Source organism: Phoenix dactylifera, chromosome 3 (genome assembly GCF_051530095.1).
Source record: "Phoenix dactylifera cultivar Ajwa chromosome 3, Ajwa_hap1_PhDact_Kaust_v1.1, whole genome shotgun sequence".
Taxonomy (NCBI): domain Eukaryota; kingdom Viridiplantae; phylum Streptophyta; class Magnoliopsida; order Arecales; family Arecaceae; genus Phoenix; species Phoenix dactylifera.
The window spans coordinates 51,696,286-51,836,126 of record NC_143192.1 but is presented as its reverse complement, the minus strand read 5'-3'; the positions used below and the strand labels follow the sequence as shown (position 1 = coordinate 51,836,126).

The window sequence follows — 139,841 nt, the reverse complement described above, 5'->3', positions numbered from 1 at the left end:
GTCTGGTACCATGAGTTGGCAGGTCATACCATACCTGAGCTGAACCATTGACAGATCAAGGAAGTATGACCCATGCTCAACATGTGAACCCAGTAGGTTGGGTTTGGTGGGTAGGGTCCAGGAGGGGTCAGCTCAGAACTAGATTAGGGTCAAGACTCCACCTTCATATAACAAATGGTATATGGGGAACTTAAGCTTATTTTTATTACCATTTGCATTAAAAGAGCTTTGAGCTATCAAGAAAGATGCATTTGAGGACCTTCTGAATTTCAAAGAATAAATTCTGTACTAGAAAATATTATGGATTTTTTTTTAATGTATTCACTACATGACCAATTCCAGAAGTCTAATGGAAGCTCGTAAGTTCTCTAACTTACAAGTTGCAGTTGCTTATACAGATCCAACATGATGTGTTGTTATGATGCAGCAGACCTAGGTTTGGTCCCACCCATACTCTCATATTCTGCTGGGCTTCCCCCAAGCCTAGTTATCAAAAAAGTAAAACTTTCTTGTCTGCTCATCCTTTGAAAAATGATGATCCTTTTTTCCATTTAGTTCAAATTTACCATTAGAAACACCTCAGATTTCTTGGTAATTAATGGTCCGATCTATTTCCATTATGATTATTTCCTATTTTTCTGTATAAGACTCCAAGCCCATGCCTTTCTCTTTACCTTGGAAAATTGTTTCCCTTCTGATAGACAGATAGAAATAATAACTTTACACTTGTTTCAATGTCAAAACAAACGTCTCTTGACAATCAGCTCCTTCCATTGTTCTCAGTTTAATTCAAGAGCCGTTTACCCCTCCATGAAGAGACCCATGTACGGTACAAGTTTCTTATCTGTTCTTATCACTTACTATCCTTGCTTTTGCCTTGAGATGCACTACTGGAAAGCAAAAAGAGGAGAGTATAAAATTAGGTTTTTTTTTTGGTAAAAACGGCTACTCATATCATATAATACGAACGTGAGTACAGTCCTCCAAATCACGGGAGAGTAAAAAGTACAACTGTGAAGGGACGTCTACATCAGACGTCCACAAAAAATCACCTGAGTGCCGAGCGACAAAGGAGGCGACCCAATCTGCTGCCCGGTTCGCCTCCCTAAACACGTGTGCTGCCTGAAAGTCAGCCATCATCTGAGCCATCCTACGGGACTCTCGGATGAGGGGATGGCCATCCCCAAACCGATCCACACCCCGAATCAAATCAATCACCACCGATGAATCACCCTCGAGGTACACCCGCTCGGCCCCGGCTATCTGCCTCGCATAGGATATACCCTCCCAGGTTGCCTGTAGCTCTGCACCAACCACTGTAAATCCAGGCGTACGCCGTCCTCCTGCTGCTATCATCCTGCCACGATGGTCCCTGATCACGAATCCGACCCCTCCACACAAACCATCTACCGACCTACTACCATCAAAGTTCACCTTGAGATAGCCAGGGGTGGGGGTGCCCAAGAAACAATGGCAAACCGTGGCGCTGAAGCAGCGTGATGAGCACCCCAGATGTCCCTGACCAGCCCAGAAGTGACTACCGAAGTCGCCCCGATAACCTCCCTCGCAAGCAACATCGCCCGGTCTACCACCATCCTTGGAGGCGCCCTCCTCCCCTCAAATATACCAGTATTCCTGTCCAACCATATATGGTAGGACAGGTACGCTACAAAAATCCCTGCCTCAAGAGATCTGGGATGCCGCATGGAATCTCTCAGCAGATGGATCAGATCCTGCACCAACACCACCGAGGCCGGTAGCAGTATCGGTGAACTCCTCCATATGTCTCGGGCCCTAGGGCACTGCAACAAAACATGCTCCATAGTCTCCTCGATATCTGCACAATCCTCACAAAACTGAGGGATCCTCATACCACGCCGCGCTAACACACTCCTAGTCGGAAGGCAGCCCCGCGCCACCTTCCATATGAAGAGTGCCACACGCGGGTGAACCCGCATCCTTCATATCCACCGCCCCTCAAACTGTCGGGCTGGCTCCCTCCTGAACACTGCATGAAGATCCCTAGCTCGCACCCGTGATCGTCCCGTCGGTATCCATACCAACCTATCCGCCTCCACCCCTAGGGGTCGCTCGGGCTAGAACCAACTCTGCCAACTGCTCTCCAAAAACCTCCCGAACCAACTCCTCTCTCCATCGCCCTCCCTCAGCATCCAGTAAGTCACTGACTCTCCACCCTGCTAATCTCGCCGAGTCCACCATGGTCGGCATACTGCAAAGCGGTACCTCAGTCACCCACCTGTCCTCCATCACATCGATAGACTGACCGTCGCCAATAGCCCATCCGATCTCCGGAAGCACCACCGTAGCTCTGGCACACATCTCCCTCCACACCGGGGAATGACGGCGACCCACACGCACGCCCGGTACCAAGGCGCCATACTTAGCCCTCAACAGCGAGGACCATAGACACTCGGGCTCAAGCACAAATCTAGCCGCATGTCTGGCTAGTAGAACCTCACGCCTCACTGCCAAGGCTTGAACCCCCAAACCACCACAACTAGTAGGCTGGCACACCACCTCCCATGCCATCAAGTGAACACCACCTCGACCATTGCTCCTCCCCCATATGAAGTCCCTGAACAACCGCTCCAGGGATCGCAGGAATCTCACCGGAACAATGGCATTGGTAAGCAGATAGATAGGGACTGATGAAAGAACCGAACGCACCACGGTGATCCTCCCTACCATAGACAGAGTATGCATCCGCCACCCCTCTAATCTGCGTCTGATACCAAGCTCACAAGGCAGACAATCCCCGCTCCGCAGCCGCCGGTCGGACAATGGGATACCCAAATACGTCATCGTGCCTACCTGCTCACCGACCCCCAAAATCTCCACTACCAAATGCTTCATAGCCAGTCTAGTCTTTGGGCTGAAGATGATGGCTGACTTGGTCAAATTGACCCTCTGACCTGATGCTGCACAGTAGGCCTGAAGAATCTGACCTATAACCCGGGCTGTCTGACGCGTCGACCTGGCAAGAAGCAAACAATCATCGGCGAAGAGTAAGTGAGATATCGCAGGGGCCCCAATCGCCGGTCTATAAGCCTCCAGCTCCTGAGTGTCCACAGCCTGGCGTAGGGATCTAGACAGGGCATCTGCACAAATAATAAACAATAGCGGGGATAGGGGGCATCCCTGGCGCAACCCTCCAGATGACACAAAGAACCGGGACGGCGTGCCATTCACCAGAATGGCAAAGGAAGGGGTCCGAATGCAGCCCATAACCCATCTAATCCACCTCTCATGAAAACCAAACCCCTGCAAGGACTGCTGCAGGAAATCCCATCTCATCCTGTCATATGCCCGCTCCATATCAAGCTTAATCCCCATCAAACTTCCCCTCATCGGGGCCCTACCGAGATCAAACATAAACTCCTGGGCAATAAGCACATTATCAGATATGTTCCGCCCCTCCAGGAAAGCCCCCTGCTCTGGAAGAGCAGAAAGCAGAAAGAAGAGAGTATGAAATTCTGTTTCTGTTCTGCTGCCTCTACAATTTGATGAAATCACAAAGCTTAGACTGCTGGAGTTGGTGTGAATTCGGAGTGCCGGACTTCCTGTAGGATTTCGTTCTTTCCTAGCCTTCATCATTATATATTCTATCACTAATTTTAAATCTTTGTTTCTCCACTAAATCTGATAGTGTGAAGTCATTATCTTCTTTAGTAGTTGGATTGAACTAGTTATATCATTAGGTGCATCTTTGAAAAAAAAATAAGTTTTAGTATAATTACCGAATCGCTGAAATAATAAGATTAGTATACCCACAAAACCAGTAAATCACATTTTCCACCTCAGTTATAAATGTTATTCTCTTTTACCCTGGATAATGTTCACCCAAAAATCTGAGATCAAGCAGCCACTTGATTTTATGTTTTTTGAGGCTAATTCATTTTCTTTTTTCTCCTCAAAATGCTCATGCGAACCTTCATATACAAGGCATTCTAGATGTGCCTGCAAGCTTTAGAGAATTTTTATGATATACACGATATGCATGTTTATATGTCGTCGTATGTAAGTATGATACCCTTACCTATACTCAGTTGCATGAATATAAACTGATGATGCTAGCATCTAGTGCTTTATGCACTGGTTACATTTTAAAAACAAGATGATTTGGATCAACATAGATAAATAATCTGATGACAGAACTCATATTATTATTAAGAACGAGCGAAGAATGAGTAGGACACAGCAAATATTGGTGCTTTAATTTGCTCTTCTAGTTTAGCAATGAGCCATAAATGTTGCATAATTTGTCTCATCAAAATGTTATAAGCCCTCTCTGTGGGATGATATGGGTCCTGAAATAAATGCTTCGAAACATCTTCGCATGGGGGAGAAGTATGGCTATTGCAAGCTATTGTAACCTCGAAGATTCCTGTGCCACAGCACCCCCCTTCTTGACCTACTCAAATCCTATCAAGGGAACATATCAAGGTCAGAAATGGAAAGGGAACATGTACATTCGCATCAAAGATGATTTTGATAAGTTCTATGTCGCAGCTCCGATGATGCTTAAAGTTCTATTTAGCATATTACCATAAGCAAAAGGGTGCAAAATCATATCAAGCAGAGGCGTATACATATCGATGCAGACTATCCTTGATCCTGGTAGTGTAGGATTTAGCTTTTGTATCTCCATTTGTAGCTCACAGTAGAGTGTCCTTGCAGCTTGGTTGTATGGGGCCATGCATTCTCTTTCGATCCCTCCTGCTCCCAGCACTAGAATAGCTTGTTTGGCTTATCAATTGTAATGCTTTTATGTCATTTCCTTGGAGAATGACAAAAAGGCATGAGATTTTTAGGTTTTTTTTTTTTTGGTATTACTTTTCTTAAAAGATACAGTTGATGAAACTTGTTTAGCCTTCGTGGACACTAGGAAGTAACAGCTGTTTCATCTCGGATGAGCACTCTAAAGACCAGTCTTGTGTATCTTGTGCATGTTTTTTCTCCTTGCCCACGCACCCCGCTCTTCTTTCTCTTGGAGGGAATGTACCTTGTCCATGTTGCAAAGGTACAAGACGAGCTAGTAACATTAGCTGAGGTTTGAGTTATTCATGTAACTGTTAGGCTTCTTAGGCCTTCCTGAGTTGACGACCCAAGTCTTATTAAGGGTGACAATCGGGTTGGGTTGGGTCGGGTCGGACAAGATATGGATCGGATCTGATAAATCAATAATATATCAACCAAACTCGATATTTTTATTAAGCAGGTCAAAAATTCAAATTTGAACTCGATCATGATATTAAATACATGATATTAAATAGATAATTTGATCTGATCTACAATGGGTTGAATAGGTCAAGCGTTGCCACCCCGACGGCCTTACTAGCTCTATTATGTGATCGGCTCACCATATCGTGCTTTTGTTGGGTACTAGATATATTTACTACCTTCAGTGCAATTTATCTGGGCACATCCTTTTCATGAATCCCACTTTTTTTCTTTTCCTCTTTTTTCAAACTAGTTGCTGTGTTAGATCCAAATCTAGCACAATATAAAGCATAAACTTGTTAGCAAAGCCCTATTATAGCCTTACTAGTGCTAACTAGAGCACTACACGCATCTTATATTCACTCTAATCAAGGCATCGGGTGTGCTGCTAACCCTAAGCCGAGCAGTTCATGAACAGCTTGCAGGTTGCAGCCCCAAGCAGAATTCTTCAGTTGGGCAAATTCCTCTCTTTAGTTCGCGTCAAAAGATACAGGTTCAGTCATACCAAGCTTGGCCTCTATACCAAGGAAGGTAAGCTGCTACTTCTCGATGAGGAAGAAGCCATCCCTATTCCCCAGTCATTTGTCGCTTGGATGAATGGGTTGCCCAGCAATATAAAGATGATCCTTGGTACAAATGTGGCTTTATCATGAAGAAATTATATCTTACACCATGCGTATTGTGCCAATCACTTTGTCTTGTTCTTGTGGGTTATAAGATGTTACGATACATGATGGATGGATGAGGTCTATAGGAAAATGAGATGAGGTGATTGGCATGGTGTAGAGTATAATTTTTCAAATTGGTGCCACCGGTTTTGCTATAATTGTGTCCCTCAAGGCAACAGTTTAGAAGGTCCTCCTCTTCGAAGTAGTCTTGGATTTAATTGGTACCAAGGGGCTCATGTATGCAGGAAAATTATATGTCTACAATAAATAATTAACTTCTACACTTAATTGAATGCCATTGCAACCCTCTTTTGTTGACAAATCATACCAAACTGATACTTGAGCCCACTTTTGGACTACATGTTAAGGCTGATGAGGCCTAGGTCCAAACTTGGTGGTTGCACATTTCTAGTCCAGGGCAGGAATGGTCCAGCTTGGTAAACCCAAGGAGCTTAGGTTTTCTGGACTCAGATGACTATATTTCCTGCCTACTGGAAACAATCAGGCAATTCACAAATATATGACCTACGATCCTTGAGATGTCACAAAGAATCCCAACACTAAAAAAGAGATTTGTTGATGTACTAGAAGACTGATGGTAACTTCCAAGAAAATGGGGTTTATAATTAGGGGAGTAGCACTAAATCAAATAGAGTTTTACATAACTAAGATTGCTTGAACACTCTGCCACGCAACATCGAAATAAATTACTCGAAGAATACACTCTAGGTACTTAATAAAGCTTGTAGATAAAGTGAATAACATTGGCGAGACCCTGAAGACAAGAAAATTATATCCTCACATCAGGAGTTGTATGTTGTCTTTGAAAATTTTGTCAATCATGATCTTGTAGGCTCTCTCAGTTGGGTGGTAACTGTCCCAGAAAACGTACGCCGTAACATTTGGACAGACGGAAGCCGTCACCCTATTACACAGGACTGTAACCTCTATTTCTCCGGTACCGCAACATCCCCTATCTGATATCTCAAATCCTGCAATTAGATGAGTACATAATAAGTACATAAAATCTCGGTCGGATTGAAGACTGATGATGATGATGATGATGATGTTAACGATTATAATGCTAGAGCTAATGATACTTTTGTTTTTGCAACTAATGCAAGCTGATTATAATGTCAGTGCTTAGCCTAATGATGGTGATGATATTGGTTATATTGCTAATGGTGGAACATATTTTAGGTGCTTAAATGCCGATATTATTTGATCTTTCCCCTTAGAGAAGTTGCACTCTTTAATTATCATATACATGTCATTGTTTTCAAATTAACTTGAGAAGAAGGTAAAAAAAAAATGCGAGGGACATGGGGTGTCAACAGGTTGGGCTAGCCCTATCTTTCTACGGATTAGGCCTCGGCTCGGGGCAAGAACACGCGGTTTTAGGTTTTGCCTATCTTATGTTTCCATTATCTGTTGCTTTGTTTTGTTTTGCATAATATTGTATCATTATCTTTATTTACAGTCAAAATTAGCTTGCCTTTTTTTTGTTTTACTAAAGCAAATAGTTGTATTTATGCTTTATTGCAAGCAAAACCGTAGGAAAAGATGAAACTTTTCGATAGAAATTTTCAAATTTGTGAATTTATAATCAAATAAGCAAACAGAAAATTAAGGTTTTTTTTAAAAAAAGGCTGGCTAGATGTGGCCAAGTGCGGCCTAGGCCTATGTTTCGATGCCTGTTTTTTGTCATTGATTTTGTTTGGGATTGAGTTTAAGATACATGAACTGTAGTAAAGATTGAATTACCGAATTTTGAGGGATGGAAAATAAGATCGATTAACATGGAGTAGATGTCGATGTAGACAATCTGTACGCCCTTATGTTCTTTACTAAGTCTGTCGGCCTCCTTCTGTATCTTAGAATTGAACAACTGTGCTGCTTGGTTACGCATTGGTTCACAATTTCTCTCGATTCCTCCTCCAAGAGTTCTTTGTGATGGTACGCATCCTATAGGGGGAAGACCCACAAATGCAATCTTTCGGGCTCCCATTTGGAGTAATTCCTGAAAAGGTGAGAAAACTTTAAGCATATTTTCTATTCAATGATTCACAAAATTGATTGATATTATAGCAGACAATACCATGTCTCATGCTTTTGTGTAATTAACAAAGATTGGTAGGAAGAAAATATTTTGTGCTTTAAAAGAAGCTAAAATATACCCTTTCGTGTAGAGAGCAAATTATAAGTTGAAATCAATCTAGAGCTCTGCCATCTTGTAAGACTCTAATCTTATAAGACAAGCGAAGCCCAATTTTTCATGATAGTTGGCTGCCAAAAATATAGCACGTAAAAATATCGACAAATAAGAATGCACAAAGTTGATCTCAGATGATTTAGAAAATGGTCATAATTATGATTGGCTGCCAAAATCTATCACAATATTGCCATTTCCTACCATCAATATGAAATAAGATCTTAAGGTCTAAAAGTAGCTGGAGAGTACCTATTATTGAGCCAGTTTTATGGTTTTGTCTCCTGCGGCCTCGAATTTATTTACCTCCTTTTAATAAACGTTTCAAGTCGATTAAAGTGGCTACGTACGACTGCATTAATATCCTATGTCACCTATGGACACGACCCATTCTCAATGCCCGTAACAGACTTTGTTGGGTTTCGATTAGGTTATCGGTGGCTGAGATTTCTGATTATTTTCAATCTTTTAAAAATTTCTTTCGACTTGGTTCAGCTCGGATAAGCCATATCCTCACGTTGACTTAGAATTAAACATACATCTGCATGGATCCTCATATATTTTCTTTATTTAAGTCTTGATATTATTATCAGGCTAAAAATTAAAATCTAATTAAATCCAATTACAGATACTACGATAAATCTATGATCGGTCTGATTGGGTTTGTGCTGCAATATTTCTTAGTTCATATGAGCTATAGATCTGATCTGCTCCGATAACAATTGTCATAGTCCAAAATCTCATTAAAAAAAGTTAGTCAGATTTTATTGTTAAAGTTTTTTTGGTCCTATATATGACCCAAGATCCATCCATTGTGTAGTTAATGTAGAACTAAACATGCACCCGTATGGATCCTTCATAAGTATTTTTTATTATTATTAAATAAATATAGTTCGCTAATGTGTTAATACTAACAAGGATATTCTTGGCTCCCATACATCTATCCCAAATGCATAAAATAATTTACGTGTCTTCTTTCACCTCAACAAGTAAACCGATAAATGTCAATTGTAAACATAAAATGGGTCAATATGAAATAGCAAGAAAGTAATGCTCCACGTAAAGAGCTAAATAGCCACCCATGCCTCTCCGTTTCCATAATTTTGATGAAAATGGAGGCTAAGAAGGCAGAGCCTCCATTAGTCATCAGATTTTATTAACAAAAGAATTAATTATTAAATAGGGAGTTCAAAATGAGGTGAAAGAGTGTACTACATAGAGGAAAAAATAAGAAAATTTTTCATAACTAAATTATAAATAGCAGAATCACAAAGTTGTAAAAAAAAAGGGAGAGAAGAACATTCTAAATATTTTCCAAAAAAGACAAGGCTCAATTTAAAAGCAAGTCTTTGAATTGAATTCACCTCGAGGAAACTAGAAGCCCCACGTATCATCAAGTTCACATAGGAAGGAATGTCGTATTGTAGCCTCCTAAATGGAGTTGTGAAGTAAGTATTGGCAATATCATCGGTTCCACTGCACACAACATATAGACTCTTGGCGACAATGCTTGTGGCTCTTTCTTCCCCGGCTATGGCCTTTAGCCTCTCTTTATACTTCTTAAATAGCTTGAGCTCCTCCGTCATTGATAGAACGTTCTGAAACAGCAAGCAGCAGGGCGTGCCTTACTCTCCATTTCAGACGCATGAGAAAAAAGAAGAAGAGGAGAAATAGATGTTTGGTGCAGCAAATACCAAAAGGGTTGGGGTGAGAGGGTCGTATCCAGTTGCGCCAGAAGCAAAGCTCACCCCAGTTAGGATGTCTTCGGGTTTAAGGTCATAGCCAAAATATGGGGGCACCAATTCCTTCACACCCAACTTGGAGGCTAGAAACCCAGATGGTGGTTAATTAGATGATAAGTGAAATGCTCAGCATGAATCAATCAATAAAATGCTATGACAATGCACAAAAAGTTGAAGGAGCCTTGTGATTCATCAATCTCCATCTCCTTTGGAAATTTTATCCCTAAGGTAGTGAGGCTATTACTAGGAGTATGGTTTTTTAATAAGATTTTTTATTCGTGCATCAGATCATAGTTCAAATGATGGAACTTTGTAGCATTACAAAATGAAAGTAATACTCGATTGGGTAAGTTTGCATAGAATGTGGAAGGGAACCCTACCTTTGTCTTAAACTAAAATTTTCTATGGCTTAATGTAACATATATAATTTTGTTTTAGATGAAATAATATAAATTTTTGATATTACATATGTAATTAAATTTGTTTCAAAATATACGGTGCTTGTTAGGAAAAAGATAAAAGGTTATAACTATAAAATAGAAGGAATTGTAGTTACGACCTTTCATATATGAACTGGAGCCTATCTTAATAGTCACACCTCTCTACTTAATGGCAGCAGAGCCATGGATGGTGCATTCTCTGATAATTGATCTTGGACGTAATAAGGGTGGGTCCTTCGTGAGCGAAGGCTTAAGGGCTTTCGCACTTTTTTAATGTCATCTTTATATAGGAAAAAGCTACATATAGATCACCTTCCAAGGGGATCACTGCTCAGTTTAGTAGTAGATCTGGAAGTTGGTGATTGGTAGCAGTACTTTTTCATACATGTTACTACAAAGCAATCCACATTATCATCTTCAGATGAATATAGTTTCGCTGCTGTTGCTTTCACTACAAATGAACCATGCCCCACTGGTGATTTAACCTTCCACATATTGCTGTCAGGATATCTCTATGTAATTTTTTAAATCCTCCTTATATTGCCATCAATATCTCAACTATGTCCTCAATGCGTGAGAGTGAGCGAGAGCGACAGGACTTATTCTTCTTAAGATTTTGTGCTTTTTGAGCTAGAGGAATGTACTGAAGTACACATTCCAGTAAACCTTGAATCCGTTTATTTAATCAAGTTCTACGAAGACTCTGTTCAGGATTAAGAAAAAGAAAAAGATAATGAGAACTAGGGAAGCTAAGTAGAAGCTGAAAGTGGGTTTACGGCATATGCTCTCTTTATACATACCTATCAAGTCCGAAGGGATTCTTCCATTGGAGAACCTTCCGGTGGGCTGGTGACGGACGAAATCCTGTCCGTAGGGAGGGAAGTTGCACCTGACGAGGGTTGGCAGAACGTTGTTATTGCCCGGATCCACGATCGAGTCTCCGAACACGATGACTGCCGGAACCCTCGGAGCCGTCTTGTTCTGGGTATCTCCTAATGCTTGGGCAACCAAGAGACACAATGCCATGAAACGAGCCCCTAACACAAGGCTTCTTCTCTCCATTCTTTCTCCTCTCCTCTCTTATCTGCACTCCTCCCAGTTTTAAGTCGCTCAAGATATGTGACGACATGCACACTGCCTCCTCTCCTTATATAGGAGCGAGCTCACTGACTCGAGCGATCCAACTTTGAAGGCTTTCATACTCCTTAGTCCTTACTGTCGACTTTACCCGGCCGGCCATTGATACAAACTTCACAAAATTAATCTGGTGTGGAAGTAGGCAAGTATCAAATAAAGGTCGACATATCTGCCAAAAAAAACAGAGGGAGGAAAGATTAGAGAACATTTATTAACGAGGTGCATCAATGGGGGTGGTTGTCCCGCAAATCACATGCACCTCCATCTGATCGGACCATGGCAGTCGAATCAGCTCAAACACGTGGGATACAGCTCTTCACCTCGAGGAGTTCACTCCCAGAAGTTAAAGAGAAACGAAAAGAGAAAAGCCACACGGAAAATATACGTATTAGATACTACGGGGACTGGTCCATGCAAACGGTATAGTGATCCCAAATAATATCTATCAGGATGGCTGGTTTGCATGTTTTATACGTAGCTTGACCTCGAACTTTAGGAGCTGTGCGAGTGTAAGGTAGTTTATGTTTTCAGGAAGGTCCCTAAAATTCTTGGTGGCGTGTGATTTGTATTCCTTGTTAATGTATGTATGCTGTTTATAGGGCTGAAGAGTTCACAATCCAAGTATCAATCATGGTGGATGAGTGAAGATGACAACCATATCTAGATGATGATATCCATATGCTTTCCTCTTTTATGAAGAGAAGGGATAATTGACATCTGCGCCCAGTTGTTTTGACTGCCCTTTGATGTTTAATTGTTGTTGATTGAAAAGTTAGATAATTAGCCACAAGCTCATTTTCATGAAGAAAATGAAAGGAAAGAATACATATTTATTTGCATCTGGTGGTCCTACCTCACCTAATCACTTTATGCTGTTGATTGATGTAACATATATGCCTTAGATAATAAAACTAAAATTGTTTTTTGGTTTCAAAAAAAAAGTCTTCTTTATGGAGCTACTTCTCACATCTTAAAAAAGTTCTCTTCTTAATCTAATTATCTTAATTAAAAAGAAATTTAAAATTTTAATTTAAAAAAGAATTCAAATTTAAATAGAATAATGCAATTTATTTTTTAAAAATACAAATAATATGGAAGAAAGAATAAAAAAAAAGGAACATATGTAAATTGAGATTTTTTTGATTTAGAACACGAGAGCAAGGTGGTCTATTAAGAGCCAAAACTTTTTATTCTTAATGCTTCAAAAGAGCGCAAATAAAACAATTTTCAAAAGATTTTGAGATAGATGAAATATTCTTCTTCAAGATTTCTATCATTCAAAATTATATTATAATTAATTTTGAACTTGTAATTACTTTGTTACTGGATGGCAAATTAAGCAGCACATCAACATGGTTGTTCAAACAATATCAAGTACATCCAAATAAAAAAATAAAATAAAATTTTAATATTTTTATAACAGTATTGGAACTAGAACATCCAAATTATCTCAAGACAAAGTAAATTGGCCAGGTCAGAGAACATAATAAATAAAAATAAAACAAGAAAATCTTTTCTTTTGGTGAAAAATAGAAGGGGAGAGAGGAAATCTTATTCGCGTAGCAGCCCCTACTGGGCCCCCTTTCACAAGAAAATGTTCGATGCAGGTAAAAATTTTGCATATAGCCTCTCTGACCTATGGGTCATCCCACGTGTGAGTACGTCATTTCAGTACCACCTCAGTGCCAGTTCGACCAGATAGCGCTTCCACCGAACATATTCAGGCGGAGGACATTCAGTCTCCAACATTTAATTGACGCTCGCACATTTCAAACTTGGACCGTGTTGGTAAAAGCAAAACTTCGTTCCAATTGTGCTACCATCTTGGTGGCAACATAAAAATTTTTAATAAACTCCTGAGAATAGAGAAATAGAACTGCTGGACAATAATTTGCACAGCTTTAAAATTAAAATATATATCTTAAAAAAAAATTGATAACAAGCCACACGGCGATGTGTTTTAATTAGACAAGGAAGTTTTAAATTATAGTATTCCTACTAATCATCCATCAAATCATTGCTAAATATGCCGGAGCTGGAAATTTGATGTCAGTTGGGTTTCATTTATGAGACAAACCATGACCAACTTCCACATCAATCCCTTAAGGTGACCAGTGATTTGATCGAGATGATTCAAAAGTTTTTCTGTTTCTGCTTTTATATTATCCACGAGAAAGTGCTTCTTAAGTCACGTGGTATTACCAACCTTTTCTAATAATTAAAAAAAAAGCACTTATCGTGATTTCATGTATATGGATGATACATTATTTTTCCTGCTTTTGCTTTTATATATCACCTACCGAAAGCACGTCTGAAGTCACGTGGTTTTACCAACTTTTTATTAGTAATAAAAAAATTGCTTATCTCGCATATGTAAAAAATTTATATTCTGCACCAAACTCATGCACAATGCCAGTTATAAAATTATAATTTTTTAGGTCAATAACTAAGACTAGCAGATAATGAATAGAATCCGAAAAAATGTTCTTCGGTGATTAATGTTATGTATGACCTGCAGAATTTTTTTTTTTTTTTTGTATGCTTCAGAATTTAAAAATGAAAGTGACCACGGCCTGTTGTATATAAAAGCTTTCAGGTACTATTTTTTAATAAAAAATACTAATATTATCCTGCTTGCAAGGAAAACGCTTCATGATGCAAGCATGAGAATTAAGATTCTGAGTGTTTAAATGCTAACTATAAGTTGATATTATCATGGATTGGGACTAATGGAGTATACTAATTGATTGATATAGGCATGAAAGGTGTTCATTTATTATAAGTGGTGATAGGTTCAACATTCCCGTTTGCCCCTTTCACCCAATTGGACCTGATATGGCTTTTGTTTATTTATTATTGTTATTATTATTATTATTATTGAAGAAATGAATTCTCCACCGTCTGGGACATGGAGCGCTTAAAATGATGAGCAAAATGAGTACCAACTTAGAGAAACGTAACTCTGCGTTACATCTGTGCTATTGTTTCGTCTAGAAGAATCGTAACGCCATTTTAATTTATTTTTATTGATAAAATCACAGTCATCAATTAATGCTTCTAAACAGCCATCGTCAAGTTCGTTAGGGGAGGTAATGCTCCCAAGGACCATTTCTATGGAATATGTTATTGAGAAGTCATGGGTTGGGTCTTTCAAAAGGCCTGAATTAACTTTGGCTGCTCATACGTGCATGAAACCATGCAACTTCAGTACTACCTTCAATCCAACCCCGAAGCCAAGCTGACCACGCCCGAGTGCACTAAGAAGTGAGCCAAACGACCGCGCCACCCTAGATTGAGCCCTGAACGAGGCCATGAACTGCACCAAACTACCATCAAACTGGGCCTTGAGCCACACCAAATCGACCAATTGATTTCATTACATAGCAGCTTTTATAAACGACTGATGGTAACATATGAAATGCTTTTCAAATTCCCATTAATGAAATATATCACGTAATGGAGAGACCCTTTTAAATATAACTAATATGGTCCTTAAGTTGTTGCAAGTTGTTGTCATATTGAACAGGCCATCAATTGAACAGCCAAGTATCCGATTGTTCGGCCCATAAATTCAACTGCTTGCAATGATTAAGCCGTCAAGTTCGTCTCTGCTTTCGGCTTCGTAATTATATAAGTAGGAACCAAGGAATTCAGCTGCTAAATATGAACTGGAGTGGTTTTGGCTTAGATGCTTTTGTATATTTTCAATATTAAAACTATATAATAGCCATTTATGCTTGTCACTCCATGTCTTCTGCCATTGCTGTTATTAAAACTATATAATTGATGTTATTTCGTTTATGCTTTTCTCTCAATGAGATCTCATTTTTTAACTAAATCTTCCTGCAACAAAAGATTATACTGCGCTATATTAAAATAAAGAGTGACTTAGGAAAAAGACACCATTATTATCCGCTATTACTAGATATTTCCTTTATAATGCCATTATAATAAAAAGAAGGAAGAACACTTGTTTTTTTTTGTTTTGTTCTGGTGAAAGCGGCATTTCATATCACTCTAACGTGGATACAACCTGGCAAATTAGAAGAATGTAAACAGTACAAAGGATATCGAGAAGTTTGTTGCATGCGATTGTATTTAAATTCACGTAACACATTGTTTGATTATTTTTTATGTTTCCTCATTTGCACTTTAAAGGTGAATTACTACGGCTGCTAATTTCAATCCACTTTAACCATCAATAGCTTCCAAAGTGGACTAATAACTTACCTTAGCCTAAGCCAGAGTGTGTTTATAGCCAAAAGATCGGTTGTTCGCTATGAGGGTCGGCAAGAGTTATGTTGAGGGTCCCTTGTAATGAAATCACGCCTTCTCTCCCTCCCTCTGTGCGTGCCCACTGTGTTTTTGCTTTAATTATGAGAGGTTCAGGCAGGGTTTTAAGAAAGACAACTAGAGGAAAAACAGCAAGTGTTCTCCCTCCCTACCGTCCTTTCTCTCCACTGGATTAATCTAACGAGGACTCACTTTTGCTATGAGAATTACCTTTTTGTTTTTTTGGGGAGACGTTAACGTTTGCATTTATAGTATGTACATGGTCTTAATTTTGGAGGCAGAACCATGCTATTTTCTCGTCGGTTGCTAAAGTGGGTGGTGTGTTATATTTCCCAACGCTGCCAGGCCGGCTCCTTTCATATCACCATTTCAGTGTCTGGTATTGATTTGGTGGAGCAATTTAGGCGATACAAAACGACAAATATATCCTTGGAGACTTCCACCATGGGGTTTGCTGGAATCCCTCATCTTCACATGAATGGATTACTGAGTTTTTTGAATAAAAAAAACAAGAAAAAAAAGAAAGAAAAAAAAGTTAGGGCAAGAAATGTACTAATTTGATCATATGTTTCTATCACGTAGCATGAGGTCTCACTAATTAAAACAATTCAGGATTTCGTCCAAAATGGCTACTCAGAAAATATTTTTTAAATTTTTTAGTTTTGTATAAGTACCCAAGATTTTTTCGATAAATAACCGATGTGAGACTAAACACCTGTTCATATAGATTCTCATATCTCTCACTCTCGCACATGATTTTTGGCCAGGTTGTCAAAGTTCGATAGCCCGGTTTCGCCTCAGCTAGCTCGAGTCAGCTCGACTTAATGAGTCGAGTCGGCCGGGTTCTTACACTAATTTTAGTAGCATAAATCATCCAAATCCGAAACTTGATTTGTTGCGCCCCAGATCTAAAGCATGACATAGCCGTGCTACCGAGGGGTACAGCCCACGAGAACATGAAGCCAACATTACTTTCAGCTTTCAAATCCATCACAACAAAATATAATAATTTAAAAATCTAATTTCATCATCCATTAAAGAACACCAATATTGGTTCGTAGTGTCTAAATTCAACATTAATATCAAGCCCATCATACTCAACATTTAGAAAATCATTAGCTATAACTCAGGGGCGGCTCAATACATTTGGAGGCCTAAAGCAGATCCAATGAATGAGGCCTCTTTTTTTTAATATGTAATTTAAAAAAATAATATGAAAATAGGTAGCTATCAAGTACACTATTCCAACAAAGATACATGAATCTAGACAAGAAGCCTCTTCAGTTTAATATAATTTTTGAATAGGGGCACAGAAATATAATTGCTCTAAAAGAAGGGCCATGAAACTGATTAAATAACTGGGATGATGCTTGGCAATACTGGTTACCATGTCAAGCAAGAGCAGAATAGGGAAGGTCATCCCATGGCACTTTGGCCAAGGTAAAGAAAAGAATTTGTTCAGAAAGAACCGCTCTATAAGAGAAAGTAGGGGCATTATGGGAAATTCACTCCATCTAACTAATAAAAGTCCCATCCCACCGTCTCCCCCTTCAATTGAGTACCCAAGCAGCAACTGCAACATCACGGCACAGCAGCCATTCAACCCCCTCCCTCCTTTTCTCTCTCTACCACCCAAGAGGGGAGAAGAAACCGAGAGGAGAAAATTAAAAGAATCTCCACCCTCCAAGAAGTCCATCTCCAATCCCCCTATCTTTCTTCCTGATGGCCCAGCTGGATCAGGAGTAATGTGAGGGAAGGAAAACCAAGACCAAAACCAAAAAAGAGAAGGGATGAAAGATAAGAGTGGCTTCAGGCGTGTATCAAGCCAACTAAATCCCTCCTCTCTCTCTCTCTCTCTCTCTCTCCACCCAAAACAAAACTACTGTCCCCAACTTCCCAAATTGCCCCTCTGCAGGCCAGGAAACTGTCCACTTCCCCTCCATCAAGGGGGAAGACTCGTAGCCAGCCAGCTCCTGTTTCCGTTTTTATATGGGGCCTTTGCTTCCTTTTGGTCACGCCTCCCGAAGGCCTTCCATTGGCCCGAGGCCTTAGGTGACCGTCTCGGTCGCCTAACGCTCGGGCCGGCCTTGCTATAACTTTATATTGCAAATAAATTCGTAAATCATTCTTTATGTCATGTAATCCTTTAATGGATCAAAACATTGCTGACAGATTTTCGTGCGATGGTCACTATAACCCGTGACGGTTATTTTCGTAATCGATAAGATTTCATAGTTCTTATCCATCATCAACTTTAACCCGTTGACAGAGGCCATTTTTGTTGGATGCTAGCTCCAAGATGTCGATTGACCTCTATTTATAGAGACGGTCATAGTAATCTGAGAGCCTTTGGAAACTTATATTTTTTCTTAAAACATACATATAAATAGGCAAAAAATACTAAATGGCATAATCAGATTCATATTTTATAACAAATCTATTTTTATTAAAATATTAACTAAACTATTTTTCATAATAAAACATGATTTTCATAACACATGCTAATCCATAATTTTAAGAAAAGCATGATATTTTGACAAGCAGATTTTATGCATAAAAAACATAATTATTTAAAAATAATAAGGAGTGTAAGATCTACTACAAATTCGAAAACTAGTAATAAGTATAAGATTTGCTTACCTTTTCTATCTTAAACCGTCAAACTTCACTAAGTAGTTTAATTAATCTTATAAAAATATTAAAAACATAATTACCTTCTATATAACAATTTTAATCAAATTAAAATAATAAGAAATAGGAACGAGTGTTCGACGATTCTGGGTGGGTCAAGCTTGAGCGATTTTATCAACAAATTGGAGAGCATGGATTCGATCAGGGCCAAGGTCGATTAACATAGTTCATCGTTAGTGGATTTTATGGACCTTGACAAGGCCGGATGATCGGTCCAGTAGGCGACCCCGGGCACCCAGGCAGTAAAAGGCTTTTTTCTAGGGGTCAACTCGGGTTCGCAGATCAGATTGACATGACCTAACTCCAAGTTTTTTTAATATTTTAGAGAGGAAGTGGAGAGAGAAAGTGGAGAGAGAGAAGATGGAGAACGAGGGAAGGGAAACTGTGAGCCTCCCTCTCTCTCTCTCTTTCTTTCTCTCTCTCTCTCTTTTTTTTCTTCTTCTTCTTCTTCTTCCTGTGAGGTGGAAGGTGCTCGGTGGCTGAGCCTCTCGTGACCAGAGACCCCCGGGCCGGCAGCGTGCCACGCATGGCAAAATGTGAGAAAAGAAGTCGGAACAAGAGAAAATAGGGGACTTATCCAGAGCTCAATCAGGCGATTCGCCGGCCAGTTATCAAGGTGGAGGCAGTGGCTCAAAGGCCGGAATAAGGAAGAGAGGAAGTTTACCTCATCTCCGGCGAGCTTCCCCAGTCAGATCGGCGGCGAAACCCTCCCTGTATTCATGGCGGAGAGCAAGCGATCTCAACCTATGGGCTCCATTTGAAAACTTGGAATTGAGGAGATGGAATGGAATGGAAGGGAAAGTTAAAAATTTTGATGTTTAGTAGTTTTTTAGTAGAGGGAAAGGAAAAAAAAGGAGAAAATAGGAGGAAAAATTTTGGGCTCCAATTTTCTCCTTTCTTTCCTTTCATAAGTGGGAGGATTTGAAGAGAAAGGAAGTAGAACTTAATAACTTTTTTATAATACCTATTTTACTCTTAAATTAAAGAAGTATCAAATTAAAAGGACAAATATATCCTAAAATAAATTAAAAAGGTATGCTTTCTTTTTTTTTCTCTCCAAACTCCCAAACAAGAGGAAGGAAAGTACTTTCTCTTCCCTCCTAAAAACTCCCAAACAAGAGGAGAGGAAAGTCTATTCTATTTCTTTCTTTTCTTTTCTCCCTAAAACTCCCAAACAGAGGGTTAATGGGAGGTTGATGCCAAAAAGAGAGGAGGAGGAGAGGTCCTTTAATAGATGAAAATCGGTCCAAAGAAGGTAGGGATCGATCCCTGTTGTGAGTCCACTTCTTCCTCCCCACGCACATGGCCGTATGGGCTTTCGGCACACATGAAAGCCCATACGGCCCAATTCATGTGTGGGGCCGGTCAGTGGACCAGGCCTTCCCATAATCAATCATGCATACTGCCAAAAAGTATGGAGATTGATCCTTTCTAGAAAATAACTCATGCTCCTGCCATGGCATGAGCAGCAACATGGGAACGAGTCTAAATGGTGATGTTAATGCCATGTTCTTGCAGTAGGGCTTTTGGAACTTCGTCGTAGCTTATTGCTCCACAAGTACTAATCTTTTGAACGTAATATTTCTGCCCATTATTAGCCTTGGCGTACATGCTTTCATGCTTTGGTCCTGTCTTAGCTTATGAAGTTATTGGAAGTTGCATAATTTGATAGGAAATCAAATTTCCAAGGATGGAGTTGCTCCATATAGCTCATTTTTTTTGGGCAAATACAGATAAAGATGGTTTTTGCTGTTTGAGTGCCTTCTTTGTATTACTAGCAAGGAACTGAAGGTGTGTGCATCAAGCAACTGCCACAAAACAAAGCATGTCTGTGCGATATATAAGAGAAGAACCAATACATGCTGAGAAAAACAAGTTCTACATCATTTCTCCCAAAAAAATAAGTTCTTCATCAGTCTCCCAACTGAAATAATGGCCAATGGACACACTTGCTTCTTAGATTAAGTAAGTAATATAATTTTTGTAAAGCCAATCCACAAGGATCTCATATGCTTTCTCAGTTGGATGGTAGCTATCCCAGAACACATACTCAGAAACATCTGTGCAGATGGTTGAGGTCAGTCCATTACATAATACCGAAACCTCCAAATCTCCAGTACCACAACACCCTTTTGTTGAAACTTCAAATCCTACAGAAAATTTCATGAGTCAGTTGACGTATGTTTTACACTGTTATATGTAAGGAATGCGGAACCATGCCGAACTGCCAGATTCGGAGATACCGAACTATGCCAGCAGCGAACTAGAACGGTTCTGTCATTCAAAATGGTAAACCAGTAGGTAGGAGGATAAGAGGGAGGGTTGTCGGAGGCCCGGCCCCTCGCCTTCTCTGTTGTGTTGGTACAGGTCCGGCATGGAACGATACAGGAGTGTATCGAATCGTGCCGCCAACCGACCGATACGGGCTCCGGTACCGACACAGCAGATCTTGGTTATATATCATCCATATTTGAGGATGAACTTATACACAAGCATGTTTTATTGCATAGAGGATGCCGCAATGCTTATTACTTACCATAGTTATTAGGACGTTCAATCATATCAAGTAGAATACTATAGATGTCGATATAGACCACTTTAACTCCTCGGTGCTTGGTATTAAGCCTTCGTATCTCCTTGGCTAGCCCTGAATTGAAAAGTTCTGCCATTTGGTTATGACCAGGTGCACAATTTCTTAAAATCCCTCCAGATAGAGTCCTTTGTGATGGTACGCATCCTATTGGAGGGATACTCGTAACACCAATCTTTCGTGCTCCAAGGTGGATGAGCTCCTAGCATTGGAAGAGTTACATGTGAGAGACCATTGAGAAAGCATGATCAAGACCTTAATATGGAACTAGTTGTGAAAGAGATTAACATATTAAATAAAAGAAGTTCTGGAACCAAAGATTGAACACCATAAACAATTTTTGAGTTGGGGAAAAGATTTTTCCCAACTCAAAGATAATCCAGCTATTTTTCCTAATACACCATTAGAAAATAAAAAGTTCGGAGAAAAAAAAAATCCAGGTTGAGCACCAACTCATGCCAAACCTAACCAATAACATAATTGGTCTCAACCCAACCCAAGGCTAGATTAAACCTTTTAAACACAAATCGAACTGAAGCACAAGCTATGTAGGGATAGGTTAAGTGGGGCAGGTGATGTTAGGTTAGGTTTTATCATGATTAATCCTAAGTTTACAGTAGAGCATAATTGGGAGTCTAGGACTACGTTCAGCTCGGAGCTTGCTATTAGAATTCGAGTTCTATTCTGGCAATTTGAACTGTTTGCATGATATATGAGATTGGAATGGGTGAACTGGATGGATTACTCAAATTTTCAGTATTGGCTTGACTAAAATTGGAAATCAACTTGAGATTTTTCGGTCAAAGCTTGACTCAGGATAGCCTATGTGATGTCTCAAACTTATAACACAACCCATGTTAATTACATCTTTAATGGTCTAACAATGTTTGCAAACTTATATAAGTTTGATTGCACCTCTTCTTGCAAACAGGACATTGGAATCGTCACAAGGTCATGGGAATTTGCCTTCAGCCGCATGGCGTCCAAACTCCGTCGTGCAAGCTATATACCGGTTATGGGTCAAGGTGGTCGATAAAAAGTTGCCATATGAAAACCTTCATACCTTGCTTATAAAGATGCCAAGAAAGGATTAAATTAATTGCCATAACACTAAAAAGGTTGTTATAATGGTTTCAGCTTGGGTCCATTATGTTTTGTATCAATAAATAGAAATTTAATTATATGGCCATTATCTACTTGTTGATATATTCAACTGTAGATGTTTAACAACTGCACTACTCACCTAAATAAAATGTTTTATATTCAAATAATCTTACCATCCATAGATTTTTTTTTTGTGAATAATGATTCAAATGTATAGTTTTGTTATTTTCTATTACAAACTAATAGTTGTCATTGCAATATACAAATAAGAATTGTGATAGTAATAACTGTTATTTCATTCTTGAATATTAATTTTCAGTTCAGATAGATTTGAATAAATAATATTACAATAACCTTTACATCGACCAATAATAGTTTCATAAGAAAGTCATAATAATGGGGTTATTGACTTGTAGAAACTTAAAACGATCTACTTCATATATTAACTTTTGGTGTGCATCTTAGGTTGGATTCAACCTAAAGTAGTCCAACTCATTCTTTGGGCAGAGGTTTGGCGAACTTGAATTAGGATTAGGTTAAAGAATCTCAATCCGATCCTAAGTTGGATTGGGCTAGAGTTGAACTAAAACACAACTCAAACTCAAACCTAATTTAATCTTATTCTACCTGGTAAATAAACAAATAAATCAATATTCATATTTAAACGATACTTATATATTTTATATGACTATGCCTTTAAGCTATAATATCCAAATTAACAAAACTATCCAAAACTTTCTTCGATATCAACTTATCTATACAATCCTATCTAATTTATTTAATCCGGTCCAACACAATACCAATTTCAACCAAGACTCAGTACATGAAGAGATTGGGTTCGAAAAAATTAACCAAACAATCAAGTTCAGTTGGGCTGGAATATATAGGCGTTGAGTTGGGCTAGACTTAATGCTCAAAGTAACCCAACTATGGCCGTACATAAGCTTTAATGAATCCAGCGTTGTGAAAGATGCAGTGGGCAGAACTCTTTAAATGAGCACAAATCCCTCTTCATAGCTGCACTGCCGTGCAGGATGAAGGAAGGCAGCCTCACTGCACGGGCAGCAGCCAGCAGGAAAGCCAGACATTGCAAGCCCCACCATGTGCTACCCAACTACCCACATCAAAGTCTCTAGCAAGCCCTAAATTCAATTCGACCATCGGACGGGCGAGTCCGGATCTACTACGATACATGTTTTGCACCTCGAGGACTGGAATATATTTGGATAGGTGACATGTTGCTCATCTCAAAAAATAGATGGATGCTGTCCATTGTATTGGTATGCTATGACAAGTTGAAAGACGAGCGATAGCTGTCCATTTTCAAGATGAAATCTGGCTCGGTAGGGCGTATGCCTGGTATCACCATGATCATACATGTAAGAGAATGGTGCGGTGGATGCATTTGGATCCAACTCTTAGTCAACTCGACTTTGGAACATGAGTCCAAAAATAAACTTTAATATGTATCTCATAAAAGTAGGCTAGGCTTGAATTAGATCCGAATGAACCAGCTAACAAGTTCAAAAGATCGCATTCTACTAATTAAAATTGGACTTGATTGGAACCCAATTCAAATTTCTAAGCCAAATAATGACGCCAACTGCTTGCATACTTCCCTCAACTCACTCAAAACCTCGAAGGTGGCAGATTTCTAGAAAAATTGCAGTAATCGATTTGGACATTTTGAATTTGTCCGATAAGAAGAAATCATACTCCCTTGCTCATTCGGAGAGTTTGAGGAACTATGTGATTTTAATAAAAATGACTGAAACCTTGCAGACAAATAAATACATCAGTTCATCAAGACATACTAATCATAGGCTAATGGCATCTCGATCATGATAATAATATCATGAAATTTAATTAGGATCACAACGTTCTCTCAGTCTGCATGTATCAGCTAACTCTATAAAGCTTTTCAAATTCTTTTCTTTTTCTTTACAAAATCACAAAGGAAATAATAACAAAGACAGTCTCTAGCTAATAGAATTCCCTTTCATCATTGAAAGCCTTAAGTTGCATATTTTATTTTAAAGAAAAATGAATGGAAACAAATATTACTAAACTTTACCTGAAGAAAATTGGAAGCTGAGTGCAGCAATAAATTGACGTACGAAGAAATATCATAGTTTGTCCTCCTAAAAGGTGTCGTAAAATACGTATTGGCAACATCATCACTCCCCGCACATACTACGTAGAGAGACCTGGACAAGATGTCCTCCGCTCTCTTCGCCCCTGCAATGGCTCTCACCTTCTCCATGTAATCTTTGAACAGCTCTAACTGCTCCGTCATGGAAATCACTGACTGAAATCAACCGAATTTAAGTAACAAAAAAAAAGCACTGATATCTTTAGAAGAAAATAGATCTATCAAGGTGTGTTTACATATGAAAGCATATATAGCACAGTAGTCGAGAAATAAGATGTGGAAAAGGTTAATACCACTACTTTGGATGTGAGAGGGTCGAATCCCGTCCCACCCGAAGCAAAGCTAACACCTGTGAGAAGGTCTTCTGGTCCCAGGGCAGTGCCAAGGTAAGCCGGCAGCAGCTCCTTTACTCCTAGCTTAGAAGCTGAAAAAGACATCAAACTGAAGAGGGTTGGGTGCATAGATGTGCGTTTTTTTTAAAATTTTCTTTTCTAGCCAACTTGGCTCATCAGAATTACACTGCGAGTAACTTTAGCTTGTCAATGATTTGACATATGATGCTTTCATAAGAAGATTTCATGGAAGGATGGAGCAAGATGATCTTGGGTTTTAACTAAGCCAAGCGGTAAATGAAAGCGAGCACGTACATGGTTACAGACGTCCGCAGCTGTACGTACCTATGAAATCGGTTGGTATCTTTCCATTGCAGAACCTTCCGGTGGGCTTGTGGCCGATGAAGTCCACGCCGTAGGGGGGGAAGTTGCACTTGACGATGGTCTTGATGGCGTTGTTGTTGCCCGGGTCGACAATGGAGTCTCCAAACACAATCACAGCGGGCACCAATGGGGTGGTTTGATTAATAGTCTGGGCCAGTGTTAGGAGAAGTTGGGAGAGATGGATAAGAATGGGCAGAGCCAAATGAGCAGCTCTTGAGAAGGAAAGCTGCATTTTTTTTTTTGTTTTACTCTTGGATGCTGCTCTCGGGACGACTTCGTTTGCTGAAGGGATGGGAGAGCACAGGCTTCCCATTTATGCTTGGTGGCGTGGATCGATGCAGTTGGGCCAAGCTTCCGGCAGGGGTAATAAAAGAATGCATGGGAGCAATAGCTGTGGGTCCGAGCATGTCTAATTCTTTTCAGGAGTTAATGCTTGAAACCACGCTCGCCAGATCTTTCAATAAAGGGTTTTCATGGGGTGGGTTTATCGTATACCAAACGTATCATTTGCGTCGCTGAGGTTTGCTTTCAATATTGGTTGATTAGGAAGGTGGACATGATGTCGCATGGAGGGCGTTTTTTCCTTTTTTAAATTCTAGCTTACTCTGAAAGATGAGTTCAATGATTTTCTAATTTGGCCGTGTAAATCAGAAACAGTACATTACAAAGATTTACCGATCAGTATTGGATTGATATTTTGTGATGTTTAAGAGTTTTGTTACCGAGTGGAATGAGAAAATTTTGCACCATATTAACAAATATAATTCAAATATGTGCACTACAAATTCAAAACAAACAACCATTATATATATCTTACATGTGCATGCACGCATGCGCGCGAACACATATAATATATATATATATATATAATATGATGATCCAAGCCATCAAATATGATATAAATTATTGGGATATTTATTGTCAAAAAATCATATAATTTGGAGACTATAGTATATACATTGCTTATGCATCTAATCATAACAAATGGATAAGTTATATAATACAAAAAATACATATTTTTAAGTACTAGATACATAACTAAGAATCCTCAATCACCATTTTTTAACATCTAACCATTTAGAAATAGAAGACCATATCCAAGGACTCGAATCATCGATCAGACTCTCGGTTATCCGATGTAGACCTATTGTATTTGGACTGTTGTGGGGATGTCCATATATTAGTTCTACTCATATATATATATATATATATACGTATATACATTCATAGGTATATACATATATATATATATATATGTATGCATGTAGAGTAGCTAATATATGGGCATTCACACAAAAATCTAAATAAGATTCTTTATTCGATGACCAGGGGTCTGCACTAATTATCTAAGATGTTGGATGTAATTTATAATTTCTAATTAAGAAATACAATATTCAAATTTAATATGGATTCTTACTTTTCCAATTTAATATGTATCCTAGTGATTATTAATCTAAAAAGGGGACAGACTAGATCTTTTCCATTGAAATTGTTTTCCTGTGATCTAACACACGCATGAAACACATAACCTTGGGAAAACCACGTGATTCACAGCTCCCAATATTTGTTTTTTTAAGAAAAACATGCCTCGGATCTCTCACGTAATAGTTTTGGGTGGTTTGGATACGTGGGATTAGTCCCCGTACATCTCTCTTCCCTCCGTTTTACTCTCTCCTCTCCTCCTCTCCTGTAGGAAACAACTAACTCAAACGTTTTTTTTTATCTTCTCAACAAATGACCTCTTTTTTTCCTAAAATAACGACAAAGCAAACCCACATATTTGGGCATTGGTGAAAAATTGCCTACAGTGCTCTAGATCTTATTATTTTCTGATTTTATTAGATATATTCATACTCAAACTGTATGAATCATCCGCTTTAGCAAAAAAAATAAAAAAATTGCTCTTAAATTGAACTTTTGCTTATTTTCTTGCTTTCTTTTGATTCATACTTGTTTTCTATTTTTGGTGAAATGGAGCCTTCAATGATTCATATTTTATTTTTTTGGGTAAATTACTTTATTTAGTATTTCAAATTGTCATGATTGTTTGTTTTTTTTTTAAAGAAAAAAAAGTAAAGCATTATCCTTTGAAATTAAAATATGTAAACACTCAGTACTCCTACTCGACGCCATGTAGATACTATTAATTTTTTTTTTATTATTTGAGTTATTGCAGTAACATTGCTATCTTAAGAAACTTAGTGATATAATTCTGATGGATTTTATAAATCATATCCAACGAGTTAGAATTTATTTTGCAAAAATTTTATCTCTATATTTACCAGTGTATCCGCGGGTATATCCGTGACTTTTTAACTTCGTTGCCGCTCGGTCCTTGTGCAATTAATTTCTGGACGGATTGTAGCCTCTGGCTGGCGTTTGCATTTGCTTGGCCTTAGCCTAGTTATTGCTTTTGCTGACAACTTTTCCTTTCTTTTAATTTACTTGATAGGTTGAAGCAGACCTCTCTCGCCAATCCATTGAAGGCTCTATCTTCCTGAGTGCTCCGATGCCCACCCACAGCTATTTACGTGCAAGATTTTATGCAGACACTGAAGGGCCTGCACTATGCTAAACTTAGATGTGATGTATGAGTGCCAGTGACCTTCTATGAGGGGAACCATCCGTACATGAAAAAAAAAAAACAAAAAATAGGAGCAATAAGCTCTTTTTTATAGCCATGCAGTTTGCCTTTCCTTTCATATGCGCCCAAGATGCTCACATGCTCATTAGTGATTAGTTTAATCCATAATTTTTAGCCTCTGTTTGGAGAAGCTATTGGAAGTAAAGCATTTGGAAGTAGAGCTTTTATAAAAAACTATTTGCTGTTTGGTAACTACATTTTTAAAATGCTGGGGTACTTTAACATGTTTGGTAAATAAACTGAGAAAGTACTTTTGTGACACAAAATGACCATAAATGACATTATTAGTATTATACAACAGAGCATAATAAAATATAATATATATTAATATATAAATATATAATATAGTATAATATTAATGTAATGTAATATAATATTATTATAATATAGTCATATAACATTGTATATTATAGAATAATTTAATATAATATTAAATTATTTAACATAATATATTGTAATGTAATATAATATTATATTAATAATATAATACAATAATAAATATATAAAATATTATTATTATTAGAATAAATTAATTTTTCACTCTTCAGATGACCATTTATCTCTCTAACAAATTTTCTAACTGGATAATAAAATTAATTAAATAATTACTAATATTTATTTTTATTTATTTATTTATTTATATCAGATTATTTGTCACTCGCTCATTTATTTATTATTTTATTTCATTGAAATATATTTATTTATTTATTTATTCATTCATTTATATACGTATTTATTTATACATTTATTTATTTATTTCTTTTCTTTCCTTTTTCTTTCCTTTTCTCTTTTTTTTCTTTTTTTTCTTTCCTTTTCTTTTTTTTCTTTTCTTTTCTTTTTTCTTCTCATCTTCTCATTCCTCTCTTCCCTTCTTCTCATTTCTTCTCCTCCCGCGAGGCTGGTGGCGCCGGAGGGGGCCCAGGCCGCGAGAGGGGGCCCCGAGAGGAAGCCGAGGCAGCTCGCCCACCACCACCGCAGGCAGACATTGCCATCCCACAACTCCACCGCCATGGGGGCTTCGCTGCGGCTGGAACGCCGCGGCCGGGTTATGCGGAAGGGAGCTGAGACGGCTCACCCCATAGCCCCCTAGTCCTGCGGTTGGTACGCTGCAATCCCGCGGCTGGCAGAGGCCCGGCCACCCCACAGCTGAGCCCGGCCGCTCCACGGGTCAGCCGCGCGCCACAAGTAGCGCCGCGACGACCTGCGGAGGGGTCGCCGGCGACGGGTGGTGGCCGGCGTGGTGGGCCCTAGTGTTGGGCAACGGGCCGTGCCGGGCCGGCCCGGCCCGGGCCGTGCCGGGCCGGCCCGGCCCAGGCCCGCCGGGCCAAAGGACTAAACGGGCCGTGCCTGGCCCGGCCCGCTTATGAAGCGGGCCGTGCCTGGCACGGCCCGTCCAGCACGGAACGCCAGCCCGGCCCGGCCCCAGGCCCGTCTATTGGCGGGCCGGGCCGGGCACGGCACGCCACGGGCCGTGCCAGGCACGGCCCGGAACGGGCGCAAACGGGCCCTGCCAGGCACGGCCCGCAACGGCTCCGGCACGGCCCGTCTGGAGAGGGGGAGGAAAATAGCCGTTTGCAACGGCTATTTTCGGGAAAAAGTCCATTTTACCCCTTCCAACAGTCCAATAACGGCTGAATTGAGGGGTATTTTGGGAAAAAAATTTTGGGCTTCTATAAATAGCCCATTCCTCCCTCATTCTCACCACACCAAACCTCTCATTCTCTCCTTCTTTACTGCTATTATTTCTCTCTTCTAAAGTGCTCTTCTAGCAATTTAATTTTTAGTTTGTTCAAGTGCTATACAAGAGGAGGTTCCTGTTGAGAAGAGAAGGTCACTTCTGTTGAGAGCACAAGAGGAAGCTCGGAATCTCGGCTCTGCCTCTGCCCTCCGACCCTCTACTCAATTCCTCCTTGCGGTTAGTTTTTATTTTTTGAATTAATCATAGATATGTCATCTTTTGAGGAAAGTCAGTTTGGCATTCCTGTTTCTGAGGGAGAAGAAACTAATCCCCAACCCTATGTTCCTAGTTCCTCTAGAACTGGTGAACCGAGTGAAGATCAAACCTCTTCTCGTAAGAGGACTAGTGCTGTATGGAATGAATTTGATAGAGTTATGGTTGATGGAGTCTGGAAAGCTAGATGTAAAAAATGTGCCAAACTTTATAGTTGTAGTAGTAGTGGGGGAACAGGACATTTAAAAAGACATCAAGAGAGTCATAGGATGCATGATTCTCATGCTCAAACTCAAAGTACCCTTAATATACAAGGGGGATTACTTGTAGGTAATTTTGCATATAATCATGAAAATCAAAGAAAAGCACTTGTAAAATGGATAGTTAAGGATGAATTACCTTTTAATTTATGTGAATCTTTTAATTTTGAAGAATATGTTCAATTAAACCTACAACCTGCTTACAAAAGAACTAGTAGGCGTACATTTAGAAGAGTAGCTATGACCAACTTTTTAGCAATGAAACAAAATTTAATTGAAACACTTTCTACTTTAAATGTAAAAATTTCATTAACTTCTGATATTTGGTCAGCATCTGTAGGTAGTAATTGTTTTATTGCCATTACTGCTCATTATATTGATAATGATTGGCAATTAAATAAACGTATTCTTGCTTTTCGTGCTTTTGATTTTCCACATTCTGGGCAACAAATTTCAAATATTATTTATCAAACTGCATGTTCATATAATATTAATGATAAAATTATGTTTATTACTTTTGATAATGCATCTAATAATAATTCTGCTGTTGCATTATTAAAAGACTCATTGCATCCCATATTAGATGGAAATTTACTGCATATTAGATGTGCATGTCATATCTTAAATCTTTCTGTTCAAGCTGGCATGGGCATGATTCAAGATGTGATTTCAAAAATTAGAAATGCAGTTTCTTTTATTCATGCTTCAAGATCAAGACTTCAAGAATTTAAGGAATTATGCATAAATCATGGTAAACGTTTTAAAAAATTTAAACTTGATGTAATTACTCGTTGGAACTCCACATATAGCATGATACATGATGCATACCCATATAAAAACTTATTAAGTGCATATATTAATGATCGTGGATTAGGCTTTACATTGTCTGAAACTGATTGGAATAAAGAAAAAATTTTGGAAGATTTTTTGCTTAGTTTTTATAATGCTACCAATGTTCTTTCTGGTATTTATTACCCTACTTCATGTTCATTTTTACAACAAGCATATATAATTAGTCAAAAATTTGCAGAACATAGATATGATGATGTTTTAATGCCTATTATTGACCTAATGGAATCTAAATGGAATGAGTATTGGGACAAGATATGTCCTATGCATAACTTAGCTGCTGTATTTGATCCTAAAGTTAAATTAAATGGCGTGCTAATTTTACTTGATCCATATTCTGAAAATATGAATCAAGATTCTGAATCTGCTAAAGATGAGGTAAAACAACTTCTTTATGATATTTATGCTATATATGATGAAAAAATTCGTGGATCTAGAACACAAATACAAACCTCTATTTCTTCTTCTAGTAGTTCTCGTTCGTCATCTATTTTTTCATTCATTGCACAGAGAAGACACACACATGCTTCAAGTTCCTCTTCATCTTCTTCATCTTTAAGTAGTGAACTAGAATTTTATTTATGAAATGATCTTCAGTCTGCATATGATGAAAATCAAATAGAGAATCTAGATGTATTATCTTGGTGGAAGAGTGTTAGAAATCAATATCCTGTTATGTCTGCAATTGCACGCGATATTTTAGCTGTGCCGATGTCCACGGTAGCATCGGAATCCGCTTTTAGTGCAGGTCGGCGTGTTCTTGACGAAAAGAGAAGTAGGATGACGGGCGAAACGGTGGAGATGCTTCTCTGCTTCAAGGATTGGTTGGATGCTGAGGCAAGACTTCAAGATAAAGGTGGACATAATACAACATCCTCTGATGATGATGATACAAACACTACTGAAGACTGAAGACTGAAGACTGAAGAGTGAATACTGATTCACTGAATCACTGATGATTAGTAAGATTTCTTAATTTTTTATAATTGTACATTTTTATTGTATTCTGGAGGTCAGACCAAGTCCAAACCTCGGCCCTTTCTTAGTTTCTTATTGTATTCTAGAGGTCAGACCAAGGTCCAAACCTCCCTTCATGTACCATTTTGATTTAAATTAATAAACTGGTAGGGGTCTATGCCAAACCCCCCCACCATTAAGGTGGCTTTATATTCATAAATCCTTAGTTTTCAATATTTATTAATTTTTTTAGAAAATTTATGAAGCATTAATTTTTATCGGGCCGGGCCGGGGCCGGGCCCGGACCGTGCCAGGCTCGCGGGCCAGCCCGGCCCAGGCCCTTATGGGTCGTGCCGGGCTGGCCCGCGGGCCGTGCCGTGCTTGGCCCGCGGGCCTAGAGCGGGCCGTGCCGGCCCAGGCCCGAAGCGGGCCGTGTCGGGCTCGGCCCGCGGGCCAGTACTCTGTGACCCAGCACGGCCCTCTCAAATGGGCCGTGCCAGGCACGGCCCGGCACTGTAGCTTCGTGCCGGGCCGTGCCGGGCCGTGGGCGGCCCGGCCCAGTGCCCAACTCTAGGTGGCTGCCACCGTGGGCAACCACAGGCTGCCGCAAAAAAAAAAAAGGAACATGGGAATGGCACTGAGAGGAAGAAGAAGATAGAGAGGGAGAGAGAGAGAGGGCGGATGAGAGAAAGAGGCAGAGAGATGGAGGGTTTTGAGAGAAAAAAGAAACTTTTAAATGAAGATATTTTGGTAAAAAAATAGCTTTCCGAAAAAGCTAAAACCAGATTTTTCGAAAGGTTCCAAAATGAGGTTTCTCCCCAAGAGCTGTTTTTAGCTTTCTGAAAAAGCTAAAACAGCTCTCCGAAATTTTTACCAAACATTTTTTTTTCGTCCAAAAATACTTTTAGAGGACCAGAAAATGCTTTTTGGCCCCTCAAAAGCTCCCCAAACGGGCCTTTAGTCTTCTCTCCAAAGAAAACCAGAATTGTATGGCTGACTGGGTAGCCTTCTATGTAGCTCACCACTCAGGAGGCTTCACTTAGGTAGACCATAGGCAGGTGCCAAAGTCTATGTAGCATTTTACTTTATGATTTTGTTGACCACTTTCATACCCGTTACATGTGAGCCCCTATTATACCCAAAAAAATAAAAAATAAAAAATCAGTGTTTTTCTTGCTCACTGTAGCATCTAATAGGCCTCCTCTTGGAGGCCTCATGAGTAGGGCTGGAAGTGGGCTCGGGCCGGCCCGAAGCCCATCGGGTCGGGCCGCCTGCGGGCCGGGCTATGGGCTAGGCCCAATGAATGTCGGGCCGGGCTCGGGCTGCAAACTTAAGCCCAATTTTATTTCGGGCCGGGCTCGAGTTTCCCATTGGCCCGGCCCGGGCCCGGACCAAGCCCGAGCCCAATGCCAGCCCGAACCAAGCCCAACATCACGGCCCGAATTCAATTTGGGAATTAAAGACTTAAGCAGTGAAGCTTGGCTGGCTGCCTAGCTGGCTGCTTGGGTAACCCGTAATCGATTTAGGGCTTGCAGAGGGCTAGGGTCCGTCGTCGTCGACCGGGTCCGTCGTCGTCGTCGTCTAGGGTCCGGTGGAGGCTCGTCGTCGTCGTCGTCTAGGGTCCGGTGGAGGCGTTGTCGGCTCGTCGTCGTTGGCTCGTCGAGTGCAGAGGCGAGACGAGAGCGGGGGAGGCTCGTCGGCGGCGGCTCGTCGAGTGCTAGGGTTTCTCCGCTCGTCGTCGTCGGCTCGTCGTCGTCGGCTCTCAGGTTAGAGTCCCTACTTCTGATTTTGCTGTTTTCCTGGGATGATTAGCAGATTTCTCACCCTTCACCGTCACCGATGCCCAACCTCCCACCTCCTGCTCCGGTTTAGGACTTTCCGAATCGCGATTTGCAGAGGGCCAGAGCTCGTCGACCGTCATCGTCGTCGTCTAGGGTCCGGTGGAGGCATCGTCGGCTCGTCATCGTCGGCTCGTCGAGTGCAGAGGGGAGACGAGAGCGGGGGAGGCTCGTCGGCGGCGGCTCGTCGAGTGCTAGGGTTTCTCCGCTCGTCGTCGTTGGCTCGTCGTCGTCGGCTCTCAGGTTATTCTACTCCCCCTACTTCTGAGTGCTAGGTTACCTCCCACCTCCTGCTCCGGCCGTCCTTAAATCCACTTATTTTGAGCCTCTGCTTTCAAGAACTCAAGTTTGCTTAAAGATTATTTATAATAGCCTAGGCTTCTTGAAGAAAATTCCAACTACAAGCAGTATCACAGAATTGTCACCAAAATCTTTCTTCAGCTGAACTATGCCATGATTTTATAGTTTTACAAGCTTAACTTGCAGAAGGGTTTAGAATGTGTTATATCCACATATGTACAAAATTGGACATACCATACTGACCATCTGACTGCATATCATATTGTTCATGGGCAGCGCCTATCGTGGCCCTCTGTTACCCAGGATTTATCTTTTGGTGATGTTCGATGGACTTGTATTTAATTAGGTAACACCATATGTAGAGATATGTGCGCATCTTAGACATCCTTAAAACTCTTAAGATGAATAGCCTCCTCTAGAAACGGGCTCGTCATCGGGTTGGCCCAAACGGGCTCGGGCCCCGGCCCGAAGCCCGAAAAAAAATTTCGGGCCCCGGCCCTTTAAAATTGTTCGGGCCCCGGCCCGGCCCGAAGCCCGGAAAAAATTTCGGGCCGGGCTTGGGTAGGGGTTTGGCCCGGCCCGGCAAGCCCGGCCCACTTCCAGCCCTACTCATGAGAGAGCGGCAGAGCTTGAGAGTTACCTCTCTCTATGTGGATGTATCTTCCGGATTCTTGAGAAGGTTTCGGTATACATTTGAGGTCACCCCGGTCAAGCTCATCCGACTAACGGCCCGAACCATCAATCCTTGTCTTCTTTAGTCTGATGGACCCCAGCGTCCCGTCCCTTTCAAAAAGATCACTGTTATTAAGCGTGGTTTTCATGTGATGTATAGTAGCTCAGCCCGAGAGATCAGTACATAGCCATATGTCTCTGCTGGTTGATGCGACTAGCAACGGGCATTGGATGGATGATTGGGATTGAATCCATGATCACGAGTTTAACAGGAGATTTCTTTTTTTTTTCTTCATGCTAATCCAATTGTGCCTCCGCGAGATAAGCTTCAGAAACATACTCCTTTAATGAAGAGAGGTGGCTGGTCCTCCTCTGCAGAGAACAAAAGATGAAAGAAGTGAGAAGCGATATCAAGAAAGATGGTTGGGTTCATACTTTATAAAGCGGTTCATTAAATGCAGCCCGTTGTCCTTGTGTGTGTGCGTGTGGATGCGTGCATGCATGCATGTGCCTGACCGTGCGTGAGAGTAAATGCAGTATCACTCCTTCCATCTGATACAACTCAACTGTTACACTTCAATAGCAGGCCATTTTGGGGTTTTTATTGGGGGGCGGGGTTATATTAATAGTAGTTTTTATTTTTTAATCTTAGGTATATGAAATTGCACAAAATGCATAGTTTTCATGTATTTATACGGCAACGACTAAATAGCCATTAATGAAATATTAAGCGGTCTTGGATTTGGCAGGTCTAGCCCATCTGATCACAGAACCCCTATCATTTGTCCAAATAAAATTTCAGCATATATTCGGGCTTGATTAAAAATTATGAATCTGATCGCATGCTATGAATTTCAGAATTAAAATTATATCAGTATTCATGTTCATTTTCCAATCTATATGATAATCTGCAGATTAACGCTTATTAGCATCCACAGTTTTTCTGAGGGAGCCTGAATGCCGGAGTTATTTTCGACAATATATAGATGATGACTGCATTGCATATAATCTATATCCAACTGAATGAGATTGTCCCAAAAAAAAATTCAACTGAATCTAGGCTTCTTATGCCTACCTTTTTCCCCAGAAAATTTTGACGATAGTGGTTGAAGCGCCACCTTTTCAGAGTTGTGTATCGAAGTCCTCTTAACCTCTCATGCTCGGATGTAAAACATCAAAAAAGATCCTGTGACAGCCAAAAAAAAACATAGCAACTCTTTAAAATTCTAGTCTTACATTCCCATTAATCAACAAGATATTGCACATAATGAGTTTTAGAATAGATACTCGTAATGACTGATGTAATTTCACATAACGAACGCAACCAGAAAATCACCTGTCACAGCTACTTCTTATGCTTGCCATGTTTGCCAAGAGGGATGGCACTGCCATGATCAAATTCTGGCTTTAATTAGCATGCAACATGATAGGTCTAATGCATTACGTGCAATTCCTCCCAATTGTTTTATTCTTTTGTAGAAAAAAACCTCTAGTTTTCCATATCAGGAAGGACAGATGCTACTTTTTTGAAGCAAAAAGAATAAAAGCTATAACTTGATTATAAGAAATCAATTTCCATATCATTTCCCTGGTCACAGGAAAAGGAATTGATACGATAATCTGATGTTTCTAGTCTTGCCCCTGCTTTATCTGAAACTAGCTATATACAAACATCATGGTCGTTCATCAAATTCATGTATACCAAACCCATAGTACAAATAATAGAACCTCAAAGAAAACATTAAACTGTAAAATCTATTTATGTAAACATACAAAATCCGTACCAATGATTTGTAAATACGATGAGCCACCATGATATGATGTGGTCAGCAGCTCTCAACGGGAACTGACAAGGAAGGGATGTTGGCAGACTCCACATTCTATTGTTTCAGAACCAGATGGAGGGGCTTGAACCTGCAAAAAGGGAGGCACTTGCTCAAAACAATTACCTAAACCACCATGCCTTCTGTGTCTACAGGCTCGCCCCTATCTTTGCATTCAGATGTATATACAGACCTGCAGAATGACCGTGCATGTGGGGTATGCAACTTCCCTCATCCTCCTTCCGGACCCATCGGATGACTTTGAACCTTTGAAAGTAATAACGACCAAGAAGGGTGAAGTATAGACTGGATAAGGTTAATGTGATACACATAAGATAACCAGCAAAAATTAGGGGTACATACCTGCTGATGCCATACGACTTTTGTCCAGCTCCTCCTGTCAAAAGCAACAAATTAGCTCCAAGATAATAGCAGACGAGTGATGTTATGCTGGCATTCTCAAATTTATGGGTTGCCAACTTTTGAAGCTTAAGAACTTTGTAAGCTACTATAATTTAAGGTTGATTATAAAAAACCTGTTATTGAAAAGACATCACTTGTTTGATAGTCTAGTCGGACTGAAAAATCAACAATTGAGTATGATGACTTCAGAACAATAGGTCCTTGTAAGGTAGATATGTGGATACTAGAGCTGTTCAATACATGTTTAAAGCCATGATTTGTGCTCCCAAACAGCTTGGAAATGACTGGAGAATGGAGATAGGAAATGAAGGACTTGGGTGGTCCACAATTTCAAGATATCTGCGATACAAGAAAATGCCTTCTATATAGGTTGCCGTCTCAGAAAACTAGAGTTGTAGGATCAATGGAGTTCTCAATAGGCTGAAATCGGTTTGGATGTTAGCATATCCATATCCATATCTGTTTTATTTGATGAATACAGATACAGATAAGGATATTAGTCGGATGTAAAAATTTATATCCATATTTGTTTTAAATGGATGCAGGATACAAATCGAAAACCGAAAGTATGGATATCAATATGGATATAAATAGGATAATTAAACTTTATGACCACAGAATTAAAGATATTACTAAGTGGATGATTAATCAAGTTAATAGCATGTTAATGTAGTCATTTATTTTTCTTAAATGTTCATAAGTGCCATATAAAATTAAATAAGGTTATAAATAAAATCGAATATTCGAACACGGATCGGATAGTTATCTATTCATATCTATATCCATTTTTCTTTGACGGATATGGATATTAGTCGGATGCTCAAATTTCTATCCATATTCGGATAAATTTGGATACGAAAATGGATCGGGATGGACATTATCCGATCCACTTTCAGCCCTAGTTCTCAATCATGCTTGCTTGCTCTGTCTCGTCTTAGCCAATTTTCAGCTATGGGAGATGGTAGCCAGCATCCTTTTAGTCATCAAGTTCTACAGAAGTGCTAATCTCAAGAAACTATCATCAACTTATCAAGTCATCCACGTTCACTCTTGCATATGTACATGCAAAGACCACGTTTTCAAATATAGCAGAAGTGCTAGTACAAGAAAATTAGTGTAGGTCCAGGGATATTGGAACATTGGCATTATGAAACAGTAGAAAAAAAGGAAAAGAGTGACCTAGTTAAAATAGACAAGAGAAACAGCCTTCGAAAGAACTCTGATTCTCTTTCCTTTTTCATTTTCTGGGTATCTCTTATGGTCTGCCTCTAAAACACCAATTCAATATCTATATGCAGAAGTGCCCCAGTTGGACTCTGTCCAGAACCAATTGGAAAGGCTTGGAGACCAACTTCACGCAGCTGGCCTCCAAAGCCTAAAGCCTTAAAGATGCAGGGGAGGGGGAGGGGGGTGGTTGGCGTAGGGGGTTCCATGGCTGACAAAAGGGAAAAACATGACAAAAAATAGAAAATTGCGGATAACTTGTTTACCTTTTTTTGTTACGATGGGTGTCAGATAGATATTAGCATCCTTTCTCATCTTGACTGTGAAAGAAAAGATAAGTTCAATCAGGACTGCCATTAAACATTTTTTCAAAAAATTCTGTGCCCTGCACAAGTCAAGATCTAGTCCTACCAAATGCAAAAGCCCTCACACCAAACCAGAATGGAAGGCTTTTGAGGCGATGATGCTGCATCATGGGGGGAGGGGGGAGGGGGAGCGGGCGAGCTCTGCATGTTCACTGTCCTCATTTTTTACATACTGGTCTACAATCTTTTTATGTGTTTACCCAGCCTAAGCTGCTTACAATCTCTAAAAATAAGTCTCTAAAAATATAAAGGGACAGATTGTTACAACTTCTGGATACATGTTGACTAAACTTCTCAGATGACCACAAGAAGAGAAATAAGTTGTCATCCTACATATAACTGAGCAAATTTGCAGTAAATTGTAGCATTATGCCTCACTATTTTCAAACTGCTGTCAGGTGAACATTTTCATCACTTGTTTCAGCAGTATCAAACAACATTACAATTTATTTCTTTACTATTTAACATTTCAAGATCCACCATGAATGGGAAGCTAAATAGCTCAACCAATTTATCTATCAATTCTTACTACTTAGAATTGCATTCCCCTCAAAAATCTTTACTAATGCACAAGAGTTGCTATATTGAAATTTAATGAAATTATTAAGTGATGCAAGATAGTTATAAAGCTTGATCTGCTGTCTATTTTTTGTAACTTGGAAGGCAAGAACATGCTCCTATATCTAGAGCTGCATAACTGAAATTTTAGCAATTAAAATGTATATATCTGTGACAAGTTTTCATTAATGAAAAAGAGTAGTCTACTCAAATTAGAGAACCTAGTCCAGAAAGAACCAAAAACAACCGCCAAAGCCTTTTAAAAGTTCAGTACATGAGATAGTCACGGACAAATGCTTAAAAACAATTTACTTGGTAAGGTGATGTTCAACATTAATAATATTACATGATTCAGCCACTAATAATATCCAATTTAGAAAAGTGGCAGCTTGTGCAAAAAAAAAATGTAATTATATTATGAAAGACATCAAGGTCAGACAACAGAGACAGTTTAAATAACTAAAATTATGGAATAAAACTAATATTATTTCAGCAATTTGCAGACACACCTGAAGTTTCCTAGCAAGATTTTCATGGCTTTGCACTCCAGAAGATCTGCTAATTGTTTCTTTTGCAATGCTCAGTCTTCGAGTTACTTCTGCCTGTAAAGAGCAGAGGAGAAAGCTTTATATTATCAGTCAAAAAATAATAAAAAAAAAACTTTCTAGCAAATACTTTCATATCACATTAGCATGTCATCTGATCAGGTTTGCCGGGGTTTGCTACCGATCTTTTTGTTCATATTAGAAATTTTTTAATGTCAAGAGAAGTACATCAGTACTTTAGGTTTAGCTCCCATGTATTTTTTTTTTTAAAAAAGAATCAGATACACATGTATACAAATACAGAGATATACATACACACAAAAAGTCTAATAATTTTTACAAAATAAATGTGTTTATTTATGTCTGTTTCCGTATACACACATGTACATGCATGTCATTATGGCCCTGTTTGGACATTGGAGGAAGATGTTATCTATGCGATAAGATCTTCCTGGCAAGCCTTTTGTTTTAAAATTATGGCAGCAAGGAGTGGTTTAAAGAGATGGGGCAGACAGCAGCACAAGTAATCCCCATTTTCAGGATAAGGTAAATCACCTCTGAAATTGAATTGACTATCCTTGAAAATTGGGCTTAGCTGCATTGCAGCTGCCCCTGATCAATCCAAACTGCATCCCTTCCATCGTAGTGTTAAAAGAGAAAACCTGCTGGGAAGATCTTACCATTAGATAATATCTTCCCAACATCCAAACAGGCCCTATGTGTGCACATAATGCAAAGCATTTACCCGTCGCCTGCTTCATCTGGTTTATCTTTAGTGAAAACTAATATATCTCATTTCACATGAGCATCTAAAATGTTCTCTCATACGCTATAGATAAGATCAAATCTCTAGCAAGCTAGGGCACCAAAGAAGCAACATAGTCTCAACCATCTGAGCTAATCCAACAATAATATGCATTATAACTTCTATTATATTTTATTAATGAGTTTCATCTGGAGTCTATAAACTAAAATATCTTTTGAATAAATATATCTCTTAAGAAGTGGTTTTTTTGTGTGTTAACTGAGTAGTTATACAGCTTGTTCAAAAGGTATTATTCAAGCCATGTTGAACATTTAGCTTATAAATATAATACAAAACCTAGTAATTCACATGAGGTACATGAACTAAACGATCTTATATGAACTAAACCTAGTCATTCGGTGACTTCTATAGTAAGGTGCCCAGGGAATTGCCTAGATGACAGATCTTCTATAGTTTTTGCATATTACACCAATTATTTTATCAATATTATATACAAAACCTTATCATTTTTTACAAATCGACCCAGAAAATATCAACCTTAATTGCAAACAGCCTCTATTAGCCTTCTGTCATCTCAATAAAACAATAGTCTCTAGTTTAATTATCCAGAGGTGGTAAATGATTATTTTAATCCAGGTTACTCTCAACTAGGGTCCCCACAAACTAGTTATCTAATCCCAATCTCTTGGGTTAGTCAAGGCCCATAAAGAAACTTTCATGTTCTTCCCACTCTAGCCTCGATCCCAAAAACTCTCCTATCTCCTCACTCCTCTCAAAGGGCAATGGCTTTGAGAAGCTGACCACCTGCTTCATTGACAACAGCCCTGTCCTCTATCACAACTACCGCATTGTCACTGCAATAATGTTGGAGCCTCTCAGCAACAAGGGCTTGGGCACTTCTACTATATCCACTGCTCCAGTTCTTCTAAGGTCCACCATTCCATGAAGATCACCACCTTCTGCTCCATCTTCAGCGCTACCATCAACGCCAAACCCACCACCCACTCTCCACCACTACCCTCTGTTGGTAATATTGCCGCCAAAATCCAAGACATGTTTTTATATTTTATGCCAACCCCCATATATATCTCTCCAGACCCTTTCCAACAAGCTCTCAAGCACTTTTTTCGTGGCAATTCATGGCTCCTAAAGGTAACACTTGATAATGGACAATCTCCACTTTTCTGTTTCTTAATTGATGCTCTGGTTTGTGAGAAAGATGTCATTTGGGGCTTTGCTCTGTTTTGGTCTTGGCTTTGCATTTCTTCACAACTAGATGTGCTAGCGACCAAGAACCATCAAAAGATTGGCTTCATGGGGAGAAGAAAGTGATAGCAAAGTTTCAATATTTGCTAATTTTTTGTGACTAAAGATGGGTTTTTCTGGGCTGGCTTTTGATCTACAGATGGGAGTGTGGGGTTAGGTAACACCAATGATATGACTTGGGAATGAAGAAAATAGTCAGCCATGGATGAGGCCTCTTCTAAACATGAATTTGTTCATTTCGTGCAGGGTTCGTGGTGACCCCAACAAGAGCAAATGTGATATGTATTGCCTGGATTGCATAGGGTGAGATCTCTGTTCCTGCTGCCTCGTCAACAAAAAGGACCATCATGTGGTTCAGGTGTTCATTGTTATTTTTCTAATAGAAATCTATGGAAAAAAGTCAAGAAAAGAGTGGATTCTGTTTGATTTTTGGATTGATTTTATGTTCTTTTTTTTCGATTTGGGGCTTGTTGTACCACAACATGATCAAGGTGTCAGAGGTGTCAAAGGGAAAGGTTAGGAAGGCGACAATGCAGCAAGGGAGAAAACCATCATGATAGGAGTGTGATATGGGTAATCTCGTCCCCTAAGTTAGGATAGTCCCACCAAATACTTAAGAAAACGACTTTGTCCACTAATCTGTTAGAATAAACCTAACCCAAGGTGTTCGCTGCAAAAAACAAAATTTTTCGGGCCAATTTGCAAATAGTGATATTGTTTTATATGCAATATCCAAAAGATTGGTATGATATGCAAAATACCTGATTTTATAAATTAAAATATCTTTAAAAAGTTTTTTTGTTTGTGTGTGTTAATTGAGCCGTTATGCAGCATGTTCACAAGTTATTATTCAAGGAATGTTAAACATTTAGTTCATAAACTAGTATATAACTCGTGCAATGCGCAAGGTATAATTTTCTCCTTTTTTATCCATTTTGAAATGCATTATAGCAATATAACAAATTATAGAAAATAAAAAAATAATATCAAATTTCTATTGCATATTACTTTTATTACAATTGTGCTAAGGTTTAATTTTGTAATATTATTAAAGATTGAATGTAACCAATAAATGAAAACAACAATGAGACATGATGGAGAAAAAAGAATACGATTCATCTAGAATTGAAAAAAATAAAGATTTAATGAAAACAACAAAGTGACAAAATTGAAAAAAAAAAATCCAATCATTTAGAATGCAAGATTAAATATTGAATGAAATAATAAATGAAAACAATGAAGAGACGCAATGGAGAAAAAAGAATGCAATTCATCTGGAACTGAATTCAATGCGAGTAGGATTGTATTGATGTAGTGAACCAAGACTTAGACACTGAATGGTATAACTCCGCAAATTCCAAGCCAAGCAATCAGAAAAATCAATAATTTCTCAATTGCTTGAACAGAAATTCGACTAGATATGGCTACAAACTTTAACAACGGCTGAGCAGAAGCTCCCACAATTAATATCAGTGTTCCCACAGAGAGCAAAGAACTCTGCATAAGCTGAGCTTCCATTTTATATATATATATATATATGATAGATATAATACAAATCCTAGTAATTTACATAAGGCATATGAACTAAAGGATGATTGAGTGAGTTCTATAGTAAGCTGCCTAGGCAATTGCCTAGCCAATAAGCTGTGTCTCTTTCCTGATTTGACGATCACGAAGGTCATTGCTTTCTATTATTAGCAACACTTTTTCTTCTTGAACCATTATTCTCGCACCACTTATTTCCTTCAAGTAATCTATCTTATGCCAAGCAAAAAATCAAACACATATTCAATAACAAAGTGAAAATTAGAAACATACCAATAAATATGGAGAAGATCATCTACCCTTAAGGGTAGGACTATGGGGTGGAAACTACATAATTGCATGATAAAATGTCTATGTCTATGGATGATCTGTCAACAAATCATGGCAAACTCTATCAGTTTTATTCTACCTAATATTGTAGTATGTTGACTGTAAATAGATCGAACCACATATAGAAAATAGAAAGGAAGGCATATCCTTCTGAAAAGGAGTAGCATGCAATAATCCCATTATTTTAGAAAGACTTCAAGTCATCTGATATGACCAAAGCAGAAGTTAAGAGTACAAAACCAAATAATAAAGAAGAGGCCATGCGACGTACCCAATGGTCTTTCTCCTCACTGCTAGACTTTAAAAAGTTCATCCAGTCAACAAAACCTTTCTTCTTTTCAGTTGGCTGATCAGATGGCTTGCTAGGCTTTGAAGGTCATTTGCTTCTAGTAACCCTACCATTTCCACCCATCTCTTTCAGCTGTGATTGAAGAAGATTTAAATACTAGGATTTAGTTTGATACAGTAAATCTGTAAATTCATACAAAAATGCACACATTGCTTGCATAATGAAATATATTCACTTCGAATTAAATAGAATTAATACAATAGACCGACTAAAAGGGAAACAGAGAATAAAGGGACTAATTGACATCCCAAAGACCAATAAACATAGAACAAACAGTTTAAGCATGTTACAAGAAAAACAGGAGGTATTTTATTCACATTACAGTACAGTAGGACGTGTTATTCATAATGCTAGTGGTCAGTCAATGCATTTTCAATTATCCATAGCTCACTGTTAATAGTCTCTACATCTGAATTACAAATTTTGCAACTAAAAGTTTTGATATTATGACATGGAAAAGCTGGCCTGCGAATAGCTTGCTCATTTGCCAGACTACTTCCGGGCGGAAAAAGTTTTGGCTCAAGAAGAAGAAAGTTATATCATGCTAAAAAGTACAATAGCTAGAAAGTACTCAAATAAAAGAAAAAAACCAAGCTTGTATGCCTAACCAACCGCAGCGGCCACAGTGTCAAGTATGGTATTGGTAGTATATCTGTTTGATTGCAGCCTCACGCTGTGGTTCGATGTCACCCAAGCTTTTAGCCCAGAAGGTATAAGTAGATGAATCTACTACCTGTAGAAAAAAAATATGAACACTTTACGGATATTTTAGAGAAATTAAAAAAGAAAAAGTATATAGTTCAAAATTCTGACCGAAAATCAACTTACTTCCCATCTCGTAACAGTTTCAAGTGGGTAGATTCTCAATGTTCTTTTATTGCTTGGGTCAACCATCCGACTTCCATCCAAACCAATCTATCAAATCAAATCACAAGTTCAATAAAACACTGGATTGCGGCCGGGAGCTGGCTTCCGCAACAGTTACTATTTAACTTGTGGTCAAGGACAAGTGCCTTTTTCTTCTTATTGTGAATGTCAAGAGAATTAAAAAGAAAAAAAAAAAATCTAGCTATCAAGATGATTTCAAACAAATCCTATCAACTAAAATTTCATCCCACACTTCTAGTTATGGTTTTAATGCTTAGAAAGACAGAGAATTGAGACATCAGTAGCAAGGAATCTAAGATCAAGTTCGGGTTTTTATACTCTTTTTACATTCAAACCTGGCAAAGAACATCCATAGTGCTCTGCCCTCCTCCTTCTGGCAACAGCTTGACCCGGAACTTCTGCATACTGTCTTTGACATCCTGCTGGTCCTCCGCCTTGGGCACCGCCCTCACGATCTTCCCTTTGCTTCCCACCACCTCCTCCTCCACAGAAGACAACTCCAAAGGCCTCCCATAGTCATCAAAACCCGACCAAGAAGACCCCGAGGAAGACCTCGCAGGCCCAATTCCCGGAGCACCATACGGCTGCACGCTACCGCCATCGTAGGCAAAAACTCCCTCCCCGAGCCCGTCGTCTTCTATGCCGACCCGGCCGTATCGAAACCCACTCTCCGGTCTCTTCTCAAGGAATCGCTCATCAAAGCCCGGGCCGTAGTTACTCGATCTCTCATCGAAACTCCCAACGTTAGGATGGAATCTTGGAGCGTTTTCGAGAAAAGGGTAAGGGGAGGAATCGGAGGGATTGGGGTTGGAATTGGGAGGTGCGACAACATAGGGTTGGTACGAGGATTGGTCGAGCGGAACGGGGGAGGGATTGTAGGATGGGAAGGGAGGAAGGAATTGAGGAGGGTGGGGTTGGGGAAAGGAGGGGACGGAGGGTGTGCGGTTAGGGGCGGGATAGGGGTTGTGGGAAGAGGGAGGAGAATAAGGGAAGACGGCGGAGGGGTGGGAATAAGGAGGGCCGGAGGAGAGGGTGGAATTGGAGTGCCGGAATTCGTTAGGGTTGGGGTTGGGATAGGGCCACAGGGGTGGGAATAATCGCTAGCTTGGTGCATGCCTCCGTGATTTTCTTGTTTCTTGGATTGCAGGGAAAAGGAGGTAGGGTTAGTGGGTAAAGATCTCAGAGGGCAGGCAAGAAGGGGATTTGACAGTCCAGTCTTCCGCTTCTTGTCCCGATAAAAAAAATCGCGCCTATACCCATCCGTTAGTGGCGGAAATGTCCGTATCATGTGCTCCGTTCACCGTTCGGCCGTCGGCGGCAGCTTCTGCCGTGCACGGTGAGAGACCAACGGCAAAATAAGGGTACCGTTCGATTTTTCGGAGACTCGATTCGTTCTCGGTCTGGGCCCGACCTGGCAATATGGCCAGTATATAAAAGAGCCTAATTCTTAGCCCGGCCAACACTAAAGCGAAGCGTGAATCGGGTTGGGCTCGAGCCTGCCATACCTTGGACTAACCCAGCCCATTTCTCCGCTAAAGGTGAGAGCGCATAAGGGCACGATTTCTGATGTTTTAGTGAAGGTCCCCTCCAAAGGGTCTCCATCCAAAAGTGTTTTCCTTTTCTACCAACCACCGTGATAGCCCCTAAGGCTGCAAATGGGTCGAGGTTAACTGAATTCAGACATGACCCAATCTATTTAAAAATTGAGTAATTTTGGGTTTTCGATCCTATGATCCGATCCGACCTGAATCTATAAAATTATTTAGGCCTACGGGCTGCAGCTCATATGAGTACAAATAAATTCTGAAGTCATGGATGGGTTGATTCGAACCGAATCCGATTTTTTTGGGTTGGGTCTGGATTATACATGAATTTGACCCGACCCGAATGGCACGTTGGATCAAAAATTGTAGTGGTGGACCCGACTTGATTTGATCCGATCTTCTATTGGATTGGGTCAGAATCCAAAATTAGGACTCGAATAAGAAATTGGGTTGGGTCAAGGTTCCTTATTATCTGACCCGACCCAACGCATTTGCAACCCTAATACGGCCAAAAGCTTTTTCTTAATATATATAATGGGACAGATGCTAACTAGATATAATATAGAATGACAAGCAAAGCTATTTACAAGCACATCATGTTGAGATTCTTGCTATTTACAAACAAAGCTATCGATCTCAAAAATATATATTGTAGATTAAAGTACCCTCGTGTAAAGTAAAAATAATATTATAAAAGAAATAATATTACAATTTGAGGTTTTCACTATTTAGATCAACATTCAAGAAAAGATCGATTAAAGGTAACAATACAAGTTTTCAAAAAGAGGGATATGAAAAATTTGTCCAAGGTACGCAATAAATTTGGATACATAAAGTTTGGGGGAACAAATGAAAAATTATTGAAATATTTAAACTGAGGCAAGAGTATTAGAGGCAGTAACAACAACCAATAGCGATGCCCCGAAGAAAAGAATAATAGCGTCACGAGCATGCTACTGTGAATGATTCTTGAACTAACTGTAAATAATTTATGACCAAATCAAAACAAATTTTTTGATTTGTTAGGAAATTCTTCATAGGAAATTATTTGGAGAACATCACCAAGTCAAAAATAGAGAATAACTCAAATTTTTTCAACAATTGCGAGAATTCGTGAGTGTGGCTGAAAGAATACAATGTCTAGTATGAAACTAGTCATCCCTGAGTTTGGAACAACCACACAAGGTCCATGCAAGCCATTTTGAATACCGTTGAGCTCGGCGAAACATTTCTCCGTGCAAGACGAAAGATGAATGATCATGTTTTTAATATAAAAAAAGGATTGATAGTCGCATATAAGTTATCGTTAAGTATGCAGCTTAACAAAGCATTACTAGGAACATATTTGTTTCTTAAATTTAAATGTATGTGGAAATAACATACTGTTTTCTTATATATTTGGTTCAAATTCGAAGAATATTATCAAATATTTATATTAAAATATCCCTTCTTATATTGCAGCTGGCTTTATCAATTGTTGCCTTTTGACTGAAATGCGGTCACATTAGGTCAAGTTTGAATTGCAATTTTGACATAAGTAACTACGACCTATCTAATTACCGATGGAGTGATTAGGTATTTTTCATCTTCCTAGACTAATCATAACCCTAGTAAAAGTGTTATTGTCATAATATTACTATATATCGTATGCGTGATATCAATAAAGTTCGAATTAAATCATTTGATATTTAATGTTGCAGCTCGAGTTAAGAGTAAATTTTAACCATGTGTGTGCCTCTCGAACCTATAGCAAAGAGGCTAGAATTTTCTAGCTTGCAAATCACAATTCATAAGAAACTCCTCAACCCCTCGATCTGGTAGACTTATACCATCTCCCCTCGGTTTGATTTGGATGAAGAGGATTTTATTCTTATGCACCACCAGTTTACTTGCAGAGCTCTCTAGTCCTATGTGGCAGGCAGGATTAATGCAACACATGGGGTATAATAAAAAAACTGGTAGGTTATAAATAGAATACCACATCAATATTTATTCATGCCATATCAGCAATAAAGAATACAAGGGCAATGTTAACATTTTCCACCTTAAACTTACCAATTACCGTCTCATTTCCATCATTCATGGCTTCACCCATGACTTCAGACCCTCTCCAGTTCAAAGCGAGAAGGTGAAAACTCTAGAAGGCCAGTTCAATGATCACACTATCGCGATCCTAAACAATGCGCTATTGAGCCATCACAAGTTTTATCCTAACTAGAGAATACTTACTTTCCGTCATTGCCTTTGTTCCGTTCCGTATAAGAGCTTAATTGGATGATTAGGCTAAAAATCTTATTAGATTTATAGATTATACCAGTGCAATCGGCAAAAGCATAAAATTTTAGGTTGGACTAAACGTATATTCATAAGTATCTAGAAAAAGTGGAATCTTTTTTTCTTTCTTTCTTTCTATAGGATGCCACCCGCTCCACTCCAAAGCTAGTTTTGGATACTTATAAATATAGATTTAGCGCAATCTATAATTCTATAATTTTGCTAATCGTACTGGCTCAATCGAATAATTTAATAAAATTTTTAGTCTAATCATCTAGATAGACCTTAATTAGGATCTTAAGCCTAGCATCCTCCCTCCAACTCCACTTCTTCCCTTCCGCTAGCCCATGCAAACGTCATTCCAAAGCCTAATTGTAATCCTAGTTTAGACCCTAAATTGGATTCTGCCAATCTACTCACTTATTAAATTGGGTCCGGATCGACCTTGAGCCACTTGCAAGACTGGCGTGCAGATTTCAATCATCCACGTCCAAAGCCGATAGAAACCGCGAAATACCTCGCCGGCATCATACCCTCTCCATATAAAGCTAAAAAAAAAAGGACTCTGTGATAAGTCCTTGGCGGTTTCCGCTTCCCACGGAGTTCTCATACTTGCTCTCCATTTCAAGCAACATAAGTTTCAGTTTCCGTACAAAAAAGCACTCAATGCTTCCCCCGTCTCTCTCTCTCTCTCTCTCTCCAGCCTCCTGCCGCTTGCCCGCTTTCGAATCCAACAACCCGCACGTCGAGACAGAGAAGCAACGGCACGAGCAATAGAAAAAAGTACAATATAATAATAAATAAAACGAAAAGGCCAACGGTAGAATCCCAAGGATGGAAACGGTTCGTACTCCGGCTTGCGGATTCTCCATATCCCTTTTTCTTTCCCATTGAAAGAAGCAATCCAAAATTAACTTGAAAGGAAGCAGAGATCAATTGACTAGTCTTTCCTTCAACCTGAATTCATGAAAAAAAGTAGAGCCCTCAACCGGAAGAAACCAATAACAAAAAGAAACCATTAATGTCGCCAAAATTTTGTCATCGTTTAATGCAAATTCCGTCTGTCTCTCTCTCTCTCTCTATTCAATAACTCTCTGCGTTCAAGTTTTTTTCTTTTTTTGTCGCTCAGACTAAGAAGACCTCAAAGCTGTCTTCCTTTACGGATCCACAGGAGGGGCAGGCGTTCAGGAAGGCCTCGCAGAGCTCGCACGCGCAAAGATGCCTGCAGGGGAGAAGCAGCACGCGAGAAGATCGAGACCCGCAGACCTTGCACAGACCCATCCCGTTCTCCACCTTCGGTTCCTCCACCGCCCATGGGTGGCCGGAGCACGACACGGCGGCGTCAGCATCCGGCGAGGAGTCGCCGGTGGAGGAGAGGCAGGGCTCGCGAACTTGCTCCAGGATGCGGTTCAGAGACACGGCCATGGCCTCGTTCTCCCTGGCGATCCTCTGCCACGTCTCCCTCTCCTCCTCCGCTCTCCTTAGGCATGCTTCCACCTCCATTATACGCTTCCGGGCCTTCACCAATTCGCCTTCTTTCTGGCTCAGAAGGATGGAAGACTTCGACTCGAGACTCCGGAGAAGCGAGGCCATGTGCTGCTTCCTCTGCTGGTGGAGCGCGGCTCTCAGCAGGTTGCTCTGTTTCAGAAGCAATACAAGACCGAATAAAAATTCGATATTCCACCAACTTTTCATCAAGAAGATCAAACTTGTGCTTGATTCGAAGAAGAAGAAGAAACGTACCTGGAGGCGAAGGTACTGATCCGTCTCGTTCCTCTGTTTCTCCAACAGGTTAGTCAAGGATTGATCCATGAAAAGAGGGAAACTGGCCGGGGAATTGGAAGGCGGAGCAACCGTCGCCGGTGGTGAAGGAGAAGAAAACAGACCCATCATCATCTGCTGCCGTTGCTGCTGGTATGGCTGATAGAGATCGGAGGGCAACAAGCCACCTTCCATCCACTCCACACCACCGTTGTCGAACAGGGGCAGCGACGCTTCCACGGCCACTCGAAAGCAGAACCAAAAGAGCAAAAACAAAGAGGGAGGAGAAAACACAAGGAGAGAGCAGAAGTGCAGATGGAAACAGAGAGGAGGAGAGCAGGAGTTATAATAGGTGGAGCAAAAGGTGGTGAAGTTTTTTCGTGATGCATATTATTCCGAATAAATCTAATTCTGGGATTGACCCAAAAGTGGAAAGAAAATCAGGATAGCGTCATTATTCTAAACACGCGTCCGCCGGGAGCAGCGCATACATGTCTTACCTTCCGAAACCGCGAGATTTCGTTTGCCCTTGTTATTCACCCCTTATTCCTCTCCCCACCCCACCTTGCTAAATATAAGGACAATCAATGTAATACCTATATCAGAAAAAAAATCCCCAGTAATTCATATTACTTTCCTTTCTTTTCTCCTCAAATTAATGTTGGAAATCTAAAGTAACTCTTTCGTTCTCATTATACGTAACTTTTAATTAATCTCATAATTACTATACTAGCAATAATTATTACACTAGAAGATAATATTATTATTTATAGAATTAACAATATTATGGCACTTGTATTTATAGAATAAGGTTGCAGGGCAGGAGGTTCGGAAGGCGGGTTTCTTCGGACTCGTTGGTGCTGACGAGAGTCCGAGTTGTCCATACGTGAAGAACCTGTGATATGCTAAATATATGGTTCATTAATATAATTTATCCATGGGATAAGAGGTTGTTAGCTATTTATTTTTAGCTTTTTTTCCGCCTCCTACGCCCATCCAGCACCTCGCAGAGATTTTCTGGACATGGAAGTTTGATGTTTTTTCATCATTGAGCAGTCTTCTTTCTCTTGATAGTGCTAACCATGCTCAGACAAGATTAGTATGGGTACCAGATGTACAAACAAAAAATAAAAAAAAAAAGAAAGCAAGAAGGAAAGATGGGTTGTGGGGTGGGGGTGGGGGAGGGAGAGAGAGAGAGAGAGAGAGAGAGAGAGAGAGAGAGAGAGAGAGAGAGGAGGTATCTTTGAAGAAAATTTAGCTAGATAGAGATAATTACGTTTACTATAATTTTTGGACCAACAAGAACAGTAATGAGTTCGATGGGAACAAGTAGGACTGAGTCAAAATTGAAACGGAAACAACACGGGAACTATCCATTATAATGCGGAAAGCGTATCACCTTTTTGAGCTCCTTGCCATGAATGAAACTAAGGAAAGTAGGAGATGTTCAATGTATTGTTTGAAGTCAAATATGTTATCTATTTATCCATCTCTTTCGTTGAAAGGATAGTAAATCACATTAATGGAAAAAATGGGAAGTCATTGAAAATACAGCCACCTTTCACGTCTAACCGTGTGGAATCAGGCTGGCTCTCCTTGCCACTAAAAGTACGATATTTTTCTTCCTTAGAAATGGAGAAATTATTATTAGATCAGGTCCAGTGGAGCAATTCAAATCCCGGAGCATATATAAGGTGGATAACAAGTTATTAAGTTTATATGAAATGATGTATAATATCTATATCCATCCTTTCTCTTTTAATGATGGACATGCAACTTTGGTTGAGTTAATCCAAAACCTGACTCTTTTGCCTCGGGTCAAACAACAAACATGCGATGTAGGCTAACTTGGCTCAATCTTGGATTGGAAAAGGTCAGCCAAATTAAGTTGGGTTGCATTCAGATTGGAGCTTGAAAAAAAATCAAGTCAACTCAAATTCATGCAGTGTGTCATCAATCTTCCCTTGTCCCAATATACCTAGCATCTCTATTATATTCTCCTAGTTCAGATCACAATCATGATCGAAGCATGCATGAAACATTGAGCAAAGTATTATTAAGACAGACTGACCAACCAATGGCCAACTGAATGCATCGAGTCGAAAGTTTATAACCAGGTTGGGATTCAGTATTATGTCATTGAATTAGGATAGGCATTGTTCTCAAACCTACCGTCCCTGCCCAACTTGCTTCCCCAGTTTCACAAAAGGAGTGGCATGAGTATGTAATCTACTGTTTGTAGAGCTTGTCAATAGGAGACAAGTATATTAATTTAGCAATAATGAATTTTAAACTTATATATGAGACATTTGTGCTATTATATTAAACAATCTAGATTTGCATTAACCTATTCCAAGCTCAATTTAGTCCAAATTTTGGTTCATTTTAATAAATTAGCATGCCAAGGGACGACACACTGTAAATTGTATCTCCGAAGGAATTGCTTAGGTGCAAAAACCCAAAGTAGACAGGCCTCCTCAAAGGCAAGCCTGCAGGCATAAAGAATTGGTGCCCAAAGTAGAGGCCTTGCGTTTCACAAACACAAAGACCTCTTTTTGGTTCATTCATAATTATAAGGCTTCATTCTTAGATTTTGAGGTTGTTAGATTCATGAGCTCTTGGTTTTTTTTTAATTATTTTCATTTTAATCATTTGTCCTCTTTTAATTCTCGTATATCTTTGTCGTTTAAGAATTAAGAGGTGTGATCAGGTGATGGCGATTGGTCTTCTTCAGCAATGAGGAAGCTATGGCTGGACTTGGAGGCCTCTGTACGTGGCTTGTGCACACCAAACAAAATGTTCTAAGTAGTATTTCCTTGGTAACCATGTTGTAATATCATCTCACAGACTGTTGTTTTAAGTCAGCAAGAGAAGTGCTACTCGTGGAGCATCCTAGGGAATTGCTCCCACAAAATCCTTTGCAGTCTCTTGATCTCATGTGTCCAAAATAGGATCTGCCACCTTAGCTTCATGGAAGCTTCCCAGCTACACTTGATGGCTGACTTTTTTTTTTCTTTTTCTTTTTTTGGAGTGGTACAATAACGGCTCACACCTTACGGGTATCCATGCAGTCAATAAGATCAGAAAACAAAATGCCACAAAAAGGCTCTGACGTAGACTTATAATCTATCCAGATAAAACCTCCTGAGTGATGAGTAGCATAGGAGGCAACACAGTCAACAGCACAATTGGCCTCCTGATATCCATCCGCCTTGTCTAAGTCGGAGTCTAAGCTTCTACATTAGATCAAGCGAGCACTCAAGGTACCTGGGCATAGTTAACAAGGCTTGAAATGGAGGAGGATGCTATATGTGTTGGAAGTCTCCTTCCTTTTAGTAGTTTGTAATGTTGAGAGGGGTTTTAGTCCCACATTGCTTGTGTGGAGTTTTTTAAATAGCTTTATAAGCATTCATATCCTACACATGTTAAAGTAACTTTTTGGTGGGAAGTTGTGAAGGGAAAGTTAATATTATATTAATCAAAGATTGGTAGTTTTTATTCATTTTGCACAAAATAACTGCACTAGCAGTTATGTTTTGAACAGACAGTGCTCCAAAAATTGTGTTGGTTCCGAGTTTAGTTCAGGGTTATAAATAGCCAATGTCCTTCACAGATTAAGTTAACTTGTTCTACAAAATCTTTCATTCCGTTGTTCTGAGGAATCCTAGTTTTGCTGGCTAGAATTCTATTTCGGTTTTATTGTATCCTGGAGTGAATTTGCTGGATTACCAACAGCAACGTAGTGGGGCAAAATTTGCTTAAGGACAGTGTTAATTTACGCTTTAAGGCCGGTTTCAAATACTAGAGATCCTTCTGCTTCAACAATATGGAATTTATTTATCAGCTAATACAATTTTTGCTCAAACACTTGACTGACCATTTTATGGAATAGACTTTTTAAAGTTCGAAACTAATGATATAGCAGGATTTGGGTTGCATCTTCCGCACAAAAACATGACTGATCTTTTTTGATGGCATCGCCCATTACATTGCGCATCACAGCACTCAGAACTCCTTCATTCACCCACCTGCATAGATCTCGGTGCAACCACCGGACGATCCAATGGTGTAGCCGTGTGTGAAGGAAGATGAATCCTTCTATGCATGAAAGATACAACTCGAATCCAGCCTAGCATGCTTTATAAACGATGCAGCACCATCAAAATATTATAAAAATATCAAATAATGTTCTTGGAACTCAACTAATGTTATCCCGGTGAATTCTAAAAATTATAATGCAATATTCTCTAATGTACAAATCGGTATACCGACACTAGCAGTTTGTTCATGAATCAGATACGTGCCTCAGCATTCCAACGGGGCATGAGAAAACCCATGCGGTTCCCACTCACGATAACGAGATACAGACAAATCAGAGTCATGATTGGCACGTGATATTGTGCTTTTCTTTTTTTGGTACAACGTATTGTGCTTTTTGAAGGACAAGCGTGCTAGCCTCGTGAAGGTGGTGGTGCTAGCGCTAATTTATTATTATTATTATTATTATTATTTACATAAAACAGATGAATAAATTTAATACAAGTATATTCACAGTAGTCAAAATATAAAATATACCAATGAGGGATGCCAAAAATACACCACTCATCTAGAGTTTTTTGCGAGCAACAAAGAATACAGCGCAGCCTTTGGCTAGAGGTACAAATAGGTCAAATTGGACTGGGTCATGAGTGACCCCGACCCAATCCAGTTTCTTATTAGGGTCCTGATGTTGGACCCAAACCCAATCCAATAGAAAATCGGATCGGGTCCATTGTTAAAATTTCTGACTCAACAGATCATTCGGGTCAGATCTATGTGTAACCTGGTCCCAACTAAAAAAAGTAGGATCCGGGTGGATCTAGTTCGGAGTTCGAGTTGGGTCCATATATAATCCGATCCCAACTCAAAAAATTCGGGTCCAGGTAAGATCCAGTTAGGGTCCGAGTTGGGTCCAAATAAATTTGAAAGAATATGACGGTGTTTATGAAGTAGAAAGCAGCTTCAATGACTTTCTTTTAAATATTGAAAGACAAAAAGCCACAAACCAGATAAAGTTGACTAGCTGCAAAAACAATATGCAGTGCTCATTAAATTAGATTTAGGGAACAACCCAGGTTTTCGTACACAAGCTTTTTCGTGGTCCAATTGTTACTTTGTTGCTATAGATGCTCATTATGCTTTAATAAATCTTCAAAATCAAGCAATGAAACTGTATGAATCATTTTATATTTTGAACTAGACCTATAAACTCAAGATGCAAAATATTGCTCACATACCAGACATGCATATCAGTCAATCATAAGGCATAACTTAGAGAACAGTATAAACTCGAGCTTTTTTGGGCCATAATAGTGTACTAAGTTTGGTTTAGGTTAGGTCGAGTCGTAGGACTGGAAATCCAAAATTATCTAAAACTCAAACAGATCGGAACGAATCGGGTCTGGTTTGAATTCAGTAAACCCAGACTCGATCCGAATAGAATGGTCTTGATACAACCTCAATTGATATTTAAAAAAGGTGTAATTTGATTTGTTATGTTTAATGTGTGTGTATGTATATATATATTGCAGATGTTTTTCATGTCAATTTAAGCTTTTAAGATTAAATAATTAATATAATATGAAAACTTAAGTTTGTTGGAGATTATGAGTTGGATAATTATTTGTGACTTTAGTATTATTTAGTTAGAGAATGCTTTGGATTCCATGGTGTTACTTTATTCTGTTGGAAATTTTAAAGGTTAACATTCCACTTTCTTTAGTTATCACTACCTTGAAAAAAGAAAGAAGAGAGAGAACGAGAAAAAGGGTTTGTCTTTTTCTGCTTTCCGCTGGAGTAGGAGTAGGGATAACATATCATAATGGTGCAGAATATTGTTAAAAAGTTGTATACAGGGATCCGATTAGAGTTTTCGTGCCAAAGAATACCGAGGTTTTTCACGTGAGCATGACTACACTGATCATACTTTGAGACGTGTGATGATCGTGTTCTATCACACCTCTCAAAGTGGATATTGTGCGTAAGCGGGCAGTCACGTAGGCAAAAAAACCTTAGCCGTTTTCAGTTTATACGTAAGCCACGAATGAGCCAGATAATAAGCTAGGGTCTTATTGTACAAAACATCATGGAAGGCCCTGAGCATCTCTCTCCTACATCCACAGACTACCGTCTGAGTGACTAGCTATAGAAAAGGTCATCCAATCTACGGCCTCATTGGCCTCCCTGCAAATATACTTGGCCATGGAGGCCTCTTCGTCCCTGCACATGGCCCAAATATCTCGGAGTAGGGGATGGTCCACCCCAAGCCCGTTACGCCTTGGGATATGGTTGGAAGTTTACCCAAAAAAATATTTTTTTAGTTTTGTATTTTTGTGTCCCTGAGATGCTATAGGCAGGACTTGGAATCTTGGGTGCCTTGTTGCATACTGTTATGGGCCGTCAACTGTAGAAGTGTCAATGGGCCAGATTGGGCCTACACCTAAATTTAGCCCACATTACAACCTCAGGCTTTTGCCTAACCCGGCCCTGAACTGGCTCAAGGTCACCTTGTTGCCCAAGGTCAAATTGCCTACTTGTTTGGGCCTCATCCTTGTTAATTTATTTACTAAGAGATCAAGGCATAGGGATATGGGCGGGCCGGGCATGATCATAGTCACAGATAGTAAAAAGAAGAAATAAATGATAAAAAACATTTGGAAGAAAATATTTACTAATAAATAAGACAAAATGGGCTCTGAAGCTGGTTTCACATGGTCAGTCTTGTAGCATGAAGTTTTGCTGCTTCAGTTCCCGTGTGTGCGTGTGTGTGTGTGTGTGAGAGAGAGAGAGAGAGAGAGAGAGAGAGGGAAATACAAAGCCCAAAGAGTTCCCCCAGAACATAAAATATGGTTTCACCATATTTTTGCTTGCATGACTATGCTCCTGTCTCTACAATCGCCTATTATTAAGGCTGCAAATGGATCGTGTTAACCTGTGACCCGACCCGACCTAATTTGGAGGACCTACGGGGCCGAGTGGGGTCTGATGCTATGCCGGTGAAAGTAAGAATCGTATTGCAGTGTACTCTATTCTAGAAATTGGTATACCGAGCATTAGCAGTTTATGACTAAGGTTTTGCCACATCTTACGCTCACTAGCAGCATTCCTTACACTGCAACGGGGGGATGAGCAAGCTCATGTTGTCCCCCCTCTACCCTAATGACGAGGCGTAGACAAATTGGAGTCTCGAGGTGGCACGTAACAGTGTGTTTTCTAGGAAGGCAATTTTGCTGGCCTTGTGAAGCGTGGTGGTGCAAGCTTTTCGGATTTGTTTAGTTCGCCGAAAGAACCTCCTCTTCTTAAAATATATTATAAAAAGTTGATACATGGACAGATCATGCCTCAAAAAAATAAATTTTATATATTTAGTTGACCATAAAAAAAAAGTATATTATAGAATAGTTTATATTTAGTTAAGTATTTATTTTTCTAAAAAATTTATATAAATTACATGTTATACTTTTAATAAGCTTAAGAGCACCTTTAGAAAAAAAAATACCTTAATTCCAGTCAGCCGGTGGAAATTGGACTTTTCCATATCATATATGAATTTTTCTTTTTCATAAAATCTGAAATCTTATTCCTATAAAAAAGTTATTATTCTATTTTCTTTCTTTAAAAAACTCCGGCCAAATATGAAGTTTTTTTTTGTTGGCTATATATGCATATCTTATTTCTCAATTTTTCCAAGTCATCAGAAAATTGCGGATATACTTACTTCAGCCTCCAATGTCTCACTTCTACTTGGGGGAAGGGAAGAAAAAAGCTATTCTTTGTTTGAAACACCTTTTTAACGTTTTTTTCCTTTCTCTTTTTGATGCAACACCTCTTTAAAGTTTACCATAAAAAACACCTCTTTTTTGGTAAGCAAAAAACACCTTTTTAGATGTTTAATTTTGTGTCTCTGGGATGCTATAGACACGGCTTGAAATCTTGGATATGTAGAGATGTCAATGGGCCAGATCGGACCCACACCTAAATTTAGCCCGGCCCCGAACCGGCTCAAGCTCATCTTGTTGCCTAAGGTCAATTTGTCTCCTTGTCTGGGTCTGATCCTAGTTGCTTTGTTTGCTAAAAGATCAAGCCTAGGAGCGGCGTACCGGTCCTTCCCCCACCCCCTAAAATAGATAAATTAAACCAAATAAATATAAGTATATTCATAAAAACCAGCAAATAAAATATTTAATAATGGAACAAAAAAATATATCCTAGAATCTCATAATAATGACTCTGTGTAATTCGCCATATAAGACACCATCCAATTGGAAGCACTAAAGCTTGACTCTAAGCCTGATATTTTTTTTTTACAAGTAGCATGAGGAGGCCAATCATGTGCACAGTTACAAATAGATAAAAAAGAATAAAAAAGAATAGATAAAAAATCATCTATAAGAAAATATTTACTAATATATAAAAGAAAAATAAAACTCTAAAGCTAGTTTCACATACCGTACAGGATTGTATCTTTCACACGAAAGATGGATTGTATAATGGTTACTTCAAAATATGTGTAAATGGATAAATGAAGATGTTCAAAATATGAAAAATTTTATAGGGTGCGATCCAACTATTGAAATAGTGAAAAAAGATCAATCATTCTTTGGTACCATATATACACTTCTGCGCTAGTTCTTAAGAAAGAAATGATGAAAAAAGATCGATCATTCTTTGGCACTATATATATAGCTCTGCTCCAGTTCTTAAGAAAGAAATGATGAAAGAGGATCAATCATTCTTTCGCACTATATGTACAGCTCTGCTCCAGTTTTTGAGAAAAAAACTATTGCCTAGAGATTTCCCCGACAAGAAAAATATTATGGTTTCACCGTAATTTTAATTGCGCATCCCTATATGGGCGTATCATCCAAATGAATTACTAGCTGTGCACATGCGTGGCACGTGCAAGATTGAGCCGGTCCAATGACCTCAGTGCATCCCGTGGATGGGAATGTGGACGGAATATAATTTTTTTCATAAATTACATAATATCTGATTCTGAAGTCAAATTATTTTTCTAAAAGCTAAAAATACTTTTTAAAAAAATCTCACATTTTTCTGCAAAAATGTGTCTTTTCAAGGATCCCAGCTGTGGTGTTTTGTTCTAAGGATGGTGCGAATTCTCATACACAAACTATCTCCTTCAATTTAATGTCCAAAGCATTTCATGCATATTGCAAGAACATGTACTTCCAAGAAATATTTTCCTTGTTGTGTCACTAAATACACCTAGATAATTCATGCCATGACAAAAACCTGTCTCTAGCGTGCATTGAAACTCATTACTTGTAAATTTCACTTTGATATCTAAATTTATATATAACAATGTTTATCTAAAAATCTTCTACTAGAAAGAGATTGTAGCTTTTAGATATGATTTTGCTTCTTTTCTTAATCTCTCATGGTATGAGGGAAGGCTTGATTTCTATCATAAATTAAAACACGAAGTTGTTGTTGTCTGGGGCTTAGATGAGTAATTCTAAGTTTTCGTTCTTGTGCTGTCGTGCAATGAAAACTTTGCAAATGTCTCCCTCATATAATTTTGTTGCAATATTTTTTTACAGATCAGTGTTGCTTGTATGTTTGGAATAGTGGTACATGGTGAGATGATTAATAGAGGGTGTCCACCTCCTCTCTCGATCGGGTCAAAAATTAGGGTTCTAGGGCCGCCTGAGCCCTAGGGCTTCTTTTCCATTCTCTTTTTTTTCTCTCTTCCTTCCTCTTTACTCTCTCTCTAGTTGACCTGTGAATTTGGTGGAGGGATTCAAGGGATTTGATGATGATGGACCCTTTGTAGATTCTAGCAGAGCGTTTTAGGTTGTTGAATCCACTTAACATTTGGACTTAATTGTGTAGGGAAGAAAACATCTAGGCAAGAAGGCATTGAGCAAAGTACTCTAGAACCTGGTGCCTAAATTGAGGCGTGAGCTGGCACACGCTGTGTTTGAATTTATCATTAATAGAGGCAAAAATCTCTCAACACAATCATCTACATAATTATAGAAATTTTATATATAAAATGTATCCTGTATAATTATGGATATTTTATACATATTGGTATGTATATTATGTGTTGATGATTTGATATTGCATGGATTATGATGTTACTTAGTTGAGCTTTGCATGAAACTTATTAATTGGTACTTGATTATAGAAATCATGTGGACTTTAAATAAATTAAGAAAAACCATGACATGATATAATTGTATTATAGGGGCATGGCCGCATGTGGACTGGTCGGCCATGAAAGAAATGTTGTGTATATGTTGTCTTAGTTTTAGGCTATATTGCAACATTGTGTTTGGCCTCCCACAGACTGGAGCGTGGCTGTAGCTAGTCAAATACTGAAAAATCAATTTCGGATAATGAACTGAACTTAAGTATAGTTGTGATATAATTAAATTGAAATTTATATAATTTTAAGGGTGGGTGCACCGAGGGTATGTGGACTAGCCGGTCATGTGTGAAATGTGGTTTATCATTCTTGGGTTGAGGTATAGTATTGTGTTGGCTTGCCATGGGTAGGAGCATGGCTATGACTAGTCCATTGTCGAAGGCCAAATCAACATAATAAGTTATGCTTAACTATAGATTTATAAGTAAAATTGAAATTTTCATAATTATAAGATCGAGGGAAAGAGGGGGCATTTGGACTGCCTGGCACATATAAAACATAGTATGTATGATGTCAGCTGTGGTCTGAGAAGCGATATTATGGTTGCTAGCCACAGGTGAAAACATGGCATATGTTTGGTTTGCGACGGGATAGAGCATGGGCAGAACTAGTCCAATGCTAGAATGATAATATTGTCATATCTGACTTATATTAACCAATTAATAATAAGTAATCTCACAGAATTATTGTTGAATAGAACTGCTGATTGGGTGATATATAATGTGTATGATAGAATTGTGGTGATATATAACATGCATCTCGAAACTCCTACTATGATGATATATACGTAACTGAGTTCCTATATCTTTAAAACTTGATATGTATGCTAACACGGCTTATATGTGTTTTATATAAATATGTACATCGGATCCATGAAGTATTTATTTAATTATCAAATTATTGATATATGAATTTTACTATTTTTTATCAGATATATATTTGCTAAAAGCTATTTGCTAAAAGCTATTTTCACCTTCATGCTAGTGTGCATGGGTGGAGATTTTTCACTGGCTGTAAAGCTTATATATCTTGTTGTTATTTTTTCTAGAGTCGTAGGATGCCTAGTTTTGGATGGTTTTGGGCGTGGAGTTCGAGCAACGAAGTTGTTAGTTAGATAGTTAATTTTTCGATACGAAATAAATATTTAAAAATTTATAATTGAATAAACTTTGCTATTTGATAATAGTGGATTTATTTAGCTAGATTATTATGTTGCATGGTTGACATGGATGATGGGTTCGGAGCATGTCCATTATAATGCCAATTTTTTGATTTTTTTTTATTGTTCTGCTTTAAAGAATTTCGATGCATTGGAGGATGAAAGATTGGATACCTATTAGCCTCTGACACAACACTTTATAAAGGCCCAATTTGGGGGAGCTTTTGGAGGACCAAAAAACACTTTCTGACCCTCCAAAAGTACTTTTGGATGAAAAATAGTGTTTGGTAAAAATTTTGGAAAGCTGTTTTAGCTTTTTTAGAAAGCTAAAAATAGTGTTTTTGGGAGAAGCTCCATTTTGGAGCTTTCCGAAAAAGCTGTTTTGAGCTTTGTTGGAAAGCTTTTTTTTACCAAAATACCTCCATTTAAAAGTCTCTTTTTTCTCCCAAAACCCTCCATCCCGCCTCTTCCTCTCTCACCCATCCCCCTCCCTCTCTATTTTCTTCTTCCTCTCAACGCCGCCACCTATGTTTCTTTTTTGTTTTGAGAGGTTGCCTGTGGCTGCCCACGGTGGCAGCCACCATGCCGGCCACCACCCGTGACCGGCGACCCCTCCGCAGGTCGTTGCGAAGCCACCTGTGGCGCGCGGCTAGCCTGTGGAGCGGCCGGGCCTCTGCCAGCTGCGGGACCGGGAAGGCGAGCCACAGCGAAGCCCCCATGGCAACCCCCGCCTTCCGAGCCCCCTCCCACGGCCAGCCTCGACCATCGCCACCCGGGCCCCCTCCTGTGACCGCAGCGGCCCGGCCCCCTTTCGGCGCCGCCGGCCTTGCGGAAGGAGAAGAAAGGAGAAGAAGGGGAGAGAGGAAGGAAGGAGAAGAATGGGAGAGAGGAAGGAAGGAGAAAGAAAAGGAAAGAAAAAAAAACAAAAAAGAGGAAAGAAAAGAAAAAAAAGAAAATAAATAAATAAATAAATGCATAAATAAATATGTATATAAATGAACGAATAAATAAATAAATATATTTTAATTAAATAACCAAATAATATTAATAAATAAATAAAAAATAATGAGTGAGTGGCAAATAATCTGATGTAAATAAATAAATAAATAAAAATAAATATTAGTAATTGTTTAACTAATTTTATCATCTAGGTAGAAAAATTGTTAGAGAGATAAATGGTCATCAGAAGGATGAAAAATTAATTTACACTAATAATTATAATATTTTATATATTTATTCTTATATTATGCTATAAATATAATATTATATTACATTATATTATAATACATTGATATGTTATGTTAAATAATTTAATATTATATTAAATTATCCTATAGTATATAATGTTATAGTACTATATTATAATAATATTATATTACATTATATTAATATTATACTATATCATATATTTATATATTAATATATATTATATTTTATGGTCATTTTGTCACACAAAAAAACTTTCTTAGTTTGTTTACCAAACAAATATTAAAATACCACAGCACTTTAGAAATGTAGTTACCAAGTAGCAAATATTTTTTTATAAAAACTCTACTTCAGAAAGCTCTACTGCCTCCAGCTCTTTCAAACAGGGCCAAAATCATTGCGAAGGTTCTTGTTTTTGGGACGCATATGATCACAGCTAAGCAAAGTGTGCTCGTCTTTGGGATGCATATTGAAGATAACATATATTTGGGACAGGAAATTATGCATTCAATTCATAGGACACCAAAGTCCAACGCTTTGATGACTATTAAAGTGGTGTGGAAGGGGGTTCGATGAAGCTGCCGACACGAAGTTCCAATCCATTTTGTGTTTAGCAACACTCTCATTTCCTGGATAGCAGGATTAGCAACTATTGCTCGTTCCCAAGGTTGAAGTCATAGGCTTTCTAATTAGTGATCATGATAGATAGGATTAATTTATGTGCCGCTCCCCAACATTTGCCTAATTGCAATGTACCTCAAGCTGAGTTAATGGCATCATGGGAGGGATTAGCAACTATTCCACCCCACCAATATTATTCATGAGGGAGACTCCACTTGAATTATTGCACACCATCATGACAACCAAGTCCATCATAGCAACCAAATAATTATTATAGAAATCGACCTTAGTGTGAAAACGTACGACCTATATGCCCAAACTTCACCATAGCTACAAGTCATCCCACAATACGTGTAAATCCACTTTTATGCGCCATAAACGGCATGGCAGCATTGTTTTTTTTATTTTTTAATATATATATATATATATATATATATATAACGTCATAGTAGCATTATGATATATAGATTTATTTTTGTACGCATGCATATACTGGAAAACTTTATGGAATTTATGGAGTAGACTGTCCATTTAAATATAATTCTGTATCAACTAAATATTATTCAATCCAAATTCTATAAAAAAAATTCTTCTGAAAGCAAGAATCTGGATTGAATTTGAATAATTTTTTAGAAAATTTAATATAAATAGGCCAATAGATCTGATTGCTATAGAATTTGGGCCGAATGGTTTAATTCCTATAGAATTTAAAGCATATTCTGCTGAAGTCTCAAACAGATCCTAGAAGTTAAAACTGTCGGTTTCATTTCCTTTCGGGACGCGTCCAACCGTAAAACGTGAGACACGCACGTTCAGCTTTAACACGGTTCTATGGTGTCAAGAGCCCATCCAATACCAACCGCATCCCACTGCTCCCAATCTCTTTCGTCAAGAGCGCCATCGAACATCCCACCGCTCCCATCTCTTTCGTTTTAGGCTTTCAGAGTCGCATCGTCACCCAGCGGTGCATGAGTCAAGATTAGGGGGCGCTTGCTTTATCACCCAACTTAATCATCTGCCATACTGATCCAAGCCGAACAGTACAAAATATACCGTATCATACTAGTTCAGTACTGATATCCGATATGAATGGCATACTGATAGTCGATATGTCAAAAAAATTCTGCACCGTACTATATCGATACTGTGCTAATGTGGCACTGATATGGGTATGTTATCGGAGAATTTTGAAAGGAATAATTATGGTACATAAATATCGTTGACAAGCGATCTTTTTACTCTCGGGTTTTAAAGTACAAATTGCAGTTCAGTTTTCCAATTATAATCTAATGATGATTAGATGGGTCCTATATACATAAAATACAATGGGTGGATTTCCATTCTCTTGAGGTTGCCAAATTAGCATAGATGTATCTGAAGAACACCCTTTGTGTAAGATTTAAGGGGCACCGTAACCTACCCCTCGGCGCATCCATCACCCAAGCTCACTCGTGGGTACCCACCATAACATGCCGCATCGGTCCCAGATCTCGGCGGGCCCCACTGCACCGGTCACGCCAGATCACCGAGGAATCATCCAAGAACGTTTGGAAACGGCTTTTGTCGCCGGTGGGCCCATCCAGAGCTTTCGCCTGGGGCCCACACGCCACATTGCCTCCTCAAAAATATCCGCACACCGAAGACGAAATCCAACCCTATCCGCATGTCGGCAACCCTCCACACTAACCCCCGAAACTATCTATGACGTGGCTCCAGAAAAAGAGTGCCACGTAACTAGAACAGGCACGCCGGTGCTTCCCATAAGATTCTCTGCCACGTGTCATGCCGCAAGATAAAATTTCGTTTTAGTAGGTGCAACGTGGCTGCCCTAGGACGGTCGGGCGGTGGATATTAGGCGGGGTTTCCTTCACTCGTGTTGCCGTGTGAGCCCAAGCTTTGGACCATCAGTCCGCGAAACAACTGTTATCTTTCGCGCTGCTCAAAGGTTCTATTTAGTCGCCAGCCTTCTCATCTGAGCTGAAGGCATACTAGAGGAAACAAAGGTGCAGCGTAGTTAGAGCCTGGAGAGCAAACTATGGGTATTTTAGACCATGTTTCGGAACTCTGCTCGATCCCCAAATACAACCGAAAGCCCAAGAAAAGGCAGCAGTTTCAGGTTGGCATCACATATCCCTTCTTCCACCTCTTCTTCTTCTTCTTCTTCTTCTTGCTGTTATTGCTGTCATATGTGTACTTTAATTTTTGATTCTATGGACGACTGACTGAGAGCGACTATTCATTGGAACCAGACGGTGGAGATGAAGATGAGAATAGACTGCGAAGGGTGCGAGAGGAAGGCGAAGAAAGCTCTGAAAGGAATGAAAGGTACCAATGAATCACCAACCCCTTCTTCTTCTTCTTCTTCTTCTTATAGTTCATCTACTGTCGTGATTAATAATCTAATTAACTCAGTTCGCGGTGGTTTTGGAACAATAATGGACAGGGATTAGCACCGTGGAGATAGAGCCGAAGCTGAACAAGGTGACGGTGACGGGGTACGTGGACGCGAAGAAGGTGATACAGAGGTTGAGGTGGAAGACGGGGAAGCTGGTGGAGCCGTGGCCGTACGTGCCATACGACGTGGTGGCCCACCCGTATGCCCCCGGAGCGTACGACAAGAAGGCGCCTCCCGGGTACGTGCGCGACGTACTGGACGACCCCAAGCTCGCCCCACTCGCACGTGCCAGCTCCATGGAGGAGCGCTACTCCAACGCCTTCAGCGATGAGAACCCCAGCTCCTGTACCATCATGTGATCGCCGCATGCTTAAGTAGCTGCACAACTTTTTTTTTCTTTTCTTTTCCTTTCTCTTTTGTACAAAAGAAGGGATCAGAGATTAGGAAGGAAGTGGGTATAAGCAGCGGTCTGAGGTTGAGTTGGGGGTGGTTATATTTGTGTTTTACTATTTGCTATCTGTTGTAATCTGAATCTATTCCATGTATTTACTGCAAGGAAGAGACTAAAATTGCCTGATTTCTCATTTAATTTTGTTTTGTTTTGAACTGCTCAAGGGAATGGATTCTCTTTTGTTATTTTTCCTTTTTTTTAATGTTTTCGTTGGTTCTAGTGTACAGCACCACAGTCTTGATGTGCGCGCTCGTTAACCGCCACTGCTGGTGGGGATTATTTTAATTGACTTTGCAACGCAAATTACGCTATGTGGCGTATTTTATTGAGTCATAAACGATATGTTCTTTTCTTGGTAAACATAAACAACATGTTTTCCGTTCTTGCAAACTCGGTTGCAACAATTAAATATAGTTGTTGTTGAAATTTTTGCTTTATTTAATTTCTAGCGATTCGGCATTTTTGGAGATTGAGTACTGAAGTCGGCGAGGTACAGATGAAGGTCATATGGGGGTGGCTCTGAGTTGAGAGGCGATGAGAACTCTTATGTGTCGATGTGCTTATGTGTCCCATGCATGCGTTATCCGTTGTTGACTGGTGAGAATTTTGAGTTGCAGCCATTGCTTGCAAGTTCCATTGCTGCAAATTGGGCAGCCTATAGGTGACCAAATACTGCAAAACTTTTAGCTAATTTTTTTTTGCTGCATAGCTTGAAACATATCTAAATATTAGGATTTGGACAAATTTTTTACAAGCTGCCAAAAAGTTCTCTAGTGTGATCATGGCCATTACAATCTATCATGTCGGCACACGCCGTATTCTAATTTTAAATAATGCTTCCAGCTATGAATGATGACAACATATCCTTCCCGAACTTTCTGATTATTATGAATAAAAAATGCCTAAGGGCCCGCTTATTCAAATCCCACTCCATGCTGGTTCCTTCGTGGTCGCTAAAAGAATAAATACAGGACATCCTCTCTTTCTCGCTAAATCAGGGAACTCAGAACTCTCTGCCAAGAGAAAAAAACTGGAGCCATATTTAACAGGGACAGGTTTCTTTGAAGTATTAATTGAACTAAAGATGTACCAAATTGGCCTTTGGGCAAAGATCTTCACGGCCTTATCAAAGTTCTGGAAAAATGCCTCAGGTAATTTCTCTGACAATTAATTCTGAAACAATCAATTAGTCCAACACCGGTCGATCCGATGATGATACTCAATGTCTGCATATCTGCATGAAGCCTATGCTGTGTGAAGGTTGAGCTTCATGTCACAACGACGAAATTTTTCATATGGAACTAGAGTATGATACCTCCATATTTATCCATCCTTTGTAAACAAATTCACATTAAGATTCAACTAGTAATCTCAAAATCCATTGTATGGATTCCTGCATAGAACCGCATGTGGAGAATTGATATCGCATTGTCGCTAAGGTCCAAGGTCACGCCTATTCGTGTAAACCATGACAGTGCTCATCTTCTGTGCCCGTGTTAGAGCCAAGGGAGAAAAGAAGGGAATCAAGCACGTAAAGAGGGCAAGAATAAGGTTTTGGGCCTGGGGCTTGCTACTATTGGAGAGGATGCTCTTTTTACACGGATTAATTAGCCACGTCATCATCAAGATAGGATCAACTCTTTTGTGATGATCTAGGGATCACGTCGCCAAAAGGGTTCTCTGTGCATGCGCCGCCACAGCCACTCAAAGCCATTCATTCTTATAAGTCTCATTCATCAAACGCTCATCTCGATGTACTAATATGGAAATAAGCAGCTATGATTATCTGTGTGCATGGCTATATGGTGCACACAGTAGAGGGTATAATTTCTTCTGTGCATGGAATGAGCAGGGCCGGCCCGAGCCTTAGGCGACCGAGGCGGTCGCCTAAGGCCCCGGGCCAATGGAAGGCCCCGGAAGGGGGAGAGAGAGAGAGAGAGAGAGAGAGAGGGAGGGTCTGACCGTGACCAAAAGGAAGCAAAGGCCCCATATCGAGTCTTCCCCCTTGATGGAAGGGAGGTGGAGAGTTTCTTGGCCTGCAGAGGGGAAATTTAGGAAGTTGGGGACGGTAGTTTTGTTTTGGATGGAGAGAGATAGAGAGAGAGAGGAGGGATTTGGTTGGCTTGATACACGCCTGAAGCCACTCTTATCTTTCATCCCTTCTCTTGTTTGGTTTTGGTCTTGGTTTTCCTTCGCTCACATTACTCCTGATCCAGCTGGGCCATCAGGAAGAAAGGGGGATTGGAAATGGACTTCTTGGAGGGTGGAGATTCTTTTAATTTTCTCCTCTCGGTTTCTTCTCCCCTCTTGGGTGGTACAGAGAGAAGGAGGGAGGGGGTTGAATGGCTGCTGTGCTGTGATGTTGCGGTTGCTGCTTGGGTACTCACTTGAAGGGGAGATGGAGGGATGGGACGTTTATTAATTAGATGGAGTCAATTTTCCATAATGCCCCTACTTTCTCTTATAGAGAAGCTCCTTTCTAGACAAATTCTTTTCTTTACCTTGACCATAAAATGCCATGGGATGGCCTTTTCCTATTCTGCTCTTGCTTGACATGATAAACAATATTGCCAAGCATTATCTCAGTTATTTAATCAGTTTTATGGCTTATTTTTAGGATAATTACTTTGCTGCACTTCCATTCAAAAATAATATTAAATTAAAAATTTTTTTTGCCTATCTTTGTTAGATTCATGTATCTTTGTTGAAATAGTATACTTGATAGCTATCCATTTTCATATCATTTTTTAAATATTTTATATTTATTAAAAAAATTATTATTAAAAAAAAGGCCTCATTCATTGGATTCGCCTTAGGCCTCCAAATGTATTGGGCCGCCCCTGGGAATGAGAGTAGCGACTGAAAGTATTTTTTTTAATACCCAAAAATTTCTATTATCACAAAAGTCCACTTGAGGCAACTTGTGCATCACTCTTTAACAGCCAAACATTCCATAAGGTGCAGCTCTATATTAAGATGTTCGATAAAGAATAATGATATCACAACAGAGCCTGCAAAATCTTCACCCAGAAATGACGTGTCATGAAAATAAATTTAGATCAGCAATAAAGGGGCAGAATGGCTAAGCTCCTTGTGAGCACATCTTACATCATGCTACATATTGAAGACAATGGTATCAAACTAGATATCTAAAGAACCCTCAAGCTAGTAAAAGTAAACCACATCCGAATTACCTGATATCATGAAAAGCCAGTAATAGATACAGGCCCAAAGAAAAAAAAATCAGATAAGACTAAAGTTGCATACCAGGATGAGTTTCAAATCTCTTAACAAGCAGTGCATACCTGCCTTCATATAAAATGATTGGTTGATAGCTAGCTTCCTCCTGTTAGTGGAGAGCTTCCATCATCTATTTCTTCTCCAGTCCTGCTCATAACCTATTTTAGAAGGCATCAAGGGATTGCAGCACTAAACACTCACCACAAATCCACAACATAGGAATTAAAACGATAAAAACTCCATTTTCCTCTTAAATGAACACTTCCTCTACATATTGGGGAATTCTATTTCCATGAAAAATTATCCAGTTAGAAGCACAGACTTTAACATACTGCTTTCTTGTACCGTGATGCTAGTGTCTAGATATTCATATGCAAATGCACACATGGACAAGAAGATATTGTACCTAGAGCTGATCATGGATTAGGCCTCGGGACTATAGTGATTTTTAGTCGGGCTTCGAACCGAGCCTATTTAAAATTTGACAATTCTTCTGCCCAAGCCAGGCCCATGATCGGCTTTGATTGTATGAAACACATCATGTCAAATATCTTAACAGATAAATTAACCACCTAAGAACCAGAAACTAATATGATTTTCATACTACCCAGATTAAATGATATTGTAACAGAAAATACTAGTGTTTATGTGCAACCAACATCAGAATGATAAACAAGGAATTCATGAATACCAACAATCAATCAAAACAACAAACAAGTCAAGATAATTACATGTATCCAAACAATTTAGAAACTTCAGCATGGTATTTTAGTATGGCACAAGATACTGCATAAGTTTATGCTAAACACTGGAAATCAAGTAGATCATTCTCATATCAAATGGTTCCATAACATACAAAATACAAAGCACATGTCGTATTGTTTTAATATTTTATAAATAAAAAATAGTAATCTCGTCCATCACAGAAACAACCAACTATTATCATTCTGCTCACAAAATTAGTTCTACCTATTTGCTATATCTCATGCGACAATCAAAATTTGAACAGCTCACAATAGCTGCAGCACATTAAGAAACCGATGTGCTTCTTTTATGGCAAATCAAATAGTGGTGGTACAAAAGCAAAGATGAAACTTTCGAAGTAATATGCATCATTCTAAGCCTTAATTCCTGCAGGCTCTCCTACAGCAGTTTCCATCCTTTGGTACCATTCACCAATATGTGTGTTCTCCACCATGTCTCTACCAGCCTTTAGGTATCGGATAGGTCTTAGAACTCCAAATACAGCAAGATCTGCTAAATTAGGCTTGGATCCTCCTGGAAAAATGGATAAGGGAAACAATATATCATTATGACATAGCATATGGCCTGAAGAAATATATCATATCACTAGTTATGATGAAGTTAGCATACCAAGAAAATCTCTTCCGTTAAGAGCTCTTGTCCATGTTTCTGCAGCTTCATACAAAGCAGCACGCTCATCAGTGATGTTATACTTCTTCTTTAGTTTCTTGGAAATTATGTACATGATAGCAGCCCCAGCATATTTTGCTGCAAACCTCTCTGTAGTGCTAAAGTTGCCTGCACTTTAAGGAAGCCAAGTCAGAAAATAGTCTTTATTGAAAAGTTTTTGTGAAATTTGGCAAGGGGCTATCAAGGCCATAGGCTAAATATAGTATGGCACTAGTACAAATTGACATTATTGATTTATTTCATGTTTAATGCCGCTTACTCAAAAGTGTGCATAGTTGGGGTCGCATAATTTACCACTACCTTTTAATATATGTGAATAACATGGCTCATGATTCCACAAATGGCTGTAATCCATTGAACAAGATGAATAAAGTATTTCAATTTATGTATATGGCCATAAAGTTGACTCTCCTAAAAGAGAGGTCAAAGTTTTTTTTTTTGAAAAAAAAAGGCGAATGCATATATTGGTTTCCTTATCAAAAATGGTTGGTGCATGTATTCATGCATGCACTCTCCTATGAGAGACAGGTTGAAAATTGGGAAAAAGGAAAGAAAGAAAAAAAAAGATGAATGCAAATATTAGTCTCATCGAGAAAGAAGGCTGCATGTGCGTGCAAGACAGAGAGAGAAGGTGGGGGGGGGGGGGGGGGGGGGGGGGTGAGAGGACTTGGTATTGCCAAATGTGAGCGTGCTTCCAGATTGAAGTGGATGGCTAAGAAACATACAGGCACTTCCCCAGATAGCCAAGAAACATACAGGCAGTTTCCCTTATTAAACATTTTTAATTTCACTATATGAACAATGAACAACTCAGAATTATTTTCAGAATTAAATTTGACGTCCCTAAAAAAAAGTCCTTCCAAATCTTAAAATATTTGCAGCAATTCAAAAGAAATTGAGCCAAGTGCCTCTCTTTTGGTTCACACCCTTAAAAAGGTAATCTTCAACAAATCTTTCAAAATGTAGTTTATGCTGACAAAAATTCCAATTAGAACTTTATTTAGATTAAATGGTTGTCTAAAACTCTAATTCACCCCAAATTTTATAAGAAAATCTGAAGAAACCAGTAGATAACCAAAACTTGAACTTGGCTCCACAAGAAAATAGCCAGCAGATCACAGATACCATATAAATATAAATCTGTTCCAGGATTTAAACTAGAATATTCAGATAAAGAATTTCAGCTGAAACCTCATATTGATCCCTACTAAGAAATTGTATCCAAATTAAAAATTCACCCATGCACCACACCAGAACCATACTTTATACCAAACAAGCAGTTGACACATTTTAAATTTCAAAATGCAGCTCCGGCCCAAACATTTAATTGGTATTCAGATTAGACAGGTGCATGGTTCCTGAGAAAAATATCTTAGTACAAGTTACTCCAGCAAACATTTAATTGGTATTCAGATTAGACAGGAGCATGGTTCCTTAGAAAAATATCTTAGTACCAATCACAATCAAATTTTGAAGAGTTACTCCAACAGTAGTACCAAATCATTAAATGCCCCAGGAATAAGCACACCAAGTAAACAAGATGGAGTTTAGCAGAACACCATAATTACCTTTTGTGGTGGCATCAAATCAGAAATCCTGACTATTCAGTAGTTTCATCTAAGCTTTGTACATCGAATTAGTGAGTACCAATGCCCGTTTTCCTAAAGAATGTGAAGTTAAAAGTACCATTTGCATGTGACAATTGATGTCTGATCATGACACAGAAGTTATCCAAGTTATATCGTTGCACTATATGTCTTGCTTTTAGTGAAATTTCTAGACAATTTTGGGACATCGAGTCCATTATATCCACTTGTCAAGTCAAGAAATGTTTGGCAAGATATTACAATCAGCAGAATTGGAGGACCATTATGGTCGTGTCAAACAAAGATCCAAAGGGTTTTTGATACTTCCATCTTTGCTGAACGATGCAGGAAACAGAGGGAAATACCCCGAGTAACATGGATGGAAATTGTCAGAGGAATATGCAAAAGCTTCCAATAATAATAATGATAGCCCTAAATATGAATGCTTGGTGAATGACCATAATGGATTGTCTCTCAACATATAATAATATAACATATATCAATATCAAATAAAGTGGAGCATACAGATCAATGTAAGTCCAAGATTTCACATCCCAAAAGACGGAGAGAATAAACATCACCATGTTTGGCTATGTAATCAAAGGATTCCAGCGCCTCTGAAGTAGTCCGGTATATGTTTGGTGATAATACATGAACAAGATGCTCATCGACCCAGCTGCAATGATGAAAAATGTACTAACAGTCAAGTAGCTGAGGTGGAGAGAATTTATGTACTTTCACTGCTTAAATATATTAAATTTCCTATATAATAATCTAGTAGAAATTTTTCAAGTGCAAGGGACGAGAAACATGTCCAGAGACATAAAGCTGAAGATGGAAATACCAATAATTGTTGCAGAAAAAGGCAAATATAAAGCAAATTGTAGAACATATACTGATATTGAATGCACCAAGAACTGATCCAAGAACCAACACATACTAATTTTCACAATTCTCGAAATACTACTCCATATAACAAATTCTTATGAGGAAACTGTACCTACGCCACTTTGCTTCCTCCTCATCAACAACAGAGTTATCAGGATGAAGCCTATGGCTTAACTTGTTAACAATATCTGCAAGAGAAGTCCACATGCTCATACTCCGTTATATGACATATTAATTAATTGTATACAATGTTCACCAACAAACAGAAGGAACTCTTGAGAAAAAGAGAAAATGAAAATTACACTTTTAATTCAAAGTTAAAGCAATTCCAAGATTGTGTATAATGAAAAAATCAGCAGAAACCTACCCGATGAGTCAACCAGCTGTTCACCATCCACAACCAATATTGGAACCTTTTTATAATCAGACCACTTGATCTCCTTCTTACTTAAGGGGTTGACCTCCACAATTTTGTATGGTATGTCATAATAATCTAAAAAAGCTGGAAAAAAACAAACAAGTTCTTTGGATGTCAATATGCTAAAAGGCTGCAAAAATGATGTGAGATAAATATCAGATTACTATAGGATTAAGCATTCATTAACCATTAGTTATCTTTTATGTGATTGCACTCCATGCCGAGGAAATGTTCGAAGTCAACATACCCCAAATTGTGTGGCAACATCTATACAACCAGTTTTCTTGTTGGTTTAAGGTATTCTTTGTTATAAATATAATTACGAGCTTGGGGGAATGTCTGTTTTTGTCCCCTAGTTTATCAAGAAAAAAAATCATTATACATGTTCATAACATGTCTAGTTGCTACTACAAAGTGCATATTTTAAAAGAAAAAAAATTAAGCATGTTTGCTCATGTTTTGCATAATTAATGGCCAGCAATGCAAATCCATCTATGCTGGTTCATGCTAGAACCTTGCACCATATGGTGCTAGTAGTGAACATGTGCAAAATACATAACTTTGTAATATTTGCTGCTTATTGATGGTTGTTTAAGAAAGACCATAAGTTGTTCGTGAAAGCAATATGAGGGTACCATGTAAGCATAGAAAACATGTCATATCCTCCTACAATGTTCACTTGCTTGTTGGGTGTGGTATTGGGTCCAATATTACTCTCAATGGTGAACGGAGTGCCAAACAATTGAATTTATCAACATCCTAAAGCCAACTATCCAAGAAAATGGCATTTAATATCAACCATCTGCTACCTAGGCTAGGACCTCTCGGGTACACACAATAAACCATTTGACACTTGTGTCACATATCCAGGTAAGTAGTAGATCCACCAATAGGCCAAGCCAGGCTTAGGCTGGAATCCAACATGACCTAACCCAAACCTAATCTAGTTTATAAAATGATGTATGTATCTATGTTTATAGAAGCAGACCCCCTCTACGAATCCATCTTTCTTAAATCTTTGGGTGCTCCATACGCCGGCCTCCTTCCACCTCCAAACAAGCCTCCACCCTCTGTCTCTTGCATCCTCCCAACTTTGCTTTTAGAATTCCACTATCGTGCAGCTCTGATATTCTCCATCTTCAGCATTCTCCAACTTTAGTACCCTCCATCCACTGCTGCTTTCCTCAACTAGCCCCCAATTTCGTGGTTTGTCAACCTAGCCCACCACTGTGACGCAGGCCTTCTCCATTCTGCTCTCTTTTTCCTCCTTTCTTCCTCTCCCTTTAACATTTATTGATCCAAAATCAAAGCTTCCCACCCTCACTTCTGTTAATCTGTGCCACTTGTAACCTCTCTCTCTATCTCCTCTCCTCCTTCTAGGATGTTTTCAGATATGAAACCTACGCTTCCACATCCAACATTGCTCACAACCTCAAACTACTTAGTGGTATATGATTGAAATATCTTTGCTTTAACTTCTATATCTATATGGTTAACATCATCTTCTCAAAAGTTTAAGAAACTATTGTCATCAGATTCTCCAAATTCAATGAGGACCCCTGAACTTTTGCATCCTAAACAAAATTATAAATTATTATATAAACATCTTATTGTTTGTTTCCATGGTTTATATGTTGTCTAGGTGCTATTGAAAGTATTTTTGTTAGAATTGTTGGAAAATAGACAAGGCTGGTTTTGTGTTCAAGTTCTTGCAAATTGCATCTTTAGTTTCACCTTGATCTCTTTCCAAACTATGCCCAATTTTCTAAGAAAGATGAACCCCTTGTATGTTATATATGAATATGATATAGTATATGGTCAGCACTTGTATATAGGAAGGTTAATAAGATAAGTTCTGCCTGTACTAGATTAAAAATCTTGGACCATATCGTCAAGATTCAAGCCCATGATATTTTTCAAAAAGAGAAAGATACCAGATATTTGGGTTTTTTACAGGTGCATATGATACAATGTACATGACATGGAGGCTCACAGCTAAATTAGGATGGGCCTAGGGAGTAAGGATCGGACACCTTGTGCTCAAAACATGTGATGAAGTCCTTGCGTCCAGCTCTAAGGATCACATACAGGCAAAAAAGAACAGTTAGGAGAAGAGACGAGGAAGAAACAAAGATCTTGAGTTATATGAATGGTAATGTTCTAAAACGTTGCAAACAATTTTTTTGGCATAAACAGGAATAATTTTCCTCAGGATATTGCAGCAATTGTTCTGGTAGATGCTTACTTTACTAAACTGATTCCATTAAGCCACCACTATATCCCAATTCATCATGTAATAGGAAAGTATTTTTATCTGGTCAAAGATTTATAGTTTGACTCTAGCATCCATCTCCAATAACTAATTATTTTTTCTAGTTTCCAGTGATTTCATTCGTTAATGTCTTAGTAACCTGAGGTGTTGGATTCTATACCTGAAAGGGATCATTACCTCTGTAATCTAAAGGAAGAAACAATTCAGCATTTGGTTGCTTATTCTTTTGGAGTCTATGCATAACGCTCATCCTATCATTTTCCATTACTTAGCAGCAAAATCATGCTCAAAAATATCTTTCCTAACTATAACATCTTCCAGCCATATTATACCACAGAAAGAAGGCATCCAATCCAGCGGTGACACATTGCTCGAAAATCCAAAAAGGTTAGGAAAATTCAAGAAGCACGGCAAATCGCTTTTATTCATCCAGATATAAACAGAAGATTTATAAATTATCTTATTTTTATTCTTATAAAGCAAGGGTGGATCAAGAATCCAATAGGATCGGATTACCTTTAACCTTGTTGCAGAAGGGGCAGGCCTCGTACTGGTAGAGGACGACGTCTTTGGGGAGGAGCTCGGGGGAGGGCGGCTCCTTGGCATCCGCCGCCGAGACCAGGGTCAGCGAGAAGGAGAGAGCCCCCGCGAGTCCAACGGGCACGGACTTCGAAGGGAAGGAGGCGGGTGGAGAAGGAGAGGACCACCACCGCGACCGCGGCGAAGTGGTGGCGGTGCTGTACAGCGCCGGGCGGAGGAGCGTCCGCTCCGCCGCCGCCGCCGCCGCCGCCGTGGCGGCGGAGGAAGAAGTAAGAAGATTGCGGGAGAGGAGCGTGGAGAAAACGCTCTGAGCCCTTCTCATCTTCGCCGTTGGATCTCTCTCTCTCTCTCGATCGCTATCGACCTATATAAATCTTCGAAGATCTTGCAGAAACGAAGAGAAGCTTAAGTCGGTGATTAAACCCTCGGGGACTTTGCGGCGTGTCACGCGCAAAGGGCGGAAACAAGAAAAAGGGTTACGTTCTGGTGTCCCTCGGATCACCTAAAGGAGGACCAGAACACATTTCAACGGAAGCGCGAAACCTAACGTGTACGCACTCAAAGTGCTCAAGCTGTAAACAAGAAGTGTGGCTTGCATTGAGACGCGCCGCATCAAATGGCACCACGCCTATCGTATTTATTTGAAAAATATTAATATAGTTAAGAATAAATTACAAATTTTTTTATAAAATTAGAAATAAATTATATTTATATCTAATAGTATAAAATTTAAATTTATCTTTTGAGGTTTATTTTTATCTCATACTTCAACCAATGGCTCAACATAATGTTAGTCAAATTTTTAATGAGATCAAAACACCGTGTCAAGAAAAAAAATTTAAAATAACTAAAGTAATCTTACAAAAATCCTTCTAAGGTTTACATTTATTATATTTATATCCAATATTTTATAAAACCTATTATTATACCAAGTTAAATTGACAATGTTAATAAAATTATTTATCTATTGTAAAAAGTCAGAATTATCTCTATGAGAAAATAAGGCTTCGCTTCACTTTTTCGAGTCTCCGATCCTTTTGAAGTCTTCCATGTTTAAAAATCTTCTTTTTTTCAAAATTGAGTGACTAGAATTTTTTTCATGCTTTGCTACCCCACCATGAGTGTCTCTTTTCAAAGAACAATCGACGTCAAGCTTCCTTTCCAACTGGCATCCAAGGACGAGCATCCTTAATTCCAGCCCCGCATCCAGCAACGAGCGTCCTTCTTGATTAAATTTTCTTTTCGCTTCCCCACCTATCATGTCATAGAGATTTGGACTGGTGGATCATTTGTTAATTCTGAGTTCTACTTTTTCAATATTGTAGACATAATTTTTTAATATTTTCGTTGTGCATGAGGATTCCTATATCTATATATAGAATTATGATAACTATAGCAGCCTATAATCAAAAAAATCCAAACCAGTATATTCATAAAAACTCTTTTTTTAGAAAGTGCATTAGTTGTAGTTTTATAGCCTGGCTTGGACTATGAACAAGCTGGCTTAAGCCACAAAACTCTTGATACTAGCTTCCTACAATATGAAATTTTAAAAACATATACTTGCCTAAAAGATTTAAATTGATTTTTTCTTAGCATGTAGCTTTTTTTTCTGACGATTCATCATGATCAAGCTCTAGACGCATGATGCCTCACAAATGTTCTCCTCCTTAGGTGGATATTACATCACTTAAGGTTAGTTTAGTCATTTTCTAAATTTTTTTCTGATATGGCATGTAGGTCCCATTTAAGTTAACGATTTGACTAACGTTCTATTAAGTTATAGGTTAAAAAGTATTGGATAAAAATAAACCTTGGGGGATAAGCATACATTTTTCAAATTACTAAATGTAAATATAATTTACTCCTAATTTTAAGAGATTTTTTGTAATTTAGTCATCACTCATGGGCAATTTTGACTTTTATATGAGGTAAATGGATTCACTAATGCTGTTAATTTAACTAGATGTAAAGTGTAGCTTTTACAAACTTTTGAGTGTAAGTGTAATAAACGTAAACATCAAAAAAAATTTTGTAATTCAATTTATAATTAATTATATGCATATAAACTAGCACGGGCGATACGCGCAATGCAGTTTTTTCTTTTTTTAAAACTATTTTTGAAATACAATATAATAGATATAATTAAATAGATAAAAAATATAATAGATATAAGGTCTAATTATTTTATAAAATTAATTTGCTATTAATATTATGATATATTATCAATATACAAATTTGAATAGTATATATCTATCGATATAGTAAAATAGTATTATTATAAATTAATAAGATCATGATTTAACCTTCATATAATAATAACTAGAAAAATATTGCATCTAGTAGATTTTTTAAATGCAATATAGCATAATCATTAGTGGTTGTCCTTTTATTTTAAGTAAAAATTAATAAAATATTAATGTAATCTAAAGATCTATGCGTGATATGCAGGATATGGGTAGGGTACAATACTAATAAAAACTATTTTTCATTAATATTAGTATACATCAAACAAATATGATTATTAATAATATTATTTATTTGTATATTAATTTAATAGTACTAATGAAAAGTTCTTGACTTGCTAAGCTAATAAACTTCTTATTAAAGAACTGTATTACATAACTCTACGTATCATCAAAAATACTCTATTAATACTGTTATTAATATAGGCATCCAAGTGGCGAATGAAGAGCTTTATACAAGCAAAGCTTCTATTTTAGTTATATTTCTTAAATTATTGAAATATCTAGTAGTGCTATTTATGATCTTCTAGAATCTTAATCACTCGCATAATAAAATTATTGCAAATATGGCATGATTGTTTTTTTAAAAAAAGAATTGGTGTCTCCATCTACTTAACTATAATCATATTATCATTCATTTGCATTGTCGCTTTGTCTAATGCTATGTTGTAGTGTGTCTTTTGAGATGCACCAAACTACACAAACAATGTGTTTTCTAGTATAATTCAAATTGGGATTGAAGTACCTTCAAGATTGAGTACTTCAATGGTCTGCATGTATTTTCTGGTACAATTCAAATTGGGATTAAGTACCTTCAAGATTGAGTACTTCAACGAGTTTTGCATGCATGATTATATCCAACAAGTTCATTGAAATTCAACTTTGTAGGGATTAGGTACAAATTTTTATTTGCAGAAATTTATTCTCCCGTGTTGACAAATAAAGTAATAAAGAGTCAGAGAATTCCTTGTCACCTAAAGAGATTGACCAACTTGAATGATGGTGTGGGTTGCAAACAAACTCTCCTCTCACCATATGCAATTCGAATTTCCCTGAATAAAAAGATTAAATGTGGCAACAATGTTATTTAGTAGAGCAAATATAACTATAAACTAGGAATGATGGTTTGTTGTATACAATAAATCTACCCATAATTCTGCTTAGAAATATTTCTTTTGAGGAGTTATTCAAGCTACATTCCTTTTAATGTGAAGCTTGAATTTGGTGGCATGCCAAAGTGGCAAATGAAAGGAGAAATGTAGGCCGAGCTTATCAAAAGGTTTTTTGATAAGCTTATCAAAAGGTTGAGGCGCAACTACAAAGAGCTACTTGTGATGGAATACTAGCTTATCTATACCTAAAAAAGGAGAATGAAAGGATCGGAAAGAGATTAAAAGAAATTTGATATGGCCTTTTTAGTCGGTACATGGAGAAATATCATATTGTATTAAAAAAATGTAGTGAAAATATCATTATCTTTTTTTTTTTTAGAATACAATGATTATTTATCATCACTCAAATTTGAGCTAGAGACCTCTCAATTAAAGAGGAAGATACCAACTAGTTGAGCTAATATATGCTAGTGTGAAAATGCCACTATTAAAATTTGAATTCTAGACCCTCCCTTGAGCAACCTATAGATTGGGTGTCAACCTAAAGAATCATAGTACTAAAACAAAAGCATTAAGGTTGTTCAAAATTTTATTTTGAAGGAAGACTAAGGCCAAAATCAAATATATGTCATATGAAAAATTGATTTATATAGTAAGAGTTGCCTTTAGTTAAGAATATAAGATCGACTAAACTATTTGTGCATGAATACCAGGTAACACTAAAGATGATAAGTATTTCCTTTCAATTCATCTTTTCCACTTCTTACTCCCCTAATGCTCTGATTGTGAACCATCCCCTCATTTCCATTCTTTGGCCCTCACTTCACTCGTCATTTCACTGCCACCTACAGGCTACATCATTGTCGTTCGTGCATTGCTGTCTAAGTGGTTGATGTTGCTGCTGCTTTCCACACTAAAGTCGCCTATGGAGTCCGCCCTGCCTCCCCCCTACCTCTCACCCTTTCAACCTCGATAATATTTTCATCCTCTCCATGATCAAGCCCTAGGACAATTTTATCCTCCTATAAGTCTCCTTCTCCAAAGAAACCCCTCAAAGCCCTTCAAGATCTCATCCTTCCTCCAAGGATTTGAAGATGTGGAGGAATTGAGACAAAAATTACTTAGAAATCGTAGGATTACGTGATTCATCGGAAAAAGGGATGATAGCCACCTTTTTCTCTATAACAGGATTATTAGTTTCTCGTTGGATTTCCTCGGGACATTTTCCGTTAAGTAATTTATACGAGTCATTAATCTTCCTTTCATGCAGTTTCTTTATTATTCATATATAAAATCGTGATTTGATCCGCATATGTTTGGTAAAAAGAATAATCTTCCCCTTTGATCATAAATGGAAAGTGTTCAATTGGAACATGAAAACGTGACGGAATTCGAAAAGAATATGCTAGAAATCCCTAGATATTTTACCCCATATGGCTACTGAAATTTTTTCAGTTTTGGAATTTTTTTATATTATATTTCTATATTAATTATAAATTATGGCTTCAATGGCTCGACATTGGTGGCCTACATCAACGACTTCATGAGGTCCCCCAAGTTTCTCGAGATCATGGCAAAGGAGATGGGAATGAGAGTGTAGATATATTTATATCTAAAATTATGCAATGGCATATTTGTAAATTTGGAAAAAGTATTTCGTCGATACCGAATGTATACCATCTTAAAAAAAAACTTTGTTCTACAAAATCAATTATAAAGTGATTTTTTTTTTTACAAAATCCACTAATTCTAAATCCGATCAACTACCTATGCTACCTCCTTTATATTTTTAAGGGCTTTTTTTTTGTCCCACTAGTTTATTATGGCATACTTCAGTCTTCTTCTCCACCAATTAGAAAAACTGAGTCACCAATTCATGCACAAGATATTATCCTGACTGTCAGGATGATCATACATAGCACTCTCAATTACAATGGCCCAGCTGCAATTTGAGAGATTTCAACCGTCTGCCAAGTACTTTTGTGGGTCACATGCAGCCGATTGGGTTGCATGTATATAAAGATGCGAATAGGATTGCCGATTGGGTTGCATCCTACGTAGTACAGTACTCTGAAAGAGTTTTATGGATCGATCAGGATATTTCTTTTTTATAGTTTTGTCAGATTGTTGCTTTTGATTCTGCGGTGAGCAACTAAGAAAAAAAAATCACAGGCGGGCAGTCGGATCCAACTTCCTCTCACGTGCATTTGCACGTGCGTACCTCTCATCCCTTTTTTTCTCTCAGCGCTGTGTCGCTGAACCCGGCGAGAGAAAATAATAGGGAAGCTCGGGGAGAGCGACAATGGTGAGGGCGAGCCCGGCGCTCCTCCTAAGAGAGGGAGGAAACATCTGCAAGGCCCTTTCCGACTTCTTGGTTTGCCCGCTCTCCAAGCAGCCCTTGAGGTCTCCTCTCTCCTATCCCTCTCTTTCTCTCCGTCTCCTCGATTGTATACAACCGTATTTAACCAGGCATGAAAGAAAACAAAGAGAGCCTACTGGTCTCGTTTCTTTAAAGTGACCCCCTTTTTCTTCTTTTCCTTCCTCGCAGGCGTTGCCAAGACTCCCAATCGTTGATTAGCGATACCATCGGTGTATCCTTTCCCGTGAGTCCCATTCCTATCTTGTTTCCTTTGCAATCAATAAGTAATCTTCTTACCTTCACATGGATGTTGGATGTGAAAATTTCTGATGGATTTCTAGAGCTTTGCCTTGCGTACAGTGTTGATTATGGAATAAGGGGCACATAATATCTGTTCATGCCCGTTTCTTGTCGCAATTTATTTTCAAGTGTCAGGAAGCATTTCTATAAATCAAACTTAGGTCTGATAAACATTCTGAAGCATTGTGAGTATTTAGAGGGAAGTCATTTAGATTGCCACACACAATTGCCATCAAAAGGTTGTTCATGTATTACACTCTAAGGGTTTCCTTCCATCCCTCCCCCCCCCCCCCCCCCCCCCCCCCCCCCCGGGGAAAAAAAAAATCCTGTCTTTGGCCAAAAAGTAATAATAATCAACAGTCTGTGCTATGTACTTCAAAAGCCAAAATAGCATCTAACTAGCATATGGCCTGTGCGATGCATGGGGTATGATTTTTTATCTTTTTTCGAGTTGTTATTGAAATACGATATAACAGTGTAACAAATTATATTTAAAACATTGTTATGTAGGTCTATCAAAACCATCTTGGTGCAATTACGACATTGTAGCAGCTGTTTCTTGAAGCTATGTAGTAAATCACATATGTGTAGGCTAGAGTATAGATTATACTAAATTTAAAGGCAATAGATGTGTTGATTGGCCTGAGTTTGAGTTAAAAATAAATGATAAATACATCTGTTATATGTAATATTAAATAAATTCTTTTGTAAGAAATTAAGAATATATTTGCTTCATATAGTTTATTTTGCTATATATAATTGTGTTATTATATTAAATAAGTTATGAATGTTAGATATATTTGTTTCAATTATTATATAAATTCTTTTACATTCATTATAGTATTTTTTATAATAAATTAAAAAACATTATTATATAGTCTGCAATTATTTGCTTGTATGTTCAATATCTCTCTTGTCCCATTGCTTTAATTAATACATGGCTGTCGCCTTCTTAATGTTCATGTAGAACGTGAGAAGGATTTAAATCACAAACATGAAATTCGACTGGACATAGGAGTAAATTTAGCAATGGCCGAGCAAATCCCATCATTAATATTAGTATCCACATTGCGAATGGAGAGCTCAGCACAAGATGGACCTCCAATTAAGTTATATATGATAGATTTGTTTTCTTGAGTTACTATATTTTCTTCTTGTTTTTATTTTTTTGTTTATTTCCTTATGTAGTTTCCAAGCAAAATTGCAGAAGCTGGACTGTGAAAACTGAAAGCCACTTTACTGGCTAAATCCACGTTATCAGACCTTGATAAGCAAAATTGAAATTAATCTTAATTAGATCTTATATAAGAATGTTATTTCAAGGGTTATGACTGCTTTCAGTTGGATATACCGGACTCCTTTTAGTCTGCTAGTTGCATTATGACACAAATAAAAATGTATATATCCAGATACTGCTTCAAGTTGTCGTAGTATAATATAGATAATTATACTGTTTGCCTGTGGATTATCTGATCTTCACTCTTAGGCTGAACCACTACAAGACGTGACTACAATCTGTGAGACCCTTGTAGAACTTGCTTTGAGCTGAGCCTGCTTCAAGAATATATCAAAGAGAACGTAGGAATGGAAGGCCAACACCATATGAGACTACAACATCATGGATTCAATAAAGAAGCTTCTAGATTTTTTTCTGAATGATTCTTATAATTATTTTTTCTGTCCCTAGTAATCTTCTGCCCTTGCCTTGCATGTTTTTTTCATCTTAACCTGGTATGATTAACTGAACTAAAGATAACTTTCTCTCCAAAAAATTTCTACTCAAAATTAATACTTAGATAAGATAGAATTTGCAAAAAAAAAGAAAAGGAAGAATGAATGAATGAAAGAAAGAACAAAGGAAGGAAGGAGTTGGAGTAGATTCTCAAAATACTCTTGTTGTTATGCCTTGTGCATGCACTTCTTTTCTGTGAAGATTCTCTGTTATGTTAAAAGTTATATCCCTGAGCAATTCCAATATGATATATTGTTTAAATATTCTGAATGTATCTTGGTTAACAATTGAATCCATGATGGTCGTTTTGTGTTGCTTTGTTTTGCATGTGGTCTTTTATCAGATAATTGATGGAATCCCTTGTTTGGTGCCAAAGGATGGTAAGTTGCTTGAGGACCAAGACATATCAAGGGTTGAAAATGGTGCTCATTCATCTGTTGTGCACAGTGAAAGGTGATCCATGTTGAGTGATAGATGTTTCCAATTCACAAGGAAGTTTCAAAAATCCCATGGATGGTGCTCGATGGGATTTTTCAGCATAAAAGTATATATGCTTCCAATTGCAGTTATCTGTAGAATTAAAATTTCTTTCACTTGTCAGCGTTTGTGAAACTGTCTTACATCCAAGGATTTTGTTACACTCTCCTTATGTTTCTAGATAGTCTCAAGAAAAATGTGCTTCACTCCTCTAATGTACTTGATTAGTTGTGGGTCTTGAAGTTTGTTGTATTCTAAGGTAAAAATTATGTACTGCAACAAGTAATTTGATATTTTGAGCTTTTTTTCCTCTTTTATCTCCAATAAAAGCAATATTATTGAGTGATATTCCATCATGATACTTATTGGCTAGGTGAAAAATGAGTTTTAAACCAGCATGCCTGTGGCTCCAACTTCATATGGGTTTGATTCAGTTGTGAATATGATACTTTTGGCAGCCAGTATCTGTGAGTTACAGGCCTGATATGTAAGTATGGACCAATAAGACATATTGAAATGTTTTTTTTTTTTTGATATTATGCCACTGAGCATAGGAATTTATGGAAATACTTCTTTATGATGCTTGAATGCAATATCTTTTGACTGGTCTAGGAAGCAAAATTGAACAGGTTTAGATGGGAAATTTTTGTATATCTGAAGGAGCAGACATTAATAAAGTCTTCATCAAATTTGTTATTTTGCAAGAACTTCTCCACAGATAATTATTAGATGGATAGGTGGCTTGACCTCTAAGAAAATTTTACTACCTCTACCTTGTCTTTATAGCAAAACAGTTCGATATCATTTGCATCACCTTTTATCATACATTGCCCATTTTGACATTCCTACAGCAGCAGTCCCTCTGCCAGCGGCACCTAAATCTTTGGTGGCCATGGACAATGCAACTTGATGTGCATCTTTAGTTCAATTATGGGCAAGTTGGTTACTGGTGAGGTGCTTCAGTTCAGTTGCATTTGTTGGCTCTGGCAGGCAGCTTACAACCTAAACTCACTTATGTGAAGCCACAAATTATTAGTTTCATTCATTCTTGATTTGTTATTTTATTTTTCTAAATTTATATTGATAATTAACTATTTATTTGTTGCTATAATTTGAGATATTCTTAATTATTTGGGTTTATTGATTTTTTTTTTTTTTTTTTGACCGTTTGCCCAAATGCTGTTGTCCCCTGTCCCAACGCAACTGTCTTTTTGAACACTCTACATCTGTTACATATTTAAATGCTGAAGTGTAAGTGCAAGCTGCAGATACCCAAAAAAAGAGTAAAAGACGATATAGCTGCATGAGGGAATCGTAAATTCTATCAATGGGTTAGCTTCACCTTAAGTTCTGAAGAAGGGGGAAGAAAAAGAAACAGTAAGCTGTTCTATATTACGTTACACGATGAAGTGCAAATGTGAGTGGAATAATATGATTTCAGGAAATTAGATAGGGGTTGCTATCTCTCTCTCTCTCTTGAAATTAGATAGGGGCTGCTCTCTCTCTCTCTCTCTCTCTCTTTGTGGTGGGGGATGGGATGGCGTTGGAGTCATTAGTGCGTGATCATTTTGTCAATGGGAAGTTTATAGCCACTAAGGCCAGCTCAACGCTTAAGCACGCCTAAGATTCTGGCTTAAAACTCTTAGCTATAAATGCATTGAGGCTCTCAAGCCTAAAAACTCTTAGCTATAAATGCATTAAGGCTTCCAAAAGATTCTTAGCAATAAATGCATTGAGATTCTCAAGTCTAAAGATTCTTAGCTATAAATGCATTGAGGCCCCAAAAAACTCTTAGCTAATGCATTTATTATTATTATTAGTGAGTTCGTCTTAGGCTCCCAAATTTATTGTGCTGCTCCTGATGGTCAGTTCTAATAAAAAAAATACCTGGATACTCTACTTTATGGTTCCATAGTGTCAACACTTTGGGGATGCCGGGCATGAGAGATCACCTCACAAGAGGGAGTTCCCTACTCACAGCAGTTAGAAGTGTAGGCACTTGGTCTAGCTTTTGGAGTATTTTGTTAAAGGAGACGATACCTGAAACTTTCGGTAATCTAAGTAGTTGAAGCGCTCAAATACTAATAGTGTAATGTGAGATGAGCATGATATCATTTACCAAAACAAGAACACTTAAGACTTCTTCTATTAGAGAACATTTTTCATTTTTGTATACGCCGAGACTATAAGTATAGATTTTGTATACGCTGATATCTTCCAATTGTTCTGACGAGTCGGGACTGATCTAGGCAAAGTGCAAATATTTTTTTTGTATTTGCATACAGAAAGTTTGTGTCGATAAAGAATACTGCATGTAGTGGGGATAAATAGCAGGCCTTATATTATAAAATCCATCTGAAAAGTGATAGCCATGGTGGGTATTTCCCTTTTTTTCTCAGGAATTGAGGGTGTGATGCTTGTCATATGAAATTGTAGTGAAGTATGCTGTCATGCAAGTTTTTAAGCTTGTTAAGTGATAAAGTCTGCCTTGATGACCCACTTTATATGCTTTAGACCTGTATTGTAGTACTTCTTGCCCTCATGCCAATCCATCATCATGCTACTAAAAAAACCTGGAGTTGCATAGGAGTCCACTTATTTTATGATATTTTTGTTGGTTTTGTTGTGTGTCTGGGCTACCTGATATCCTTTACTTATTCGTTTAGTTAGGACTAAAATATTATCTAATTTTGTCCAGATGCTTTCCATGACATGATGACATCTTCCATACATAGGCCTGGCTACTTTATTTACATCTCTCCAATCTTAGTTTCAAAGAAACCGTTCTTCGGTGTAGGTGTAACTTCCAGAGTCACCTTTGTTTGTTCCAACCAAACTTATAACCAAAGCAAGTTCCGCTGAGAAAATAGACCATTCAACACACTTGGAGCACTCTTATTAAGGATTCTCTCTCACAGAAATTTCTTAATGCCATCTCCATAGCACTCATGAGCTACTTCATTGCCTTTATCGCCTCTGTCCTGAGCCTGAGGACCAGAGTTTCCAGGGAAGCCTGCTTGTTGAGACCAGGTCGAAGTTTTTCTTCAGAGGGAGGGAAGCAGATGACGGCAAATGATGGAGAAGGTGAGTGCTGCGTGTGCTTGTCGAGGTTAAAAGAAGGGAATGCAACGCGGAGGCTGCCGTGCGGCCATCTATTTCATCAGGAATGTGTTGATAGGTGGCTGGCCATGTGCCGGAGGACCTGTCCCCTTTGCCGTCTGTCTGTCGCCGGAGATCTCGACGGGGGAACGGAGGAGCAGTTCGCTGAGGAGTTGATGATATGGTTCTCTACCTTTCATATACCTGGCTTTTGAAAGGAATGCTGCTGAGATTAGAATATATCCTCTTTCAGCAACTTCATTTTCAGGGCATTTGGCCTGATCTCATCATTCGATGAGCTTTTTCAGAGTAACTCATGGGAGTCTTGGTTTATTCATTGAACTTGGAATCCGGCCACTGGTTGCGTGGTAAGGAGGTTGGCGTCAGATACCTCCAAGCAATGCAGTTATTCTGTGAAACGTTGGGAGCAAGAGTTTCCCCACAAATTAATGAATTTCTGCTAAAATTACATATGGGGCCTTATTTGATGGTTTAGATGTGATCAACATGGGAAGGATGTCTCATGTTAGTCAGCTCTACAAGCTTCTTTACGTTAGATTTATTTTTTTTGTGTGTGGTCATGGTTTCTAATTATTCTAAAGACAATCTTTGTCATGACCGTATGTGTATTTTTGTCGATGATGATTTCATGAGTTTTTTGGGTGTTGGTACTCGTGACTTGGGTTCAAATCTCGCCCTGACTGGATTCGAGTTGGGCTTCCTCTCATCCTAGCAATCAAAAATAAACTGGTTATTTTTCCTCCGTGTGTATGCTCATGTTAATTTGACACTAATGAGATCAGAAAGAGAGGTGGTAGAAAATTGGTGGAGATCCTTTGAGACTCTTAAGATTAGCTTTCTCGAGAAATATAAACGTAGGGTGACATGTCACACGTATGGTTCTTTTGGGATTTAGACAGCTACTTTTGTTTCCCGGCTGGGCCCAGCTTACTAATTCTGTGTCCGCAACCAAAAAAATTAGGCAGGTTGAAGCTGTAAAAAGTCATTTAAGGAATTCAAAGTGCAAGCGAATATTGATGCTATAGTTCTTCGATGGCTGTATCAGTTCGCCAGGATTTGGGAGGGTCACTAGAAAGCTACCCAACCTGAGTTTGTCTTTGGAGGACATCACCACCCTCCTTGTTAGCCCATATAGTTTAGGCCCGAGGCCCGACCCATGATCAACTCTACTAAAGGATGACGAATCACCTAGAAACAAGGCCACGAGTATATTTGTCAATCTCTTTGTAGGTGGAAGGTGAATAAAACAACAATATATATCCACAAAAAGGTATGTATGTCTTGCTACATATTATGTATGTGTGATCTATTAAAAGATGTGTATCGGGCACATAGTATATGCATATCAATCTGCATGTGCATTGGTACAAATAGCATGTCCTCCAAAACTCATCGCCATTTCTCATGTCTTCTTCTTCCTCTACCATGTTCATCACCATGTATTCTTTCGTCGACATTGCATCCCCTTCATCGACCCCAACATTTGCTCCGCCTTCATAGCCACCCAACAAATGCCCCTCTTTCCATCCTTGCTTGCTACCTCCTCCACCTCTTCCTTTTTCCTTTGCTAAGGTCGGCCTTCCCCCGAATTATTAGAAAACTCATATTCAACCTCACATCTTTTTTTTTTTGTTACCATTTAGGATGCTATCCTCGTCCATAAACCCCATTTTAACTTCGCCAATGATCTCACCGCTTCTTACCTATGGCCTGTTTTTCTCCAATATCCTCTCATGCCTAGTTGAGTTGGTCTCGATTTTTATCGTTATGTATGTTTTTGGCCACCATATGGAGGGATTACATTGTTAAAAGAGACTAAATATGAACCGAACTGCAAAATTGAACAATGTGTTCTTTTGTTACAAAACGGGACCTTGGAATAAATCTTTATTTACAAAGTTTATTATCAAAATTATTAGCATGATCTGATACTAAAATTAATGTCACGAGAACAAGGTTTTAAGTTCTTGACAGTCTGAAACCTTGTGATATATCATTATTTTTTAGTTTATTTTTGGTAAATTATAAGAGTAACCGATTACAACATCATACTAATTATTATCTTTGTTTTTCAGGGAATAGACTTCATAATTAATCCCTGTCCCCAATAATCCTTGTTTTCTAACTTTTTCTCTAAGATAGCCTTGTGTTTTTTTTTTTTTTTTTTGATGCACTGGCATCTCACTACATCAGCCATGAATACGCCCAGAAAATCATAGTACAAAACACGCTCTAGTGCCACTAGGACGTGCTCCAAATTTTTCATAAGATAGGGAATGGTGTGCTGCAAAAGAGATGAACCAGCCTGCCGCATTATTTTATTTTATTTTTTTTTGCTGAAAAAAAGGAGAAGGAGGGAGGAAGGGACAAGCCCATCCCCGCGTAGCAGCCCCGACCACTGGGACCCCCATCCTGCCAGGAGAATGTTCGATGCGGGTAGACCGAGTCGTGTGTTGGGCACCCCGACCTATTTTACTCAGACTCTCCCCACCCGTGGGCCGGCTCGGTTACCCGATCCGACCCTCCGTGTGAGTACCTCACACCTGGCACCACCCAGGCTTCCGGCCAACCAGTAGCGCTTCCAGACTTCGTATACAGGCGTGGGGCATCCGGTCTCCGAATTTAATCGACGTCCGTGTGTTTCAAATCTGGAATCATTTTGTTGGAAGCAAACGCCCCGTCTCAACTGGACTACCATCTTGATGGTGCCTGCCGCATTATTTGCTACTCAAAAAATATGCGTGATTCAAAAAAAAGTTCAGCTCCCTGATAAAATGACAAATATTATAGGTAAGGGAGTGCCGATCTGGCCAAACACGCTGGCCTTGTGGACTCCCGCCCCAACAACACCAATTTTTCTTTTGTGCTTATCCTTTTCGATTACATTTCGTCCGTGTGGTATAAAGCGAAGCGACGACGAGATAGCTCGTGCAAGATTCCTAGTGCAAAAGATATGACTGGTGATGATTCAAGGCCGTCCGATTGGACACAAACCCTCAAGGCGTGCCAGATGCCGGTGGATCACCGTCTACAGAGTTCGGTCACATCAGCCCGAAACAAAGCTGTCGACTCGTTGATGCGATGTCTGAGCCTGCCATTTATGAGGTCTCGGGTCCCACTTTCACGTCCTTTTTTTTTTCCACCTCCTTTTTACCCTTTCTAAAGTTCTCCATAATTTTTATATCGATGGATAAAATTGTTCCTGCGGCACCTTCGTATCGAGAGTGGGACAAGCTTGGCATTGGATTTCGGGCCACGCCCCGTTTTTTTTTTGGCTAGGCTTTTAAGTTACAAACAAGGCTGAAAAGTGAAAACGAATGAAACTTTCTTAATACTTCTTTTACAGTCAATCTGTATTCTATCAAATATCTGCTATCAGAGAGATAAGTAATTAAAAAGTTTACATATTGCAGTCTGTTTCGTATATAATTAAAAAGTTACATGAGAAAAGATTGGGATCAACTATTTATGATATTTATGTAGTATATTAAGCATAAAAGAAATATAATTTTTGACTCCTCTATTTTGTCTCTTTTTTTTATGCTGTTGTAGATTTTAAATTTTTTTTTTGCATGAATACCCTTCTAAGAATTTAAATTTATATAAATACTTTCTTAAAATTTATATTTATTTATGTACCTTTATAAAATACTATTTTTACACAAATACCCCAAATATAACGGTTCTTCTAATACCGTTAATAAAAACTATATATTATTTTAATTAAAAAATAAAAATTTGAAATTAATTTTTTGTCTTCTATCATGATCATCTTATAAGTATTTTTTTTTGTGCACATTTATCCATAAGAATACTTTAGTTATTCAAATTTAGAAACCGTTAATTTTTTAACAACGTTAGATAGTATAGGTGCATATGCAAAAACAAGGATATAATAAGGGTAGAATAGCAAAATAAATGTTTTACGAGGATATACATGCAAATATCAATTTTGAAAAAAATATTTATATAAAATTTTATATTTAGGAGGATATATATACAGAAAAAAAATCTAAATTTGATTAGGAGAAGCTTCTTGCTTCCTACGTCACTCAAAAAAAAAAAAAAAAAAAAAAAAAGGTAGGGAAGGATGAGCACTTCTTGGACATTAAATGGTCTGGAGATCTAAATGAAACAAGACAACCATATGCCAGCTCTAGATCTGGTGCTAGGCGGATGACACACTCTTCGTATCGAGGACGATAGAAAAAGTGCCCCCATGAAAGATACATACATGCAAAGGAAAAGCGATGCATTGAGACGTTCCGGGTGGTGAGAGATGCGTTCCAAGACCAACATGGGCCCCAGCAAGCCTGGATTCTATCATGAAAACAAAAGCAAATTTTAGCCACAGCTGCAATCTACCGATGAATTTTATTAAGATTTTAGAAAATTTTCAAGGCTTAGTTTTGTCGAAACTCCATTTAAGTCGGTTGCAGAAGGAATGTAAGTAGATGTTTTAATATTTTAAAAAACATAGACGACCAAATTTAAAAATTATAAAATATTCAGGGTTTTTTTTTGCATTGTCATTATTTTTATATTTTTGTTTAATATATGGGAATTGATGTTTAAGATAGCATGTGCACTAAATTTTCACTCCTCTCTCAAATGTTGGATGGCAAAGAAGGCAATTAGTTCGCAGCTCTGTTCGTCTTCTGGTACACATGCACGGCCTGAAAAGTGTTGTACTCCCCCTCTCTCCTCAGGATGCTCTTCACTTTCCTCATCTTTGCACTCAATAAATAAATAATAATAATAATAATAATAAATAAATAGACCCAAACTGAAGAGACTTCAGCGGTCACTTCAGTTTGCGGCCACTTTAGTTTGCGAGGGATGTCCTGATGTAGAGGAGTTTATCAGTCATGCTCCTTTTGGATGCCCACGGGCGGCCTAGATTTGGAGGTGCGCTCGTCATCGACAAAGGACTTCTTAGGCTATCTGAAAGAGTCCTTGCGAAGACCCAGCATTGCGAAGTGGAGTATCATATGTGCCTATATGGCTTATCTTATCTAGCCTGACAGAAACACCCAAATTTTTGAGAACAGAATGGTGCATTCGTGGACAGTAGTAGACATAGCATTACTTCATATTGTTGATATCACTAAGCTACACGGTAGGTTCATCTGGAACTGCTAGGAATATTTGGGACTTCCACTCAGCTTTTGCAACAACTAGAGTTGCCTTTGTTTCTTGAGAGCCCCAACCTCATAGCTTTCTTAGGACAGTAGTATATCCGAGGGTGGAGGTAGTGGAGGAGTAGACTTTGTGATCAAATGTCATGACTTCAGACTCGTCGTAGCTGAAAGACGTCGAATATTTACTCCCATCAAAAGAGAATGATGACCACTTCAGTTTGCGAGGGATGTCCTGATGTAGAGGAGTCTATCAGTCATGTTCTTTTTGGATGCCCATGGACGGCCTAGATTTGGAGGTGCGCTCTCGCTTCACCCAGTATGCTGCAGTTTATGTCATCGACAAAGGACTTCTTAGGCCATCTGAAAGAGTTCTTGCGAAGACCCAGCATTGCGAGGTGGAGTATCAGATGTGCCTATATGGCCTATCATATCTAACTTGACAGAAACATCCGAATTTTTGATAACAGAAGGGTGCATTCGAGGACAGTGGTGGACATAACATTACTTCGTATTGCTGAGATCACTAAGACTACACGATAGGTTCATCTGGAATGGCTAGGAATATTTGGGACTCCTACTCAGCTTTTGCAGCAACTAGAGTTGCCTTTGTTTCTTGAGTGCCCCAACCCCATAATTTTCTTAGGACGATAGTATATCCGAGGGTGGAGGTAGTGAAGGAGTGGACTTTGTGATCAAATGTCATGACTTCAGACTAGTCGTAGCTGGAAGACGACGAATATTCAACATAACTATCATCGAAGCAGAGCTAATAGCTTTATGAAAGGGCATCACCTATGCCAGGCTAGTTCTAGGTACAGACAAAATTTACCTTGAAAGGAACTTAACTACAATGATCGAGTGGATTCAAGGCTAGCACAGGTATGACGACGAGCAATGGTTGCTTCGGAATATACACTGACTTTCGAGAGGGTGTGGCTTTGTCCGAGCCATTCATGTCTATTGGGAGGCAAACAGTGTTGCTGACTGGGTCGCCTCCTATGCTGCATAATACTTAGAAGGGATCTTTTGGGAGAATCATGAGTCCGTTCCACTTTCTCTCCGTTATCTTTTATCTTTTCTGATCTTATATTCATGCAAGATAAGTGTGAGTTGCCGTTGTATTAAAAAAAAAAAAAAATAGAGAGAGTAGGGGAGGGGATGTCTGAAATTTAATTATCGAGAATAAACTCCTAAGCGAACCACCTGGGACTCAAATCTAGAATTCTCTACCTTTGAGAGAGAGGGGTTGCCACCATTGATTCACTACACAGTTCCCAGATACAAATAATGACAATCAAAAGGCTATATTTCATGTTCTCATTATAGTAATCATAATGCTCAGTTTGCAACTTCAAACGCCAATCACCAAAAGGCCATATTTCAAATTCCCATGTCAGGAACCATCCCGGGCATTCCATCATTTGGGAATGACTGGTACTTTCTAGAATCATCACGGGATTTATTGAAGCATAACCAAAGATATTTGCTTTTCCTAAACCTATCCAAAGTGGGTTCTGGCTCAGAGAAATTAGACCCTTCACCATGTGATACTTTCAATGGCTCCATATTCTTTTTCTCTGTTCTCTTGGCTGTAATTGTGTATATACTTATCCTGCTTTTAATAAAATTTGAGGAGGGCTTTTTTTTTTTTTTTTTTTTGGTACAATAGCTACTTACACAGATCTAAGTCGGAAAAAAAAGATGGCATAAAAGTGAAGAAGCAATTATATGACGTATCCAAAAGATAAAGCGATCTAGTTTGCGGCTCTGTTCGTCTTCTGGTACACTTGCATGGCCTAAAAAGCGCTGCACTCCCCCTCTCCCCTCAGGGAGCTCTTCACTTACCTCATCTTTGCACTCAATAAATAACAATAATAATAAATAAATAGACTCAAACTGAAGAGATTTCAGCCGTCACTTAGATAAAAGTCCATTCCCCACCCCCTACTTACCATAACAACTTACCACAACTAAACTTGCTCTACAAACAAAGATCTCCATGTCCAGGATGATGCCATACAATGCACCACCCCTCAAAAAGAAAGGAAATAAAGACAAAAAAAAAAAGAAAAAAAAAGACGATGAAACCGTGCATTGTGTTTCAAAGATGCATAAAGACCTGGAAGATCTTCTAGGTGTGCCTGTCATCAAAAAGATTATAGGAAAAGATTCCAAGCAGTTTCTGCATTATAAGATTAGGAACCAATGATCATAACCTTGCGTGCAACTTAAAGCTTCTAAGATCATTTTAAATTTTTTGATAGATCGTATCTAAAAACAAAAGGAGTCGTCTATTATAAATCAACCTGTCAAACGTAGATGCAATGTGCATTTGTTAAACTGTTCAAATTTCTATTAGTAAATATGTTAATTAGGCATAAGCATCCCTTTGCAAATCAAACTGGACCTGGACTTGGGGTTTGTCCGGCCCGTTAGGAGAAGAAAACAAAGTAGACCAATTTATCCAGTTCCATAATTAACCGATCAGACGGAGGATTGCAGCATCCGTACTTCCACTCAGGAACCAAAACCAGGTGCGACGGCGAGAGTATTGCATTGCTGGTCCCAGAAAGGAGTAAAGGACCTCTCGTTATAGAGCAAGCCTCGTGTGCGCGCGTGTTAACAGAGCAAAAGTCAAAAGAGCCCCTATCTCCAAATTTTATCAAGATCAACTTCATAGATAAGTCCTACAAGACGGCAGGAGAAAAAAATTGCAAACTTTGTTATTAGAAGCTCAAACTCCAGAATAATCACTATTAGAGACTGCCAAGGATAAATCCGACAAGACAGCAGGAGAAAAAAAATGCGAACTTTATTAATAGAAGCTCGAACTCCAAAATAATCGCTACTGGAAGCTGCCTGTTATTTGATACCTCAATTTCGAAGACAAAATTGAGGACGGTCTCGGCGGCATGCTTTGCAGAAGAAAAATATTCTTGAAGATGACTCTACGACGATCATTGAATAAATCCCACAGATGGAATCGACAATTACCATCCATTGCTGAAAGTAATTTGTGATGGGAATGACTAATGAAGCGCAAATTAGGTGGTATTTTTTGTCACCAACTACTCAGAGAACCGTTTGCAGGTGCTCTACGTCACATATTACTTTTTTATTTTTTTAAATATATCTGTATACATTATTTATATATATAATATTACAAAAAAATCAAAAGAAAAGAAAAGAAAGAAAACAGCAGCAAGGAGCTGCAGTTAATGGGAGTAAATAGCGAGCAGGAGCTGAAAAGCCCAAGCCCTCAAGCACCGACGCGTAGCTATTCCGAGGTGGGGCCTAGCAACCTAGAGTCCAAAGACGCCAGGATCGCCTATGCCCCGCTTTCTTTTGGCACCATCCCTGGAGCACAGCGGCACAAAAGCAAATCTTTTTGCCACTTTTTTACAATTGCATCCCATCAAAGGAGAGGGCGATGATGGCTGGAGCCCCCGGGACCCACACAACCCAAACGGACGTAACGTCCCGTCCGGTCCCCGACGGTGCCCCATCTTTTTCACGCACAGGCATCCCTCCCTCATCCTCCCCCTCCCCACTGCCATTTGGAGAAACACCAACACCACCACCACCACCATTATGGCACCAAAACAAAAGCAATAGAGCAAAGAAAAGAGTATCAAGCTTGTCCCCATTCACAATATATACAGACATTGATATAATAATATATATGGAAAAAGAGAGACAGAGAGGCATACAATTGGTGGTGGGAAGGGGAAGATCTGAATTGTGTTCTTAGGTCATTACTATATCTGCGCAAATTTAGGAACAGGAGGATATATAGGTCGGAGAAGGGCGTGAGAGCTCTTTGCAGCAGAATGCTCCCTCCCTCCCTTTTCTCGTTCTTTCTCAAAATGGGGCTGACGAGCTTCTTTTGAGGGCGATTCTGTTTGGCAGCTGAGCAGCCATTGCCAAACGTAGCTGCCCACAACACAACCAACCTCGGCATAAATAAATAATAATTTGTACAGGAATGAATGAATGAATGAATGAATGTTTTCATATTTAAAGAGAGAGATTGGTGATGCTACATAATATTAGTATTGTTTTTAGCAACGTTACCTCCTCTAGCTGTTTCTTTAGCTTGGCGTTCTCCTCCACCAGATGTGCAACCTCTAGCTCCAGTTCAGTTGTGTAAGCCTGCTCCAAATTTAGTGACTTCTATTTCATATCTTCTCAACCTAGTCCTCTCTATATAAAATAAAGCAGAGAGAATAGGAAGAAGAAAGAGTAAGGGCTGAAGAGGACAGAGGATCTGCCTGCTTCCGGGCGCGGGATCGGGCGGCGGACTCGCGGTTCTTGATCATGCGCTTGTGGCGGCGGTCGCCGCCAATGACCGGGACGTCCGGCATCATCCGCTTCCTGGAGCAGAAGGAGAAGAGCCCGGCGGGTGACGGGGGGCCGATGACGGCGTCGGAGAACGAAGGGGACATAAAAGGCCCGCCGTGCACGTTGTTGTTGTTGCTGCTGCTGTTGATGGCCTGGCAATTGACTCGAGAGCCGTTGGAATTGGAGCTGGAGCCGGAGTGGCCGGTTATCCGGGCACACCCACAGCGTCCGCCGCCGCCGCCCAGGCACTGGAGCTCGAGGCCGGAGCTGAGGCTGAGGGCGGTGGGGGGAAGGAGGGGGGGGCGGGGGAGGAAGGGGGATGTCCTCGACGGCGGCGTCCGCCGGGGCAACGGTGGAGCAGGGGCCGGAGAGGAAGTCTTGGAGGATCATGGCCCGGTGGTGATGGTGGTGGTGGTGAGGATGGGAGTGCTGCTCCAGAAGAGAAGCGAGGGGCCTCTCATGGTGGAGGGTGGTGAGGTTGATGTCTTTCCACACCTCCTCCATGTTCCTCCTCCTTGGGGTCTGGGGGAGGATGGAGGAGGTGGATGAAGGAGAAGATCTTGAGGAAGAGGAGGAGGACACTATCCTACTACTACCCCCATGTCCACAACTGCTGTTATTGTTGCTGTTCTTCTTCTTGTTGCTATGCTTGTCGAGTCCTGACGACCACATCACAAGAGAAAGGGGCAGAAGAAGAAGAAGAAGAACTCGAGAAGACGAAGGAAAAGGAGGAGGAAGGCTTTTAATTTGTAGGGTCGTTGTTGCGATGGTGAAATGAAAGATGGAGTGGACAGGGGAGTCACAGTTACTCAGAGTGAATGAGTGGCGTTTGTTGATCAACTGAGTTGCGCTCTGTTCTTCCCTCTCCCGGAGACCTCACCTTCTCTCCCTTTTTTTTTCCCCCCCCAAAAAAAAGTTATTTCCAGTACGAAAGTACGCAAGCACACGTGCTCGACGCATTTGCAGCGTCCACTATGCCTCCACTCGCTAATTCATATATGATGCAAAGCATCTGTATCAAATATCAGCGTCGCGTCTCATATACTGCTCATTATTTGAGAGTTTTCCTATAAATTCAGTAGACTTCTTCTTCTATTATATATATATATATATATATATATATATATATATATATATATATATATATATATATATATATATATATTTACTAATGATGTATCCGACTACGTGTGAATAGCCGATTTACCAAAAAAATAAAAATAAGAATATCGGCTTACCATTGTTAGCTTATTTGGAAAGGTTAAACCAGCTGATAAATGAAAAATAATCAAATTTAGCTATACTTCGACAAAAAAATCTACTAACAACCTATCCAGTTTGAAACTAAGAGAAAAACAACAAAGATAGCCGAATTTTATTTAGCGAAAGATTCTCTGAATTATAAGTCAAATAAAAATTTTAAGAAATAACACTACCATAAAAATAGTGAAGCAAGAGTGTTGGTATTGATTATATAAAGTAATTATTGGGTAACAATTATCGGCACATTATATGTATATAATGGGATTTAATTGCATATGTTAAGCTGGTGATCGCTTAATTATGCAAGATAAGTTAGACCTATTCTGCATCATGCTAATAGATGAGTAGGATTATAATCATCTTTTTAGTGTGTTTTAACTGCCTTAAATATATTTTTATTAAGGGATACGTGCCCGTTGCTGGTGATCGTCCGTTCAGATGGAAAGCTCGATGGACAACATTAACTACTACGATCCGTGCGAGTTCACGAATCCAGGCCACATCAAGTAGAAATACGCCAGTAGAGAGAGGAACAGTGGGTAGGGTGTGTGACGTATTGAGCTATTCATTGCTGATTGATGGGTTTGAAGGGAGTTTAAAGAGAGGGTGACGGGTGCGGCCATTAGCTAGCTGCGACGTGGCAGTAACGGAAAAAGGGAACGGGATCGAGAAACCCCGTCCACCCCGGATTTGATGGATCAGTGTGGAATGCTGCTAGGTAACAAGAGAATATTTGACGGTTTTATAGTGCTGGTTTGGTTCGCTCGGAGCTCTTTTTTTTTTTTTTTCCTTTAAAAATATAATTATTGAAAAATAAATTTCAAAGAATAAGATGCCTAAAAAAATATTTTTAGCATATTTGATTAATCATAGAAATGTGACAAATTTTCAAAATATTTATATTTGGTTTGCCATCTACTTTTCGGAAAAAATTATGTATAATTTCTATTATGTCCTTAATAAAAATTAGATTTTTAATGCATTTTTAATGCTTCTTTAATGTTAAAGGACTTTTTTGGGAAAAAATAAAAATGGAGTGATTTCCGCCATGTTTCTCACGGAAAAGACTTTCCCATGAAATGTGGGAATCATATTCCCATTGGAATACAACTTTTCCATTTCTTTCTTTTGAAAACTCCAACCAAACAAAAAGCATCTCATTACTTTCCCGTTGATCACACTTTCCCCCCTTTCTTTTTCCGCGAACCAAACGAGCCCATAGAGGAAAGCCCAAAAAAGGCGGGTGATAGGCGATCGTAATCTGTTATCTTCTGTTAGTGCACGTCCGTGCCATCGCTGAAAGCCGTGAGATACGACTGCTCCACAATATTTACGATATTTTAAAAAATATATATATTTTATTAGGTTATATATGTCTTAAAAAACATGAATAATGTTATAGGTGGAATGATGCCTTGTACAGCTTATCACTCCAAAAAAAATATTTTAATTTTGGAGAATGATTCAGCCACGGTCATCAATTAGATCCAAAGAAATATAAGGGTCGCTGTCGGTGACCATCCATTGCTTCGTGACATCTAAATGATGGTAAAGAATGAAGGTGTTATCCAGACTAAGCAATAAGGCTGCGAACTGAATGACCACTTATGTGGCCAACCACGTCGGCAGTACCGTGTGGACAGGGGACGAGAAGCTGCTTCGGAAGTTTCGTGATATTTTATTTTCTAACTTTATTAGGTACATTCGTATACGCGTTGTATGAAGTGCTGTTGTAAAAACAAAAAAAACCCACATAAGTGACTTTTCTCTTTTGCACCCTATAATTTTTTCTGGTGGGCTATACACTCACGTATGTAGTGTATGAGTCTTGGTTGTATCAATAATAATAATAAAAAAAAACAGAGGAAGATTTTATCCTCTCCATCGTATGTATAACATAATCTACTTACGTATGCTGTTGTTGTACATGATATGGGGGGCTCTCTGTGGTACTGTGGGAGCAGTGTATGAGCCGAGGGTGACACCGAAAAGATTGAGTTCGTACATTTTGGAGGTGTGTGAGAAGGGACTCGTGCTGAGGGGTAGGGTAGGCATGCTTAATGTGGAGGCCTAAAGCACCTAAATTGGAGCTCAATGAAAGGCTATCTCTCCCATTTAGGGAGAGACCAGAACCCACTTAACGAGACATTGGACAAATAGATAGTGCCTGCCCTTCTCTCACAGCCTATCCCAGTCCATAAATCCTATCAAGGCCCCGACACCCACTTTCTCCACCTCTCTTTTTTGGCCGGTAGCATTCCGCTTTGGTCACTTTTGTACAGACCGGACATGAATAAAACAATATCTAAAGGATCTGGTACATAATTTTTTTTATAGTTAGAACATCTAGTTCATATGTAGTGCTCCAAGTGCAAGCACATTCAAGAGAGGTGTATGAGAAAAGAATAGGCGGCAAAGGTTGCATTGCTCAAGAAAGACCCCTCTCTGGTGTTTGAGTGGGTTTGAAGAATGGATAGCTATGAAAATGGACATCCTTTTATTCATGAGACTCGCAGATTGATACAGGAGATGAGCTATTTTCAGGCTCTATATGTGTTCCGAAAGGCGAACAGTGTTGCCGACTGGATCGTCTCCTTTATTACCCGGCATTCCGACAAAATCATCTGAACCTCCATAGGAGATTTTACCTCATCCATTGTACTCTTTACTTTCTTTTAATCTTATAGAATGTACTCACGTTAGAGCTACATAAAGTTGTCGTTTTCACAAACAAAAAAAAAAGAGAGGTTAATGCGTTGCTCTTACTATGGATACGTTTTCTCTTTTTCATTGATCATAGTTCGAGATTGATGCGACATACATCAACTGCCCTATATATTTGGGTGGGGCAACTTGATTAACTTACTTAAACTTTAAAACATTGTACATGAAAATCCAAAATAATGAGGCATTTTACTCATTTTAAAACGAACAAATGAAATCTTACAATAACTAGTAACAGTTTCACAATGGTATGTATTATAATTGACTAGAGTCATCGTCATCCAATCCCTCTATTACTTAAAAGGGTCTCAATCGAGCATCACACAATTCCTGCTTGGCCAGGGAGTATCCCTGTATAATTGATTATTCTCAACTTTTATATACGAAGGAATCTCATTCTTATCTTCTTAGTTGATTAAGATGCTTACTTGTCGCATTCCTTATAAAAAAATATAAAATATTAATAAATCTATCTTATTTTATAAGTTTAAATTTTTGGGATAAGTGGTGATTTTAACATGGTATTAGAGAAGAGGTCCTGAGTTTGAACCTCGTCTCCGCATAAAAAAGAAAGTTCGGCCCACATGTGATGGGGAGTATAAGAAAATCTATAAATAAATCTATCTTATCCTATAAGATTAAGCTTTTGGGACAAGTGGTAATTTTAACAATCCTCAAAGCCCAATGAAAGGCTGGTCTTAAACTTATCAAGCTGTGCACAAGAAAGAGACCCTACTCGAGCACGCTAGTCAGTACCTTCTCTTTTGGTACATGATCTAATCAGCACTTCAAACAAACCTTGTATCAAGGTCAAAAATAAACAGTATTTTCACAAATAAAAGACCACTCCACCTAATTTCTGTAGTCCAACTAGGTTGGCTACAAGATGGGGGACATGAGGTGGAGTCCAAAGAAGTGTACCCAAATCTTTGAAAAGAGGAGTTTTAAGATTTCTCAATTGTTGTCCTAGCCAGGGGTCAACATTCTACCAGTGACAAAGAAAGAAAGAGCACATCACGTAGTAACAACAAACCAATGGGCCATAATTCGTAGGAAAGTTCATCATCATGTGTGCCCTAAAAAAATGTTACATGGATTCATTAGCCTCAGGTAATTCGTTGTAGATTTGAGATAAAGCTAGTAAATAGTAAAAGAGATATCATCCAACTTGGATAAGGTAGGATATTGCTGTGCGTTTACAATAATCTATGCAAGCCAAAATCATGAAATGATCTATCAGAATTGGATGGCTTGTTCTGAAAAAGAACTCGAGAACGGACATGCTTTCCATTGCCTGCTTAAACTCTTTGTAGAATATATATGGTATACATCAGAATGATACAAGTTATTGGAAATGAGATGGTCCTCTAAATTCAAAACGTAATGGAATATATATATGTGTGCGCGCGCGTGTGCGTGTGCACGTGTATGTCTGGGAAAGAGGTAAAAGATAAAAGCAAGGAAAGGTAGGGAATTAGTTGAGTACAATGCATTTTTAGCTCCACAAGTTAAAACCGTGACACGTACAATGCATGCAAAAAGTATTGCACGAGTACATTGAATGGGGAGATCCGTAAAGGCCGTGAATACTTTATGGTATTCTAAAGTCAGAACAAAATAAAAATTAGTGTACGTCATTCGTTCAAAATTTGATCCAAGTTGTTCCATGCAATGTGCAAACTAAGGCGCTATATTATGATTGATCATGTGGCATGTATCCATTTATTTTAGCAATCTAGAATCTTACTTAGAAGGAAGAAAAAAAAAAAAAAGCTAGTTAGAAAATATTATTTATAATATTTTTCGATCTAATATTAGTACTCAAAAGCATCTATATAGATTCTCACATATTAGGTATTCTTACGTATTTTCTCTATTTAAAAATTATGACATCTTCGCTAGGTTAACTGTTCGAATCTATTCAAAGCTAATTATAGGTATCATAAATCTAATCTCAAATATCACGATCAACTCATGATCAGTCCGTAATGAATCCATGTTGGAGTGTTTCTCAATTCACACCAGGTTATTGGTCGGATTCATTCTAATAGCATTGGTATCACCCAAAAATATTGTTCAAAAGGTATTATATAAATTTTTTTGATACTTATTAACACTTAAAATCTTGGCATGGATCCTTACATTTTTGCCAACCAGAGCCTACTCCCCAAATCAATGAAAACCGTTGCTTGCTTACACGAATTTGGTAAACGGATCACCCCATTCTTTGCCCCCCAAAGCGAAAATGAAATAGGAACAGCGGAACAGTTAAACTTTTCATTAATTATTTTCCTTTCTTTCTCCTTCACTATGTTCCTGGGAAAAAGCAAGCCTTAAATTTTTCTCCAGTTGGCTGGCGTTCAATTTCCGGGATGCTCGCGTTGCAGTCTTCCTAGGTTGGAGAGTTATGAAATGACCCATCCCTCAGCCTTCTCTTTTTACGTACTCTGCACCTCCAAAAGTAATAACCCTCGAGGCGCATGGCTGAGCGGTCCAACCGTCGGTCTATTGGGGGCGAGACCCCATGAGGAATGAGTACGGTCCCAGCGTTGCTCTGCTTAAGGACTAAAAACTGCGACAAGGGAAAGCAAACCTATTGCAACGTGGTGGTTTATCTTATAATAATCTAATAACAACATGACAACCAACGTTAGATATTATGAATCTCATAAGTTTCCCAGATGCTTTGAATCTTTGATTTGCTTGGGGAAATGCTAAAGTATAAACTAGCACGAAAAGATACGTCGAAAAAAGAAAAGTTGGTAAATTAGGGTTAGCATCTATATATACGTGGGATGTGCCAATATAGATCGCAGGTCGCTCCATAATACTAAACTTCTGAACGTTAAACTTTGTTTTTCAAAAGTATAATCCATTTCATGTTATTTTAGCATTGCTTCATTTGTTGTCATAATTATCAGACATAGTCGCTTGTCGATGCAATAGTATCGAGCACCTGTATTATATATCTTTAATGTGGAGTTAAACAAAATATCTTTTTGGTGCTCGGATAGAAATTGTATGCTTGCTTTAGAATGAGTAATAAGCTTCCTCATCCATTGCATTACTGAAATCAGTTTATATGGTTATATGGTCGTCTACTTTCTTCTGAACGAGTTCTGCTTCTCTGCCCTATGTTCCAACATATGTGGACAGACATTGGCTTGGCAAGTACCGATCTCTTATGTTCTTCCTAATTGTGTCACTTTTGACTCTTACCCATCCCTCCGGTACAGTTTTATGAAGGCATTATGGAACCCAACTTTGCCGGCTAAGTCCTTTTAAGTAAGCAGTCCTCAGAACAAGTCCATGAGACTCCTAAAAAAAAGGGACCATGGCTGATATTATTTGAAGGCGAGGTGTTGCAGCCGGGCTGCAACACCTGTAGGAATGAATGCTTTTGGAAGTGTTTAATGCTATGAGTTTAAAAAAAAGAAAAAGAAAAAAAAGATAAATTTCTCAGTAAATGATTTGTACTGAGACAGGCCGTGGAATAGATGTGATTTAACGTACCAATAGAGAGTGCAGAGTCTTATTTATTGCATGTATAAATGAGCCAGTCTGAATTCCAGCCTCCAGCGCTTGGGAATCGGTGGGAAAGGAGGGCTAGGAGGCAGCCCACTCGCAAGGATCATGCTTCGTTCCTTCTTTGTTTCTTTCTGCCACCTTTTCGATGTAACACCACTCAAATTCCCCTTCCCGCACAACCTAAATGTTCTCTCTACTTTTCCTCTCAGAAGCAAGGAAAGAGCACGAGAAACCTTCCTTTCATTTTCTGCTCCTCTGAAATCTGAAAGCATGCAAGGAAAGTTCGTTCTAAGTGAGGCATTGAGAGCCTAGTTTCCACACACACACACACAAACAGGCATTGAGAGCCTAGTTTCCACACACACACACACGCACAGAGTGAGTGAGTGAGTGAGAGAGAGAGAGAGAGAGAGAGAGAGAGAGATGGTTTCATTAAGGGAAGATCCGTGCAACTAGACCAATGGGCTACTACTTCATATTATTATGTGGCTATATGACATATCACCCTCCAAACGGGGGAATGGGACGAGGACGGTGTAAATGCAAGAGCAAGGCAAGTGACCTATATGGCTATATCGTCCCACATGAGTTACAACTTAATGAGCACGTGACACCACCGTTGGTACGTGTGGGAGCTGAGAAATTATTTCGTATACACTATATTGCTGCGTACATAGATAATCGGAGCCATTCGTTTCTGTAGAAATGCCCAGATATATATGTATCTCGTAGTTGTACAAAATATATCTGTCATTAAATATCTGTTATGTTTCCATACTTCAGCGACTTCTTTTTCCTTTAGGGCTCGTTTGGTTCGCAGGAAGCATTTTCCTTCCTAGGAACATGATTCCTGGAAAACAAATTCTCCTAGGAAGAGAATGCCTAGGAAAGTACTTTTGGCATGTTTGGTTGACCATGGGAAAGTGACAAATTTCCAAGGTGCTTATGTTTGGTTGGCCATCCACTTTCCTAGGAAAGTTATATATAATTCCTATTATGCCCTTAATAAAAATTAGGTTTTTAATGCCTCTTTAATGCTTCTTTAATGCTAAAGGGACTTTTTGGAAAAAAGTAAAAATGGAGTGATTCCCGCCTCATGGGAAAGTAACTTTCCCATGTTTCTCATGGGAAAGACTTTCCCATGAAATGTGGGAATCACATTCCCATGGGAATACAACTTTCCCTTCTCTCTCCTTTGAAAACTCCAACCAAATAAGAGGCATATCATTACTTTTCCGTTGACCACACTTTCCCCCTTTCTTTTCCCGCGAACCAAACGAGCCCTTAGTATCAAATACTTTATTTTATTCTTTTGAATATTTTCATAACTTCATTTTTTTAAAATAATTAAAAAGTATTAAAGTACTTCATATTTTTCTGCATTGCACATAATTTTAAACTATACTTCCAGCAATGGTTTTTTTAAATTTTAATGATAAGTTTAGCCCTAACTAATTGTATACTTTTAGTAATACTTCGCTCAACTTTTAGCAATTGTTGTGATCATGACCTATTGTTCATGCTTAGCAGTCCTAAAAATCACAAATAATTACCAAACAATTAGGATCTTTTAGCAACAGTCCAAAAAGATGTTATTAATCATGAGATAATTAGTAACAATTTGGCAACCCTTCAAAAATCCCTACTCTTTATAGGCTGTCTAGCAACAATCTTAAGAGTTATCGCTTGTCTTCGGATAATTAGTTACGATATAGCCATGAATTTATTTATTTTTTGCCAATGCAATAAATTTAATTTTTTTGCTAATCATAAAACAAACCAACAACTATTATTAATTGTATAACAATTACTAATAATTAAATATGAGTTTTATAAATCACCACTAATTAAGACAATCGGTTACGACATGGTGACAGTTTATAACTAGTGTTACTAAACATAATTTTAGCAATGAATTTTATATTCCATTGCTAAAACCTTCTTATGCGATGAAGATTTGAGGCCACATGAGCTAGGCATAAGTGCTGCCATATCATGTCATGGCCCATCCAAAGGGCAGGGCTTTCATCTACGGGACCAAATGACCATGGATATGTTATGTTGTAAGACAGGATAGTTGAATTGTGGCTTGTTAGGCTTCTGGCCATGGTATATCCAAGGAAGTTTACTCTCTCTTGTTGCAGCCTCCAGTATACTTATCAGAAGCAGAAAGGTTGGAAAGTCTTATGGAAGATATCTAATGCATGCCTCTTGGGTTTGGACTTTTGTATGGAAAATGCTGTACTCTCTACTAGACAATGTTTGCATAGACTTGGTTTCCTTCCTGAAGACTTTTGTTCTTCATAACCTGACTCGACCTTAGAGAATCAGACGCCAATTTTTTGTTTGTGGATATGCTACAAAGGTTTGGCACGAAGCATCATCCATGTTAGGCCAAGCCATTCAATGAAGAAACGGATACAAAGATATCGACACCAATCGTTCAATTCATACATATCAGTTTGCTTCTTTGTTTGCTTCAATCTTGTGGAAGATTTGGAAGAGTACTAATAATGCTCTTGTTTTCCATGGCAGTATGGATCATGAGAAGAAATGTGCTTGCAAGAGCAAGAAGAATGGTGATGGAATATGCATCAAATGCTCCACCTGAAGAGGAGGACACGCCAAGTGAGTCAAATGGGAGGTCCCACCGGGAACTTAGGTTAAAACCAACTCTGGTGGCTCTTTTGATTCGATCCAGGGTAACCTTGGAGCGGGTTTTTTGATCAGAACATGGATTTTGTTTGCATTCAGGTGCTTGAAAGGGTGCCTTCTCATGATCCTCTTTCGGGGGAAGCAAAGGCAATTCAGGAGTTCATTCAGATAGCAGGACTTTTGATATACTAAAGTTGATCGTCGGAAGCGACTCTCTCACCCTAGTCTCATCTTGAAGTGGAGAAACAGCCTCTTGGAGGATCAAACCTTTGGTTTAGGATATACTTGATTCTTCTTACTGCTTTTGAAGACTTCAAAAGCCAAAACATGTACGGAGAGTCCAACTGCATGGCAAATTGCCTTGCAAACCATGGGCATATGCAGGTATACTTCTTCAAACGCCCAGAGGCCCGTTCGAGCCTCAAGCATTTCAATTAGGTCTGAGCCTGGATTTTGAGTCTAAAAAGTCGAGCTGGGTCTGAAATTTCAGCACGTTTATTAAATGGTCTGAAATTGTCTCCTCCTCTCATCTTGTCACCGGTCTGTCTTCTCCTCAATCTCACCACTGGGCCACCACCCTAGTTCACTTGATTACGGAAAGAGGGAGCTCTATCTCGCGTCTCCTTCTCTTCTTTCTATTCGGAATCATCCTGGACTCCCTGTCGTCTCCTTCTCTTCCTCCTATTCGGAATTATCCTGGACTCCCTGTCGTCTCCTTCTCTTCCTCCTATTCGGAATCATCCTGAACTCCCTGTCGTCTGCTTCTCTTCCTCCTATTCGTAATCATCCTCGGCTCCCTGCTATTAATTAACACATCCCAAAAAAGCCCAGCTAATTTTGGTCTTGAGGTTGAGCCTGGCCCGCCCGACAAGCATGCAGGTCTATTTGCAAGCAACCAATAAGGGTTATGATGCACAACTTTCTACTATGTAGCTTGTCTTTTGCATATGGATAACATGGTAATATTTTGGTATATCTAGTGATTATAGTAATCATTTTATATAAAAAAAAATTGTTGCTCGTCGAGGTTGTTTGATGATTTTTTTTATTTTTTAAGTTTTTCTAATAAAAGTGGCCCATAGGCTATGGACTATGCAACTAGAGCAAACTTTTCCCACTAATCCTCCAACTCTTGATAAAAACCACATTTGTTGATGCAACCATCAGAGACTTTACCAACTCTACTAATTACCACTTTTTTGCGAGTGTTATTTACTTATTTATATATTTTTTCGATCGAATGGTTTCATCAAACCCTTCTGACATGAATACAACAAGAAGCATCAAACCTTAGAATTTCTCAAAATTGGAATGGCACGGTCGATAAGATCTCATAGATGACATCATATGAGTAATCGGCTACATAGGATACAACCCAATCAGCTGTGTTATTCATCTTCTGATACATATGGCCCACCTCGGAAGCCCAAAAAAGAGGGAAACCTATTCATATTATAATTAAGTGGTCCAAATACTTGAAACTATACCATCCAAAATTCAGACAAGTCCCATTTCATGAAATGCTGGTTGCTATAACTTTTTATCATTAAAGAGAAGGTTAAGAAGGTGAAGAAAACACATATTGGAACAACGGAACACCGGAACACCCAGAGATCCAGCTAGAAGGAATTTAAAAAAAGGGGTGCTTTTGAATATCTTACGCCGGGACAAACTAGGCTATTTCACTGGGGACTGGACTGAATCCTCATTATCAAAAAATGGAATCAAACAGAATTTTGAACAAATAATCCTGGATCTCTATGATCTCCTACATCACCACAACGCTAAGGAGGTAAAAATCACCAGGTCTCATCCTGGGTTTTCAGTGAAATTTAATCAAGGAGATTTCATTTGCTTTTCTGCTTCAGGCTTGTTAACCAATGAAGTTAGCATGGACCAAGATGACAGTAGCTACAGCAGGGATCTAAAGGGCGACTCCATTTTCACTCCCTTGGCATGCATGGTCCGAGGATCCCACTTACCTTGACAAGATTGCTATGACAAATGCCTCTTCACACAACTCGACATACGTGTCGACGTAGGTTGCTTTCCTGGCAAGAGCTATTTGAGAACGTCATGGCAGTTTGTATAGCAGAAAGGATGGTTTCAGCATGATTATCTTTAACTTGTGGGACGTAGTTGGCCTTTCCTGAAGATAAAATTTCAATTAAACATTACCGAGCTTAGCTAAGTTTCAGTCCACTTGAATAACCCAGCATCACCATTTACCCAAAAACAACTAGACGGTAGTACCAAAAATTTGGTGATTGTGCGTGGTGAGCATGAAGCACCAGCAGGGTGGTGAAAGGCAAACCATCCAGCAGCACCTCCTCTACCACAAAACATATAGCTTTTGGTCTTTTTCCATGACGTTTGATCAAGTCTCTGTGTTTCGGTTGTTGTTTTCTTTCTGTTTTCTTGTTTGCATTCTAATTTCCTCCTCTCTTTTTTTTGCTGAAACAGATGATTCATATTGGACACATCCAAAGAGATCAAGAAATAATACATCTCGGAACGCATTAGGCGGCTCTTTTTTTTCCACCCACAGGGTATATATCTCAAAAGTGATTGGGCTCATACGAGGCCATCCAGTCTGCGGCCCAATTACATGCTTGGCGTAGAACGCCACACCACCACTAATCATAGCTCGAATATCTCGAAGCATGAGGTGATGTCCACGCTCACCGCCGATGAAGTTTCTTTCGCTTTCAACTTCACCCAAAAGAGAGAGACAAGAAACTCTCATGAATTAAGTAGCAACTATTACTTTCTTTTTTTTTCTCCCTTATCATCAAGCAGCTTTACACACTAATAACCATCATGGTCTCCCGGTTGGCAACTGCCCAAAATGTACGACTTTCTCAAGTCACAGAGCCGGACTACCCATTGATTGGTAACACCGCATTACACCAGGAATGCACAGAGTTTTGGATCAACCCGAAAATCAAACCGATGCGATCTTCATGGATTGGTTTGGTTTTGAGTTCTAGATCAATTACGATTACATATTCTCAAAACCTGAGTGGATCGGACTGGGTTTGGATTCAAGGGCCGGATAACTTGACCCCGCCCAATCCATACACACTAACTGTTGGATTGGAATTTGTGACAATAGAGAGAGCTTCCGCCGTTATTATTTAGCATTTACCGTCCTTTCTATTTTGGATGAATAGTTTTTACTAATCTAGATATTTGAATTTAGTGTCATCTATAATTCTCTTCTATCCATTTATCTATTAGAAAATAAATTTTTGGTTAAGCTGAAGGGCATGAAATTTATCTTTATTTATTAGTTTGTAAATTGCATTATGCATAGCCTATATCTTTATATTTTTTGTTGATTTTTATAAATGTATTACTGGTCAATTTTATTTTTCATTATTTTTGTTCTTGTCGAGACTTGAGATATTACATATTTCTTGAATAAAATTAGTTATTTACTTATATTTTATATAAAGGCATAATCTAATCACCCACCCACCCAATTTTGATCAGGCTGGGCTGGATTCCAATATTGATTGGTTCATCTCCAGTTTTAAGAATAAAATATAAATAGAGGACAAATCATCATGGATTTATATGATCGGAACTATAAAAATTCTCAATTCTGTGATTTCAGCACTTCGAACTTCCACTAGAAAATCCAATAACTAATTCTGTAAAATCTAACTCTTGGTGTCAGAAATTAATTTAAAATCAGAAAATTTCATGACTTCGTTGCCTGTCCAAATGCACTCGCGGGAAATCATCTACCAGCAACAGAGCCAGAAATCAAGACAACCCATTACGAGCCCAGGATACATTTGACAACATCACAACATCCAGCCAGATTTTCCAAATAAATAAATAAACTAATGAAGTCTACCAACACAGGAAACCCATAGCCATTGCTGGTAATACAGGAGACACCTGCTTGCTCCGTAAAGCACATAAACCAGAACAAACATATTCTATCCATAAAATCAAACAAGACCTGCCATCATTAATACAGACGAATTATTAATCACAGCAACGGGTAACCGAGTAACCAAGTACTCATGCACCATGTCTTTAACTAATTAAAAAAATGCTATATAAATATGAGAATATGTTTTGATGTATTGAAACAAAAAGAAATGTTGAAAAAAATTTTAAAAAAAAAAGAAGAAGAGAGAGAAGGAGTTTTCAAGGAAGTGCAGATAATGTCACCAATTCCAGCCCTCAACTCCCAAAATGACAAAAGTATCCTCCCCAAAAATGGAGTTTCACAGCAAAAAAGAAAATCTCAAGACAATAGTTTAACAGCCCAGTGACCATGCATGGCAATGAGATATCCCACTCAGTAAGCAGCACTCTACCAAGCATAAGTGCCGCCTCATACTGGTAATTCTTCCTACCTGTCTTTCTTTTCTTTTCTTTTTTCCCCTCTTTCACTCTCTTTTCTTTTCATTTTCATTTTTCTTATCTTTTTTTTCTAAGCTGAGAATTGGACACTTCCATCTATGGGCAAAGCAAAATATCTTACCTAGCAAATAAACCTTTGCCCCTCCCGCAGACGGCCTCCCTCACATAAAACCTTGCCCTGGAGAAAATGGATTTCTACAATGTGTCATTCCTGACTAAACTTCTTCCTGACTTGGAATAATCTGAATTTATGTGTCCAGTGACTTTTCCATCTTCACTAAGACTGCCCGCCACCTGCAACTGGTTATTCAAACTCCCGGATGCTGATCTGCTAAGAATTACCTCAGTATGAGTTGAGCCCCCCATGCTATTGTGGTTAGATACTCCCTCAAGTCCAACAGTTTCCAACCGAGCCACCAGAGTATCATAGTCCGACGTTGCAGGAGACTGCATACCAGAAACAGTTCCAAAATGATTGGGAGATGGGGGCAGCACCCAATTCATCCAATCATTACGCTTCCTTATTTTCTCACCCTGCATCAAGGTATGTGTAAGAGAGAAAGAGGGATAAATGGAAGTGAAATGTGGGGAGGAAAAGATAAGGTCCTGCAAGAGAAGTTTAGTTAATTTGTAAAGAAACAAAAGAAACAAGGCCCACTCATTAGATGCAGGATAATGACATGTTTAACATGGACGCTAGCCATCCTTCATGGTCCACCACTCTACTTACTCTTCTCTTTAGACAGTAGCACATCAACAGACTATAAGAAATAATTTGCATTTAACAAATTAATCTCTTTTTATATTATATTATATTTTGAGTGGAAAACAACTATTAGATCCTAATTAAACTTTGATAAAATATTTATATAAAAATATACCTGCACTTCCACAACATCTGACAGCCGTACAGTATCCAAAATATACTGTTTGCTATTTGTTAATTGCTTGACCTGCACAAATTTGCACAAATATACATCACATAGAAATGACAGATGTACCAACTTTACATAACAAAGATAACAAAATTGAAGCAGAGAAGTGTTTGTACCAATGAAAAAGAAATCAAACCCTAGTAGTATAACACAAAACCTAATTAGACAATTGCATGGTTCAGTAACCATCTTAAACAGAATGCCTCTATCGGGGAACACTTAAATGAATTCTGTCATTACTTGTATCTATCCTCCGCTCCATCAAAGTGAAAATATTAATAACTTAAGCTTAGACTCATCAAGTTTACAAATGTCTCACAGATCTGCAATATATGTTATACCTATCATATTACTTCATATGGCAACACAACTGCCGTAGGAAAACATGTGGCCTAGCAACTTCCAGACCAGACAGCTTTGTAGGTACAGTCCCTATTATATGTAAATAAAACCAAAAAGACTAACTTATGGATGTCCAGCTGGTGCCAGGAAAAGTTTGTGACAAATAGATAGATTGAATTGAAAGATCACACTAAAATAAAAATAAAGCTCTTAATTGGGTTAATTATTAGTTTGAACAAGTTCGTTCAAAAAAATAAAGCTCCAATGGCAAAAGATGCTTTCCAAATTAGTAAGTTCAAAAAAATATCGGACAAATTTGAGATCTTCCAGGACATTAATGCATGCACAAACAGACTTGCAGAAGCCTTCAATAAGACCTTGTGCAAATTGCTGAAGAAGATAGTGACCAGAAACAAAAGAGATTGGTAGACCAACCAAGTCAAAGGAAGAAGGTTTGTCTGTTGTAGATCTCTCAGCGAAATTTATTTAGGAAGTTCTACCTTTTGTTGTATTCTAATACATATTATCCTTACTTTTTTTTAATGCTCATGAGATCATTTAGGCCAAAATGTTTACCCTTGAGGCAGTTTCAAAATAATCCCAACCAAAATGGAGATTGTAAGAAAACCATGAACCTACAGATGATGACATCTAAAATCAGAAGTACCATTGGTCTAACCTGTGATTAAGATTTGAGACTTTCAAATGATAAAAGAGCACCCACAGGTGACTATAAAATTGGCTGCTATAGAAACATTTTGGGAGATTAGTAGGCAACAACCTTTGTACAGACAACATTGGTTGGTTTACTGATAAAATATATAAAGATAGAACAAAAGTTCTACACAGATATCAAAACGATCAAAATTCCTCATTCAATCTGACTGGCACCTAGAAATTTCACCATGATACATATCCAACCACAGCTTTTAAGATTACAGATACCATTTCAGCTATAAGCTAAAAAATTAAAAATGATATTATGGCAGTACAAATCTTGCAAATACAATGTCAACTTCATCAGACTTGTACAGTAAAAATAAATGTACCACCAATTATTAAAAATAAATAAATATGCAGAAAAAGTTGAAAAGCTCTCCTTGGGTACAACTCAGCATAAATCTGTGATCTTATCTATAAATGGGTACAATGAAATGAGAATATCTTCACAAGAATGCAGTTTTGAGCAATTAATTATCAGTTAGTATTCTACTAATGTTAATTCTGTTAACATTGTAGAATACCCGATTCAGTGATTGCAAAATGATAACTAAGATACAATGATAGAAGAAACAACTTAATACTGGCATGGAAAAACTGCACCATGTAGTGTTGACAATCACAGAAAGAAAATGCAAACAGTTTCACAACTTGCAAGACTTTTTGAATGATGTTTATAGAAGCACAGCAAAATGGAATTACACTTTAGCACATGTAATATACAGGATTGTTCCAGATAAAAAGAATAAGATAAGGTTATGGGTGACTAAAGATGCAAGGAACTTAACTACAAGCATGCCTAAAGACATGAATAATAGGAATACCATGACATGTAGCCGTGAAAAACACTGGAGCAAAATTATCATTCTTTGTTGCAAACAAGCTTGGTACCTTGGAGTTACCTATTACTATTAATATGCCAATGGACAAAGTATTGTTCATAGTACTATCATGCTACAATAATTGTGAAAACCTGTATTTTTTTTTTGTTGGGTGGGGGGGCGTAGTTATGGGTTTTCAAGATAAAGCAGAGTTAGGGTTTAGTAATTACAGTCTAATGAAGACAAGTGGTGATATTGAATAGGTTTTAGTCAATTTCCTTCATACTGAGCATTGTAGCTTTTCTATCTTCTCTATTTGGATTTCTTTCTATCATTTATTATTCTCTCTAATAAACCTTTTTTCCCAACTCTTCTGCTGAATTTCTTGTTTTGAAAGGCAAATCATTAGATAGAAATTAATTTCAGCATTTAAGTTGTCCTTGCCATCTGATCATATGTCAGACTGCATCAAAAATTGGTACCTGAGAATCAACAACTCTTAACATGGAAATCATAAATCCAATTTGTACACCATGAAAACCAAGACAGACCACAGTAAGCACATCCAATGCTAGGAAGAATGTCCTGATCCCACTAATGATGCAATTGATGACCTCATAAGTGAGATAAAAATAAGAAACCCTGGAAAATTTTTGAATGAGAATAAGCATTTTAATACTACTACAGATACAAATAAATTGGCTTAATTACCAATTAAAACATTTAGCTTGTATCAATCGTTATTGGTTTAATACCAATAGTGGCAGTCGTTTCAGTATGTCAAAGATGTACATGTATCCAAAATTCAGAATGAGTTTATAGTATATTTCCCGCACATCTGCGATATTTCAGAAAATGTAAGCTGAAAGATATACCTATATGCTGCATTACATTCTGGGATATACAGCAATAATTAGAAGCAAATATAAAGCAGTTCAATGAATTATGGAATCTTGAAACAACTATAAATGCATACATGAGTTCTACTTGAATCCTCATCAAACATAGATGTTCAAGGTTCACGAAAACCCCCATAAAACTTAAGAATTGAGGATCGATCAGATTTGACCTCTCAATTCTTGGGAATGGCCCCCTGCTGATTCATGAAATCTGGAGCAACAATATGCTGATTTTCATATTATAAATCCATTGTGTGCTGATGATGAGATGCTTAGGCAGCAAAAAAAGGTTTCAAGGCTTATGGGCAGCAACATAGGGAACAAGAAAGGAGATGGCAGCAAGCTAAAAAATTTCGAAATATGAGATGCAACTACTTATCCAATCCATGGTGATTCTCTCCAGAAGCAACAGATTATTCAGGTTCACGTGACAATTTTTCAAGGGCTATCAAGAAGTAAAATTGGGTACTGGAATTTTTTGGCAAGATAAATTCATAGCTCTTATCAGATCGGATAGAAAGATATGTAGGATCTTTTTTGATTGGCATCAGCTTTCCAAAGCAGAAATTTAGTTTGCTTCTGCGAAGTTGAACCATTTATGTGTGGTGGATATGGCAGCATGGGCATGATCCAACAGTTGGGATATGAAATATAAAAGGAGATGAAAATGCTGAAAAGGAGGTACCAGCCAAAGGATTATGAACAAAACTAGTTAAAAGTCATGGGTTGCAACAATGCGAAGATTACGAAAAAATATATGAGGAAAAAAAATGTACGAGTCAGCTTACGAGTCATACAAGTCAGCTTGAACACCCTTTCTTAGTGCTGATTCTGGCACCTTATGAATAGCGGTACAGGTGATGGGTGGCCCTTACAATGACCAATGAATATAGTAGCCCAGAGAACATAGGTCCGAGGTGATAGATCTAAGGACAAACAAATGCGAGTTCCATTGTCCCCTCATGCATGATCGCACATAAGCCCCATAGTCATTATCTACCTATCATACATGTATGCATAATGAGCAGTCTTCAAGTTCGATGAGTCAGAAGAACTAGTCAAGGGAGAGAGAGTCAATTAATCTCAGACAAGGATTGGAATCAATCAAAGCCATCTAAAGCAGGTGTTCGCTCCTCCAAATCATGTTTCTAAGCAAGGTTTTGATTTGCTCTATCAGTTTCTTCTTACTCATGCATGTTCTCCTTAAGATCTAACCTATTCATGCTCCTTATTTAAATACACAATGTTGCATTCCTGATTCATCTCCTATACTTGGTATTAAGGTACGCTATACTATACCGAACCAACACAATAACAGGATGGCACCAGCATGGGGTCTGATATCAAAACAACGTATCTTGCTTGGCATGTACACTCGCGCGCGCGCGCACATATATATCCATATATCACTCTAATATCAAGAGATTAGCTATGCAGGAAAGCTTGAAAAGAAATCCAGTCTCATAAACAGACATATATACTAAAATCTACAAAAAGCAAGCATCTAATAATAATACAGCATTACTACTGAAGTCAAAAGAAACTAATGCATGTACATATGATAGAGCAGAAGAGAAAGTGTCCCAAGATAACTAACTCTGTTGAAACCAGCAATCAAGGATATAGGAACCCAGCCCTGCTCGTCCATGTTCTGTCGCAAGTAAATATCCTTGCACAAATTTTCAGTACTGCATGGAAAAAGAAAAATGAAAAAGAAATAGTAGCTTAACAAATCCTTCCTTAGTTGCTAGAAAGATTACATATACGGACTGGAGTCTCACCTGAAGTAGTAGTTTATCTGTTTCAGCAACATAGCACGCTGAGGCTCTATCGCTGGGAAAAACATTGCAGGGGGTGCTGCTGGATGAGCAACAAAAGGCAAACCCCTGAGAGTCTCAGGAGGTGGGGGTGCCGCCGTGACATAATACATAGGAGGAATATCTAACAAGGAGACCACCACCGCATGGATAACAAGTGAATATCAACACCACGTGGGAGGATATACCATGAAGCAACCGTAGAGAATGCATAAAACTCACCAGAATAGCCCATAGGATTCACAAAAGGTCGGACTTGAGGAGGCGGGCCAATGAACGGCGGTGGTGCTACCGGCGGAGGCGGTCTTGGGTACGGTCGAACACCCCGCTGCTGGTGCTGCTGCACGTTGGCATCCCTGCTGCTAAAACCCCGATGACTCCACTCATAGTTCCCACGCTCCTGATCCCGTCGGCTCCCAAAACTGCCATGGTGGGACGCACCACCGCCACCCCTCCGGTTGCCACCGTAACCCCGGTGGTGATCATTTCTGCCATGTTGCTGAGGTGCAAAACCACTGCCTCCGGTGCCATGCTCCCAGTTGCTGTTGCTGCTGTTTCTGTTGGGGAGGTCTCTGGGAGATGGTTCTGGGGTAGTCTGTTTGGCTGGGGTGATCTGAGTCCCCACGGCCGAAGCCGGTGGCAGCGATTGCAATGCCGGTATACCATTGGCCGGCGTAGCGCTGCTACTGCCGCCGCCGCTGCCACGCTTGTTGGGTTTCTGGCGGGCAGGAGGAACCACAAGGTCTGGGGTTGAATCCAGGTTTATATTGTTCGAATTCGGCTTCGGAGAAGGAGTTGATATCACAGGCCCCTAATTCCAAAAGATTATATATATACACAAACCAACATATGGAATTAAAAGAACAGCATGCATGGCTATCGATCTTTTTTCTTTTTTTTTTCCTTTGTGAAATAACATTGAAATTTGAAGAAAGCTTAAGATCTCACCGGGGGAGAAGAGATTGTTATATCAGAAGAGCCCTTCGACGTATCGGAGGACGACGATTTGGGGGAGGCCTTGGTGGACAGGGAGAGAGGGGGCCAGGACGCCCCCATGACGGGGCCGACCTCGATCCATCCGTTGGATGGCCTTTGCCAAGCAGGCTTCTTTCCTCGGGCGGCCGCGGCGGCGGAGGAGGACGCAGAGGCCGCAGCATTACCGTTGCTCCCGTGCTCGGAGGTATCCGATGGCAACGACGACTGCGGAGAGGTCCCGGACGACGAAGCCACGTTCTCGGGTGGCACCGGAGGGGAGCGATCGGATATCTCCAGAGAGAGGATCGGGGCGACCGGAGGCGGGGAAGAAGAGGGTGGCGGAGGGGCAGCGTCGGTGGCGGCGGACTCGGGATCGCCGCGGAGGGCGTGGGACCATGGGGAGGAGGGCCCGCGGGAGGGGCGGGCGGAGCGAGGGGAGTGAGAGGCGGAGGACGGATCGGCTCCGGAGGCCATGGGGCAGGCGGAGGCTAGGGTAAGGGTTCCGATCGGGGAGCTCCGGTGAGGGGGAAGCGAGGGGGGATTAGGGTTTTCGGGTGTTTTCTCTTAGCAATCCATAGTTTCCAAAGATATAATCGAGGGATCCGAAGATCCGATCGGGAGCGCCAGCGAGCGAGCGAGAGGGAGAGTCTCTCTCGTTCTCTCTCTCACTGCCTCCGTTGCGTCTGTCCCTCGCCCCCTTTTGTTTGCTCTTTTATTTCCTGGCCGGTTTGATGAGAAAAAAAACCTAATTAAGTGTTCTATTTTCGCTTTCTTTCCTGATTTTTCGAAGAATTTATATTTTCCCATACTAAAAAATATTAAATGATATTTCTGCACTTGGCGTTGCGTTGGTTATTGATTGGATATCAATTTTTTCATCATGTAAATAATATTTCATCTAGCCATGGAACTAAATTTACATATCGATAATTAAAAAAACAAATAATTGCCTCAAGGCAACCAAAAAAGAAAAAGAATAGAATAATTATAGCTTTATTGTTTTGAAAATTGCAGGGACTCTCAGAGTGCAAATGCTGAGAAGAAAAAAAAGTTGCCATTCAGTGGACTAAAATTCTATGGGCATAGCTCTGGTTTTGCCGAAAATAAAAGAAAAATTGTAAGTTGTTCGAGTAACCCTATGCATATTTACTAATGGAGCTAATCAACAACATTCATGGTCATCAGCAAGACAATTTTAAAATTATCATTATCATCATCATTATCATTCTATGATATGAGACAACCACGAAGCACAACTACGACTTGAGCAATTTTTGAGTAATGGTATGTAGATTTTTATAAATAGTTATCGAAAAACACTAATTTATAAATAGTTATAACAAGCTTAATTGACAAATGTGAAGTTTTATCTTAATGGCCAAATTTAAAGCTCATCTAATAATGAATCGATTCTCCGAAGTTCCTTTATATTCTTGATATAAGTGTGGACAAAGATGGAAGGTGATAGAGTTTGATAGAGAAACTATTATGAGCTAAAATTAGCAAACATTGAATCAAGATATCAAAGATAACTTCAATTGCATCACTTGCATTTATTAGATAGCATTTCCTCTGTATATTCAAGCTCAATAGCCCCTCTCTGATATAATCATATTTAGCCCTTAATATGCAAGGTTGCTAATTTTTGCCCATACATGGACCTATCCTACTCGGCTAATAAAGGGTTACTTCTTGGAACTAATATTTTCCTCCATGATTTCTTATAGTTACTCTCATCTGGTGCATACATCATTTGATGGATATTGATTGATCATGTTTGTTATTTTCTTCTATTCATCATTCAACGATATCATAATAAAGAAAATAAAGGTTGAATATATATACAAATGGTAGAAGCTAGAAAGGTTGTAGCAAAAGAGAGTAACGGAACAAAACTTGTAAGCAATTCTATTGCATAATTGTATTAACTAAATCAGTCAACAAAAATTATAGCTATTTTGAGCAATCCGATCCTCCATTAATTGCAAGTACATTATTGATGTTTCATCAAACTTTAGAATATTGGTACTTATTGGACTGTGATATCTCCTCAATGCTAATATAATAGAATAAAGTTGAAATACCATGGGTTGATATGATATAGTTACAAGAATATAATAGTATCGATACTTTACGATATAATCCAATACAGACCAATACATGGCACTAAAATCCTTAAGCTTTATTTTTTCATCATCATTCATCCGGATATTCATCCATCAAACATATTTCCTTAACTCCAAGAAACTAATGGAATATATTTTCTTGACACAGTATCAAGCAAATTTCAATTGTGCAAGCATATCCGTTGTTGACTTCACAACCAAGATACTACCTGTGCTTAAAGCTCATGATATAATAGCAAACCTTGAAGGTTCTGCTTGTAATCGAAGTAATATATCCAAAAATGATAGAATTCGATAGAGGGAAGAGTAATTGACTTTGAGTTGTCAAGAAGTCGAACTAAAACATGAGGCATGCCCATCACATTTGTGAGAGGGTTCGAGTAAGGTCTTTTGTGCGAAAGAACTTCATCATTGTGTGACCATATGATTGGTGCTTTTTTTTTTTTCGAGGAATCGGCAAATAAAAAGTTCCAGAATGCACCAGACTAATTGGTGCATCTTCATTTGACAAAGTGGACCCTTGAGCGCCTCTTCTCTGCCACTAGCTCTTCCTCGTCAACGCTAGGCCTTCCCCCTCCTTCATCGTCACCGTTGCAAAGGACCGCAATAGAACTGGACCCCTCGAGCGCTTGTTCTCCGCCACCCACCCCCCACCGCGGCTTCAGCCTCCAGCTTCCAGCTCGTGTACGTCTATGCTAACCTCCTCTGTCAACGTCACTCTCGCCAACCCTAGATCACAGGAAGACCATGGTGAGAGTTGTGGGAAAGGCCTTAGCGCTTCCCAAATTACCTGCGACGAAGGATGAGCACGGGGGAGGGAGGGGGTGTTCCGGCCATATGGGTAAGGTCAGCGGGGTAGAAGGAAGCGTGAACCTCAAAGCACTCGAGGGATTTAGCGGTCATGCTTGTGCGGAAGTCAACTGTCGTCTCTCGCATGAAAGCCCTAAATCTCCTGCCTATGTGGAGAGCGACCCTCGAACAGTGCTTCTTCATTTTTGACACATCATTTTGGAGAAATTTTATGGAAGAATCTAGCGTCTCTCTCTTTCTTTCCTCGCCAACTTTTTTTTAATAATTTTATTGGCTACACTTTGGTATGAGCCGCCATTATATATATATATATAAGAAAGCCAAGACTCAAGGAAACAACGGAGAAACACAACTATACTTGTACTATTTGATCTCACCTGTTACACTGCAAGCTTCCGAAGGATGAGGGACACTATATATGTTTTGATACCACATAATTATGTTGGGATACATGAAGCAAGCTGACTTTGATTGGCACGCTTCCTTCTTTGGAGCATTTTTAGAGTTAGCGTTGGTATAAATTTGATGGAATGCAACATTATGTTTATGCATTGATGTACATACATATCAAGGATACTAATTAAAGCAACTCGATCATCTGAATTGTTACATTTTTGTAATTTTTAATCAATCATCAGCTCTATTTGATAGTTAATAGTAGAGAGACATTAATAAAATGATCCATTTTTGCAGCATAGGCCTTATATCTCTGGAGCACATGGTTCACAAGGCCGGCCCAAGTTTTAGGTGATGGAGGCAGTCCCCTAAGGCCTCGGCTAAAAGGAATGCCTCTGCGCTCTGGAAGACTGCCAGTGGGATCATCGAAGCAGAGTTGCCAAAGTTGGAACTCGGAATTTTCGTCCACTCTCCGCAGCCGATATGGGGATGGCCTATGAGGGATGAAGGAAAAGAGAATGGTGAAACAGAGTGGGAAGGGATTTTTTATAGATTTTTTAAAGGATGGAAGAAAAGAAATGGTGAAACAGAGTGGGTGAGGAACTTTTTTTAGGGACATTTTTTAACGCTTGATGAAAAGAGAATGGTGAAATAGAGTAGGGAAAGATTGTTTTAATGATAAAAGAAACAAGAACTATGAAATAGTGTGGGGACGGATTCTTTTTAGGGATGGAGGCAAGGGAATAGTGAAACAGAGCAGAAAGGGTTCTTTTTTGGGAATTTTTTTCTGGGAAGGAGATAGCAGAAACATGAAACAGGGCAATTAGTGCATGCAGGGTTGGGTGGGGAATGTCAAGAAGGGTATACTTGGGATTTTAGATTGATCAATTAGGAAAATCTTAGCCTTGTAGACTGGCAATCAAAAATCCAATCAACGGAGGCTTTCCATCATCGCGGAGTCCACAGAAAGGATTGGCAATTAACAATTAAATAGCTGTTTTTATTTTCTTGGGCCTCTGAGGCTTTCCATGAGAGAGAGAGTGGCATCCTCGATTGTTATTATTTATCACTAACATTTTACCATGCAGACATGCTTCCCTTTCATGCTTATTTTTAAAAAAATTGTCAGTAGCTTTTCATATTTAGGATCCCTATTAAAATTAACATTAGCTCCGCCACCACTTTTCGTCATTAAGTTCGGCACCGCTTGTCAGGACTTGAGTTCGTCATTGAGTCTGGCGCCGCTTTTGTTGACATTTCGGATTTTATAGTGATTGTCTTTAACTGTTTTGTTTGATAATATTATTTTTAAATTCAAATGTTTAATAGAAAATTTGAATGTAGGTATGAAAAAATCAAAAAACAAATATATAGAAAAACTCATTCAACCTTAAAAAGAAGTTCTAAATAGTTATATTGCCACAAATAAACTCATTGCATCTCAAAAAGTTAAACAAATTATTTTTAAATAATTTTTAAAAATATTTTACACTTATTAAAAAAATATTATTTTTTTTAAAAATGTCTCTTTTAGTGAGTTCGCCTTACGCCTCTAAATGTATTGGGCCGCCCTTCACATGATACCTATCATCTTTTTTATTAATGTGATAATATATTAATTGTATGCATATAGAGAGCTAAGTATTTGCTGCAAAAATGATTGCACGGAAACCCCATAAAATTTTTCTTACTTTTATAAAATATCATATTTGAACATGGGATGAGTGAGCTTGACTCAAACTGGTTGCCAACAAATCTTTCGCAACCAAGTTAACAAGATTGAATTGCTAACTGCCAGCTTATAATATGTTTTTTTTAGGACATAAAACTTTTATGAGCAAGTCAAAGATTGCTTGGATGGTCAAACTTTCAGAATATGCAGCGTCTTTTACTTCAAAGGATTATTCAATGAGTCGTGCCATGCGCCTCCCGTAAAATATATATAAAAGTTCCTCTTGCCAAGTGGTAAGGGGAGGATTTGTTGCCAAACATGGTGGCCAGTTGCTGTGTGAGTTGCCAACTCGATCATCGTGAGCTCTGTGGGCTTTTCAAATTGTTGTTTGTACCATTTTTCTCTCGCAGCGTTTTTACCAAATTAAGAGTTTAAATCCATTCAAATTTAATCACAAACACTATAATCGGCTTATAGTCAACTTTATTGGACGAATGTCTTTTAGTTTATATAGACTATGGATCAGATCCGATACTATATGTCCAATTCTCTCTATTTTTTTAGTAGAAAGAATAGGAGGGGAGGAGGAGGGGAAGAACCCCACCCGCATAGTAGCCTCCATTGGGCCTCCTTCCCATCAGAAAATGTTCAATGCGAGCCTCAAGTTTTCGCGTGCCTTCCCCAACTCGTGGAAAATCCTACTGGGCCATCAACGTGTGAGTACGTCACCTCAGTGCCACCTCAATACCGATGAAAGAAAAACATATCCATACAGAGCCATCCTGATGTGGGACATGTAGTCTTCCGATTTAATCGGCACCCGTGTATTTCAAACCCAGACAACTCAGTTCTTTCTGTGACAGTATGCTGGGCATAGAATTGGTTAATGGATAAGGTATATAGGTGGGTTCCATGATCCAAAAAGATGGATTTCGAGGATGCCTAGTTGGAGCCCAACCCAGAGTTATTTGTCGAGTTCCAACCCATTATTGGATGACGCCGGTGGCTTCTTGACCCGATGTAGCGAACGCTCTGTAAAGCCAGAACTCCACTCGCGTTCTTTCATCCCTTCCCTCGCTCACTTTTCTGCGAGATATCGAGAACCCATCTTCTCGTTCTATTTTTTGTAAGCTCGCCGCTGCTGTTCTGCTATCCATTTGTTTCTTGGGAGTAAAAAATAAGATGGTTGCTTGATAACTTTTCTTTGGGGATTACAATGGATTTATATACTCCATTTCTGTTTAATTCTGCTTAGTTTTATAGCCTATCATCATAAATTTGTCCTAGATATAGTGTCAACAATGCATGCCTTCCACATGTTTGTCAAAATGACTCGCTAATTCTAAACATTGCTAAGTAGCTTGGTGATATAATTTCTTGGTGATATTCATCTTTCTTGCGACAATATCCTCTTCTGCTATTATTTTCTGAAGTCAGTTTTGCATTTGAAGGTACTATTCTTCCTATAATCATGAAATGACAAGCTTCTTGTTCATTACAAATTATAATAAAGATATTAAAAGACAACGAATTTATTGTTAGTGATTGCTCTGATCTCTGTCATTGTTAAAGCATTCCAAAAACAAACAAAATGAGGGAAATCTATAGTTATGGACATGACTTTATGAAGCAGAATTTTCTACTTTCAGTTTAAACGATTAAGACTTTGCAGTAGTTTTTTATTTTAATAGTATTTATGGGATATTAGTAGTTGCCATTTGGCATTAACCTCTTGGCATGCATTTAGTTTATGAACAGAAATTTGGTGCATTTAGTTGAGAAGTACTAAGATTGTAACCCCACCCTCTCTATCTCTCTAATCTTTTCTCCTATGCTATTCCAAATAAAACGTGGCAAACGTTCAGCATGATGCAAATAGTATATCGGTATCAAACATGTGAAGAATTCAACATTTTGTATGTGGCACTTTTTATGAAGGCTCATAAATTTGACCCTGACTCTTCAAACCAACCTAATCTACGCTTGACCACCCTAATCTGACCTGCCATGTTTACAGGTCAACTATGGGTCACTCAAGCCACTGATCCTTTGGTCGTAAATCTTTTAAACAAACACATTCATATATCAATGAAATATGAAATTATCGAATTTAAAGTTGACACTTCCCCAATTTCTTCATCTTTGCCAATACTTCTGTTTACTCTCATTTCCTCTAAACCTGCTCTCTTCGTCTCTGCCCCCAACAACAATATTCTGCCTGTTCCTATTTCGCATCGCCTTGCGCAACCGATCAGCGCTATTGATAATGTCATGATCTTGTTGTCATTTGTTATCTCATTAGTTTGTTCTTGCTCCATCATCCTGCCGGTCACCCACACTTTGTTCTTTCATCAAACTCGTCACACACCATTGCCACTCATAATTACCAGCCTTTCTGTTGCTCCTCTTGCCAGGGTCAAGATTAGAGAAGTTTGAGCTGCTGGCAAGTTGGTCAGATTCGGTTCAGGTCAAGTGGGCCTTGGTAGGTGACCTATCTGATCCAAACCCAAACCCATCCTGGTCAATTACAAGAGCCACATTTACCTCCAATACTTAAAACTTTTAGTTGTTGACAAGTATGCAGGTCTCCAATGGTCAAAAAAAAAAAAAAGAAGAAGAAAATCCAGTTTCTTTTTAGACTTAAAATATTTTACCTCAAAAAATCCTGGATTAAATGAACTCTTCACATTTACATTTTGGCAGAATGTAAATAGTAAGTTGGTGCCAAGCATGAAAGGATATGAGAAGAAGTCTTCTCATCATACAACAAGAAGAAAACGAGGAACTCTTAGACAACTAAGGGATGAAGAAAATGAAAAGGGAATGAAGTAAAACAAATGAGCTGAATTTACAAATATGTGCGAACTAAACTTTCGCGGCGATTCTTTGCAAGGTTTGGACTAATACAAGGGAGCACTTGCTAGATGTGAACCATTAGTTCTAGTGATTATCCTATGACTTTATAACCTGTCTAATTTGTATCCCTATGTACGTACTACAATATTTCTTATCACAAGTATAATCATGCTCCTTTAATAATGTTACTATGCTGGCAGACGAGGTGAATGTAGTTGCCTTGAACACATCCCAAATAAATTTATGAACACACTATCTTTCATTGGCCATTGTTAACCCTTACCCAAATAACTGCTCCTTTATAGTCACTATCATGTTCTTCTATTTAATTTCATCCCTGGAATAATTTGTAAGCTTGATTTGAGAAAGTAAAAGATAGGGTTGTTTCGTGTTGTTTCTGTTTTCTGTGATGCCTTAATATCTTCTTGTGTGCTTCCCATAGGAAAGGTATCGGCACATAAATTTTCATTTCTCTTTGGGGAAGTTATATATAGGATTTAATTGCATAAGGTGATTTCTAGGCCAAAATGGTGGTAGTTCGTCCTTTGAAACTGGCTTCAGATCTGACTAGGCTAAGGATATTGGTAGTGGGGAGGCATTACTTTAGTTCCCACCCTTGGGATTCTTATGAGTTGGCTCACTCAGAGTCAGGGGACATGTATTAGTATGTGCAATTGTATGCATGAAGGCTACCATCCCTTTAAATAACAGTAAAGGAGGAAAAATTATTGTTGGTGTACTATTAGGCGATTGGTGGGAATATTCTTCAGTAGCCACTCCTGGCATTTCACCTTACTCAATAATATATCTGAAGTAACTTTGGTTCCTTCTGATAGAAATCTGATGATGCCGTATGGCCTGGCTTTTATTGCAACGCTTTTTTCGATGCCTTTGAGGATGGTGCTTACTATGGACGCGATTCTTAGGCGTTAGTTCCTAGTCTTTATTGCACTATATATCTAGCATCAATATTTGTTATATATTATTGATGAAAGACCTGAAGAACTTTATAAATACATATAGAAACCATTGGTAACCATAAGTCACTTAATAGAAGGCATCTTCTAGCTTCTCAATAGCAGCAGCATCATTTACTTTCTGCACCCTATTCCACAAACTTGTACCGAACTCTTGGTAAGATGACATGATACTCTTACAACTAGTCCACAATGGGAGGTAGTGCGAAGAGACCTGTCATATTTTGTCAATCTCTGTTGACTTATCTTTATTTATGTTCTTACAGCTGAAACTTGCTCAGCTCCCGATGACATCCTATTATGCTGCCCCAAGTAGACGACGCTGCATTATCACAGGTCACTTGCTATGTGGAAACAACCTGTTCATCTCAAAATCTTAGTGGTAAGCTTAGATGATTATACCTTCAAAAATGAAGAAAGAAAAAAGAAAAGAAAAAAAATCATGCTGCTTCCAATGTAAGTGGTTTTCATGCAGGGAGAGAGATCTTGGAAGGAATGAAAGCGATATAATTCCATGTTGGCCCTTGGACATGCAAACATATGCAGGTATGACCATTATCTCAGTCATTGTTTGAGGCCCTAAGCTTGGTAGGCCGGGCCTCAACCCATACTTAGTTCAGATTATATAGGTATGGTATGTTAATCTATGAGCATATCTAGCCATCTTGGGCATTTGCTTTGGGCTAAAAGTCTGATAAAATAGATAAACTACCATATGGAACTGGAAAAAAAATGAAAAACAGAGCATAAAATGAAAAAAAAAAATTAATTTTATAAAGATCGGAAAGAAGTTACAATGACCTATATGAAAATTCGATGTAGTAATTCTGCAAAGCTCAATAAGCATTTGAAATACCAGCCTTCCAAACAATTCGAAGGTTTCCTACTCTTAACAGACAAAGCCTTGAACAAAGTTTATTGAAAAAAGAATGCATGCTTTCTTTGGGCTTGGAGGCAATTCCTAGTGGAGAAATGCTACCCCCGACTCATAGACATTTGCTAGACATAATGTTTTGATGCATAATATCAATGCAGCAGGATGTCTTGACACGTGAATTTTGGTTAGAGCATGAAGGATAAAAATTCTAGTGGGCTAGCGAGACATCAATTCGACCGGTTGTTGGAATGCCCATATTAGTGCTAAAGATACAGGGAAACTGGTCCAAGAGTTCTCATTTCAGTTTTAGAATTTACATAGAATTGTCAAAGAAAAAATCTGAATAGAACTTGTCGAGCGATGGATTGTATCTAAGTTCACCACCTAGATTCATAGTCTTTACTGATGGGGTTTATGTTAGATTCATAACCTGCTAGATTCTTTCATGCCAGAGTGTTTGAACACTTGAGTTCATGTAGAGATGAATTATCTCCAGAACAACAGAGATACCTCAGTTGCCATCACAAACTAAAGCATATCAGAGAACAATTTGGCAAGGACTAGACAAGGTTTACATAATGATATATTTCCCCATGTAACCAGGAACATGATAACTAATTATTTGTTATTGTAACTAAATTTAACTTTTGTTACTTTCCCAATTCAGCTTTAGATTGGGTGTATTAGATTATTTGAATTTCATCAATATGAAATGAGTGTACTTACATGATGAATTCATTTAGCACAATCATTAAAAACTAATTTGCATCAGTTGCCAACCGCGGCACACAACTGATGATTCAACAGCCGATGACCGAATAGATGGTCATGATTTCAACTATAGGGCTGATCAAAACAGCAAATTGGGGTACATGGGCCTTTGAAAACCTGTCTCGATACCCGATGAGATGGATGGTAAATTGGTTATGATTTTAGTCTTTCTTTCTCAAATGCTATAACACCTTGATAAGATATTCGGATGAGTAACCCTAGAATCTAAGAAATAGTAACTGTTCCTGCTCTAATTCATTCAAATTCGAATATTGTTAGACTATTTTCGGCACATTAGCACGGCCATGGAAGCTCGCAACCTAATCACACTCGAAATAGCTTATGTAAAATGTACCTACCAAAAAAAAAAAAAAGCATCTAGCAATAATTTTTTCACATATGCGGCTACCTCAAGATGGAAAAAAAGAAGAAGAAATAAATGAGTGATAGCAATGCCATCAAACCTGCTTGTTTTAATTCCTATTTTATTAGTGCTTAATCCAATTTGATTAAAATAACATGGTGGTGGGACTGCTAATGGCTAGTGGCCAATGAGGGGATGGAAAGGCAGCCAACCGACCACACCCGCATTACCTTCTGGCTTCCAATGATTGAGGGGGCAGGCTTTTGCTTAACTATTCGATTAATCTAGTGAGGATATTCTCCTGAGTGGAAGCTGCCTGAAGGGCCTGGTGTCCCTGTCCCTGTCTTATATCCTAAGGAATATGGCAGTACAGGAGTCAGGAGATGACAGCAACCGACCAAGGTTGATGCCTGATTGACCAGGCCACCATGTGAGGATGGCCTGTTATCACTGTATCAGCCATTCCAACCTAATATGCCTCAAGCTTTGAAAACCCATCTCATTGATCTCTATCATAATGGATGAAAACCATTTGAAATTTTAATCTCCAAGGACCTTCCTTTAGATGTGAAAACCATTCCTTTTTCCAAGGGAATGTATCGAGATCTTCTGTGCTGCGTGTTTTGCATCGCATGAGGTTTTACAATGTACAGCTTCTCGCAGTCGCTATAACATCCGATTATGCAAATGAATGACTGTTTGGCATCGCATCGCACTGTGCTGTGTTTGGCAACTGTTTATCTCTATGATTGGATAACGTGGTAGCTATGGGGAGATGTATAGCTCTATATAGTACAAAATATGCACCACAGCAGGGTCGGTCCAATTCTTAGACGACTTAGGCGGTCGCTGAAGGTTTCGGCCTAAAGAAGGTCCATCGCTGGAAAAGCCTTAAAGATAAAATGAAAAGAAAAAAGACCTCCATATGAGTTTATCTTAGGTCGGCCCATTATAGGAAAGGCCTAACAAAACGGTCTTAGGCCTTCAAATACATTGAGCCGCTCATGACCACAGAGAATCCAAAATTTATCCGTATGTGTATTTCGATAGTGACATTATCACAATTAGTAGAATTATAAAGTAGTTGATCTTTACTTGGATAATGGTTAGCGGGGCAGCTGAAACTTAGTTTGCTAATTGACATCCCTCTTGCTAAATACCAATTTTGGGCCAAGATGTGACAAGGGATTTTTCTAATATTTCTTCAAACACAATGAATCATAAAAATAAAAAGATGCAATTAAAAAGGAATGCGCGTGATTGCCTTGACTTTCACTATTTCATTTAAATTCATCTTAGATTTAAAAAAGATTTAATTTAGCTTGTGTTAAATGCAATTAACTTATGATCAAGATAAATACCACTATAAATGGCCCATGCAATTAACTTAAGTGCAAGATAATTAACTTATAGTCGTTTCACTTTTAAGGAATATGTATTTTATATTGCTATGTTCCTGCATGAGTTGATGAGTTGGGATTCAGATGACATTAGATCTTCTCTACCTTGCTAATTTCATCTATTTTGTTCTTTGAAAAGCAAACTGTAATTTTTTTTCCCTTTTAAACCCAGTGTAAATAATCCTGCTATATAAACAAAAAATTTCCAAGATAAAACAGTTTAGAAAACATTAAACCAAAGCTTTCCGGACTAGTCATATAAATATGATAAAAACTCTAGTAAATTTTAACATAAACAAGGGATGTGCGTGTGTGTGTATGTATATTATGTATATGTGTGTGTTCATGTGTAAAAGAAAAAAAAAACAGAGAGAGAGAGAGAGAGAGATGGTCTAATTTTTGTCAGATAAGGCGATCATTATGCAACGCAGGCATTGGTGCCTCGCAATTACCCCCATCCACGGTCGCTTCGGGAAATATCTCGGCGTTTTGCGTACGGAATCCCCGGAGTCAATACCCGACGGACAAATTTCTGAACCGACGGAGCCTGTACGCGGCTATGCCCCCGCCTCGCCCTCGCCTAGCTCCCCCTTCGTAGATCGGATGTTCACTCTTGAACAACAACCAGCCTTCTTTAGCGACTTGTCGCTGCTTCTTTGTGCTGGAACTTGTCAGTGGGCCCACCGAATCTCTTTCCTTTTTTATTTATTTATTATACAGTGACAACTCCCACCATATATGCATAAGTGCATCCATAAGGGTAGATGCTGGGGTTGGGGAGTAGAAAATTTTCCAGAGTGATGTGTCACATAAAAGGCGATCCAATTGGCCGCATTGTTCTCGTTCCGATGGATATAAGTAGCTCGATAGGCTGCAAGCTCTTCCACAATCTCATGTATATTTCACAGGAGCGGGTGCCTATTTAGACGTCTGTACCTGTCAACACTCTTTTGAATCTAGTCGATCACCAAGGTCGTGTCACCTTCTAGCCGAATACAAATCACCCCCAGTACCAATCTGACAAAGATAATGCCCTCGTATATCGCTCTTAGCTCTGTAATTCTGACTGACTCGTCAAAGACATAGCGTCCATCGGTCGCAACGAGCTTGGACTTATGATCTCTGATCACAAAGCTCACTCTATCTCTATCTCTATTATTAGTGATACTGCCATTAAAGTTAATCTTGAGAAAATCAGAAGGTGGGGGCTTCTAAAAAACTAGAATAATCTTAGGCGGTGAAAATCCTAGATGTCCTTAGTCGATCTAAATAACGATGCAACAGTAGCGCTGTTGATCTCTGTTGCATGGAGTAAAGCCCTCCTCCAACACCAAACAGGTGTTCATGGACCCATTCCCTGGCATCATCGGCAAAGTGCCGAAAGAGAAAAAGGTTCTCACGGCCGTTGCGAGCGGCCGGTCGGATATGCCGTGCCACGCGTCGCGCTCGGCAGCGCCTTCACGGTTCTGAACAGTACCAGACGCACGGACCGAACAGCAAACGCGAGACCGTGGTCTGGTACCGTGGTTTTCGGAATTGGGGGGAATTTGAGCCGTTGAGGAAGACGACAATGACAGCTCAGCGCGAGACAGCGAACGAACGACAACATGCCGGGGCCCACATCTTCTCTTTCCGGCCAACTGGGACCCGCGTCGCAACCACCCAGTTGGCGGGGTGGTTACCGGTTCCGGTTCCAGACATCTATAGTGGTGGTGAGTGGGCTTCCTACGTTATTTATTTATCCAGTGGATAAGACCGGTCGGACCGTTGGCCTTCTCTATGAGGCAGCTAGAAATTTAAATAATTCTGAGTCCAATCACCGTCCACTTGAATCTGAACGATCATCGGCCAAATGGTTCCGGATCGGGAACAACGGGGCACACGGATGGGGTATATTTCTGGCCGGCTGGATCATTCTCCCACTGGGAGCCGCTTTTTCCGAAACTCGCGGTGGGCCGTGGCAGCAATTACTGGATACGAGTCCGAATTGAGTCGTAGAAATCTGACACGAGTCCGAAATTGCTTCCCTCGAACCCAACCTGGCCTAACAGGCAGGCCTGTGCCTTGGTTGCATCTCATCATTAGTCCACAGAACTCATTCGGTACGTAGCGTCCTGGAGTCTTTAACGAACGGTGATGATTCATGTGATCAGAGATCAGCCGTCGGTGAGTGGGTAGACGGGGAAGCTTAACCCCTTTTTCTTTTTTTGGTGGTACATAAAGCCTGACCATCTTGAATTGGGGTGGAAAGGCTGGGAAGCTGCTGGCTTTTGGAACTTGTTCGCGGGAAGAGAAGTGTGGAAGGCTTGGTCAGCAAAAAATATATATAAAAAAATAAAAAGTAATTTTTTTTCTATAAAAATATTTTTTTATATTTTGAACTTATTTATTTTATAAGAAGATTTTTTTTACTATAATAATTTTTATAAAAAATTGATGTTTAGATATATGATGCTTGGAAAAGTAGATTTTGTATATTTAGTTAATCATTAGAAAAATGACATATTCTAAAGTAGCTTATTTCTAGTTGTTCATCTATTATTTAAAAAAAAATATATAGAATATTTATTATACACTTAATAAAGTGAAAAATCTTACCTATTCTATTTAAAAGCTTAAAGAAACTTTTGAAAAAAATTACAATCGTGAGAATTGAATTTTCGTATATCCTATATGAATTTTTTTAAATAAAATATGAGAATCATATTCTTAAGAAAAAAAAACTAATTTTATATTTCTCTATTTTAAAATCTTTAACCAAACATTAAGTATTTTTCCATTTTCAAGTTAACTCCACTTTTGCATTCTTTTTCTGCGGACTGAACAAGTTCTTTATGAAAAAGAAAAATCCATATGAGATAAAAAAAATCCAATTTTCACCGGCTTGAAGTAGGATATTTTGTTTCCAAAAATATATTTAAACTTTTAGGTAGAATGAGAAGTGACGTTTTTTATTATTAAAAGTATAACAAGTATTTTACATAATTTTCATAGGCCGGTGGGTGCTCATTCAAAAATAAGTCATTCTAAAATATACTATTTTCGATTAACAATCAAGTACCTAATAATTATTTTTTTAAGATACCATATATTCATATATGGGTATTTTTTTCAAAAAAAACAATAATTAATGAGAAAAAATCCATTCTCACCAATCAAACTAGTTCTTTGATGCTGTGTGCGATGGAATCTTATCCTCCGTCTCATCTTGCTCCCCACCCAACCCTATGTCTACTTTCCCTACTCATGATCCCATCACATGGTCTCGCTGTAACCCGGTCCCCATTCCCAACTCTCTCTCCCAAACCCTCTTCCCTCGGCCTTTCATCGATTTAGAAATAAAAAAGCGCGACGACAAGCATGACAACAAACAATCCCCACAATTATCCGGTAAACAAAAAGATGCCACAGAAGTTGTGGGCCCCACTCAGTTATACCATTTGTCATAATAATCTCCTCCACCGCCCCCAACTTTGTTTTCCATAAATCCCCCCCGACCTCTTATCGCTTCCTCGTTCTAAAGAGAGGAGAGTGAGAGAGAGAGGGAGAGAGATGTCGAAGGAGGTGAGCGAGGAGGCGGGGCATGCGTCGGCGAAGGACTACACGGATCCGCCGCCGGCGCCGCTGCTGGACATGGGGGAGCTCCGGCTGTGGTCCTTCTACCGTGCCTTGATCGCTGAGTTCGTGGCCACCCTCCTCTTCCTCTACGTCACCATCGCCACCGTCATCGGCTACAAGGTCCAGTCCCAGAACGACCAGTGCGGCGGCGTCGGGTACCTCGGCATCGCCTGGGCCTTCGGCGGCATGATCTTCATCCTCGTCTACTGCACCGCAGGCATCTCCGGTTAGTTAATCTCTCTCTCTCTCTTCCTCTTTTTTTTTTCTTTTTCGTAACACTGACTTGTTTTAAAACTCGAAGGGGGGCATATTAACCCGGCGGTGACGTTCGGGCTGTTTCTGGCGAGGAAGGTGTCGCTGGTGAGGGCGGTGCTTTACATGGTGGCGCAGTGCCTGGGGGCGATCTGCGGGGTGGGCATCGTCAAGGGTATCATGAAGCACGCTTACAACTCCTTGGGCGGGGGAGCCAACGAGGTCGCTGCCGGCTACTCCAAGGGCACCGCCCTCGGCGCCGAGATCATCGGCACCTTCGTCCTCGTCTACACCGTCTTCTCCGCCACCGACCCCAAGCGCAACGCCCGTGACTCCCATGTCCCGGTCCGTACTCATATGCTACTTCCCAGCTAGCGAGCACCAAATTATAAGCCCGCTCACCTTTATTTTTATTTTTTTTTGGTGCTGCTTATCTATACCAATAGGTCTTGGCTCCACTTCCCATCGGGTTCGCGGTGTTCATGGTGCACCTTGCCACCATTCCCATCACCGGGACCGGCATCAATCCGGCCAGGAGCTTGGGAGCTGCTGTCATCTACAACCAGGCCAAGGCCTGGGATGACCAGGTTACTAAAATTACGATGAGAAAACTATTAAGAGAGTTTGTCAAATTATAATCATTTGCGGTAATTTTGGGCTCAATTATAAGTTTATAACGTTTTCTTTTTGCGTGTTCATGGTGTGGCAGTGGATCTTCTGGGTGGGACCGTTCGCCGGGGCGTTGGCCGCGGCGGCGTACCACCAATACATCCTAAGAGCGGCGGCCATCAAGGCGCTGGGTTCGTTCAGGAGCAACCCCCACAACTGAGACTGGAAAGAGTACTACTTAGTAAATTACTAAGGTGGTGGTGGTGGTGGTGTAAAAGGCTCAGTCTTGCTCGTTTGGTTTGTTGTGTATGTGAGAGTGGAAAAAAGAGGAAGGCAGAGTTGTTGCTTTTACTTAAACCTTCTTTTTCTTAGCTGGTTTTGTGCTCTCTTTGTCATGTGTAATGTACGGAGGGGGGTGTGTGTCTAATTTGTTTGATTAAGTGGGGGAATTAAATCAAATGATCCATCGTTTTCTTGTTCCTGTCGGTTATTTACTACTTTGATGATTTTAAGTTCACGTCTTTGCAGAGTCACGGTAGGGGAGTTCTTTTTCCAGAACATTCCACCACCAAGCACCAACTTGACTCTTTCCTATAATATTTTTTTAGCTCCCCACCGAACGCAGTACTTTACAAACTCCAGCATCTTTCTTTTCCAAAGCCCGGCCACCTTCATGGTTTGCTTCGGGTTTATCCCTGGAAAAAAGAGTGAAGGGTAATTACAAGAATTCAATCGGTAAAGCTGGTAACTAGATTGGGTATCCGGAATCCTATGAGTTTTTGGGAAACGAAAGAAAGGAAAGTAGGGTGGGTTATTTCGGTTGGGGATTTGGGAGGGAGTGCGGAGTTATGTGGGTTGGACCCGCGGCCAGACTGTAAAGCTGAGGGATGGGCTTGGAAACGTGAGACCGAGAAAAAAAGGCGAGGGTGAGGAAAAGGCGTGGGGCCGGCGAGCGTGGAGGGTTTTGCGTTGCGAGCCTGGAAAGGAGAAGACCGGAAGGGCACGGTCTCCCGCGTGGCCGTGGGGAGTGCCGGTTATTATCAGCGGTCCTCGGCGGACTCATCTGTCGGTTTACTCTTGGTTGCAACGGCTATCCATCACATTGGCACAGCAATTAAAACAAGGGAGCAGTTCCAGAATCTTACATCACTTTTGTTCTCTCTCTCTGAACCTAACATCACTTTTGCGCGCTCGCTCTCTCTCTCTCTCTCTCTCTCTCTCTCTCTCTCTCTAGGTAATTAGAAAAAATTATGGGAAAGGAAACATTCTTTCTCCTAAAAAGATGATTTTTAGGAAGTAGATTTCTAAAATAAGAATACCTAAAAAAAGTACTTTTGGCATGTTTGATTGACAATAAAAAATAATAGATTTACAGAATACTTATGTTTAGTTGACTATCTACTTTTCTGAAAAAGTTATGTGTAATTTCTATTATATCCTTAATAAAAATTAGATTTTTAATGCCTCTTTAATGCTGAAGGGCTTTTTTGGAAAATAAAAATAAAAATGGAGTGATTCCCGACTTACGGAAAAATAACTTTCCCATATTTCTCATGAAAAATATTTTTCTATGAAACGTGGGAATCATATTTTCATGAGAATACAATTTTCTCGTCTCTGTCTTTTAAAAACTTCAACCAAATAAGAGGCATATCATTACTTTCATGTTGACCACATTTTCTTCCTTTCTTTTTTGCGAACCAAATGAGTCCTATAAAATTTTAGTATAACAATTAATTTCCGAAACTCCTAGTTTTCAAGGATATATTTATTCATTGTGAGGTGGATGAGTAGCATGCAACAAGAGTTAGTATTTAAAATGAAAGAATATAAGAAAATAGATGTATTGATAGAAGTGTTATTCTTATAGGATTAGACTTGACAATGAATCTCAATAGGAGTCAGGATCCTATCCTGTTTGAGGAATCTGTGGTTGTGAATTGGAGAGGATGGCAAGTGAAAATAGGCTACAAATGTCATTGTTCCCTCTCTCAAGTTGTTGATAGCATCCCCTGGACCACACCATCAGGGAAAGATAGTAGGCTGCCTCCATCCGGTACATGGAAACCCCATTGAGATACACAGGGCAACTACATTTGAGAACAGATGTATGACGTGTATGATGGAGAGCATCCGTGGATAGCCAAACATGAATTACAGCAGGGTCAACTCTTGTCCATCAGTAACACAATTGTGTTATTGTGATGGATCCTAGGATTACTATCATTGACCAGGATAATGCAAAGATTAGCCTTAAGTTGCATGGTTTGGCTTTGCTTCGATTGTTGTTAGAATAAAGTAATAGAATGTGTCATAATCAGCCTTTCTGATAAAGTAATTCTGAAAGAGAACAAAAACCACCAAGGTGGTAGCCCAGTTGGAACGGAGCGTTTGCTTCCAACCAAGTGGTTCCAGGTTCGAAACGCGCGGGCGTCGATTAAATTTGGGGACCGGATGCCCCATGCCTGGACACGGGGTCTGGAAGCGCTACTGGTCGGCTGGTAGCCTGGGTGGTGCCAGGTGTGACGTACTCACACGGAGGGTCGGGTCGGGTAACTGAGCCGGCCCACGGGTGGGGAGGGTATGAGTAAAATAGGTCGGGGTGCCCAACACACGACTCGGTCTACCCGCATCGAACATTCTCCTGGCGGGGTGGGGGCCCAGTGGTCGGGGCTGCTACGCGGGGGTGGGCTTGTCCCTTCCTCCCCCCTTCCCCTTTTTTATTAGCAAAAAAAAAAAAAAAAAAAAAAAAAAAAAGAGAACAAAATGTTGTTGCGTGATAAGATCATTGTCACCAGGATAAAAAAATGCAATCCATATTAAAACGTTCTAACTGTGATGAGAGGTACAGGTTACAAAATCATATACCAATAAACTAAGTCTCAACATTCGCTAATAAAATAAAAGGAAGGAAAAGAAACAAGTCCTAACTCTTGAGAACATGCACAGAACAAAATAAACAGTCAGATAACCATCAGGCATTAGACGTGGAATCGGATTGCTAAGGATCTAACTTTGCAAATTGGATTTATATTCAGTCTAGTAGAAGGAAGGGATTGGTAGGGACCATACTAGGTTTTGTTGCGTAGTAAACCTTTGTAATATCCAGCCTAGCAAATAAGGAATTGGGCCTACTTCATTTGACCGACCTAGATGTAAGAGTTAGAGTAGAAGATAGAAAAAAAGAAAGGGATAGAGCCTTGTTCAATTTAGAGTAGGAGGCCAAAAAAAATCGAAACTTGTTCGACTTGGAGTAGGAGATGAAAAAAAGAGAGATAGAGCCCTGTTTGACTTTGGGTGCGTGATGGACTCTTCCTCCATCCCGATTTCCTACATTAGCTAGGAAACGTAGTATCCAACGGCTATTTGAAGCCCCCACGCCCTCTTTTGCCTCACCGCCGATAGATTTTTTCAATCACCACCGCTAGACCACTGTTGGTTACTTCTCATTCTTCCAACAGTCTTAGACTCACGTTGCTCACCGAAAATTTCATTTGAGTGCTCTCTGAAGTTTTAGGTTCTAAAAGGGATTGTCAAAATTATTTGGACCTATAGTTTGGTTTCGCTTGCAAGGTAAGTAATGATCTAGTTTATATAATATTATTTTTATATCAAAGAAATTGTTAATCAATTTATATAATTTTTGAATTTTATAAGATGGTGTTTTGAATGAAAAATCGATATATAATTTAGAGTAATATTTTTCGGGCTATAGTTATATCGTGTACAGATCTTATATAGTATATGCATATTTTGACTCGATTATGATATATATGCTATTTTATAAAAAGAACTTTGATATGTATCAGATTTAATCTCTTAGCCCGACTATGTATTGAACTTTTCCAATTGGAAATTATGCATTGGCACTCTAACTATTATTGAGCTTTATTGATTCAGCTTCTGGCCTCGCCACAGGGTATAAATATGGTATTTTGGCCCACTCTGAAAGATATAGTGTGGTATTCTATATCACTCCGCAAGATATTAGTATAGTATTCTAGTTCGCTCCGCAGGGTAGAAGTACAGTTCTATTTTTGGCCTAGTCACAAGATATAAGTGTGCCCAAAGTTAAAAGCTGTTGAGTTGAATATAATTTGTTCAAATTAGATTTATGATTATCTATATGAATATTTGAAAGATATGGATCTTCATAGATTTGTGTTTTGAAACAGAATTGGTGATGTTTTTATATTGATTCGTGGTAATTTGTGTTTTACTATTGTATCTTATGTTATTATAAAAATTATCTAGTTAAGATATTTATTACTTAATGGGGTTATTTAGCTCATTATATAATTTTTTGTTGTTTTTATGGATCCGAAGAATTAGTCCGACTCAGGGATTTGTCATGGGAGAGCGACTAGAGATAAAATTCTGACATTTTTTATTTAGACTAGATTTTATTTTAGAGTTGATATAAGATTTTAGAATATTATTAATTTTGTTATTTAAATTAGAATTAAAATATTAATTATTTAAATTTATTCTGCTGCTTCTTCATGAAATTATGTTGAGACGTCTTGCATACTTGTGGGGAAAGTTTTCGATAAGTATATGGTAGCTGCCGCGATTTCTAACTTGTGATTTCGGGTTGGGGGCGTGACAGTCTTAGTGCAAAGTAGCTTACTGCCTCATTAGCTAGGCCTAGCACGATCACTCATTCTGATGGGACCTTGGACTGGAAG

General features: G+C 38.9%; 8 protein-coding genes, 1 long non-coding RNA gene and 2 pseudogenes across 12 annotated transcripts; 4 read left to right on the top strand and 7 right to left on the bottom strand.

The window, feature by feature from the left end:
• Positions 1 to 6,512: 6,512 nt before the first annotated feature.
• LOC103719596 (GDSL esterase/lipase EXL3-like) lies at positions 6,513 to 11,421 on the bottom strand. The gene is made up of 5 exons (XM_008808917.5): positions 11,101 to 11,421; positions 9,813 to 9,943; positions 9,483 to 9,716; positions 7,674 to 7,929; positions 6,513 to 6,901 (listed from the first exon to the last, which is right to left on the bottom strand). Exons 1-5 carry the CDS (start codon positions 11,360 to 11,362, stop codon positions 6,708 to 6,710), a joined length of 1,077 nt encoding a protein of 358 aa, XP_008807139.4. The 5' UTR covers positions 11,363 to 11,421; the 3' UTR covers positions 6,513 to 6,707.
• Positions 11,422 to 20,237: 8,816 nt separating this feature from the next.
• Positions 20,238 to 25,428, bottom strand: LOC103719595 (GDSL esterase/lipase EXL3). The gene is made up of 5 exons (XM_008808916.6): positions 24,945 to 25,428; positions 24,561 to 24,691; positions 24,190 to 24,423; positions 20,958 to 21,213; positions 20,238 to 20,571 (listed from the first exon to the last, which is right to left on the bottom strand). Exons 1-5 carry the CDS (start codon positions 25,294 to 25,296, stop codon positions 20,378 to 20,380), a joined length of 1,167 nt encoding a protein of 388 aa, XP_008807138.2. The 5' UTR covers positions 25,297 to 25,428; the 3' UTR covers positions 20,238 to 20,377.
• A 1,152-nt stretch (positions 25,429 to 26,580) lies between these two features.
• On the bottom strand, positions 26,581 to 48,175 carry LOC103719611 (protein FREE1-like; annotated as a pseudogene). The gene is made up of 13 exons (XR_015976864.1): positions 48,101 to 48,175; positions 44,872 to 45,636; positions 44,477 to 44,563; positions 44,261 to 44,381; positions 43,571 to 43,675; positions 39,357 to 39,449; positions 36,641 to 36,674; positions 36,471 to 36,544; positions 36,239 to 36,368; positions 35,791 to 35,839; positions 35,530 to 35,640; positions 32,224 to 34,826; positions 26,581 to 28,874 (listed from the first exon to the last, which is right to left on the bottom strand). The product of XR_015976864.1 is annotated as a protein FREE1-like (transcript).
• Positions 48,176 to 48,574: 399 nt separating this feature from the next.
• Positions 48,575 to 50,666, bottom strand: LOC113463563 (E3 ubiquitin-protein ligase BOI-like). Its single transcript, XM_026809429.4, has 2 exons — positions 50,098 to 50,666; positions 48,575 to 49,992 (listed from the first exon to the last, which is right to left on the bottom strand). Exons 1-2 carry the CDS (start codon positions 50,308 to 50,310, stop codon positions 49,480 to 49,482), a joined length of 726 nt encoding a protein of 241 aa, XP_026665230.1. The 5' UTR covers positions 50,311 to 50,666; the 3' UTR covers positions 48,575 to 49,479.
• Positions 50,667 to 65,150: 14,484 nt separating this feature from the next.
• Positions 65,151 to 66,295, top strand: LOC103719593 (heavy metal-associated isoprenylated plant protein 26-like). The gene is made up of 3 exons (XM_008808915.5): positions 65,151 to 65,427; positions 65,561 to 65,636; positions 65,755 to 66,295. Exons 1-3 carry the CDS (start codon positions 65,347 to 65,349, stop codon positions 66,063 to 66,065), a joined length of 468 nt encoding a protein of 155 aa, XP_008807137.1. The 5' UTR covers positions 65,151 to 65,346; the 3' UTR covers positions 66,066 to 66,295.
• A 3,973-nt stretch (positions 66,296 to 70,268) lies between these two features.
• On the bottom strand, positions 70,269 to 77,030 carry LOC103719592 (Glutathione S-transferase family protein). 2 transcript variants are annotated; one of them, XM_008808913.5, is made up of 6 exons: positions 76,512 to 77,030; positions 73,673 to 73,807; positions 73,418 to 73,493; positions 72,999 to 73,093; positions 70,772 to 70,939; positions 70,269 to 70,675 (listed from the first exon to the last, which is right to left on the bottom strand). In XM_008808913.5, the coding sequence occupies exons 1-6, from the start codon at positions 76,855 to 76,857 to the stop codon at positions 70,515 to 70,517; spliced, it is 981 nt and encodes a 326-aa protein (XP_008807135.1). In that variant the 5' UTR covers positions 76,858 to 77,030; the 3' UTR covers positions 70,269 to 70,514. The 2 variants fall into 2 exon arrangements, with proteins under 2 accessions (XP_008807135.1, XP_088575119.1); XM_088718993.2 differs by lacking the exon at positions 73,673 to 73,807 and having other exon boundaries at positions 76,512 to 76,999.
• A 5,103-nt stretch (positions 77,031 to 82,133) lies between these two features.
• Positions 82,134 to 85,078, top strand: LOC103719591 (uncharacterized). The gene is made up of 3 exons (XM_008808912.5): positions 82,134 to 82,296; positions 82,442 to 82,496; positions 84,628 to 85,078. Exons 1-3 carry the CDS (start codon positions 82,196 to 82,198, stop codon positions 84,739 to 84,741), a joined length of 270 nt encoding a protein of 89 aa, XP_008807134.1. The 5' UTR covers positions 82,134 to 82,195; the 3' UTR covers positions 84,742 to 85,078.
• An 11,556-nt stretch (positions 85,079 to 96,634) lies between these two features.
• LOC103719609 (bZIP transcription factor 27-like) lies at positions 96,635 to 98,170 on the bottom strand (annotated as a pseudogene). The gene is made up of 3 exons (XR_016399984.1): positions 97,294 to 98,170; positions 97,097 to 97,174; positions 96,635 to 96,955 (listed from the first exon to the last, which is right to left on the bottom strand). The product of XR_016399984.1 is annotated as a bZIP transcription factor 27-like (transcript).
• A 13,412-nt stretch (positions 98,171 to 111,582) lies between these two features.
• On the bottom strand, positions 111,583 to 119,150 carry LOC103719590 (la-related protein 1C-like). The gene is made up of 6 exons (XM_039118109.2): positions 118,399 to 119,150; positions 117,673 to 118,261; positions 117,415 to 117,574; positions 117,231 to 117,321; positions 112,798 to 112,869; positions 111,583 to 112,450 (listed from the first exon to the last, which is right to left on the bottom strand). Exons 1-6 carry the CDS (start codon positions 118,897 to 118,899, stop codon positions 112,112 to 112,114), a joined length of 1,752 nt encoding a protein of 583 aa, XP_038974037.2. The 5' UTR covers positions 118,900 to 119,150; the 3' UTR covers positions 111,583 to 112,111.
• A 5,194-nt stretch (positions 119,151 to 124,344) lies between these two features.
• Positions 124,345 to 128,864, top strand: LOC113463564 (uncharacterized). Its single transcript, XR_003387992.3, has 3 exons — positions 124,345 to 124,555; positions 127,529 to 127,644; positions 127,738 to 128,864. It is a non-coding gene; the product is annotated as an uncharacterized LOC113463564 (long non-coding RNA).
• A 5,287-nt stretch (positions 128,865 to 134,151) lies between these two features.
• Positions 134,152 to 135,634, top strand: LOC103719589 (putative aquaporin PIP2-6). Its single transcript, XM_017845843.4, has 4 exons — positions 134,152 to 134,518; positions 134,594 to 134,889; positions 134,991 to 135,131; positions 135,254 to 135,634. The coding sequence occupies exons 1-4, from the start codon at positions 134,227 to 134,229 to the stop codon at positions 135,371 to 135,373; spliced, it is 849 nt and encodes a 282-aa protein (XP_017701332.3). The 5' UTR covers positions 134,152 to 134,226; the 3' UTR covers positions 135,374 to 135,634.
• The last annotated feature ends 4,207 nt before the right edge of the window (positions 135,635 to 139,841 follow it).

What these genes read in the sequence shown, in the direction of transcription:
- LOC103719596 (XM_008808917.5), bottom strand. Translation starts at nt 11,362, where the DNA reads ATGGAGAGAAGAAGCCTTGTGTTAGGGGCTCGTTTCATGGCATTGTGT. An exon ending in AATCCCTTCGGACTTGATAG is followed by an intron (nt 9,944 to 11,100) that starts GTATGTATAAAG and finishes CTGGGTTTCTAG; the next exon opens with CCTCCAAGTTGGGTGTGAAG. An exon ending in GGGCTTCTAGTTTCCTCGAG is followed by an intron (nt 7,930 to 9,482) that starts GTGAATTCAATT and finishes TCACCTTTTCAG; the next exon opens with GAATTACTCCAAATGGGAGC.
- LOC103719595 (XM_008808916.6), bottom strand. Translation starts at nt 25,296, where the DNA reads ATGGGAAGCCTGTGCTCTCCCATCCCTTCAGCAAACGAAGTCGTCCCG. An exon ending in CTCTCACATCCAAAGTAGTG is followed by an intron (nt 24,424 to 24,560) that starts GTATTAACCTTT and finishes GGTTGATTTCAG; the next exon opens with TCAGTGATTTCCATGACGGA. An exon ending in CAGCTTCCAATTTTCTTCAG is followed by an intron (nt 21,214 to 24,189) that starts GTAAAGTTTAGT and finishes TTCCAATGCTAG; the next exon opens with GAGCTCATCCACCTTGGAGC.
- LOC113463563 (XM_026809429.4), bottom strand. Translation starts at nt 50,310, where the DNA reads ATGGAAGGTGGCTTGTTGCCCTCCGATCTCTATCAGCCATACCAGCAG. An exon ending in ATCAGTACCTTCGCCTCCAG is followed by an intron (nt 49,993 to 50,097) that starts GTACGTTTCTTC and finishes CTTCTGAAACAG; the next exon opens with AGCAACCTGCTGAGAGCCGC.
- LOC103719593 (XM_008808915.5), top strand. Translation starts at nt 65,347, where the DNA reads ATGGGTATTTTAGACCATGTTTCGGAACTCTGCTCGATCCCCAAATAC. An exon ending in AGAAAAGGCAGCAGTTTCAG is followed by an intron (nt 65,428 to 65,560) that starts GTTGGCATCACA and finishes CATTGGAACCAG; the next exon opens with ACGGTGGAGATGAAGATGAG. An exon ending in AGCTCTGAAAGGAATGAAAG is followed by an intron (nt 65,637 to 65,754) that starts GTACCAATGAAT and finishes AATAATGGACAG; the next exon opens with GGATTAGCACCGTGGAGATA.
- LOC103719592 (XM_008808913.5), bottom strand. Translation starts at nt 76,857, where the DNA reads ATGAGAAGGGCTCAGAGCGTTTTCTCCACGCTCCTCTCCCGCAATCTT. An exon ending in ACAGCTGGTTGACTCATCGG is followed by an intron (nt 73,494 to 73,672) that starts GTAGGTTTCTGC and finishes CTTCTCTTGCAG; the next exon opens with ATATTGTTAACAAGTTAAGC. An exon ending in GAGGAAGCAAAGTGGCGTAG is followed by an intron (nt 73,094 to 73,417) that starts GTACAGTTTCCT and finishes TCATCATTGCAG; the next exon opens with CTGGGTCGATGAGCATCTTG.
- LOC103719591 (XM_008808912.5), top strand. Translation starts at nt 82,196, where the DNA reads ATGGTGAGGGCGAGCCCGGCGCTCCTCCTAAGAGAGGGAGGAAACATC. An exon ending in CTCTCCAAGCAGCCCTTGAG is followed by an intron (nt 82,297 to 82,441) that starts GTCTCCTCTCTC and finishes CCTTCCTCGCAG; the next exon opens with GCGTTGCCAAGACTCCCAAT. An exon ending in CCATCGGTGTATCCTTTCCC is followed by an intron (nt 82,497 to 84,627) that starts GTGAGTCCCATT and finishes GTCTTTTATCAG; the next exon opens with ATAATTGATGGAATCCCTTG.
- LOC103719590 (XM_039118109.2), bottom strand. Translation starts at nt 118,899, where the DNA reads ATGGCCTCCGGAGCCGATCCGTCCTCCGCCTCTCACTCCCCTCGCTCC. An exon ending in TAACAATCTCTTCTCCCCCG is followed by an intron (nt 118,262 to 118,398) that starts GTGAGATCTTAA and finishes TTTTGGAATTAG; the next exon opens with GGGCCTGTGATATCAACTCC. An exon ending in TGATTGCTGGTTTCAACAGA is followed by an intron (nt 112,870 to 117,230) that starts GTTAGTTATCTT and finishes AAATTTGTGCAG; the next exon opens with GTCAAGCAATTAACAAATAG.
- LOC103719589 (XM_017845843.4), top strand. Translation starts at nt 134,227, where the DNA reads ATGTCGAAGGAGGTGAGCGAGGAGGCGGGGCATGCGTCGGCGAAGGAC. An exon ending in CCCGTGACTCCCATGTCCCG is followed by an intron (nt 134,890 to 134,990) that starts GTCCGTACTCAT and finishes CTATACCAATAG; the next exon opens with GTCTTGGCTCCACTTCCCAT. An exon ending in CCAAGGCCTGGGATGACCAG is followed by an intron (nt 135,132 to 135,253) that starts GTTACTAAAATT and finishes ATGGTGTGGCAG; the next exon opens with TGGATCTTCTGGGTGGGACC.